This window comes from Ciconia boyciana, chromosome 21 (genome assembly GCF_034638445.1).
Source record: "Ciconia boyciana chromosome 21, ASM3463844v1, whole genome shotgun sequence".
Taxonomy (NCBI): domain Eukaryota; kingdom Metazoa; phylum Chordata; class Aves; order Ciconiiformes; family Ciconiidae; genus Ciconia; species Ciconia boyciana.
Genome location: NC_132954.1, coordinates 3,479,525 through 3,595,114, shown reverse-complemented (window position 1 = coordinate 3,595,114; position 115,590 = coordinate 3,479,525). Strand labels below are relative to the sequence as shown.

The following is a 115,590-nucleotide window of genomic DNA, read 5'->3' as shown; positions in this document are numbered from 1 at the left end:
CCAGTGGCCCCATAAAACCCCTCGCCCCGTGATTTAGGGCAATCGCCCACCGGGAAAGGGAAGGGGCAGTGGGGTTCGATGCCTCGTGGATGTACTGGTGGCTCTGCCCCTGCTCCCCGCACCCCGGCCGTGCCCTGCTGCCCGAGAGCCCGTTTGGGGACGAGGATGCGTCACCCTGTTTCCCCAGGACAAGCAAACAAGCGAACGAGCTTGTTCAAGTTGTACAAGCGAACTTGAACAATTAGAGAGTAAAATCTTCGCCCCAGTAATCAGACAGACTCACGTGGAGGTCGGTGACGGTGTAAAGAGCGTCATGTCCCTTTGGAGCCGTGCCATAGCCCCGCCGGGGCTGGGGTGCGGGGAGGGGAGGGGGCTTGCCCCAACGCCCAGCCCAGGTGGGAGATGACTTTTGTAGGGTTTTTTCTCACCCGTCATCCCCGGTTCACCCCACACCTCACTCCCACTCTCCCCACTGCCCCCCAATACCCCACCCCACGGCACTCCATGGACACACCGGCCCCAGCTTCCCCCCGCCCCGAATCCCTCCACGCGATGCCCTAATTGATGCCAAGTCCCCACCCGGCAGCACCCCGTATCCCACCTGGTCCCCAGTCCCCACCCCACAGCACCCTGCTATCCGACTGACCCCAAAACCCCATGTCACCCCAAATCCTTCCATCTGCAGTGCTGCACTAACTGGCCCAAGACCCCCACCTCACAACACCCCAATGCCCCAGCTGACCCCAAATCCCCGCCCACAGCACCCCAGCACCCTCTTGGCCCCCAGATCCCCCAACCCCAACTCCCGCAGCACCTGGTTACCGACCCCTAATCCTCCTAACCCCAAATCCTTCCCGACCCCAAATGCCCCCCCCAGGGCACCCCATCACCCCCTGACTCCAAAGCCTCACCCCATGCTCCCCAGCACCTCATCTCCCCCACCCCAAACCTCCACAGCCCCCTCACCCCCAACCCCAAAGCCTCACCCCACCCCAGCACCCCATCATCCCCCACCCCAAACCCCCACGACCCCCTCATCCCTGGACCCCAAAGCCTCACCCCCAGCACCCCCACCCCAAACCCCCATGACCCCTGTCACCCTGTAACCCCAAAGCCTCCCTCCACCCCCCCCCAGCACCCTAGCACCTCCCACCCCAAATTCCCACGGCTTCCCTCACCCCCACCCCCAGCACCCCAGCACAACCCCCCAAACCCCACGGCCCCCCGACCCCCCTTCGCGTCCCTCCCACTGCCCCGTTCCGCGGCGAGGGGGCGTGTCCTACCGCGGGAGGCGTGGCATGCCGTGAGGGGGCGTGGCCTCCCGGCGAGTGGACTACAACTCCCGGCATGCTCCGCGCGCCCCTTTCCCCCGAGGCTTCCGGCGGGGCCGGCCCGGGAGCGGCGGAGGGAGCCGGCGGCCGCGGGCAGCAGGTGAGGGCGGGCGGCCCGGGGGAGCCCCGCCGGGGGGTGGCCAGGCTCGGCCCGGCCCCTCTCCTCTCCCTTCCCCGGCGGCAGCGCTCCGGGTGGGGGGCGGTGTGTGAGCGAGGGGCTGTGAGGGGTGGCGGGGGGTGAGGGGGGCCTGTGTGGGGGTGCCGGGGGGGCCGGTGTGGGGTGAGCGCTGGGGGGTCCGTGAGGGGAAGCGGAGGGGGGGACGGGGGCCAAGGCTCACTTCGGGCCGGGCTCTGCCCGCCTGGCCCGGCGGGGACCCCCGGAGCTCCCCGGCGGCTGGGGGCTGGGGCTCTGCCCGCTGGGCTGGCTCTGCAGGCGGGCCGGGCCGGGCCTCCCGCGGCCGGGGGCTTCCTCGGCGGGGAAACTCCTCCGGAGCCGGCTCGCAGGTCAAACTCATGCTCGAAACCTGCTTTAAAACAACACAGGCGGCAGCGCACTTGGGTGCACTGCTGTCCTCTGAAGGGCTTGGGCTGTGACTGAAAGTAAAACCTGGTTTTTAATCTCCGTCCCGTTGCTTTCTGTGAGAGCGCTTTCACCTTTCTTTAAGCTCTTTCTGAGGCAGCCCCTTTGGTATTTCTTTGTTTGATCTGTTCTGTCTTAATGTTGGCTGAAATTTGAAACGTCCCTGCTGTGCTTCCTCGTTTAATTGTTCTTTCTTTCTGTTTGCGTGCAGATGAATTATTTACCGCTTTGCCTTGCACTGGGTTGTGTTTGTCCAGGTGAAGGTAGGTGAGGGCTTGGTGCTCCTCTGGGGCTGAGGGTGCTGAAAAAAAAGTGTGTGATGTGAGAAGGTGCTTAATCGAGGCTGAAATGAATTAAAAGGCTCCTCTTCTCAAACGTGAGGATGTTTAAATGTTGCTTCCACAAGCCTAGAAAGAGAAGGGGGAATGCTTGTGATTGCTTCTCTAATGCGTAAAGAAGCCTTGAATTCTACAGGAGTGCGTTTTAAACTTGAAGCTTGCCTTTGAAAAATCCGAACATCAGCAAGTCCTGGGCAGAATCAGGTTTGCTCGCAAAGGAAGGGGAATGTCGAAGTTTTCTGTGGTCCATTCTTGGTGGGTAAAGGATCAGTTCAGCTGCATTACCTTGATGTGCTAGTGTTGTAGAAGTTGCACAGGAGTGTAATTAAATTCCTCTGCCTGCTGTGATGTCAGTATAAATGCCTGTTGCTCTTCAAACGTACTGTTTAAATGAATCCACGTTAGTTTTAAGAGTAGACAAGACTTAAAATTGTAACTTTACATAGTTTAAATTCCTTTTCAAATGAGAGTGCAAAAAAGAGGGAAATAAAGCCAAAATGAGGCTGCTTATGAGGGAACCTGGTTGGCACACTGTTATGCCAATTGAAGTTAATACCTTGGACGGTGATGGTAACAAACCCCTTTTCCCATTCAGAGTAGGTTTAAACTTGTTCTTCCCAACAGTGCTGGAAATGACTGCGCTGGTCTGTCCTAAATTCGTGTGGTTTCAAGTGTGTCAGCTTGTACTTTTCACAGGGCTGGCTTTGTGATCAGATAATACCTCACAGGGTGTTTTTGTAAGGAACGTTTCCTTTCTGGACTACCAAGCAATGGCTGGATGAGCTGTATCTGAGGCACAGAGCATCTTCAAGTCCTGGAAGATGGGGAGGGGGAGTCCCATTGGGAGTACGGGGCACTGCAGAGAGGCTGCCACAAACAAGGGGAATGTGATTGCATCCTTGTTTTCATGCCGCCGGATCAGTAATCTGTGATTATACAGCCTTCTACTTCATTCAATCACTGGTTAATTTGATTTCCAGTTTAATTTGATGACAGTTTTGAGAGCCAAATCACTTGTATTTAAACAAATGGCTTCTATTTTGATCAAATTTCATTGTGTTTGGCATGTGTTGGGGCATTATATGTATTAAAAATCGCTGACACTGCAGTTCCTGCAGGTCTATTAGTTGGTGATGAATATTCAGTTACGAGCTGTACAAAACCTGTGTCTGGCAGGGAGTGGGAGAGGGGGGGCTTAAAGCAAAACCCACGCAATGGTGGAAGTTGCACTGATACTAGCTTTTTGTCACTGGTCTGAGTGATGCCATGCACGAAGCAAGTTGCAGGTATCCTTGGGGTCATCTGGGTCACCTCAAAACATGTTCATTTTTCAGGCAAAACCAGAACTTTGGGCTCCAGGGAGTGCAAGGAAGCTGGTACGGCTGTTGTGGGCAAAGATGTTGTCTTGTTCCTGCTCCCATTAAAGGTGGGAGTGGAGTGTGTGTAGTGAAGAGATGCTCCATCTCATTCAGAATCAATTCCCTAATTTTTAGTTGGTATTTTCTGCATACAAGTGCCGGGTAGGTTTTTTGTGAGTGTGAGAATGCTTTTTTTTTTTTTGCCAGAGGGTTTGGAGCCCATGGAAAACTAATGGATGTACAACTGCGGCAGCGTTAGGCCTCGGCTTTGTGTCAAGGGGAAAAAAAGCCCTTTCAGTGATCTATTTTTATCATTTAATTAGTAGCTCTTGCTGACTTGTCAATGCTGTGGTGATAACTATTTCCAGTTCTTTTCTGCACTGTGGGGTCACGCGTTAGTCAGGCAGTGAAGGCACCAGCCAGCAGTCATACCCTCGGCTGGCTCTGGCTGGGGGTTTTTAACTCCTTCCAGACTGTGCCCCCAAATCCAAGGGCAGATTCCAGGTGAGGAGTCAGTGTATAGAATCATAGAATTTTGTCAGTCTTCAGCTGAGGGTCTCAAAGTGCTTTCCAAATGGTGACTGTCCTTAGTTTTTCTCTGCCCTGGAGGACTTTTTGTATCTCATAAGGAACTGAGGTGTGGAGGTTGGTGTGATTTGCCGATGGCTGGGTGTGATTTGCCGATGGCTGGGTGTGATTTGCCGATGGCTGGGTGTGATTTGCCGATGGCTGGATGACAGGCTTGGGATCATAAGCCAATTCTGCAGATTTCCCGATTCTGGTTCTTATCTGCTGTTTTTGAATGACTCGGGTCAATCTTTCGGGGTTGGAAGGTGACCATGCAAAACCTCTAGCGATGACTAATTCCGCATTGGTATTTATGCTCCTTGCAAATGAGGAATTGCTGTTTTCCTGATTTCTAAATGACGAAGCTGTTAATCTACACATACTCTTGTGTTGCTGGTTCTATTGCTTGTGGTGTCGACTTGTTTTTGATTATCAGCTGTGCTGAGATATGGAGGTGAGAGGCAGCTTTCGACCCCAGCTACAGCCCGGTTGTCACACTGTTTGAATTTCTTTGTTTACTGATGACTGTATGCTCTTTCCACATTGCACTGGGGAAGGGATGGGGGAGGGAGGGCTAATTATCTCGAGAGAGGCTTTTTAATGCTATTAGCCAAAGGAACAGGCTTCATCTCGTAACTGAATGAATTGTGTGAAATAACATGAAGCACCGGTCGCAAAGATATGAAAATTGAGAGCAGTCCAAATGATTTCTCTCTGCTGAATCCTGGAAATAGATTTTTTTTATTTTTTTTTTTCCCCCCAAGCCGTTGGCTAGCAGCAGCAAAGGGAGGAGGGGGGAATGGGTAAACAGTCTGTTAACTTTATTCTTTTGTGTTTGTGCTTTTGGCATGCTGATTACAAAACACGGTTAAGAATTGCTTACCTACCAGCTGCACAGCTAAGTTCAGAAGTCATGATGGGCAATGCATTATCACGAACTAATTAACCATGTCTGCTGAATGTCATGGGGCAAAATAAGGTGCATACTGATGAGGTCGGTTTGCGCAAGTCTGGCACTTCTCTAGCTCCTGCACTAAGGTCCTAGTCTATTCCAGCTGCGTGCCTTTTGAAACAGATTTGGTAAAGATCATTGGACTTTGGTAAAGTCTAACGGCACTTAAACTAGAGGGTTTGAACCTTTTCACTTTGCCAGCTCCGGCTTCCACTCAAAGTATGAACCTCTTTGCAGACAAGCGAGGTACTGGCAGCCAGGTTTTCCTTTAGTTAACCAGTCCACAAACGTGAACCCCTTAATTAGAGCTGTGTTGCCATAGACTTAGTTGTCTGAAATCCATCAAGATTAATCCCCACCATTGACTTTAAACCGGAGGCAGCCCCTTACAGGCTTCCTTCATTGCCTTACACTTGTCTGCGGGAGGGGTGAATCTCTGAACGTGCCTCCTTTTCTCCCCTGAAGACAGTTGGCTTTTAAGGGTGCAAGCAAGAAAAATTTGGCCTGAGTCCTACTGAGAAGCCTTGATTTGTAAACTTGGATCAAAGTCCGAGAGGCATTGTCTTGTTTGGTGTTTGCACAGTGTTTAGCACCGGGGCATGCTCAGGGATCTCAGTGTTACAAACACCACGTTGCAGAGGGTGTCTTAGCAAAAAAAGAGGTTATTGCTAGACGTGGCCTTCACGTAGGGGGTTAGGATCGCAAGCCATGTCTCAATGGGTTTGCGGAGACTGGGCTCATGGAGGTGAAGTTTCCAGAGGTGCTTATGGATGGGGGAAAAGCCAAAGGTCGTCGCCTTTGGAGAATTTGAGCTTTGAACAAAGCATGTAACTGTCTAAGCCAATTTTAAGGGGACTTTGGCATTTGCTGTACTCGCATGCCTTTGTGAAGCTTGTGTTCTCTTGTCTAATTCTTCTCTCCTACTTAAAGTCAAATCAGTAATGTTTGTCACCGACTAAATTCGCTGGTATAGATCTGGGGTAATTGGCTGTTCTAGCAGTGCCTGCTGGAAGTGTGATTTCTATCAATATTATTTCTGCCTTGGCAAGAGCTCCCCTGCAGACGCATAAAAGTGCTGCTGGTGGTATGTTATTGATTACTCTCATCTCCAGAGCTGTCTAAAAAGTTTTTGCAGGTTTGGTGTACTGCCAAGATCCGCAGGAAGCGGGTTTGCAGGTACAGCTATTACCAGGGAGCCTTTGTGTCCTTGTGCAGAAGAGACTTCAGCGGGTTTACGCAGGGATAGAAGCAGGGCTAAGAGGGTTTGGGCTGGTGTTTGCTGGCTGAACAGGCTGCCTCAGGTTCTCTGGGAATGCATTTTTAAAGCTGCTCTGCTGCAATATTGATAGTGGAAATCTGGATGGACCACAGAATTTCAGTTACTGATTTGTGCTCCTGTAGGGAGTGACCTTGTGCTGCCTAGGTTATCTTTATCAGCTAGGACCTAGAAGGAGGAGGATAATAATTACTGAAATAAGTGATAGGCTGATTTGTGCTAGCAAGGTTGGTCTTTTATTGTTGGGGATGTTAAGTCTAGCCTGTCTCTTGCAAACCAGGTGTAATTTACTGCTAGGTGGGAAACGGCAGAAGTGGGAAAAGGGCTGTGAAGTCCATTCGGGTTTGTTCCTCTGTAAAGGTTGTTCGCGTGATGCCAAAAAGAGAGAACAAATAATTAGAAGCAAAGTCTTTTTCATTTACTTAAATTTTTTGATTAGTAGCTGGTGAGAAGTGGCACATTCCCTGTAGGGCCACTGAAACTGCATCTACCTTGTGCTGGGAGTTAAATTAGATGAAGTTAGGAGCAGGATATAAGCACTGTATCCTGCTCTTCCTGGCTGTGGATCAGGGCCAGAGGTGAGCAAGGTCATAGAATTTTTCATCTTGTACTTCCAAATCAATTTTTAACATACAGTCCCACAATTATTGACAGAAAAAACTGAGATTGCAGGCATGTTTAAACACGATTTCTCTTGGCTCCGCTGCACCTTTTTAGAGTCGTATCAACCTTTGGGTGGAATTGTCAAATGAGTGCTGTCAGGCTCTCTTGGCTTGTGCTCTTTTACAGCAGTTTTGAAATTAGCTATGGCTTTAGGCCATCTGGCTTTTCTGTTACCTGTTCTGAACAACGTGAAGACAGTTCATAGAGGGCCAGCACTGGCAGAGCGGGGAAACTTGAGGAAAATTCATATCTGCTAACTCAATCTGACACCTAACATTACAAGAAGTGTGTTTTGCTGTTGTTATTGTTCTGTTTCACTTGTCTAATAACTACTGGATTTTTTTTTCCCCCCTGAATATGAAGATAAATAGGGTTTGCAGGGAGGGAAGTTCCTGGGCTGGAAAACTTTGCTCACGCATGGGCTGCTCAGTTGCTGTTGCTGACATCTCGCTTCAGGCTGGCTCCTTCCGTACCTCCCCCAGTGAGGCTGTTATTTGGGAGCATTAAGAAAGTATCCAGCTTCTCTGGGGGGTCTTGGTGGGCTTGCACAGAATGCATCTGGTAGAAAGAAATCAGGGAATTTTCAAGATTAATGGAGGTGTCTTGAACACGTTGCAGTGCGTGCAGTCCGGTCACTAGCATTAGGCATGCAGAAACGTGTGTGAACACATCAGGCTTGGAAAGTAGAACGAGGGAGTGCTGTGAGACTGCTGGATATCCAAAATCAATTTGACGCTAGTGATTACATTAATCAGTACTATTTCTCATCTGCTTTTAGCTTCAAAACGAAGCCTTCAATCTGTATTCTAATGACTGGGTTCTGTCTAGCTATCAACTAGACTGAGTACAGAGAAAATAAGGAGGCTGGGGTGGACAGGAGGCCTAATTTAGCTCCCAGCTAAAATTTCCTGCTGTTTGATGTCAGGCAAGTCACTTGTTCCTGGACCTGTTTCATCCTCCTGTCTCTCCTCTCTAAGATTACATGTGCTTAGTGAGGGCGTAATCATACTCGTGTTCATAGCTAGAGGGACGTATTAATGCATATCAACCTTAAGGGCTATAATTAGCAGCCAGGTTATGCTGGTCTGGGTCCCATCATGCTACGTGTCGTACTGTGTGTAGATGGGGCCTTTAGTAAACAGAATATGAATAACAGGAGGAAGCATTTGTCTGAGTAGCAGGTATGTGTTGGGTAAGTCCGGCAATGCAGATGGGTATTGCTGCTGTGCCCTGCTTGAATCAGTAGTGTTCAAGTAGTTGTTTCTTAATTTGCACCATATCCTATATTTTGTGAACATGTAATTTGAAGTTTTAGTTCTGCGGTTTTTTTATTTGAATGTTTTTCCAGGTTTCACACTGGACTTTTCCGTCTGTGGATCTTGTTTTCTGTGTTAAGTTCCTTTGCAGGGGAGGATTTTTCAGAGCTTTCCTAGTGTAATAGGGACAAGTTTGCCTTGATTCTTCAGTAAATTACTGCTGCTCTTGGGAAGTGGTATTTATAAAGCTGCTGTGCTACATTTCAGCGTGGAAAGGGAGGTGGGGGGAGAAATGAGCAGAAATCTGTTTCTCCTTTGATATAAAATTGTATAGGTGATGCTCTTGCATGGAGAGAGCAGCAGTCCTTGCATAAACACTGGGTATATTAACATTTCTAACTAGTAAATTTATGGATAATCTCTTCTTTTGGAGGATTTATTCTGATTTGAGAGCATTAGTCTCTGGGAAAATTAAACCTCTTTTAAATCCAGTTTGTTCAGACTCTAGACAGGGGAACTGCTTGTAAGCCCTGCCATCTTCCTCCAGCTTTTCTGTGGGCTTGATTGGAAGTGCTGTGGCGAGACACAGCTGGTCCAGAGGCATCTGGGGGTTGGTTTTAGGTGCTTTATCCAGTTGTGTCAAAGTGGATTTGGAAACTGTTCGTTCTGTTCCTGTAATGAGCACGTGAAGCTTTGAGCACTGCCAAAAAAAAAAAAAATCCCTCTAAACCAAACAACCCAAAAGGTAGGAAAGATTAAATGTTCATGGGAACTGTGAAGTGTCTTAAAGCTGCTCGTCTGCACGATGCTGCAGTTTTGGGATGCTGGGGGGGGCTGTCGTTGAGCAAAGTGTCAGTCTGCCTGCTAGTGCTGGGCACTTCCACGATTGCCGAGGCATACCTTCATTTCAGGTAGCTGATTCATGGCCCTGTATATTTAATCATAGTTTCTATAGCAGTTAAATCTTTAACAAGAGGGTGGAGTTCACTTTCAGTTCATTGCGGATTTTTCGTGAATATTATGGCCGATTCATTAACGTGTTCTACTGATCAGAGTCATTTTTATAGGTGACTAATGTTGAAGGATATTCGGCATTTGTGGCGCGTGTAATGAATATTGGAACAACTCTAGCTCTTTTAATAATTGGCATGAGCATTTCTTTAGGTTTGTTTGTACTGTGCTGTGTGGCTGCATTGCTAAGTAAATGCAAAGAGTAGGATTCTTTATGTTGGTGCGAGATGTTTAGCTTACTGCCTTTTGATTATCAGTTAAGATAGTAGAACTACCTGATCATATACAGGTGGATGACAGTGCTCTCCACAAATCGTTCCCTCGGGGTTTGACAGTATCTGTTGGCTCATAAGTTATTGGGACAGTCTTTACAGCTGCAGTTTAGTCCTGTCTTACTGAAAGCTCAAATTCTTAGGTATTTCCAAGGTGACTTTGCTGCAGGAAGCTATTCGAGCCTTCATTCTTAATGCCAGTAGCAAGGGTTTTGATTTGCATAATCAAGATAATGCAGTGGATAGTGTTTCTTTGTGTATTTAAAGCCACATGTAGTCTTGCTCTCGTGTCCTATAAAAATCTGGCGCATTCTTGAACTTGGAGCACAACATTGATCCTGGAGAAGTGCATTAACTGAATAGGTCCTCAGTGGGCAGCGCTTCTGGGATGGCTGACTATGCTGCTAATGAGTTGGGCTTCAACAAAGCCTCCTCTGAAGTTGGTGTTAGTGGTTGCTCTCGGAAAAGCGTGATGGCTTGTGCTGTTGTTGGCCTGCATGGATCGTCCACTCTGTTCATCCTTGCACCCCTTTTGAGCATGAACGCTTTAAAAGCAAGTAAAGCTTTCTCGTCCAAAATTGTGGTTCTCATATGGCATGTGATTTACCACTGACAACGAGGGCAGTTGAAATAGGAGTCTGCTGGGAATGGATTTGTATCAGCATTAAACAGAAGGAGAACGTGTCCGTTGCCAACAGTATGTCAGGGAGATGCTGGTTAAAAATCATTGCGCTTAACTTACTGTGTGCTGCGTTCACCAGCAGCAGACTGACTTTTGCCCCTGTCCCCAAGACGAATCATGTTTGGGGTTAAACTGCCGTTCAAAAATGACCAGTAAAGCAGTTGGGAATGTGGAGCATGAGGAGCTGGGGTGGTGCATGCCAGCATCAGCGGTGTTAGTGTCTCACCCTCCGTGGTGATTAGCTCCTGTATTATTGTAGGTGTCCTTTCCACGCCTGTCCCTTGCAGTCGGAGATCAGAGAAGCTTTTCCTGTTCCGCAGAGACTTTGCAGGTGAAGTGGAGGTCCTGGATTATTTACCTTTTCTGTTACAGCGCTGAAGGCAGAAACAGTTTGGTCCTTGCTTGCTGACTGTAGTAGTGGGGATGTGAGATCTTCTAAACCTGCATTTGTGGAGCTTTCTCACAGTTGCAGGCTTGAGTCTTAAATTCAGTGTCTCCACAGGCTCTGTCTTCTAAAAGAATTACTTGCTAGAAAGCTGTTTTTCTGATGGCTGATACTAACCGAGCTGAGCTGCCTTGCAAGTGCTGTTTGACTGTGTTTGAAGTAGCCATTGTGGGGTGAAATGTTTGCTGTCTTTTAGCAGAGTGCTTGTCAAATAGTTTCATTCAGTGCACTCAGCTTTTTAACAGATGGGATAGATTTTTGTGAGCCCAGGCAACCACAGCAATTGTTTTGCAAGGTGAGACATTTCTGTTTTGACGGGCAGGAGAAATAACGTTGTGTGATTCATAAGAGCAATGAGTCTTTGGTTTTGGGTCGGTGAACCTTTTTTTTTTTAAAGGATATTAGCATTTTTCTTCAAAGAATTCCGAGTTGAAAGCCAAAAGTTAACAGAAACAGTTCCTGAGCGGTGCTGATAGGATGCGTCTTGTGGATAGAGCTCTCTGTACGCTTGAGGGGACTGGAATAATTGGTGCTTAGGCAACGTGAGCCACACAGCACCGCGCTCACAAATTCTTCCCCTTGTTTTTGGGGTGTGGAGAGGGAGGCTGGCACCGAGGGCAGTGCTGCGTGGGTGAATGAGGGCTCTGCCTGGGTGCGGGTTGCTGCTGTGCTGGCCGCAGCTTCCCGAGGGGCCTGGGAGCTATGGCGTAGTGGGTCTGCTGGGGAAATGATTAACCACGCCGGGAATCTGGTCCTGTCAATAGCCACTGTTTCAAATGGAGGTGTACTGCAGATGGCCAGACTTGCTGAACAGCACATGGGGACCACAAGTAGGGGAGAAGGGAAGGAGATTCGGTCTCTGGTGCCTGCTGTACTTGGTGTGCATCGCAAAGTGCTACGGGAACGGCCTCTCGCACTGATTTTCTGTCTTGGCAAAGGCAGCAGCAAGTATCTGTTTGAGTAATTGGCAGTCACTGGTGGCCAGGTGCTTCGTCTGCATAGTGCAGCCCTGTTCCTGCTGAGAATCCAGGTCTAGCCTAAATACCTGCAGACTTGAGGGATCATGATGTTGGGGGCAGATCCTGCAGGAGTGAGCAAGGCAGGAGATCGGCTCCCATTTCAGCACTTTATTGCCTGCTCTCAGGGCTATCGCTTCCTTTGCAAAGGGGTTATTTCCTTCCTGTAACATGGTATTGAAAGGGAGGAGGGTGTGCAAGAAAGTGAAAATCTGTAGTTGTCTGTGGTGATGACTGAGCCATTGCCTTTTAAATTTAGTCACATTTATTGTTGCTATCTGGGGACATTGGGAGCAGGTAATATGTCATCAAGATTGCGGGACCTGATCTGCCATTTGAGAGAGACAGTCCCCAGAAGTCAGAGAGAGTGCATGTGTGTTTTAGCAGATTGCAAGTTTAATTGGCCTACATGTGAGTTTGAGCTGTTTTTGTGGCTGGAGGATTGCTGATTTATGTTGTGATCCCTTAACAAAACAGTTCTTGTGGAGGCAGACTCTGCCATTAGGCTTTGTGTCTCGGGCGGCTGCAGTACAAAGGCTTTGCTGGAAGTGGAGTGGGCTTTCTGTGCCGTGCCGTGCCTCCTGTGTCCATCTGTCTGTGCTGGCTGAGGGAGAGCTGGAATTTGGAGATGCTTTTAATTGTGCGGGGGAGCAGGTGGCTTTGGTTTACAATGAATTGTTTATTCCGGTGTAGATTGGGGTAGGGTTTTGTTGCTGTCTGTTGTTCCAAGAAAATGGGAGAAATGAGGGGCAGAAAGGGTGGAACTGGTTGAACTGGAATTCCTGGGTCACACCTGGCCTTGGGTTATGAACAGCAAGGTCCTGCTCATGTCAAAACCTGGGGCTGGCAAATCCTGGTGCATTGGGATCTGTTGGCGTTTCAGGTTTTTGCTCCTAAGTGTGTCAGAAGAGTTTAGTAACAGGTTTGTAGCAGTAATAGATTGGTATCTCAATCTTATAAATATGAGAAAACAAGTCCCATTTTGTCACAATGTTAGATACTCTGAGAGTATCTAGCATAGATACTCATGGCTTGGTGATCTGACTCAAACAGCATGGAAAAAGATAAGGATGGCACCTTTCCTTTGGTGTTTCATGTGGAAAAAGGAATAGAGGAGTGGGCAGGATCTGATGATTCATGTCAGATCTTTCAAGCCTGTTTGTGGTGCTGGGAAGCCTGACTTGATGCCTTCCTAACCCAGTCTTACCCCTTCCCTGTGACAGCAGACTGTGCTCTCCGGTGTGAGACCCCTGCTTTGGGTTGCAGCTGTGTAAACATCTAAAACTGCTATAGCTGCTGCAGAAGAGGTCCTGTGCGTGCACTCCCTGCCCTTATACTCAAACAACTGTTTGTGGGCCACATGACAAACAAATTGAGGAACTGAATTGGATTAAAACCGGCTGTTTCTGCACCAGGCTGGTTTTGTCTGGGGTCAGCTGCTCAGCGAGATTCCTGATGCCAGCAGAGAGGAGGGCAGGCAGAGCTGCTCCGTGCCCTGCCAAACGCCTGCAAAACTACGGCTTTCCTTGCCTTCTTCGTGGAGCTATTTTGGGGTTCAAGTGCAATTGCTCTGGTCTGTGTGTGGTGGTTGTGCCTGCGTGCCCTCACCTGGTGCTTGCCACTGAATTGCTCCCTCAAGGAAGCTTTCAGGTTTAGTTGTTTCTTCAGTTTCGTTTTCAGTTCAAACTAACCCGAAAAGCTGTGACGCTGCAGGCATGGAAGAGCTATGCTGAACTCTGCAGGGCTAGGATGATTTGTTCCTGGGGGGCTTTTCCTCAGGCCTGTTAATTTTTGTGGGAAGCCTGTTCTTTCCTTTGGCTCACACAGATGAATGCTTTCTCCTGACAAAAAGCTTATTTTATCCCAAATGCACTACTATGTTATATTTTTGCAAGACATCAGGGAAATCGGGGTGCTTTGGTTCTTTTTGTGGTGCGCTCTCTCTGCTGCAAATACAGGTATGTGACATAAAGACCTCATTAGTTTGTGCAATGGTAAAAGCTACTCAAAGCTTGACTCTGCAGCAAGATAGTTAATACCCAGACCTAATCCAAGACTGAAAGGAAGTCTTAGTGATGGGGAGGGCAGTTGAAGAAAGCAGTCACTACGTTCTCTTTGGCTGCTGAAACCGGGATGGAGCTAGGAAAGTGTTAAGGTTGAGTGGTCTGAGCTAGTCCCTGCTGCAGAGCGGTTAGAGCTCGGTTCATGGGCTGCCTTTCCCTGGAGCTCCCTGACCCATCTGCAGGGACAGCAGAGCCTGCAGAGAGGTGCAGTTACAGCTTCCAGCAAATAAATTTACGGTGAAGCAAATGACTGATAGTTGGCAGAGCTACCTGCAGCTTTCTGCATGCTCATTCCTCGCTGTTGGGATGTGAGAGTGCAAACCTGTTAGCTTAAGTCCCAGTGAAAGCTGATGTAGGTTTGTGTTCGATTGGGTGTGGGCGTTTTACAGTTCACTGTATTCTGGGGTAGCTGTTTATTGCTGTTATGCAGCTGTTGTGTATCTAAACACTTGTTTTTTGGGGACACCTCTTTGTGAATTGAAGTGTTCCTCAGATGAAGTCATTTAGGAAATCTCCATTTATAGGCAAACCCCAAAGCTGGCTGACAAATACCCTCTGTGGCCTTCAAATTACTTATGTCATCTGTCCAACTTTGACTTATGTCAGAGGGGAAAGGATACCTATCAATTCTGAAGATTGCTGTAAGCGTCAGTAATTTACAGAGTGAAGCTGGGTCAGATTGAATCAAGCTTCAGTTCCTTTTTACATCAAAATAGCTATTCCTCAATACCCTTTTTATTGCAGAACAGAGTTTCCCTTTAATGAACCTGTCACTGTAGGTCAGTGTAATCTGCACAAACGCTTCCTTTGGCCATCTTACTACGAGGTGTCCTTTTAGAACAGCTTGGCTTGACATTTGGAAGTAAGAAGTGACGGTGTGCTGGGCGTTTACATGCAGCGATGCAATCCCTACGTGCAGGGACCGAGCTCCTTATCTCGTGTGGCAGAGGTATGCAGCAAGTCTGTGGAATGCGTACCCTTGCATGTGTGCTGAGTCGCAGCGTACGTGCTGGAGATGACTGTCAGCAGTGGCAAAGTGGTGGGTTTTGTTCCTTAGAAGGGCATGTTGTGCTGGGGTAGGGATGGAGAGGGCGTTCGGCTGTGTGGCTTCCTGTGGACGCATCTACCAGGGTTAAGCGTTGAATGTGAGTGGGTATGCGTTGGGCAGTCTCTCTGTGGCTAATGACATTTTCTTGGAAGCATGGGCCATGCTGAAAAATCTTTCTTCTCCTTAAAATGGAATATTTCACCACCTGCTACCTTCTATAAGAACTGAACCGAGGTGTGTTTCACATGACTGATGTCAGCTTTCATTTAAAATGAGTAAGTTTTCCAGCTGTAGGTAAGGATACGATCCTAACATGATTTCAGCATATTTTTACATTTCCAGAAATGCTGTCAGCTTGTACTCGTGGCTGCCTGATATACATAGAGGTTTCTAACTCCTGGGGCTTACTCAGAGCTACCTTTGAAGTCTTAAAAGCATAGCAAAGCACTTTTTGTTTATTTCTAGTCTATATGGCTCAGTATGGATTTAGGTCCTGCTGGTGTTAACATTTTTTCTTAATGTGCCTTTTCCATATTACATTTTTTAAGTGATCACGTTCTCCTTCAGTTTCACTCCTTTTCATCTGTTTTCTTGCTCTGATATAGTTAAGTCCATTCCCAGAAACCTTCTTGTTTAAAATTTGCTGGGAGTGCTAGTGTAGGTGGAGGGAATGGGGGGTACTTTTGTAACCATTCATCATGCTGGCACCTATCAAAAGGTCTTGTTTGCTGAGCAAACCAGCAGTTTCTGGCTTGTTGATAGCTGTACTTGGGAGTGTGGGGGGGTCACGGAGTGTATTAACGGACCTGCTCTGATGTCCAAGGACACAGCAGCTGAGCAGAACAGAAAGGCTGAATCTGGCGTACAAGAGAGGTCACCAGAAAGTCATAGCTTACAGTTCAAGCTGCTCATTTTTTAAGGATTTTTTCCTTATTGGATTTTAATTCTCTTCTAAAGCTCCTAATAGGCTCTTTCTCATATTGGACTTCTATTATATCACTTTGCGAGGTGTATATAATTCTCGCTTAGCTCTTAGATGGGTTTATTCAAGGTGATCCAGAGTCAAGTGATCTGACAAACCACCCAGGTGTGCTGGTTCCCGAGGCAGGGCTGTGAGCTGCTGGACGTACCCCGAGCACTTCTGTCCAAGGCACGTCTCGTGTGTGTGGGACCCTCCGCTTGTGAACGGGGAGCTCACCGTGCCAGGTATGCAGGCCCCAGAGACCGCTCCAGTGAGCTTGCAGTTATACACCCCATCTGAAGGCATTTCCTCAGCTAGCAGCTTCTGTGCCTTGGAAACGTGTTTGAGACACTTGATGCTTTCTCTTTCCGCATCCTATCTGTTCGCTGATCTGCTCGTTGCTGTTGAAATTGATTCCTCTTGTTTCATTTGCACAGTTGATAGAAGAGCAGTTTTCGCTGGGTTGACTTTCTTGGACCAGATCAGCTTGCCTGCCTGCAGGGCATGATGTGAGATTTGCTTGTTCAGTTGCGTGTTTTTTCTAGCCATTGTTATGGTGGAAGGTCCTTTCGTGACTGAAAAGAAGCAGTGATAGTTTGTTGAGCTCTTAATGCAGCTGAATATGTTGGCTGGAAATCATCATCTCTAAATTGAGAGTTAGTAGAGTGGCAATGAGAGAATGAGAGCAGGCTGAAAGAAACACTCCTGTTCATGGTGGGTTTCAGGAGATCACCACTGCCTTTTTTAAGATTATCCTCCCTGAGGTTTGGGGGAGTGTATCAGCCCAAAACCTCCAACAGGTTTGAAAGATGAATGACCATCTGTGAATTAGCAGTGGTGTGGATGCCTATCCGGAAGCATTTGGAAGAGCATTAGGAAAGGCACAACTTTCCCCTGAGATTAGAATCGACTTGGGGCATGTTAGGTCAGGTTGCTTTAGTAAGCACAATCCTCGTGCAAACAGTGTTGCTGCTTCATAAACTTTGTGCACAGCAATGAGAACTACAAATGATTATTTTTTTTTAAAGGAAGTGTTCTTGTTCAGAAACTTTATGAGCTTATTTTCACGGTGGGATGCCTCACTGCCTGTATTTATGTTATAAAGAGTTTGCCAGATCAGTAGTGGGAATTAATTTCTCTGTTTTCCTAGTTATGGCTAGGGCACCTTTTTATTAAAGCTGGAGCTGTGGAACACAAGAAGAATAAATTGCGTGGGGAGGGTTTCTTTAAGGAAATTCGATATCTTAATCAGAAGTAATTAGAAATTACAGTAGTGAGACTGTGAAGGAAAAAATAAGGCTACAACGGAATTACAAACTCTACCTGAACTGCTTACTGTTTGGCAAAATCTGAGTCAAAAGGTGACATTTGGGGCTCCTGTAGATGCAGTGACGTGATTCCAGAGCGTCCATTCAGAAAGAGATTTAACTTTAAATAGCTGAGCTGTGTCCATTTAACAAGTGTTGACTCTAGTCTATACTTTAAGTTGATAACGACACCTACACAGCACAGGTTTCCTGTATCTCACATTTTTTCAAGTGGGAACACTGCATTGCCTTTCAGTATGGAATTTGATTAGAGGTGCCTGTTTTATGTACTTGAATGTGCACCGGTGAAAGCATGGGGTTTAATCAGATTGCGCGTACCCTGTGGTCTGTTTATCCCAGGAAGCAGTCGGGCATGCGGCAGGGAACGAACATGCGAGGTGCCTTGGGAAAGACCCATATGGCAGGACTGCAAATTCAGCTACTGCCTCAACTGCTGCTGGCTTTTTCAGAGTTCAGGTGAGCTTTCTAACAAATTTGTTTTAGTGCTTTGATAATGGCTAAACTCATTCCTGTTGCTTCTTAAAAAGAGGCAAAAAGAAACACGTCATAAACTGGCTTTGCGGTGGCTGAGACGAAGAGTGGCCTCATTTCGGTGAGGAAATGGTGGTTGCAGATGAAATCGTCTATCGAGTCATAATTACGGGGACATTACCACAGCATTGCAATGCGTACTTGGCTACTTTGTTTTCACTGAAAGTCTGACGAAAATGGAAACCACAAAACTAAGGCAAAGGTGGCTTGTATTTTACCCCAGAAGCCAGTGGTAAATAAGTAACCCTATTATTACATGTATTATTATATAAACCATAAGTAACCCTTTTGGGTGCGTGTTATAGTGCAATGCAGAGGCAGATTATATATAGCCCAGATGATATGTGCAACCCACAGTCCTCAACTGCATGCCTCAGTGGTAGGTCGAGGATGGAGGTTTTCTGTTGCTGATACATCCAAACAAGCTCACTCTTACGCTTCATGGCAGACAACTATAAGCAGAAGACTGAGTTCGTGTTTTCAGTAGCATTTGTCAGGTTAAAATGGATTTTGTTCATTAGATGCATTTTTTCTTGGGAGGTCCTGTTGGATTGTAAAAGCAGCTTTTGCTACTTCAAAAGCTGTAGGCTTGCTCGGAAACAGTAAAGCCTTTTTGCTGAATCAGTGCTGAGGCCTAATGAATGTGATGATTACCTCTGATCATTCTTTTGTGGCAGAGGTATGAAATTCTTCGTTGGTCTTTGCACAGATTCAGAAAGGCTGGAAAATAATTCTTAAAACTGGGGAGGAAATGTAAGTTCATATGTACAGTCGAGTGCAAGTTGGCAGGTACATTTATTTCTATCATGAAGTTGCTATCATGAGTCTGCTTGCTTTGCTTCGCAGTATTGGATCATAGCTTCAGACAAGCTGTCCCATGCTTTCGGGCTGCTGCAGTTTCTTCACCCTGGAGTCAGTAATCCTCTAATTTCTAATTGCGTCCATGATTCTGTACGGATAGAGCTGGTTAGAGGTTTTTCGAGTAAATTGAAATTCCCTGCGAGGTGTGGTACAAGAACAAACTGTTGTATGAGCAGGTATGTACTGATCACAAAGGAATTTTAATTTCTGACGAGCCCTATTGTGCTGAAAGCGCTTGTGCAGAAAGACACGATGGAAACATGCCAGTTCCAGAGATGAAACAAGTGTGGTGCTGCTGGGGTTGGGATTTCACAGGAGCTGCAAGCTGACCTTTAGTTGCTTTTGGAAGGGAGACCTTCTGCAGCCCTGTGTCTACCATGTTTTCTCCCTTAAAAAAAAAAAGCTGGGGTTAGTGGTTTTGTGGCAATGTAACAAGCTGGAAAAGATCTGGGTGAAAATGAATCCTTTTATTGGTGGCCTGCATTTAGGATGGTTTAAGGCAGTCAGGCTGACTTTTGGGTTTGAATCTTAGATGCTCAGTGTTTATTGTTGTGTGTTGTTTCATAGCCTTTAGGAAAAAAAGGCATCTCAAGACTTTCTGTTCTTAATATTCACAGGTCTGAGGAATAGGGACCACACTCCTGAATGCTTTCCCTTTACGTATAACCCTCTCTGAAAGGTGAATTGGACTTTAGGTATTTCCTGATCTCCTGTGTGCTTCCTATTACTGCACTAATTAATTTATACAGACCTTGCTCTGGTGCAGAGACTGGGCTGTGGTCTAGGTTTGCAGAGGCTCAGCTGGTATTTTTGTAGCTAGCTAGGGATGCTCTGGTGCTATGGTGGCTCGAGCAGCAATAACGTTATTCCTAATGTGGGGCTTACGTAGTCAAGAATTCAGTTTGTCATCTCATGCTTTTTGGAAAGAGGGAGAAATAGAAAGTACAGCTTAGATTTTGGGCAAATGAGCTCTGCACTTCAAATATTCATTGTATTTTGCTTGCAGTATGCTGAAGCAGGTGCTGGTGGAGCTGGCTCATTTTCTTAAGTCCCACTGTGCAAAAATGAGTTGGGTACTCGGATAACCGGGATCCTCTGTGGAAACTACTCTACAAATACATCGGTTCTTTTCCTTCTCTCCTTTTGGTGTGCCCAGACTTCTCTGGGTATTAGCAAAATGTGTGAATTGCATTCTTCAGTATAAGAATTTATTAACACTCACATTTTGAGGGTTCGTATGTGTTGATAGATTAAGTAGTGTGTGTTGGTCTTGTGGATGTCTAGACCATCTTTAATATCCTGATTTTAATTATATCAAGCTTAGTCTTCTGGCTTTTTAAAAATTTCAGCCCTGGGTTGCTTTTAGTTATCATCTCTGATCTCTGCAAACGGGCTATTTTGTTCATTCTGTGTTATGATTAAATGTACATTTTCCTCTGTTGAAAAGATTTCTGCAGTAGAACTGTTTTGCAGCTTCAGAGTTTTGAGTGGTGTGGTTCAAGTGTTAGGTGTTGAGCCTTCTTGCTGAACCAAGCTAAAATCTTGTCTTTTATGAAACTTTTCCAAGCTGAAACCTGCATTGCTAAATGTTGGGCAGACAGCTGATGAAATGGAGCTTTGAGAGGATGGGGCACTAAATACCAGCTGCATGCAGACGTGTGGTAACCTGCAGGTGATGAGTATGTCTGTCAAGCCTTCTAGGGAAAACTTCCATGTCTACTCAACAGTAGAGGTAAATCTAAAGTTTTACAGTCTAGCTGTCAGTCAGGAATCCAGAGTGTAAATAGCCTCTTGTTCTTGGTGACTTAAGGCTTCCATCTTTTGGGAGGTGGATCAAGGAATAGCCATGCCTTGCCACCTCCCTTTGGATGCTCTTACTCCTGTGTCAGCTTCCATGATAATAAGAACAAGAGCGTCTGTCCTCTGCACGAATCAGCCAATCTGCTTTAATTTTATCCTCTGCTTTTACCAGGAAGATAATTTTGGTAGAGGCAAGCCCTTCAGCTGCTTCAAGGACAGTAAGTAGGGAAGCTGGTTTGCTATATTCATACTGCAGGTTTCTTCCCCTGCGTGCATCCACACCTCCAGAGTGGTTGATCTGCTGCCAAAAGGTCTGGAGGTGAATTATAAATGTTTACCGTACTGATAGCTAAATAGAAATAGCATTTGTCACTGGGAGCTGGCTTAGAAGTCATGCTGTGTTTGTCTCCGTGCCATGCTTTCCTATAGGCTGCTGGCTTTTTGTTTAAGGTTTGGTAAATATGGCTCATTCAGTGAACTAAAACACCTGGGAGAGGCTATCGGTGGCTTTTTGAGACTTTGTATTGTCTGTTTGAAGTAGAACTATGGAAAAAATTTGCTGCATTTGGCTTGTTAGCCGAGTAAGGTGTCCAGGTGCTACTGTGGGAGTCCTATATAAGGTAGCAGTTTCTAGGAACTGGAGTATTGCAAGTTTTCATTTGGGTTTGAATTGCTTTACAAAAGAAGTTAATCCCCTCTTGAAGAGGGGGAAACTGAGGCACAGATAGACCAAGGGCCTTGTCCAGGGTTGAATATGCTGGTCAGTAGCAGAGCTGTGAGTGAAGGTGGGCCTGGAGTCCCGCTTTGATGTTCTGCACAGCATGTCAATGAGTATTTTTAAGGTTTACTTTACACAAGTGATGAAAAAACCCACTTGCCTGCCACACCTCGCAGCCACGGAGGATGCAGCTCTCTTCCTTTCCAGTTCCTCTCTGGTAATGTTATATTACTGTGCCACCCACAGGCAGCTACCACGCTGCTGAAAAACCTTTGCCGTTTGCATGGGAAGCCAGTTATCAACTGTTAAATCTGTGACGAAAAGCCGCTGGTTTAGTTTGCTGTAATATCTACTGTATTTAGATTTCTCAAACCTAGTTATTCTAGTATTCTGTTTAAACTGCATTTATAGCTGTTATACTATTTTCTGATTTTTCCCACTGTTTCCATGGGATGTTTGTCACTTCTTCCACAAAACCCTTGCTTTGTGCTAAACAGCTGCTGTGCTCCTGCTCAACAGCAATTGCTTTCCAACAACTGAAGAAATGCAAGCCATGTTCCAGTCTAAAGCATTGGGATCCTTGTGAAGAGAGAGAAACTGCAGGGCTGTTAATGAATGGGGTGCACCAATAATTGACGTGTTGCCAGATTAGGCTGTGAGAACAACTTGGTTTCATCTGTGTCGTTTTATTGAGGGGGAAATATTCTGATTTACCTCCGGGATGCACGTGAGTTGACCTCTCTGTTGCTCTGTGCGTGATTAGCGCAAAACAAACTGGGTTAGCAGAAGCTGCTTGGAGGATTTTGAAACCAGCATACCCATTTGTAGCAAATGATGTTCAAAGCACGATAACTGAAGGACATGAGTGAACCAAGATTTTTAGGTGGAGTTGATTTGTTATTAGATGAAGTCAGAAAAAGACAAGCTTTTTGGCTTCTGCTGACCTGAAGAAGGGCTTGTGCATCTCTCTTCCCCTCTGTACTGCTCGGTCCAACAAGAGGTTAACTTTACCTTCACACCTTGTCTTGTAATTTATAGTAGTGCATTTGGCACGGTTGATCTGTTCAGGTTTTTTAAGAATTTCCCTTGTGATATTTAAGCTCTCGCCTGTGCACCCGTGCTATAAGCTGCCCCTTGGGAGAACTGTTCTGTGCTGTTGAGTTATTCTGCTTTGTGGAACAGAATTTTAATACTGTTTACTGTGCTCTTAATCTTATGGCTGGCAGATAAATTGAGTTACTTTAGCCTTTCCCCTGGGGACTTCAGGGGGCTTCATGGACAGCATACCCATAGCATTAGGTGGAGTTATCTCAGCTTTGCAAAAATCCGCTCATCTGTCTTCATGGAATGAGTAATTGATTGGTGAGAGAATAAAGTGTTGATTTTTTTTTTTTAATTGCATTTATAAAAAGGGATGGACAACCAGATCTGGTGGGGCAGTTGGGAAGTTTTTGCTGTGAGTCCAGGCTTTCAGAAACATCTGCAGCTGGGTTAGATGCACTGAGAAGAGTCCTTCTGATGGCTTGGTTCAACCATTCGAGTAAAATTTGGCAAGCCAGGGATGAAAACTCAGAACCTCCCCGATAACCTCTGTCATGAAGAGTAGGCTGCTAGTGCCTGGCCTCAGTCTCCCAGGTAGCCTTATTCTTGTTGTCCACTTTTTCTTGTTCTAATTGTGAGCTCTTGCAGGCAGCAGCAGTCCCTCACTAGGCTCATCCGTCACCTGGCCCAGCGGGGACTGGCTCTGGATTTGGGCTTCTGGGTGCTGCTGTAGCAATATCATTTTTAAAATGGTGTAAAGCAAAGGACTGAACTAGCACAATGAATTGTAATATTATATTTGTTTATTGTATATTTGTTTAGCACCATATTAGGTCGAAATAAAGTATATTCTAGGAGGTTGTCAAGTGAGTTTGGTTTCATTTCACGGATTTGTCACTTGAGCGCTAGGTAATGGTCTGTATTAATGCAGGACCTTGTTCCTCAGGCTGTTGGGTGTTCGTTAACACTTCCCTACCCCTCTCCCTCCAACAGATGGGTATAGTTCAAGACTGTGCTAAGAACATCCTTTCTCTCCCCCACATGCTTTTTTCCCAAGACAGCCTCCGGTTTTGTGTCTCATTACAGTAAGAGCCCTGTAGTAGCTGCCCAGCTGCTGTCGCGTCCCTCTCTGGAATGGTGATTTAGAGCTGAGCCAGCGTGGAAACTGGCTTTCCACGCCTAAGGCAAGCCTGTTAGCAGACGCTGCGGAGAAGTAACGTGCCACTTTTGTTTGGAAGAGTTGTCAGTTTTTCTAGTTTAGTTGGGAAAAACAACCAACATTGGCTTGGTTTTTAGCTGGACTTTTGGAACTGTCCCTTAGTCTTTTGAAGGAAGCTGCTGAGTGTTACCGGAGGAGATGAGCAGTCCTAGATCAGAAGTGCCTGTGAGGACAGAGTGGTGCAGCTAATGAGCTTCACTGTGGAGGAAGCTGAAAGCATAATGTCCTGGTCTGGGTAAGGGTTGCTGAAAATGAGACCATGAGAAAGTGGGTAAGCTGGTAATCGGTAAAGCTTGTAGCTGAACTGTGTAGATTGCCTGAGGCTGGAAAAAACAGTGGCTCCTTAGTGTGCAGCTTCTTGGTGACTTCGTGTTTGGAGCTGGGGCTGTAAGGTCCTGTCCTTCCCAGCCCACCGTGTGCTCCTCTGACAGTGCTTAGTTTGCATCTGGGTCAGCTTCGGCTGCTCCCAGGGTGGCTGGATCAGCGCTGGCGCAAGGAAGGGGTGGGAAGGCATGGGAGGAGGTCCAGAGCCTGGACTTTGGTTGGTGTACGTTGCTGCTGGACCACACCCTCGGGAGGATGCCTGTTGAGCAGACGGGCAGAGCTGGGACAGCTGAAATTCCCTGCTTCAGCAGAGAGCATGTGAAGACTGAAGAACCAGGGTAGAAAACGGCGTAGAAAATACTACAGCATGGCTGCGGAGCAGTCATTTTCTATTGTGTGTGGATTAGCTGCCTAGCTGGAAAAAAGCCATCACCTTGCTGCTGAGAGTTCAGAGACGGGTCAATGGAACAAGAATATATTCTTAGATTGGTATGAAGAGCTGGGGGGGAAAAAAAAAAGGCGAAGCGTTTGAACTAACAAGCCAGACAAAGGCTGTGCTTCTGCTTGCTGCGATGCTGAGCAGCAGCAAGGGCGGGCAGCAGGGCTGCAAAGCAGCGTGTCCCAGAGCGGTGAAAGGAGTTGTGCAGTGCCGGTAACAGGCGGCTCTGTGGTGGCAGAGGAATTTCACACAGCTGTCAGGCCCAGGGAATGTCTGAGCACTTTGGGGACATGAATATTCAGAGGAGCTGTAGCATGTGTCATACTAAAGGAAATGCAAAATCCAAGTTTTCTCAGGCTTACATACCGGGGAAATGGCTGACAGTAGAGGATAAAAGTAATTTTCTGTTCTGCGGGGCAGGTTATCTCAAACTGTCCGTTGCAGAATACAGCTTCCCAATTAGCCAGTCCTAGTTAATGCTGGCAGCAGGATCTGCACTACTTAATCCATTGCTTCGGTGAGAAAGTGCCTGTTTCTTAGCACAGGCGGAGACGTGCACTCCTGCTTTGGCAGCCTCGTGGAAATGCTGGGAGTCCTGATTTTCCTCCCCCTTGCACTAACCTGGCATCACATTTTTTTTCTCTGATGTGCCTTTTATGCTTGTTCTATTAATAATCAGATGATAGTGGATTTAGTGTTTTGCTCAGAAGGATCCCTTCCCATGCAGGCTGAGGTGCTTCCAGCTGCGCTGTCAGGCGATGACAGATGTCCTTGGTGCGTACAACGAGTGTCCAGCAGCGGTGGGCTGCCAGGATTAGTATTCCAGGCACAAATATGCCCCTTGTAATATGCAAAGCTCAGCACAGCCTGTGCAGGAATGCCCTTGAAAGGCAAATTAAACTGAACTCCCTGGTGGCTCTGGGGGAGTGGGAGGATTGCTGTCATCTATGCTGAGGTTCAAGTAGGTTTTGAGGTGTCTGTTTTTGTTACTCTTCTGCTTTCCCTTCCCAGAAGGGCTCACTGAAAGGGCAGGCAGGGAGACCTTACCTGCAAACGCCCTGTACAGTAGAGTTGCTACTAACTGGGGGTTTGGGTTTCTGTGAAGATGCTGACTTGATAATGACATTTGTAAAAATCATTATGGCTCTTCTGCCTTCAGTGGAGAGCATTTGTTCTAGTTTTTGCAAATGGTGTCCTTGATGCAGCCTTTGGAATAGATGTATCAAGTGGATGTACCAAATTGTGCATCTAAAATGCACATGAAATTTAGCTGTAGTTTAAGTGTGAATGGATTAAGCTGGAGGGATTCTGAGGGTGTTTCCCAAGTAACCTCGTGGTAATCTGCCTCTGAAATGAACGTGTGATGTTCTTGGGCAACTGACTTGCTGCCCAGAAGTCTGCACAGATAGCGCTTCTCTTTGCTAAGCTGTTTAAATGCTGTGATTGCCAACGATGTTTTGAGAGTTTAATGGCTTTGTCGAGGTGTTCTCCCCATCTAAGAATATTGCTGCAATGGTATTCTAGCTGCAACAGAGAGACCTAGCCTGGAGCATGGTTGTCTGATCAAAAGAAGCATTTCACCCACACAGTTCAGCAAAGCAAAGCTTAAAAGCCCTGCTGGCAATAGCTTGTTCAGGCACACTTCCAGTGATGGTGTGGTAGGGTTATCTCCTCTGACGCTGCAGCCCTGTGGTGCTCCGATGCTGTCGTGCAAGCTGAGCACGTGCTGTAAAGTCAGCAAATTATCAGATGGAGATGATCTGTCTGATCCGATGGTGCATTACAGGCAACAAACTAGACTTTGCTGCTGGGAATTAAGGTGATGAGCGGTCCTAGACTTAGTGGTGAAGGGTTAAGCTGAAATGGGCTACACATAAAAGCTAGCTTTGACTTCTCAGCACTGGAAACAAGCTTATTTTGTATCTCTTTCCCAATCACCCCATGCTGTGCCTGTTGACATTTCCTATTGTGGTTGTCTTAGTTTGAACTGCAAGCGCTTTAGGACAGAAGCTCTCTCTCCTAAAATGCTGAGCATGTTTTTACCGTGCTACGTAATATATCGAAATGAAGATGTCTCTTGATTTCTCCGAACTTAGTTCCTCTTGCACCTCATTTCAGCACTTTCTCCAGAGAAAAGCTGGGTTTGCTACTAAAATTCTACTTCCTCCTTTTTGTCTTTTTTTCCCCAGTACATTCAGAACTGTCTTGATGTTGTGTGACATCTAAAATGCTTCCTGTGCACGTGCTATTCTGCCTTTGCTAGATAAGCATTAGCTGTTCCCTTTTACAGCAGACATGCCTCCTTGAAGAGGCAGATGTGGGATGTTTTCCCTGGGAACGAACATTTGATGCTTTGTAATTATTGCACTTTAATTTTGTTTCCCTTTTCTTTCCAACACAGCATGTGTGTGACTGGAGGCTAGCAATATCTTCAAAGAGGGGTGAAGATGCCACACACTCCCATTCCTAGTTTGCTGGGACAGGATTTCTGCTCTAGGTTCCCTCCATGCTGGTTATGTGTAGACTGAGCAGAGCTGATAGAGAAGTGAAATTAAACCTGTGTTTTAGTCACACTTGGAATTCTAATTTGTGTGTCAATTTTGTTTCCTGTTTTTGTAGGAATTTCTCAGAAAGCTAGTGTGCAAGAGGAATGGAAGAGAACACCGGTGAGTATACTCTTAGATATCTTACCATGGGTTGTGGACCTGTTCTTTCCTCCTTGGTTAAGCATCACAAAGAACTTTATTACTTTAAACTTTGTGTCTTCAATTCAAAGGTAGAAGGTGATTAGAAAATAAGCTAGTTTGGCAGATGCATCAGTTGCAACTGGATGGTGTGGACCAGATCTGATTAAAGCTGTGTTGTACGTCTGGAAGATCTTTTTTGAAATCTCCCATCTGTGAAACCTGGAATACAAGTCTTTTGGATATCCCAAGCTCTTGAAAACAAGTAACATCTCCTTTCTTAATAGGTAGGAGGCTAGAAGCGTTGAGCTGGTATGTGATTTGAACAAGGCACATGGCAAGCCATAAAGAAGGATCAGCTCATGGTAGCTCCTGACTTCTCTTTCTCTGTTATTTCTCTAGGCTGCTCTATCTTGCAGAAGATGTAGAAGATGTAGGATTTTTTTATTAAACAAAATTTGGCTTTAAAGCTCTTGCTTTAGGCACTCTGTACTGCTTGCCCTGAGGCACGCAAACTCATTGCTGTTGGGTTTGACTGATGCAAGGATATGATTGCAACTAAAACTGGTAGATTTTTGACTTCGAGATTGCCTTGAATGTTTTTTCCATCTGTTTGCCTAAAATGGCTATGGAAGACACTAGCTAAATGGTCATTTTTTCCCTCCCATTGAAATGAGATTTGCATGAAAGCTCTTGCCTGCACTGTGGGAAGCCAGTCTCCATGAAGCATATTGACCTCGCATCTTGTGGACCATGACGTTGCAGTTGGTGACTTCTAACTCGTAGTGAAGTGCAACTCTGTGACCATAAATATTATTTCTAGATTACTCCTATGCAGCTAGGTGATGCCATCCTATAAACTCGAGAATGATGTACTTGTCAGCAGTGTGGTGTGCTTGGCATGGCAGATGTACCGGGCCTGTCTGCTGAAGGCCAGTTTTTGACTTCATGCAAAGCTGGTCTGTTGGAACCCAATGGCCCAGTTGGAACAGCTACGAGCCAAGTGTACATGCATAAAAACATGTCATGCTTATAATCCTGGTGGCAAGAATTGCTGCTGTGCCTTCTAATTGTTAGCCTGTAAGGTGCACATTTAATTTGTGGTGATTGCTTTCCCTTATGATTTGTTTGTGGCAAACTACTCCCAAATGATGACTTTCGAAGGGGGAGGATGGGTAGAGTGAGTGTGGCACTGGCAGCTGATGGTGAAGATGTGGAGATGACAGCTCCCTGCTCAGCCCCAGGACAAAGCACAGCCAGCAGCAGGGCGAGTTTTTCCATCTCTCCAGCCTGCATTAATGGGATGGCTTTGAGCAACACTGTGAGCTCTGCTTATTCACCAGGACTCGGCCTCTGCTGGGACTGCCAGCAGCCAGCTGTGTTCATATCGCAAAGCTTTTCGTCCCTTTTTACGTGCAGTTGAACTCCATTTTTGGGGTAGGTCAGTGAGCCATGGAGTTGGAGTCTGTTGAGCTTACTGAGAACTTTGACTCCCGATTTGAGTAGTGCTGGTGGCCTGGGATGTGAAATGTTCTGTTTGCATTTTGCCAGCTTAAGTAAAATTACCTCCCCTTTCCCTCTGAACAAATTCAGCTGTGCAAGTTTAGGATGGAGTATCTGTACCTGGTCTTTGCATGCACAGACACCCCACACAGCTGGGTGTGAAGCTTTATGTGTTGCCACCTTAGTGCTGGAAGCTAAGAGCCCCGTATTAAAGGCAGAATAAGCAGATGGGTCTTCTATTATTATTTCCTTAAAATTACTTTGCTTTTAAGGACACTCATTCTCCAAGTGCTGCTAAGCTCAGGACTCCTGGGTTGCTCCCGGCACTGAGACTGGAGATGAGGTAAGGCGGAGCTGCGTGCAGGAGCTGAGCTGAAGTCGATGCTATTTGTTCCCTCAAAGCCTGGTGCTTTTTGATGTATTGCTGTCCTTAACTGGTTGTATATTAACTGCATTCACAATGCTGCATGGCTGGCTTTTGTTTTAACTGCATTGGCGCGTGTTCAGAGTTGGTGTGCTTCGAATGGCCACTGGGACTGCACAGTGAAGCATAAATCCCTTTTAGCTGTCAGGCTTCACTAGCCATGGGTGGGTGGGGGAGCCCTCCTTGGCTGGCTGCCCTGGCTAATTAAAAACAAAATTTGCTGTTGTCTTCAGATTTTAATTCATGCTCATCCCTGAAGACTAGTGGAAGCATGGTCTCCAGGCAGCTGCAGTGAAGTTTCAAAGCTTGTCTATACACAGTTTATTTTAGAACAGGTATGCAACTTAAAATTTGCTCTCAACCCTACCCTCGGTTGTTTTTCAAGTATAGAGAAGAATATACAGAAACTTCTTGCAAGCCATGGAATGTGGCCCTGAGCAAGTGCCTATAGTTTAAGTAACCCCATGTCGGTTATTTGCAGTCATTTGGATGTGCATGTGTTGTAGGTAGGGCAGCATCAGATGGATTAGTTTTTCACTCTAATGCTGGACTTAAGCAAAACCGAATTATTTTGCTATAGGCTGTGCCTGTGTGACTGGCATTGGCTTAAGGAATGCATAAACTGCTCAAGTCGCAGCAGCTTGTGTAGCTTGTCAGCCTGAGCCCTCAGCTGCCGACTGATGCTGTGAAACCTACTGGAGACAGAAGAAATTTTGAAGTGGTGAGAACCTGCAAGGTCCTGTGTAGGAGCTGAGAGGTGGCAGTGATGGATTGTGCCTTGGTGCGAGGCCAGGGTACAGCCCTGCGCAGTCTGTGCTGGAGGGAGAGCGCTGCCCCTGCGTCGTTGGCAGAGCTGTGATGCAGGTGGGAAGATGGAGGTTAGCAAGAGGAATAAATGAAATCTAAATATACACACGTTGCCAGGCCGAGTTTCCGTGCTTTCCAAGGTCCCACCTACACAAGTGATCTGTTGAAGGGAAATGTCACTGGGATAGCTTTCCCCTCTGCAGATCCTTCCTGTGGTGCGGGTGAAGGATCACACTCTATTTTTGGAGCCTATTTCCACTGTTCCATCTACTGCCCACGCTGTCGCTGCCCAGACCCCCTCCCAAAGACCACTCATTTACCTTAGCATGATATGAGCTAGGTTTGGACCTTTTTCTTAGTCAAGGGATTGTCTTCAGATCTAGCATTTCATCTGCCTGTAAGTCTGTGAGATCTTAAAAAGCAAAATATTGAAGAAGTGGGAGCTTTGGGCTTGGCAGGGCAAGTCTCACCTTGTGCCTGTGGTTCCTTGAAAGCTCTGCTGTGGTGTTGGATTGACCTGACGTGGAAGCAGGCCTGCAGTTCACTTGCCCAGTAACGTTTGAGCTAATCATTCATGAATAGCTGTGGAGGGAGCATGGCAATGCCTTTCTTCATGGGAAGTGTTTGCTCTTGGGTCCTTTGACCTCCTGTACTTCGGTGCTCTGTTTACAGTTCTGCTTGTGGCTACATGCTTCCTCAGCAGGTATTGGAATATGAAACTTTTAGTAGCTTCCCTAAAAGGTCTAAATCTCTGTGGGACAACTGTGAAGCATTTTGGGAAATTAGTGAAGTAGCCTTTGCACATGCAGGCTCTTACCCAAAGCTGCTTTTTTAGAATAGCACTTGAAATACTAAGTTTATGGATGCTTTAAGAATCTTCTGCAGTTATTTCTTTATTCAAGGCTGACTTTCATCCCCTTTGACTTTCATACCCATTATCTCCTGCTGTGCTACTTTTTTCCAATTCTTTTCCTACTAAAAATAAGAAATACTCTTTGAGTCCTTAACCTTTGTGCAAACAAAGAAGTAATTTGTTCTAGCATCTATGCTGACTTCTGGGCTACATGCCTCATAAGGAAACCAGTGTGATAGGAATCTGCTGCTTTTGGAGACTTAGACTCCAAATATAGTCTGAGTAGAGGAAACGGCTAGAAATGTGAGTACTTGCTTCTTATGCCACCAGCTCTGCTACTTGTTCCTGGCGGGATGTATGGCTGGCTACCCAATTCCCATTTTTTTATCCCTAAAAATGAGAGCAATACCTTCCGATACTCAGAGGTTCAAAACCATTATGGAAATGAGTGCATGGTCATCGCACATGCATAGGTAACAGGATTTTTAGATCACTTCTGCTTCAAAGCATGTCTGTAGGAGCAATACCTTTCAGTATACATCCATTGCTGCCAACTTTCTAGCAGCCCTGCTGTCTGAAAGGAAGTTTGAGGTTAAAAAGACAGATCAAGCTATTCCAGGGCTAGATTGTCCGAGCAGGTTCTGGCATTGCTGCCTTTTAAAAGACTAATGCTCAGAAGGGAGCAATGGTAGAGGTGCAGTGACCATGACCTGTCCCAAAGACACTTTAATCACTGGTTTCCATCAGCCTGCTGCCTTGGGATCTGAAAGTAACACTTTGCTTTTATATGGCTGCTGGCTGGTGAGTGGAACATGTGTGGGATCCCTCTTGTGCTCTGCCAGGACCCCTCGCTGCTGTTCTTTACCAAGACCCACCAAGCTCGGCATCTCCTCTGGGTAGGCACCATGTGCAAGTAGAAGAGAGCAGAAGACTACAGATGTGCAAAGTCTGTTATGAGAAAACAAAACTTGCTCAGGAGAACCAGTTTTCTGCTTCAAAGGTGCCTGCCAAGTGATGTTCTTCTTGCTATTCCTTTGTTTATGAAGCCTTTTGTGTTTAGCAGCAGTGAAAGCTGAGGGAGTGGCTGCTAGGATGTAAAATGTTTTGCTTGTAGGTTGTTAGTTGAAACCTAAGGAGAGCGATCGTGAGTATGAGTTCCCGTCTTGTGTCTCTGGAGCGGATCGGAGGCTGGTGGCAGAGACAAAGACTTTACAAGGACCTCAGCTGCAGATGGAGCTGCCTGTGTGGGAAGAAGGTCTCCACCTGCACCTCCCTCTGATCTGATGGTGACTGCCACAGGGTGTCAGGGTTGAGGAGGAAATACTGGTTGCTGTCAATGGCTTCAGTTCCTCAGAAACCTAACAAGGCTTTAGAACTCTAGGACAGTCATTCTGGTACTTTCCGTAACACAGTTCAAAAAGGGAAGGGTCCAAGTAGGGGCAGGAAGGGAGAGGGTGAAGTGGAAGACACTTTGTTTTGTTCTTTGTATTTGCTGAAGAACTTGGATGAAAGGCCGGCCTCCGATTCAGGGGTTCTTCAACTTGCTGCTGGTGCTCAGGACTGGCTGGGTGGGAATTCCCTTTTGATGACTTAAGTTTTAACTGGAAATCAGCTGCTTTGAGGCTGCTGCCAGGACAGGCATTTAACTAACCACTCAGCAGCATTTAGGGAAAACTTGTCAAATGTGCACTTTTATGTTGAACTAAAGTGTTTTGATGATGTGGTTCTTAGGTTCAACTAGGCTGCTGGAGATGGCATTCGTTGTTTTCTGGTTTTGATCTGCAGAGGCAAACACAGAGCATTGCAGTGTTGAGAGTGCTTCGCTGTCACACAGCTCGGAAGTCTGCCAGAGAAGAACAGTTAATGCTAACTAGCCAGTGAAAATCTCTTTATAATCTCTGTTCCAGAATAAAATAACAGGTTTTTCTTCCAGGAAGACACAGAAGCTGCGATTGTCTTATGAGATCCTGTGTATTATGTATACAGCAATATAACTGCTTTGTGCAATACAATAGAAGAGAGCCGAAGTGGTCAAAGTGCCTGAGATTAAACGTTTAATTACAGTTGATGTATGCGGATTTGCAAGCACGCAGAAAGGCAAAATCCTACTGTTCCTTGGTCAGGTTTACCAGAGGGTTGAACTGATCTCAGTGGAGACCATTTGACTTTTAAACAAGGTGCAGGACACTTGCTTACCTACGTGAAAGCATTACTGTAAATAAGTCGAGTGCACTTGACAGAGTTAGCAAAATACTTTGGGACATTATCCTGACAGCCTTTTGTTCTTAAATTTGCGATGGATGTTCTAGTTGTTAGTGTAATTAACGTGCTGAGTGCTGTCAGGGTGCTTGGGGCAGTTAATGGGATGCTGGTGCTGTTCTTCTGCCTGCTGTATTTGCAAGTGATTCAGATCAGCTATCCATCTACTAGTTGGTGTGGCATTTAAGAAAATAAATACCCGATAATTCCCCTGCGAACCAAGCCCCTTATGATTTGAGTAGGTGTCTGAACTCTTGCTGCCTTTCCCTCCTGATCTACAAGCCAAGTGTTTTACAGAGATTATTTGCTGACCTGCCAGAGACCTTGTAATTCTGTGGCACCCCATTTCAAGTGACTTTTAAAGCTGTCGCAGTAAATGGCCATGCAGTTTCTACAGATAGCTCTGCCTGGAGGAAAGCGGAGGTTAATTTTGCTGGTTTTGTGGTTTAGTGGCTAAGCTGTGGATGTGCTGGGAATGAGATGCTTTGGCCTCCAGGCTGGCTGGAGCAAGATAGTAGCAAAGGCTGATGTTGAGTGAGAAATGTTGTATCCGCTGGAGTGCTTGGTGATTGAATTGAACGATCTTATTCCTTGTATTAAGGGATAAGACCTTGTAGGACATGTAATCAATCCTCTAGATAATTCAGGCCGACTCACTGTAAAATAACAAGCGTGGAGTTACTGTGGTTCGGTAAGTAGGGCATGGAGCAGAAGAGTCAGATTTTGAGAGTTTCTAGTTTTCATTTTCAACTTGTTGGACCTTAAATTCACCTTGCTCTCTGGAACATTGCTGCCTGTAAATTCTGTCAAATGATTTTAGTAGCTGATTTTATTGGGGTTGAGGGTAGAAGAGGAGCCTGCCTGAGGTAAGTGAAGGAGAGGTAAGCGGGTTTAGAGTAAATGAAGTGATTTTTGTTATTACTGTTTTTCTTAGTTCACACAGCAGCAGTGTGTCCAGGCTGAATGGCAAACCTGGCTTTTTAAAAACAAAATACTGAATGTTCTCATTAATGCTTCTGCCCCTGTGAGTTGTAAATAGTGTTAGCTGAGCCGTTGGCTGACCAGAGCTGCCTCTCGGCCCCGCTGGGCTGCAGGGCTGGTGCTGATCTGCAGTCCGGTTGCTAACAGTTGCATGTTGTCACTGCTGACGTCACCGCTTTATCTGTTTCTTTCTCATTTGTCTTGAAAAGGAGCTTGTCTCTGATTTCTGAAGGTGTCTTTTGTCTCCTAAAACACTCGAGTGCAAGAAGAAACCAGAGATCTGGTGTGGCTTTTTTACAGGTTGCACCAATCCAGCTGTGATGGGACGAGTGATAACCATGACTTGGTTAGGAAGAATATTGCTCTTCAACCCAGCCTGGTGTTGTCTTGCTTTGTGAAGCATAAATTTTAAGATTTCTAAAGGACTTACCAACTGGGTCATGATAAATTTGTATTCCCATGTATGTTAAAAATATTATTTACAGGGGTTACTAAATTCCACTTATAGATCTGTTTAGCCTGTTGGTACTCAGGCTGTTCTGTTTCTGAGCCGAGCTTTGCAGAATCAGGATCTGCAATGGATCCCGGTGCCTATTAGAGCTTGTCTTAGGGCTGTGTAAGATAAAGCTTTGTACATTGGTGTAACTCTGTACAATTTCAGTGCAGCGTTTCAGTCCTTTTGTCAGTATCTTCCATTTCAGCCTGGAAACCTGCTTTCATCTCGGGTGCGTGGGGCCTCACTGCTGCTAACCTGGGAGGTCGCCGAGCGGTCGCTGGAGAAATCTAGAGATGGAAATAGAAGCAAATTGTGCTAAAGTCATGTAAAGAGGCTAGAATCGGTGCAGAGATCTGTGTCTGAGCACCTCACCTGTGAGACTTCTCTCGTGGGATAGACGCGGGTGCTTGCTGCAAGGTTGTGGCAGATTCCTCTCCCTGCCTTGTGTGGCGACAGGTGGGACTGAGCTTCACCCCTCACGAGGGACCGACGGACCCCTGCACCTCTCCACCCAGCGCTGCAATATGCCCCCAGCGCTTTCCTCCCGTGCTGGCCTGGCGCTGGGGCGGGACGCGGTTTTATCCCGGACTGTGTATCCCCCACACCAGCCCTGAGCTCCCCAAGCCCCCCGCCGGGGAGTGGAGGGGAGCGAGGGCTCAGTGGGGACCCGTTGCCCGCACCGGAGTGCTGCTGCCTGCCGTGGCTTCACCCCCGAGAAGCGGGGAATTGCATGCCTGCAACCCCTGCCATGGCGCTTTCCTGTAAAAGCTGCCTTTCTGTAGGGCAGCCCCCTGCAAGAGCAGGGCCTGGGGTTCCCCCTCTTTTTTTTTTTTTTGGAGGGGGGGGAGCAAAAAGAAACAAACCACGAAGGTGCAGCCATGCAGAGGCTGTGGATAGCGACTTTCACAGGCGGTGAGCCAACAGGACGCCGTGAAGCAGGGGGTGACTCGGCAGCGGGCTGCAGTTGCACCAGGTTAGGGGCAAAATAATAAGGGTGGCCTAATTGGTGTAGCGTGGCCGAACAAAAGCCTCCCCCTGTGCTTGAAAAGGTGGAATTTAATAACTTTCTGTGCTGCATATAAGAATCCCGTAGAAAAACACGGCCCGGTTCTTGTGGTTCTCCCCAGCTCTCTCCCGCGGGCTAGGAAACGGCTCTGTGTACTGTTTGCTTTGTATGTTTTCCCTTTACTTCCCCAGCATGCCTGCAGTAAGGGACTCATTTCCAAGGCTAGGCGAACAGTGAGTCATTGCTTGGCAAGGAAAATAAGTCCCGAAGACTCGGTGGTGATCCTTGCTGGACGGATCTGCTGGTAGCTTTGCTCTCGAAGGATAGATCAACACCTTCTCCCCAGCTCAGGAAGGTAGAGTGAGGCAGATATCTGAGGCTGACCCTCGATCATTGAGAGGACTATAACCAGCCTCTGCGATGATTTTCATTGAAATTCAACCGAAATGTTGAAAAAGCTGGTCCCCACCCCCCTCCCAAGCCCTTTGATCTTAACATTAAATCTTGGAGGCATTAGTGATGAATAGGAAAGTAAACATCGTCCCTTCCCGGAGGGAAGGCAGAAGTTTGTTCTGCTCAAGCATTGTGTGTTGCAGGGGTTAAGTTACATTTTGCTTTGGGGAGAAAAGGAAAAATATCTCAAAGTAATTAACTTAAGATGCTGATGCTAATGAATGGGCGTTCAAAGCTGGGGCTGGTGGGGGGGCTTGATGGGAATCCCCTGTTGAATCAATGACATTAGGGCCTTAGGAGTGATTCTGCAATTATTAGGCTGAAATGATGTTGAACATGAAGTTAATCCTGTTATCTCGCAAATATTGAGCAAACTGCTTGCTCTGGCTAACTCTATAATGGGATTATACTAGTCGGTCTGGCACCCTTGACACTCCCTATCTCAGGGCTTTTTCTTATTTTCTTGTTCAGGATAAAGTATTGATCAGTCTTCCTAGAGTTGATTTTGGGAGGTGGTGTCTGGGGCACTGTTTTCCAGTGGTGCTGGATTTTTTTGAAAAATAAGTTTGATAGCGAGCACCCTCGTGCCTTATGAAGCCATTCACTCCTCCACAGCAAAGATCCCTTGAGCCCATCCCTAAATAAATGTTTAGGAAAAGAATTGAAGAACAAGGACAAGTATAAAAGGAGACTTCCCTTCGTCATGTCTTCCTGGCATCAAGAATCTGCAGTTGCGTGAGTTCCTGTGCCGGAGACTGTTCCCGGGCCATCATATTTGCAGAGTATAATCAGTTCTGGTTTGAAAGTGTAATTTTGCATCCGTGATAGCCTGTAGCAATTGTTCTAAACAAAAGTAACTGGTGGGGTTTTTATAAAAGGTTTGTCTTGAGTTTATTTTTAAGCAGTCTGATAAATTGCAAGGTAACCAATGTCAGGAAAATAGAAGAACCAAAATGATCATGTAGGGAGGAGAGAGAAAAGCCCTAATGCATATTCAGTCACTTGCTGATGTTCATTATAGACATGATTGCTTTCCCGTTGGGCCCGCAGACCTCCAAGTTTTAGTGGCCTGACTTTTGTGCAGGGTTTTTCATGAGCTGAAACTACAGCGTTGTCGCTGCCAGGTCAAGTTATGACCTTGGTTGCAGCAGGGCAAACCGTAGTGACTTACGGTTCTGCAGTTATGGACAGAAATCAGACTACCATGTATCGCATGAGAGGTAAGACCTACACCCTGGTGAGAATTAGAGTTTGAGTTTCAAAATCAGGGAAAACATTTTTTTCTCTACTCTGTAGCCAGAGGTTCAATTAACAATGAAACAGGCCTCTTTCTTTCAGCATCGCTAGAGTAAAGAAGTGATTTCTACAACACCCACTAAATGAGCAGACGTTTTTGTGCCAAACCAGAAATTTCCATAAATATGGGAAAGTTCCATTAAAGGGTCAGTCAGCTTTTAGTTTCCAAGCTTCAATTTTTTTTAAAGGCTGATCTGAATCTTGGTAAAAACTGCAGATTTTTTTGTGAAGTTTTATTCTTTTCTCCTGCCTTGACTGAAGATGAGAATTGCTTTGGAAGCTCCAAGGAGCTCCCTTACAGCAGAAATGGGCTTCAGCGTTGCTAATGGCTTGTGTCTGGGCTGCCTCAAAGAAGGCAGGGAAAGCACATGGGCTGGTGTAGCCAAGGGGCCACCCAGGATTTTGGGCCAGCTGGGGTTTCAGTTTAAGTGCCCAGGGGCCAGCTAGCCCTGCTGTTGATAAGCTCACGGATTTAGATGGCAGTGGCGTAGCCTGTAATTTCAGGGACCCTGGGGAGAGCCCTGGGATGGCATTCTTACAGCAAGGGAGCTAGCGCCTTCTGCAAGCTTGTTTAGATGGGAATCCAGCACAAGAACAAACTCCCTATTTCAAACCTAAAGTGCCTGGGGAAATGGTTTAATGTTGGTTTACACACCCTAAATTTTGTGCACCAATTCAAATGCTTGCTCTACTGTATCCTTGCTATAACTACTGCTTGAAGAATATGCTTACTGGAGCCATGGTTTTCAACTTTTCATTTGTGTCCCTTTGAACAGTGTCTGATAGGAGGCACAGACCCCTGTGAAGTTAATCCAAATGTGCCTGCTTTTCCTGGTGGCTTCTCTTTGGACCCCTTAAAGGTAGTTCTTCCTCATTCTTCCTACAAGCTGAAAACCCCTGAACTTGAGTTTAGGTGCTGCTCAGTCTTGTGTGCTGTGGATCTTGAGGCGGGAACTCTTTGATGGATGCATGGTGGGGAGTTTGTACTGATACTTGCCTGTAAGATCTTCCTCCCTAATCAGCAGCGTTGACCTCTCTGAGCGTTGGGAAGTGCGTTGTAACCTCACGGAGCCATGGGATGTACCATGAAGCTCCGTGGCCACCTAATCTGCCATGTGATCCTTTGATCCGAGCCCCTATCTCAAGGTGTTTAACGTAAGTGTGAGGCTTACAAAGGCTGCCGTGGGCAGGAGCAAGGTGAATCACGCCGCTCTGTCTAGCCCACTGACTTGGGGGTTATCTGCATTGCAAGCGGAGGTAGGACTACAGCTCACATAAGCCTTCCTGGGTTGGCTGTGAGCTTACATACTTGAAATAGTAGTGTGCTATAACTCTTGTGCTGCAAAATTTGTCTGAGAAGGTAAGTAAATATTTGAGTAGCTCACCCTTGCAGGACTCATGGCTGTTACAAGCAGGTGGCTGTTGGCATTTCAGCTGGCTGCTTCAAAGCCAGTCCTGATGGACTGCAGTGGCCGCACTGGGCTACAGTCAAAGCTCTTACTGGCAGAAACGGTCCTCTTTCAGTTTAACCATATCTCCTCTCAGCAGCGGTGCCTGCAGCAATGCTCAGAGGCTGTCTGCAGCCCCATGCTCAACTGTGCCAAGTGTGAGTAGACAGCAGCGTTATTTGATGGTCTCGGAAAGGGTTTTTGGCCACTGTTTCGGTATAGAATAGAATTCTATCTAGTATGATGCTACTTGCTCCTAAACAAGGTCACTGCTGGTGCTCTACAAATGCGGGAGCAAGAGAATTAGGTGAAATTATGTGAAATGAAGATTCTGGGAATGTGTGAAGGGTTGCATCTACAAGAGGGGGAACAACTGAGGGAGAAAAAGCTTCGTACAAGGTTACAATTAGCTGTACCTCCTGAACTGTTGGTGTTATCTCATCTCTTGACATTTCCTTTAATTATATGAAATGGCCTTGACGCTGTAAACAATTGGCATGGCATTGTCCCTGCAGCTTGTGTGAGTCAGTGCGATGCATAAACAGCGCTTGGTTTGGGGGACCTGATCTGTATATGTCTTGGGATGTAAGCTACCTCTTTGCAATTGTCACATCTGCTTTTTGTGCCATATTCTGGGATGGCGCTTAGCGCTGGCGTCTGTCACCGTCTTCTTTTCACAAGAGCTCTTGGTGCTGGCAGAAAACACAGGAGCATCAGGGCAGGGACTGAGATTTCAAGAGGAGCCTCAGGGGGGTTAGATAGGGAGCTCACGTTTTGCTTTCAGCTCCTTTGGGCCTCCATAATTCTCTCCCCAGCGAGCCAGTTCAAAAGGGGTAAGGAAGGGGATGATTCACAACACAAAACCAAGCATTGCTTTAATTACGCTAGCAGCGATCTTTTACTTAGCATGCTTCAATCTTAAGCCTCGCTGCTGCTTGGAGACACCTTGGTGGTTGAGCAATAGTAAATATTTGGAGAGTTGAGGTTGAGGTTCACTCGCTGTCTTGCTGATGGTTCTTGCCTGGGTGTGACCCGTGGTCTGGATGTGCCACTGTTTAGGGTGGTCCACGGTAGATCTATGAAACATATTTGGCTGGATGAACTTCCTAAGCATTATCTTGTTCCTTAAATAGAGAATAAAGCTTGTATCAACATGAATCACAAAGTTGATAAACTGGAATGGTTCCTCTTGGAGCTGTCTTCTCATATTGGGCAAATATTTATCCACATTGTTTCAAAAGGCATATTTGTGCAAGAGATGGAGGTCAAACCTGTAATTACCTGTTAGATTCTCTCTGGTAGAAATGGCTTGTAAAAACACAGTGCGCTTGAAAGGAAGCTTTTAAACCTGATGTTTGTGTGTGAATCTAAAGTCGTGGTTAAAAAATTCAAATTTTATGAGTTTTCAGTTGCATGGGTGCGAAAAGTATTTTTCTTGCCAAATTTAAGTGCCTTAAGCCAAATCTATCTGCTGTTCCTTTTAATTTCTAAACTGTGGCAGGGAATTTGTGTTTCTCTTCCAAACGTATCTGCTTGAGATGATCAGAAGCTGAGATTGTGTGCCAAACTTGCCTTGCATTTTAATAAGGCGTTTCTAGCCTAGTCAATAATTAAAGCAGAGCAGGTGCGGTGGGGAAGTTGGGTGTTCCCCAAAAGCTAAACCAAGGCGCTTTTGTAAGTGAAGGATGGTAGGATGCCCTGGCAGTGGCTGGCTTTGTGCAGTAATTTGGAAAAAATGTAACTTCAGACTGAAGAGCTCTAGGTGTTGAAGGATAATGTGGCTTATTGGTGTGGCGTGCCTGCAATGAGCCCTTTGGGGTGGCAGAGGAAATACTAAAATGTTTTGCTGCAGTTTCATCTTCGGATATGAAGAGCGAGTGCACTTGCTGAGATTTTTTGTGAAATGTTAAAAAGAGGAAGCGATACTTTTACAGAGAAATCTTGCTGCGTTTTTTTTCAGCTAGCATGTGGGCAGAGAGGCTTTCAGCTCAAGGCATAGTTTGTCATCTTGAAGGACTAGATGTAGGAAGAGAAATTTGGGATCATGAGCCTTTTAATGAATCAGAGCAGGGATACTAGCCTGTGGACCTTGACCTATACATTGCAGACTAGCTTCTAGAGTTAAATATAGTGCTACCTCTGAGGGTTAATTTCAATTTAATCTTATTTTAGAGCTTTAATATTTACTGCTATTTTTGCTGTTAATTTGCAGTCTCCAGTGTAGTGCTTAACAGAGCTTGTCCCATCAGTTTTATAGGTGGCATAGATGGACTTCCCTCTTTGCCAAAGGACTCGGTTATTTTGAATCTGTATAAAGCTGTAAAATCTTAGGTTTGTCCACTAAGGTAGTTAACCCAGAGGATGTGACTGTCTACCATGTCTGTACTGCAGCCGCTCGCTTAGGAAGAGCACTGTATGCTTGTGCTGTGCCAGTCCTAAGAGCACGTGCTGGGTAGTGATTTGAAAGGAGAGGGATATCTTTTTGATTTGTGCTGAAGCTCTGCTAGTTTTGTCATTCTTTATCTCCGGTGTTTTGCAACGGGAAGCTTTAGGTGATGTTAGTTTATAGGTTCTTCTCTGAGTGTCTTAGTTTTTGCTGAGAGAGAGTTAAGCTAAATGCCCTGCCTGTTTCTTCCCTAAACAATGGAATAATTAATGTAATTTTCTTCTCCATATTTTTGCTTAATGTGTTCTTAATAATATAGCTGGAAGTGGCAGATGGGTATCCTGCCTCCGAGTGCTTCACTGTTGGGAATATGCTGATGCTTTGCTGATGCCTGATGCTTTGCTGGAATGTGTCCTATATCTGTGCTTCCTTTGGCTTCTGACCAGTGTTTCTTTTAACGCTGCTTCAAGGTGCTCCAAAAAGTAGTTTGTCAGCTTTGGAGGTTCCCTTGCCTCAAGATGGCATAGCCATGAATCACCGCGGTGATCAAGTTAGCCAAGATGTGACTGAATCTTTAATTTTGTCGGGATTACATTCCTTAGCGTTCCCTCACTAATAAACAAGAAAATATTTAGCATATGTTGTAATTATCTTCAATGTCTCCTCACCATTCACTATGATACGTTTTCAGTACTGGCTAAAATGTGCTCTCATTGAAAGTTGCACTTCCTCTGCTGGAAAACAAGGCTGGGGGATATTTTAACCTTAAGCTCCTCTTGGCCCCAAGACCTCCTATGCAATTTTCTTTAACCCAGTCCTTGTGACAATTAAGCGATTCCTTGTGTTCCAGCCACCCGCTGCGATCACGAGGCTTTCCAGGAGCATGTCCTCAGCTTTATTTTCCCTTCCTAAACGTGAGGCTGAATGTGCTGTCAGTCAGCTCGTTGGCAGAGGCTGCTGCTGAACCCAGAGCAGTGTTCTTCCTCCAGCTGTGCTCCATCCCGATCAACATCTGGGCTGCTGTAGGACATGGGTTGCTCACCTTCCCCATCACCAGCACGTACATGGTGGCACCAAGACAGTCCCTGGTGTGCTAGATCCGCTGCCCTTTGCTTTCTGAGATCGAGCAGCCGGTATCGCCATGCTGACTATTTGGTGGGGACAAGGGGACTGGAATGCTCTGGGAAATAGGAGTTTCCCTCTTGGAAATGTCACAGGAAGCATGGAGGAAATCATGTGGTTTAGGAGCGGTTACCTCACTTTTCTGTCTCACCCGAACCAGCGCCCTTTCATCAAAGTGTACAGAACCTAAACAATGTGATGCCAGCTGGCTTATAAATAAACCATTTTCCATTTCCACACTGGGTATCGGGCTGACTTTTAATACCATGTGAGGAGAAAGGAAGAACGTCATGTTGTGTTGGCTCGTGACCTTTCAGATTGACTACCCAGCTTCCTACCCACTTGCTTCCCCTTGGTCTGCTGTTGTAGTTAATAACTCTTCCACATGCTCTGTTTCGGAGCACAGCCCAGAAATGGTCATCTTTGTAGGTAGCCAGAGCTGTTATGTATATATAATTTTTTTTTTTTCATATTCTCCTTGTTCTGCCAAAGCTGCTGAGAATTGCTAGCAAACAGATTGTGGTGAAAAGCATCCAGAGTTGTGGTGCTGCCACTCTTACTTCTCCCTGCCAATCCTCCCGGTAAAATGGTACCGTGGGCCTGTGTTAGTATTTCAGATGGGTGCATCTCCAGCAAGGAAAGAGCCTTAAACATCCTGTTGCTGCTGTTGACTCTTTTGCTGATGGGCAAAGGAAAACGCCCAGTATCACTGGTTTTAAATAGACAGCTCCGTCTACATGGATGGGATCATGCGAGAGTCCTTTTTAATGCTCCTGTGGCTGAATCATGGAACGTAAATGTCTGAGTCACTGCAGATGAATGCGGTGTTTCACGTTGGTGTGAACTGAAATGTGAACAACAGTGGCTTTATTAGAGGACCTAATATTTGTGCTCATTATGGGTTTCATTAGATTTTAAAGTGAAACAATATAGAAGAGTTCCTTTTACAATGTATATAAACAGACTATTAACATTTGAATGCCGGGTTTTTAATGGAATGCTGGTCTGGATGGAGAGGAAATGAAACTTCAGAGGAAAGCCATGTACCCCACTTCTTGGGCATTTGCTGCCCGTAACCGGTTGTCTTGCCATTTTGTTTTAGCCATCTGACTCTCCTGAAATCCTGAATAATTTTCATGTAACTGGGATTTCTTGGTTACTCCATTTTTAGAAGAAAATACTGAAGGGACTATCAACCATATCCCTTTCTGCTTTCCTGTAGAAAGCTCTGTGCTATTCCGAGCTCTTCCTTCTCATAAAGGTCACCTGTCCCTGAGGAGTAAAGGCTTCACTCTGGTTTCTTCTGGTTGCTGCTATGTCAGATGGCCCTTCTGCATTATTGTGGGAATTTTGTACATTTGTTACTTGTCCTTGCTTGAAATGTGGATTTTCCTTTTATCTGGATGCGCAGTTGGATGCGGGCTGAGGTTTTGTCTCCTTACTGCTGTTGGTAGAGCTGAAGCAACCTTACTAGACGGGGTGCTGAACCCCAAGCGTCGGTGCTCTGTGCTCTTCACGTGCTGCTGGCAGGCAACTCGGGCAGGTTGCTTTGTCCCATATTTTTCTGCAGCTGTGAACCAAAGCACTGTGGATGCAAAGGATTACTTAAGAGCACAGGAAGTATGGCTGCTCTTATGCTCTGTCCTTGGGCTAGAGTTGAGACAGGAACCTTTCTTTGCGTTGTGTCTGCTGGTGCAGAATTTTTACCTTTCCTTCCAGAGCTGGAAGTGAAGGATGGACTGGCAGATTTTTCTGGCCAGGAGTCCACCTTGAAAATGATGTCGTCGGTGTTACTTTTGGTTTGGATTTCTGCTGTTCTCTGCCCTTTGTCATCCCTTTTCTGGTGGGGTTTTTGTTCTTTCTGCCCCAAAGAGGAGAGGGTTGCGGCTGATGCTCCTAAAGGATGTTTGAAGTCCAAACCCAGTTGCAATTTGAAATGCAGATTTGTGTCTCTTTGTTCCTTGAGCACCACAGCTCTGAATTTTGGAAGCAAATATTAATGCTGCTGGTACAAACTTTATTACAAGTGCTTTTGCCAAATAGTCTTGTTACTCTCTTTGTGATGGTTTGTAAGGGCTGATCAACGGTACAGAAATGTGAAAGGGCTTTATTGCATGATTGTCTTTTCACAGCCTAGTGAGTTACTGTGTGGCACCAGAGCCTGAGTAACTGTCGTGCATGCTCTTGGACTGCATCTGCTGTGAATTTAAATGTATTAGTTTAAATCTCTTTCATTGAAATTTAAGCTAATGTTTCATGTTTTACTAATGTAGAAATAATGGGTCAGGCATATGATTGTGCTGCTGTGCTTTAACAACCTACCATGTGTCATCTGTTCTGCAGCAGAGCTCTGTGTGCACTCTTAACTCACAGCAAATGCAATATAAAATGCAATGGCTTTTATCTCCTTGGAAGTCAGGCAAGTCTAGATGCAGTGTTTAGCGTTCTGTAGCGTTCCCAGATGCAGGGAGATTTTTTCCAGACCTCCTTCCAAGCTGGACAGCTGATTTACAGACTTGGAGAAGTCTTCCAGCCTCTATCTCTGAACTTTGTGGGTCCCTGCCAGATGGCAGCGTATTTAAATGGCTTTAAAATGCCTTTTTCTTTGTTTCAAAGCAAAGAGTCTTAAATGAGGTGGAGCATGCCTGTGAATCAGTATGTTAATTGCCCGCAATGAAAATCAAAAGTACTTGGAAGACTGACTGCTGTGGCTGACCAGACAGAAACACAGGCTGCTCTTCCGAGCAGAGATGTCTGGTGGTGGGAGGCTGAGAAGAGCAGCGCTCTCAGGAACGTCCATATGTTCTGCGCGAGGGAGGACAGTGCTATTTGCTCCTCCGCCTCCACGTGTCTGCTGATCCCTTGCTCCTCCACCTGCTCCTGCCGCCGTGCTCTTGCTGTCCATGGGGATGGTGGTCATCTGCTCAGCAGGCAGCGGTTAAGGGCAAGCGGGGTGCTGGGGCAGGTGGAGAAGGTGCAGAGGTGTCCTGCTTCCTCCCGTGTTTTTACAGCTGTGCTTCGGGAGAGAGGAATGGATTTGCAGAGTTGTCCGATGGCATGTCTAGTATGTTAGTGGAGGAGCCAAGAGCATCAACGTCTTCCAGGTGTGTTTGTGGCTTAGGTGGAGTTTTATTAGATTTCAGAACTACCCCCTTCCCTTTTCTGGGGTGTTGGCTGCAAAACTGCCTCCCACCGCAACATGCGGTTGTGAACGGTGATCTCTGCCGCTGTGAAGCGGGCATTCGCTTTGGGTGTCTGTTCTGACTAATGTGCAGCATTGATTGTTCCCAGCTGCACCAGCCCAAATTGACAATCTTGGATTTTGTTGTTTCTCAGAATAGAAGATTTTTACTATTGGGTAAATTACTGCAGTAGGGAGCTTGTCCTGAACTCTTCCTGGCTGCCTGAGTAATACTCAGCGATACTGAAGTACTGCGGCTGCTGGCCTGACGCGGACAGGGACCTTGAGGGCTGTAGCAAATCTTGGTGTGTTTGAAACGGCTTTTTCCTACAGCCCTTCCTACAGTGGAGAGAACAAACCTGGATGTGTCAGATGGATTCAAGTTCCTGATTAGTCACTGGTGTGATGCTGCAGCAAATTCCTGTATGTTTTTGAAAATTGTTTTTCCTTTTCCCTTGAGTTCAGATTAAGGTTCTGGATGTTTAAAGGTTTTCCCACTCCTCTGTGGTGTGGTGCACAGGGGTTGGAAATGATCTGTAGGCTCACTGAAGTCCTAACACAAATGTTGATGAAAAATTAAAGAATCCAAGTGGACATATTTAAACTCTGGAGATCTTTCTTATTGTGATGCAAATGTTGAAGAGGATATTTGTTACCTTAACCATCAAGATGTGATACATGAAATAAAAAATAAACTCTAACTTTCCTTGGTAAATTTAAATTTTCCATTGTTAAATTCTAATTAAACGAGAAGACACGCTGCCTGTTCCTACCTTCTTCCTGGTAACTTTAGTGGAGAGGGGAATTGCTATGAAATTGTATTTTTATTATATGTCTGGCTAGATGCATATCAGCTCAGGCACTCTTTTTGAAATTCCCTTTACTCTCGGAATAGTGCAGCTCCTACAGCAGTTAGAGTACCACGCTTTCTCATTCTTCACCGCCTTGGTTTGTATTTTGCAGGCTCAGGTACCTCTTTGATCCCGTTTGGGAGGTGAAACCCCTCTGTGCATTGGCGTGCGTGGTTTCTCCAAGCCCTTCCTTGAGCAAAGCACCCCGGTTTCCCTCTCTCCTCGCTCCCAGCTTTTCTCTCTTCTTGCTAAACTTGATGCGAGGAAGGAGCGAGGGGTGTTGATGATTTGGATTATGCAGCTAAGTGGCTGGAGCGTGGCTGGCTGTCTCCTCCCCTTCCTGAGCTTCGGCCCTAGCCAGCTCGGCTCTGGAATGACAGGCATTCCTGCGTGAAGGGAGCTGGCACGGACACCTATTTATGAGAATCAAGTGTCCTGCCATGGGGTACCGGGAGAACAGGACCTGCGCTGGACCGTGGGACGGCCGTGCCGTTGACTAAGAGTTGGCAGCTGCCTCGCTTGCCAGGCTCTTTCCCAGTCCGAAGTGTGGATTTATCATTTTAAAGGAGTAAAGTGTTCTCTCAGGGTAGACTTTTTTTCTCTCTCCCCCTCCCGCCTCCTCCCGGAGAGCTGCTTGGAAAAGAATCTAATGGGGCAGCCGCACTTCTCGAGACCGGTAAATCCAGCTGCTTTTGGTGAGTAATGGAGGGCAAGGGAGACGGAGGAAACTTTGGGGCTGCGGCAGGGCAGGATTGCAGGTGAAACGGGGGAGTTGGGAGGAGTGGAATGCGGGGCTTGTGTAACCTGTGCCCGGCTTGGGAGCTGGGAAAAGAAACCAGAGAAATAACTCCATTTCCTTCCTTTCTCTTACTCATGTCACATGCAATCGCTGTGCAACACGTTCTGCGGATCTTCGGACAGGCTCCGAGCTGTAGTTTTTAGGGATAGCCTCTGTCTTGCATGGCCAGGTTCAGGGACACTAGCTTTGCAAAGCACTTGGACAGCAGTAAAATTCACCTGAGTCAGGTAGGAGCCAGCCTCGATAGTCTGCCTGGATCAAAGCTGCCCAGAATTGCCTCCTTGTGTGTGATGACACCCAGCTTTTTGGGGCAGCTGTAGTAGTTTTGGGGGGAGAAGGGGCTCAGCAGTCATCTTCCTGCTTGTTTTCTCTCTCTCTACTCTGCGAGGTGTCTGAGTAACTGGCAGGCTGTAGGAAACACAACCTTGCTTTAAGTCCTGGAAGTAGCACTGCTTCCAGAACACTGTGTGTAGGTCAGTGTTATTTCCAGGTCTCTGTCTTAGGTGCTGTTCCCAGCGCTGGGACTGCAATGCACTGACTATAAGAGGAGACTTTACACATCGTGCTGTTTCCTTTTATCTCACACTGACTCGCTGTCAGCTGTCTGGGCTGAGTTGCTTACTCTCATCTGTAAAGTGGCATGATCTGATTTTTAGAGAAACACTTGACATTTGCACATGGAGAGCTCCCTGAGATACAGATTATTTCTTTCATTCTTTTTCACTTCTACAACTTTGAACCTACCAAGTATTTTTAGGGCTCAGATTAAACCACTGATTCTCTCTTCCCCGCCCCCAGTTCAATCCAGCTAGTCTTCAAGAGCTGCTAAAAATAAGTGGTATTGAGAGAGTGGAAGGGAGAAGTAAAACTTCAGTCTTCTTTGTATTGTCGATGGAGATTAACAGCATCTTCTCCTTGGATTTAGGCACTGTTAGAAGCCGACCTGTTCAGTCTTGGGCTCTTTCTCTCATCAAGCACCAGAGACGGTGGTAATTTTCAGGGGAGTGGGCTCACTTGGTGTAATGACATTGTCCTTTGGCGGAGACTGGAGGCCAGCAGACCTGATGTTTCCACAAATGGTCATTTGTTATCTGAAGTCTTTTTTTCATGGCACAGCTTGCATAGTTCCTACTGAATAAACTGTGAACTTGAAGAGATGGTTCTTGCATTAACTTTGGCAGGATGCTGTTGAAAAGAAAAGTCTTGTGAAGATTATGGTGATTAGAAACGTACAAAAGACAGGGAAGCCGAGGGCTGGGACTATTTGAGGCTGTTTGTGACCACAGTTTTTTATGCTTTAAGGTCAGGATTCATGTCTTCCCTGGACCATTCAGGAAATGCACATGAAGTTTTTAAAGCTGTTCTAGGAAGCTAGAAACATTTACCTGAAGTGCTTTTTTGATACTTTAACCTTAACGGCATTTCCCTCAGAAGAGTCTTTGTTTGCTTTTTGAGTTGTAGCTGTTTGCTTGAAAGCTTTTTGGATTCTTAACTGCTCCGTCCGGCACAACAAAGCTGAAGACAAGAGAGCTGAATTATTCTCCAGCCTGTGCATCAACACTGTTTTGGCAACGGGAGGGTTTGTTGCAGTCCCACAGTGTGAGCCAGCGAGGATCCTGCCCAGGCTCAGCGTTGCGAGGCAGTTGGTCCCACTGTCGCCTTAGGTCCAGGCTGTACTGCAGAACATGCTGCTGAGGGTGCGGTGACGTTAGGTGTGCCACGAGCAGCCGCATTCTCGGCAAAAGTTCCTGATGCACCTTTTGGGCTTGTGATAGCAGAATTTCAGGTGCATGTGTAACTTAGGAAAACGGAGGTGATTAAGCAAAAGTATTCGGAGTTGCTGTGGCATTGAAGTGCCTAATTTGTCTGAGTGCTTTTTAGCTCTCAGCTAAGGGTTTACACTGTCTTTTGCTGTAGCGTAGTCTCACTGCTGCAGGTCTGTCTGTTTGTGAGCCTTGAGGCTATGACTGTGAGACAGAAGTGCCTGGTGAGCTCCTTGTGAACAGAAACTCCTGGGATTTGTGGAAATCCTGTAGTAACTACTACGATAAGAGACGGATCAGGTTCTGGGTGAACCGTGGTTTGCAGATGGAAAGAATCTGGCTCAAGCTCATGATTTACACACTATGCAAGTCTTGTTACAAAGGAAAACACTGATGTTTTCTTGCTTCCTTTGCAAGGATGTCTCTTAATGAATATAGAATTTAACAGGTCTTAACATCTCTGAAAAGGACTAGGATAAATATCCTGTTGTAGTGTAGGCAGTGGCAAGATGCATCTTCTTTTGGAGCTAAAGTCTGTTCCACCAACTCTTGGATGTCTGCAGAGATATTTCAGGGAGAAAAGCAGCATGTTCTCAGTCTTTTCCTAACAGCTTCAGTCTGCAGTCCTGGCCTGGGGCTCACTGACCCTTCATCCTTAAAGCATTGTGCCATTTTCTTCATGAACACTGGAAATCGGTAGTTACCCTCCCAGGCATATAGCAATATAATATGAATTGTCAGCATCTGGGATGCAATTCTTTGATTTCTTCAAAGAATTGCTTGCTTTGTTAGGGTCTGTAACTTGGATCTTGAAGTGATTTTTAGCTTATGTAATGGTGTGCCAGTTAAAAACAAAATAAATTTCTCCATAGCCATGCTGGCTTTTGATGGTGTGTGGCCTGAGTTAAAATGGTTTAACAATTCACCAGGACTAATTCTGCAATGACCTACACTAGATGCAGCTTGGGTTTAATTTTTTTTTTTTCAATAACATGTATCAGAGGTGCCGCTATCTCATGTACCGTTGCAGGTATCTTCCCTGTGAGAGATGGTCCTTAATGAAGGAAAGGCTTTTTGTTTGTTCATGTTGGTAGCTGAGGTCTCTGCTGTGCCTTTTGCTAGGCTGGTAGTGCATTGCTGTATGAATGGGTATTCTGGGGCTTGGTCTCGGAAGATGGGAGTTAACTGTATTTGCTCACGTAATGGCTTTTCCTCCCTTAGACCACAGTGTGACCATTAAACTATTACATTTATATGTTGGTATTTCCTAAAGGTCAGCTAGATAGCTGCTTGCTCTTGTGAGTGTCCTGTGTGCATGGCAATGGTGTGAACACATGTGGTGTTTTCAACTGACCCCACGGATCCTGGCTCTGCTGGTTTGACCCAGTGAGAGTAGTGGTAGCAGTGAAAGCTTTACCATCTTTAATAGGAATGGCTGCCCCAAGCCTGGCAAAAGCTTTAGGACCAGATGACACATGCAGCACCACAGGCACTTGCTGACTGCGTGATGAGCTTGGAGACCAACTGCAAGTCTCCAGCTTCTTCCACTGAAATGGTTTCTCTTCTCTGGAGAAAAAAAAACATTCCGGCCATAGCTCACCACCACCCATGTTCTTGCACAACAGTTTGCACCTAACACAAGGTGCAGTGGGAGAAGAGCTTTTTTTCTGCCTGTGTTTTAAGGGCAAGACTTGAGTGTAAATGTGTGTAGCAGGCTGCAGGGGGAGGGTTTGAAAGACCAGCTGGCCAGGCGTACTGATGGAGAATTGCATCCCTGGCTGCTTGGCACTGCTGGAGCTTTCTGCCTTCTTGTGTCTCCAGGCTGTGCCAACTTTGTGACGTTTCCCTAGACTATTTCAGTCTAAACATTTTGGGTTAACAGAAATCTGCTGTTTAAACAGCTCAAATTCACCTGCTTGTTTTGATGGAACGGGATCAGAGCATGTTAAGTGTTTCAGAGAGAAGATCTGAAATGGCAGGAGGCTCTGGTGGGGAAGCTGGGAGATAGCAGCCAGGGCACAACTCCCTCCCCAGACCAGCTGGGGTCTGTCCGAGGCATGGTGCCTCAGCTGAGTGCTCCAGGACATCTCCTCGAGGAGAAGCACCCACGCTTGCCTGGGGCAATGTGCAGAAGTTGCAGCAGATGTTTTATTCTGGAGTTTTTCTCGGATGGGGCTGTGTTGCGGGGCAGTGCGTTTAGGCACGGTGTGCTGGTGTCAGGTTAGGCTCTGTGGGGCTCTCCCTTCTTCAGGGTGGGTTTTCTCAAGTGAGTACTTCATGTAGGTCTTGCAGAAAGGTTAGACAAGGTCGTGCTTTGGCATGGGGGCTCACTAGGGACCTGCTTATTGGAAAGCTCTTGACCTTCTAATGAGGACTCCCCTGTGTTCACCTGCATGACCTCATTTAACCTTTTTCATAAATTTTAAATGGATTTTCCAGCCTGGGACTGCAGTGAAGAAGGTGAAGCTGGTCTCTTGGACACAGACTTGCCATGCAGGTAGACAGCCGTGGTGCTGAGCAAGGGCTGGGTCGAGTGAGAGCATCAGCTTCCTGACACTTCTCACCCTTCACTTAGTCTTGTTCGTCTTTTTTTGCCCCGTTTCTTTCCCTGAGCACTGCGCTGTGGTTCCTTAGGCGTTTCCCAGTGCACGATTCATATAACAAGGGGTTTCTGCCTTGCATTGCAAAGCAGCTTAGGGACCCTCCTGTACCTTGGAGAGCAGGAGGAGGTGCAGAGAATCCACCTTGCCGAGGCTCCCTTCACAGCGAAGGCAGCTTGGGCAAGAAATGTCCTCTCTGCACCATTTCATGGACATTTGAGCTGGAGATGGGCTGTGAATGGAAGGGAAGGTCCTCTTCTGAGGGAGTATGAGCACTATCTAATGTTGAACAATCATTGAACAATGAGATTATTTAAAATACAGATCAGTAAAGCACACCTACAGCTGCTGATCCACCCGCTAATTAGCAGTAAATGTAATTCATAATTGCATCACAACAGACTTTTAAATGTCTATGTCCGTGTGGTAATTAGGGATGGTAAAAGGAAGAGTGCTGTGGAAGGGCATTACAAGCTCTCCTGTGAGCAGCCTGTGCTGCAGAACTGGACAGAATGAATCCCACTTTGTACTGGGGAGGGAAACGGCTTTCGTGGCATCAGTACTACCTGGTGGGCTGCAGCGGGCTCGGGATGTTCACACTGTTTAGTAATGTGTATCAAGTTTTATTGTACACAGAGCAAAAGGGATGGTGAAAATTATTTGGACTGTGGTTTTATGCTGTGAAGGGGTACATGGTATGCCTGTCTCCCCCTCTTGTGTCGCTGTTTTTAGACATGGAAGTGATTATAAAGCAGCAAAACTGAGTGTTTTCATGTTGGACAAGACCTGATGCACGGCACAAGCCTACAAGCAGTTGATAGCATGGCTGATGGAGTAGCATGGCAGAGAAGCAAGAACTGAGTTATTCAATATCCATGCTGAATGTCATTGTGAAACCTAGCTTTTGTATTAACCTGCACGATTGCAATTAATGGCAGTCAGGCATCTGGTGTGAAACTCCACCCTGAGATGGTATTTGATTTGACAGCCAGACCCTGGACTGCAGAAGCTGCTGAAAGAGGTTCTTCCGCCTGGAGTAAAACTCGCATGTGGGCTCTCCCCCACCCTCCCTGCTTTTAGCTGCTCCTGCTTGGGAGATATCATGTGTCTCCTGCAGTTTCGGCTCATCCTTTCATGTCCACTGTTCCTCCCTAGCTGCTCGGAGGTGACTGTGGTGGAGGGAATGCTTGTCGTTCTCCCTCTAATTGGAAATGGAGACATCACAGCTTGCTGAGGTCTCCGTTCATTAATCCGTGGACCTGATGGTTGAGTTTTCTTTTAATAACTTATTTTGCTTAGTGCAGCACTCTGACACCTTGGGTGGCAGACAGCACATAAGTCACATTCCTAAGAGCAGTTCAGGGAAGGGATATATATGAAGTGAGCTTGGTACAACTGCCTTCAGCGCTGTTACTGCTCCTTGGAAAGGTGAGGGAAATGCCTTTGCATTGGCATTTGGGATCCAAATTCAGTCCACAGCTTGTGCCTGGCAAGTGGTCTTGCCTGCCTGGTAAACTTTGGGAACGCTCTATTGAACAAAGTGAATACTGCTTTTTAAAATTACATGTACAACTCCAGGGCTAATGTTCTAGTCTCTGAAGAAAGTGCCTCTAAACATCCAGACAATTCCTCTTGGGTTTCTGGGAGCTTGAAATGCCATTTTTTGTCCCCACTTCCACCCTCCCTCCCGGCAGAAAATCACAGAATAGAGCCACAGAAAATCACAGATCGGTGCTGACATCTTGTATGTTACTTTCCACCCAATTTCTCTCCTGTTATGAAGCCAGATTTTTTTTTTAAGAAGTGGCTCATGCTGAATTGATCTTGCTTTTTCAGATAAACGTTGGCTGGCATCGGCTTTTCACTGGTTCTGAGTGAGCTTTCTGTTAGGGGGCCTGATTTAAAAAAAAAAAAAAAACAAAAAACCAACATACAAACAACAACCAAACAGAAAAACCCCATCAACCACCACTGCGTGAAATCTGGAGTCCCGCAAGTGAGAGGAGAGAAACCTGTACAGAGCTGGAAGGGTCATGCATTTTAGGTGAAGTCTGAAATGGCCACAATGAGCTTGGAAAACCCTTTTTTTCCTACTGGTTAGCACAGTGGCACTTTCTTGCAACTCCAGCCTCTCGGTAAACTGGAGTCCTGGGCAGGTTTTCCTCTTCCTCCATCATTTGGTTAAAGACCGCACTCCTTGCATGTGATCTAGATCCTCCTACTGAAATACTCTCTGGTTTCCCTTGTGCTGCTTGCATGGTCTCTGTTGCTCTTCTCTTCCCAATTACTCAGTGATCTTCCATTTCATTTGTGCTCAGACTGAAAAGTTGGGGTGGGTCTGTCCTGCAGTGTTGCACGGTGACAGCCTGTCCCCAGCCCGGCCGGCCCGTGGCTGGGGCTTCCTGTGCTTGATGCTTCCTGGGGTCTGAAATCTCATGCTAGGAAGCACTACAGGGTTTGCAGGTAGAGCTCCATCAAACAACTCATTTTTAACTCTTTGTTTTTGTTTGTGGTTTTTTTTCCCTGTCCTGAATGTGCTCTTCCCCATGTTGACAGGAATCTGCTTTTTCACATCTGGGTCTGTATCCTTGGTGGATATTTGCAGGATATAGCAGATACATTATTAGCTCTTTGTCCTATGTGCAAAATAGCTTTCCCCTAAAATTCCTTTCCCAATCTGTTAGCCTCAGGAGATGGGATTCTTGGCTGAACTTTCTGTGTGGCCTATGGGGTATTGTCTTTTCTGCAGGCACGTCATACAGGCTTGTCTGAAGTTGACTAAAAGGTCTTTTGTGATCCCAGAAGGCTTGCAAACTCCAGAACATTTGACTTAGAGGCTCAAAAATAAGACGCGCAAGTGCAATTTGTAACGCGGCACCTCAGCCTGCGGTATGCGGTGTTTGGCAGGACTGCATCATAGGACTGTAGGAAGTCTCGAGGCTCCGTTCTCGATATTGCATGTTTTCATGGAGTTGTGCGACGCAGCTCCTGTCTTTTGCAGTGCTGAAGCCAAGGGATTCTCGGTCTGTAAGTTAAGACCATGAAGCAGGCCACCAGCTGGCTTCACTTAGGTTGTGTGCACTCTGATTTTTATTTTTTTGCAGGCACTGCTAGATTCTGCTGATTGTAAGTGTTCCCTTATGTTTCATCAAATACCCAGAAAACAGCAACGCTAGGCAAGCCAGAATTGACAGTCACCGCTTTGCGTTTTGTGCTCTGCTGCTGCTTTGCAAGTTGTTTCTTTATGAGCTTTTTTGTTGCAGCAAGTCGGGGTTTTTTGCGTGTCCTTTCCCACCTCCGTGTCCTTCTTGTGTTGTTCTCCAGAGACTTCGAGTACAGTAGGTGGAGCGCAGGCCTGTATTGTGTTGCTTTCCTGTGTAGTTGTTGCTCTTGGCCAGCATTGCTGGCCTTATTTATAGAGGGAAAAATCAGAGAGGCTAAGTTCTAGCACATACAGCTGTTGTAATGGGTCTGGTAATTTCAGTGTGTGTAGACAGTCATGATAGTCGGCTTTGCAGTCTGGAAGATATTTGTGTTCATGTAATTACTTGTGTCTAGCACCAGTTGCTTCCAACTGAAGATGAGAAACTGCAGCAAAGTGATTTGTGTTCCTTGGGCGAAGCTGTGACACTGCAAATTTAAACTAATCCTTGTTTCATTAGAAAGCCTCTTATCGGTTACCCTTTGCACTGTTAACATTGGAAACCCCACTCTTGTCTCCCCAAGCTAATGTGAAATGCTGACGGGTTACGTGAAGGCATGGAGTCTCGCTACCTCCTTTGCATGAATGTGTGCCACCGTTTCCCAGTGTGCAAGGGGCAGGCTGGTGGGAGAAGGCAGCTGTTACCTGCAACACAAAGGTAACTTCTTTATTCTTTCCTGTGCAGCCGAAGAGGTGGATCACCTCCCAACTGATGCCGGCATGGGGGTAGACGTTTTGGAATCGGGTGACACCACACCTCCTACAAAGAGGAAAAGCAAGTTTTCAAGCTTTGGCAAGATCTTCAAACCCTGGAAGTGGAGGAAAAAGAAAAGCAGTGACAAATTTAAGGAGACTTCAGAAGGTAGAGTAATCAGGGCTGGGTGGGATTCCCTTCCTTCGCTCAGGAGACCTGCCATTAGCCATCTGGCTAGTGAGAAGGGCTTGCTGTCACAAGCCTGAGAGCTGACACTCGTAAGAACCAAAATGTGACTTTGGTGATGGGCTGGCACCTGCAATCTGTCCAGAAACACCTTGCCATGGAGCAGTAGTTTCAGACAAACAAATTCCTTTCTTGCAAAGAACCTCCCCAAGCAGCTGTGGGGAGGGAGGGTTTGCTCCACGATCACCAATCTAGTGCGAAGTGCAGGCCTGAACGTGCAGTCCCTCCTCCCTCCTTAGAATCCATGCAAAACCAGTGAAATTTGAAGCCCTATTATTTCCTCTGGAGGATCCATTTTAAAAAGTATCTTCTTGAACTTCTAGCTTGCCCTGTTTTCTGAGTGCTTTTTTTCAATTTAATATCAGTTTTAGAACGAAAGATTTCTATGCGAAAGCCAAGAGAGGAGCTGGTAAAAAGAGGGGTTCTGTTGGAAGACCCTGAGCAGGGTGAGTCTGCAAATGAACTTGTCCTCCTGTCTGTGTTCTGTATAGCTGATCTTCCTCTGGCAAAACCTCATCCTTGCAGCCGTTCTTTTTTGGGAGACGAATTTAAGGGCTCTTTGCTAACGTGATTCCTGTCTGTCTTGCCCTTTTCAATATGTTCTCTCGTCTGACTTTTGCACCTGGCAAGGAAGGCAGACAGATCAGTTAGGAAGATGTTGCTAAGAAAGTGCAATGCCTGTCTTGGACATCTTCCTGTCTGCTGCCAGCGGGGAGGGAAGGGGTGTTCTGTGTGTCACTTCCTATCCTGTCCCTCTTGTACGTGTCCCGCTCCAGCTGCCTTGTCTTGTCTTGTCCTGCTAAGCTTCTCCATCACACTTGTGCTCACCATCTCCGGCTTGTTCTGATCACGCTCCAGACTGCACTCTAACCACAGCGGGAGAGCGGCTGACCTCGGAGCTCAGGTTCGAAGGCCCTAGGCTTGGAAAAAGAAACCAACTGATGACTTTTGAGCTGCCTGGTAGGGGCATTTCCTCAAAGTGTAATAGACGAGATGCTTCATGGTATGGTGTCGTAGTTAGTCATGGCTAAGCTTATCGAAGCTTGCTCTGCTGTCAAAGAAGTCTTATCCCCTTTTCTGTCATCCCTGATGTCTCTGAGTTGGGGCCATCCTGCTAAAATAACTTTTCAGGCAGATCAGTTCACCATCTAGTCACCTGGCTGCATGTTGGGTGACGTGGGTACCAGGGAGGGGGCAGGAACATGAGGTGGGAGAGCAGCACCCTGTCTGGGTGGCAGGGTGGTCTTTGGCTCAGAACAATGTATAATTGTACCTCAAAAGTCGTACTGCAGAGGCAGCCTTAACCTAATGCAAATTTCAGGGTTCTTCTAAGAAAGATGCAAAGTGGAGAAGTGGAGGTGAAAAAGTGGTTTTCAGACCAAACCACTGAAAGCAAAACTGAGAGGAAAAGTCTTAACGTGGTTGTTTGCAGCTACACTGTAATGAAAGCCATCTACAAATACCCGAGGGTGTAAATGCTGGGCTGGAGGAAGAGTTCACTGGGGTACAAAAGTGTACGAGGTCACAGGATGAAACTGTGGAAGAGAGGTCAAAGGCTTGGGTAACAAACTTCCAACTAGAGATGACAGAGGAGAGATCTTCCAAACTGTAAGGGTGTAACAGAAGCGTGGCAGAGTTGGAATTATTTTCTGCTTTGAGTCATCTGATCTGGCTTAAGAAACAGAAGATGGCTATGATCTGGACAAAGTGCAAACCCAAGGTATGAGGGAGCAGTCAGTATTGTCAGGAGGGTTAGATTAGAAAGCACATTATCTTAATCCCTTCTGTGAGTTTAAGACACTTAGGCAGTCATAAGACGGCGGAGGTAGGTTATTGTATTTGCTTGCAATTTTAACACCCGCTCTTACAAGGTTAGTTAATTTTCTTAGGCAAGTTCTTAGGGGGGGAAAAATGCTGGAAACCCTTTGAGATGAGTGAGCGAGGAGGTAGGGAAGAGGTATAGTGGAGGCTTTTGGAGCTGTTGCAGCTGGGAGAGGAGGCCCTGCTGCTCTCTGGGCTGGTGGTCAGCAGGTTGTGCTGGGCTCACAGTAAGGAAAGAAGATAGCGTTGGACTGTCTTGACCTTGAAGGAGGTCACTGGAACTGAAGTTGAGAGTAAGGCAGTGTGAGAAGGCCTTCAGGAGCGTTCTGCACGTGCTGCAGCTCCCCGCCAGAGAAGGGCATGTAAGGTTTGAATGGTAAGGAAAGCTAGATCGTACCGTTCCTGTCTCCCTTGCTGGAAACTTCAGCTAGCCAGAGGCAGTTGCTGCTATAAAAAGCTCCAGCTCATCTCTTGAGTTTCAGCCCTGGCTGGGAAGGAAAATCCCTCTTGTTGCTGTCTGTACTTCCTGCATTTTGGGGAAGGGCAGCTAAGCAAGTGAGGCAGAGCCATCTTCCATCTCCTTTCAGGAGGACTATTTTTTAATAGCCTCAAGGCTATTTTTTGCAGAAAAGGGAGCCTGGGGAGCTTTTGGCTTCTTGGCATCTTTGCTTTCAGCTTCTGAATAACACTAGGGTTAGGGAAGGGGAGGGTAATACCTTGGGGGGGAGAGAGGAGAGGTGAAGAGGGCAGTGGAATACATAATCAAAAATCAGAGCAACAGAGCATGCTGGGGTCTGACACCTGGGGGGGCCATGATGCCATACACTGCAGTTGCTTGAGAGATGGTAGCCTGAAAATGCCAAGGATTTTTAATCAAATTGGTGATGTGTCTATTCAAGTTTTCTTGAGTTGGAAAGCAGTCAAAATGGGCCGTGCCCCATTAGAGTGGATGCTAAGTCTGATTTTGGGAATAATATTATGAAGAGTTTGTCCTGTCGGGGCAATTAGAGAGGCAGAGAATGGTTGAGTATTTCCCCATTGTGACTAGGGCTTTAAGTGCTCTCAGAAGCATGGGCTGAAGAGAGGATGGGGTTTTTCTCCAAAAGAGGTCTTGCTTCTAACATGTGGGGAAACTCCATCTGTAAAAGCAGAAATAGTCAAGATGAACTACATCAGATTCTGGGGGGGTATCATTACATCTGATTAAAGCAAAGGTAAAAAAGTGAGGAAATAGCCCTTGCTGTGAGATGTTTTGAGTAGAGCTGTGATTTCTGTGCCAAATTCAGGGTAGAAGCAGAAGGAAAAGAGAGGTGCTTCAACTAATTTTAAGACTTTATCAAAATCTATTATTGCATGTCCAGTAGATTACTTGGCTAGTGTTGGATTTTGTATTGCAGCATAGAACTTGTGAATGCTCTGTAATGGTGGGTAGATACAGAAGCTGCTGGAGGTTTTTAACTGCGATTGCAACTTCCTTGGGCTGTGGCACAGCATTGGGCATGCTGGTCTTAAATGCAGTAGCATTCTTTCTAAACAAGGTGGTAGATTAAGAGGCTGCTGAAGAAGAAAAGCACTTGATGGCATACAGTGTTGTACTGTTTTGCTTGTTGATAATGAAATCAAGAGCTCTCAGCTTCAGCTAGTTGGTGTTGCTGTGCTCTCCTCTGCAGAAGGTAGACTGAAGACCAGCTGTTTCAGAGAGAAGTTGGTACAGATCGATGGCAGTTCAGTCAGCTCAGCCATGTCTCCTCCGTCTTGTGCTTTCTGAGTGTTTTCTGTTTGCTTCTCTCCCCTCCCGTCCCCTTACAGATGGTGAAGAACTAGAGAAGCTGAACCCACCTGCACTGAAGAATGGCCACACAGTCCCAATCGGTGGTCCTGGGGTTTGTAACCTGGCCAGCCAGGAGGAAGAGGCCACAAAACCATCCAGCCTTAGGAAGCCTGTTCCAGCTGAGGAACCAAAGAAAAGGCAGGGTAAGAAAGCAGATGTGTACAAAATCGGTTGCTTCAGATTCTCCCAGGACCAGTTTTGAATTCTCATCTGATTCTTCCCACCCTGCTCTGGGCCCGCCCTCCAGTCTCTTAAACCAAGCTGTCTCACTTTGCAGGCTCATCCAGCAGCCACTCTGGGCCCGAACTGGAACCGCCTCAGGAGCTGTATGTTGCCAGACAGCCTCTGCTTCCTCCAAAAAGACCTCCCTCCACTTCCCAGGAGGCAAATGAAGGGCAGGCGAAGGATCCAACACCTGCCAGCAGCACTGCAAAAACTGCACCCTCCACCACAGCCCCTGTTGTGGCAAAGACAGTCAATTCCACAGCTGCCCCTTCCCCAGCCCCCAGGACTCTGCCCCCTGCCAGTGCCAACACTACTGCTCCCACAAGTACAACCAGCACAGCTCCTGCCAAACAGCCTCCCGTCCCTCCTCCCAAACCTGTCAACAGAAATAGCAACTCAGTAATAGGTAAGTGACTCCGTAAGCTGATTTTTGTACCCTGGGATGTTCTGGAGTCCTTGCTCTGACAGTCTCTTCCCTTTGTAAGGGAAAATTTTTAGTATGACGTAGCAAATGTTGTATCGTGAATGTCTGACCATCTTTCCTGAATACGGCCCGGTTGGGACTCAGAAGATCTGCCAGTGTTTAGCCGGGGCACGCGTATGCTGAGAACAATGTAATTGCTGCAGTCTTCTGCCATGAGCCATCCGGTCCGTCAGACATGCGTGTTTCCAACAGCTACCTGCAGGAGGGAATCCCTGCCTGCTTTTGGCAGGAATGGGGGTGGTGCAAGGAGAGGGGAGGGCATTTCTCTGTCAACTGTAAGACAGTGTCTTTGGATGTTGATGCTTCACTGAGGGCTGGGATTCAGCTGTGGACAGCCGGGATTGGTGGATGGTGTATGAGATTTTTGTGTTGTGAGACTGTGGTCAGTGAGGATTGATGCTTTCAGCTGGTCTTTGCAAAAACAAACAAACAAAAACCACCACCAAAAAATCCACATCACACCCAACAGTATCTGTTGGCTGTCATTGCTGGGCCATTTGGTTTCCACTTAGTGCAGAGAGGCCAGGAGCTGGCAGGGATAATTCAGACTTCCTTGGTTATACCCAGGCACCTTCTCTAAGGTCTGCGGGTAGGGTATTGCCATGTTAGTCTTGTCCTTAAGCTTTGTCCCATGGATAAATCAGCTCAACTGTAATTTGAGCTGAATCTTCCCACTTAAATAATTAAATGTCTTTATCTTTGTAACTTTTCTAAGCAGAAGATCTGGGGAGAGTTTCTTAAAGCTGAATGAGTCCCTGCTCTCTTTAGGAATTTATAGAGGTCTTAAAGATGCAACATTGCTGGAATAAATGAGACAACTTCCATCCCATCGATGGCCTGTTCATATTTCACAGACCACCTGCTAATCTTTGGATTGGATTAGCAGAGGCTAGTACCCATCAGGAGGGAGGTTCCTGGGAAGATCAATCAGACAGGTCTGCACTGTTATCACAGAAACTGGAGGCATTACCCAGGTGTGGTTTGGGAGGTGGTGGCAGAAGTTTAGGTCATGTGCAAGTTACCATCTGAAGGAGCCTGGGCCACTGCTTTCAGTACAAACTGCATCTCTGTTCTGCTTGGGGCTTCTCCTTGCTCTAGCAGGTTTTGCAAGTGACCTTGATATGGTATTAAACACTCCTGTATGCCAGACCAGCTTGATTAGTCTGACCATGCCTGAGCACTCGATGAAATACTTTCTTGTTTTCTTTAAGCTGCTTGCACACATCACAGATGGTATTCGAAATGCCCCAGCGCTAATTGCAGGAGGTACTTGTGGAACAAAAAAATGTGGCTGGAGACAGCAGCAGTCTATCAAACATCTGTTCAGACCCAGCCTGCCTCTCTCCCCAACAATACAGGGCTGGGCTCCGTGCACCTGCGGCTGCAGGGGTGTGGAGGAGAGGAGAGCAGCTGGCCCCTCTTTTGTCTCCTGGATGAGAATGTGGATGCAGAGAGAGGGGCTTTGCAGCTCTCTGCAGGGCCATGCATCCAGCACGATGGAGCTGTAACTGCGGCATGCCTGCGGTCATTGCTGTGCGAGCCTTCTTTTGCTGCTGTGGATAAACAGCAGCAGTGGAATTGGCTTCATGAGCTCTCCACAGGTCTTTGATGCATGCTCTGACTCGGGCATGTGCGTGCTTTTGTGCTGCTATTATAACCTAAGGCAGGGGAGGACTGTTAATGTGCAGATTGGCCCTTTGTTCCCTCATGAAGATGTTCCCTTATGTTCATTCTATGAGCAGTTCTGGTGTGTCTGCAGTAGCTGAAAATAAGGCTCAGGAAACACTTGCTTTTAGGGAGTGGGGATTTAATCAGCATCAGCTTGAAAAAGCAAGCAGGGCAAACAGTGCTGTCCTGCTGGCCGGGAGCTTGGTGGCAGCCCTGGTGCTTGGTGCCACTGACAGTTTTCAGGAGCCACAGTTACCGTAGCCTATGCTAGAGCACCAGATCTGGCTGCAGTGGCACGTCACAAGAGGTGGTGCCGGTCGTTGCGCTGGGTTTATCACGCTGAAGGCAGACGGGCTGGCTAGGGAGGATGCTTGAGTAGCGTCCAGCCCTCTTCTGTCTCCTCTCCCTTCTGCCAGCTACTTGGTCCCTTCCAAAATCTGTCTAGGATTGCCCAAAGGTGACTCGAGCCTGGTCCTGCCAGTCTTCGAGCACTGCTGAGGAGATACTGAAATCCCTCTGGGCTGAAGTTGATGGGAGCTGAGGGCACTCGGTGTTTTGCACAATCCGGCCCTTAATCTACAAGGGGAAAGTCTGAAAATGCTAAACATCCCAAAAATGTGCCCACCTCTCTCCAGTTATGCAGCCTTATCTCGGTGAAACACTCCCCGCTTGCAGCACCCTCTCGTGGTGTCTGGTACTGCGGATTCCTCCCAGCTCGGTGCTGGGGACAAGGCTGTGTGACCATCCTCTGCTCCAGGTGAAATGTCCAGTAAATCTGATCCTCTTCAAGCAGGTGGGCAAAACCTTTCCAAGCCCAAGGAGCTATTGATACATGAATGTTAAAGGCTACAAACTCCTAAAGCAAGAGCAGTCTTCGCTGGTGCAACTTCTTCCCTAGGAGCCAAGGGGTGTTTGAGGAACCTGAGACTGCCTGCTGCAGGCATTTTCCGTGATACGACACGGTCTCCATTTCTCCCTCTCTCCTCTGTCACACAGCAGATAAAGTCCATGTAGAATCAAGGCTCTTAAGTATTTTTGGAAGTTTTGCTAGTTATTTTGTAGTTGCAGAGAAGTTTATATGGGGCTTAAGGAACAGAGTGCAGAGGGGAGTAGAGCAGAACCTCATCCTCAAACAGGCAGGAGCTGCTGGCAGCAAGGTTTTCTTGGGCTGGGTCTGGCAGATGAAGGGAAATGGGGAGAGTATATTGCTGCTTGCAGTTCTGACTTTTGCCTTTGAGTGAGACTTCCCAAAAAGTTTTTTAATGTTCAAGGGAGCCATTAACACAACTGGAGTCTGGGGTGTCCTGGACGTCTCAGATTCCTTTGCAAACTGATGCTGTAAATATAGCCGTAAAGTGCCCTACATACCTGCATTCCTTGGCTGAGGCAGTGTGCTGATCTGGGTGAGCTCCATCTGCTGTCACTTGAGGGCTGGTGCTGTTTCTCTCCAAAGCAGCAGGATGCACAGACCTTTCCCAGCCTGCTTGTTTCTGGCTGCTCTCCCAAGTCTTACCTTTGCTGCAGGAAGGACAAACTAGAGGCTTGCAACCTGGTTATTTCTGGCGCCATGTTCTAGCAGAAAAGCAGCAGAGATTGCTTGGTCCGAGGCTCTGAGTGCTTTGCCATGCTTATCCCACGCTGGTGAAGGATATCTGGAAAATGCATTGTTAAATATAGTGGCTTTTGTGGTTTTCATTTTCAGCTGAACTTTCTCAAGCAATGAATAGTGGTACAGGCTTGTCCAAGCCTTCCCCTCCTCTCCCACCGAAGAGAGGCCTCCTGCCTAACAACACATCAGAGGCAGCTATCGCTTCCAAGCCCCCAAACGACAGGACAGTGACAGCTAACCGCCCTGCACTGATGTCGATGCACATGACCTCTGCTTACCCGCCACCCTCGCCTTCGCCGCCGCTGCCCACGCACATACCCCCTGAACCTCCACGCATGCCCTTGCCTGCCTCCACCCCTGCCTTGGACCCTCCGCACTCCCTGGACCTTCCCAAAGAGACTCCGGCTCCTCCTGAAGACTTCAGGTCCTTGGAAGTGTCGAAGAGGACGGCAGAGCAAGGGTTTGGTGAACCTCACGTGCTGCCTCGCCTGCCCCAAATCCCATTGCACATCCGTATCCAGCAGGCTCTGGCCAGTCCTCTGCCTGTCACCCCGCCTGCCGAGGGGTCACACAGGGCTCACTCGCTGCTCTTTGAGAACGATGGCTTTGGAGAAGACAACGGCACCCTGGGCAGGACGAGGTCCCTGCCTGTCACCATTGAGATGCTGAAAGTGTGAGTACCTCCTGTACACGTGTGCAGTAAACACCTAGCAGTGGTGTGGGTCACACCGGGCTCTGATGTGTTGGTGTCATACTCCCTGCTGCTGCAAGGCTGTGACGGTGAGGAGGGCTGTGGGCAGGGCTGGTTTCTTTGCTGTTTTTTTGCAACAGCCTAAAAACCATTTTGCCTGTTGGCTGAATCTGTGCTTCAGCCTCTTAGGGGGCCAGTGCATCTTTCCTGTGAAATTAACCCTGGTTCTGGGATTTTATTGCTTACAAAGGGAAATGGGTTCCAGACTGCAAACACAGGCTGATGCCAGGAATCGAGGCCTGGCCTGTCTTTAATTGCACCAAGACAAAACAACATCCTGGATTTCATCCATTTGTGGCCTTCCTTAGCATTTCATTTTGCAAAACAGAAGTGGGAAAAGGACTGTCTTGTATTATGAGTTGAAACCTGCAAGTCCCAAAGTAGGGGGGTGAGAGGGCTGTTTGGTTCTGCAAAGAACCTGCCTCTGGCATTTCCTCTGCCAGAGCTCCATGTGCTTTGGAGAGAGGGAACGGTGCAGGATCGTGGGGCAGCTCTTGCGTCTCTGGTTCCTGGGCTACCCACAGACCTGCCGTCTGCGGGCTGAGGAGAGCTAACAAGGTGTTGATCTCAGGGGTATTCTCCAGCCCCTGTGGCATGTGTTAAGAGATGTAATAGTGTGCTTCTCGTTAGTCCAGATGATGAGGAAGAGGAAGACGACGACCAGGAAGAGGAGCAGAATTCGGGCTCTCGTGTGTATATTGGAGATGTGCCATCTGTCACAGTCATCCCAAAACTGGTACCTCAGGTCCTGCCAGAGGAGCAGGAAGGAGATGAAGGGATGAGCGACTCTGACTCGGAAGGGCCCATCCTGTACAAAGATGACGAGGATGAGGAAGAAGATGAAAGCCATAACAGTAAGGCTTTGACATTGCAGCTCGCTTTTTTTCTCTGCTGAACTCCTGCCTGGCTGTATTGAGGTCTGGATCAAAGAGCTAGTTCGCACAGTGCTTCAAAGCAGCTGGTTCTTGGTTTCATGATGTACCACATGTCCTCTTCCTCACTTTTTCAAAGGCTCTACAGCCAAACCTGTATGCTCATCTGCTGAGATGCACCCCCTCTAGTTGCAGATGGCTCCGGCAACAGCTTGTGCTGTCCCACCCCTTCAGGTGGGATAGCATTAGGTGAGCATGTGGGCATCACGCAGAAATGCTGGCTGTTGCTGTAGTGGCTAGCTCTGGAGTTGTAGTGCAGAGCTTGGAAAGCAAGCTCCAGGGGAGAGCACAACTGCCAGGGGCACGTGGCTCGTATCGCTGTGCTCAGGCACTGCAGTCTTCAGTCGCATCCCGTTGCTCTTCCTCCCCACAGGCACGCTGGCTAACAAAGTGAAGAGGAAAGACACGCTAGCTATAAAGCTGGGGAACACAACCACGCCGCAGGAGGAGAAGATTGTCTTCCCTCGGAAGAGCAAGGAGGAGTGGAACGAAATTCGGCACCAGATTGGGACGACGCTGATCAGGTACGAAGAATAGAGGAGGGTGTTACGTTTGAGCCGTTGGCACAGCGTGTGAGGGGTGGGATTGGACAAAGCTGTTGCCTTGTTTAAGCAGCCTGCGCTGGAATATGATGGGTGGTTGGGCACTGCTGCTGGATCAGGGCTGGGAAGCTGTGTTTTTCCCCCTCGGTTATAAAAGTTGGAAGTTCCTCCTGGAGTTGAGCGATATCCCCTGACAGGCCCCTGTTCCTAGGTGTTAATTGGACTGGGAGGGGAAAATCTCAAGGACTACAGAAACGTTACTGCTGTAAAATATGGATGGTGTATAAAGACGTGGACAGACACAGGCTGAGTGCTGATGCATTAGGTGGTGGATTAAGCTGGGGCTGTTGATAGTCCAGGCTCTGTGCCATCTCCTTGAGTTCCCTGAAAGTTGCCTCTGAGCTTTTGAGAGGCTGTAGCGCTTTCCAAACCTGTGCCTGTGGGTGAACAAGTTTGGATGGAGGAGAGTGCAAAACAGGGCAGCAGTGATCTCCACTGGTGAACGAGGGGTGTGGAGGAGGCTTTCCAGTGCGCTGAAACCAAGCAGTTGTATTCTTCATCCCCTACTGATGAACAACCAGGTAACACATTATGCACTTGTCACCCTTTTCTTTAGGCGACTGAGTCAGAGACCGACAGCGGAAGAACTGGAGCAGAGGAACATACTTCAACGTGAGTAATGCTTCTCTAGTGGTCCTAAGTAATAAAATAAGTTTGCCTTTAACATCTTAGTCCAGGTGTACCTGGAATCTGCTTGAAATGTGGTGATGGAGGACTGTGCGTTGGTGTTATCGCTGTAGTAAAGCTGTTACACTAATTTTTCCCAGTACTTCATTACCGTTAGAGACTGGCGCTGGATAAAATCAGACCTTAGCAGTGGTATCAAGCAATACAGTTCAAAGCATTGTATTATAGAGAGGCTACCTGGCCCCTGCCTGACGCCTCAGGGAAAAGTATGTGAACTGGTTAAGACTGGTGTTACACAGCAAGAACTGTTAAAGGTGTTTTTGTTTGGGCTGGACTTTTATTTGTGGTCCAGACATTACAGCATTGTATTGCATGATCCAAAAAGCAGCAGTTCCTTGCTCAGTCAGTGGTGTTTCTCTTGGCCATGCCTTGCTCTGCAAAAGTTTTAAATAAACATCTTGAGGAAAGGGAAATGTCAGTTCAGGAAGTTTCCATTTAAAATATTTATCTGTGCTGTTATTCTCTTTAAACTATTAGTATAATAGCTTTGGGGAGGAGGAATCTGCAAAGTTACTTGGATGCATTTTGACAATATGGCCATTAATCTTTAACATACACAGGGCTGGAGAGAATGACTCATTCGTGCTGTGTAAAGGCCCGTATTGCCAGTGTCAGTCAGGGGGGTGCTTGGTGAGTAGGGTACGGAGTTGGACTGCGCTCTCCGCCTGTAGTAAGTGCAGACACGCCACAATGAGCTTTCAGAGATGTAGATAATCTGATCTAGCTCGATACTCTCCTTTGTGCAAGTCCAGAAAGCACTTTTCAAAGCCTGTGATGCTTACAGGAAAAATTTATTTTTTCCCTTGGCAGCGAAAAATGAAGCTGACCGTCAAGCTGAGAAGCGAGAGATCAAACGCAGGCTCACCAGAAAGGTACTGCTGGCCTCCGTGCTGTGATCGCCATCTGGCAGAGCTGTCGGGGATGGTGGTGGCTATGAGCATATCATAGGTACCTTGCTGTGGGTGAAGTCACGGGGCTATTGTGTAAGTGTCCCCAGTGCCCTCTGACTGCAGTGACTTTGGAACATGGACTGTCACCAACGGTGAGCCGTTGGCATTGCAGCCATGTTTGTCAGTGATAGATCTGAGCTGGCATCAAGTGTAACAAGCTAGATGAGAACTAAATTTGGCACCTGGCACTTGAAAGGTTTGCTGGTGCTGGCCTGGCTGTTTAACACAGTACGTCAGCAGCCACAATTTTCACCCCAGGCTCCCCAAAATCCATTTATAAAGTAACAGCAGCATGGGATAAGCTGAGCAGAGCAACAGCTGCTTTTAGCTGTTATGTCCGAGTTACTTGTGGTTGTTACTTGTGGCTGGGAGAAACTTCCTCGAGAAGTTTATTTGGGTTCCTTGGGAAGTTCCTTTGGGCCTGTGGGCATGAAGTGTGAGTGTTGCCAATGCTGAAGCGGGGAACGGGCTTGCTTGGCTTAGGGGTGTCACGCAGGGCTCACCCTTGTAATGGCTGTTCCCAAACCTCTCAGTGTCTTCTTTCTCCTTGGCAATATGGCCTTGGTTCTGCCCTAGCCTGGCCTCGTGATCCAGATGAGATTACACTGTCTGTAAGAGGGTTTGCCTGTTCCCTTGCAGGCTGCGAGCAGGACCTAGTGGTATCTGTGGTTCAGGCCCAATGAGGGAACTGGTTTTAGTTTTGCTCGGGATGCTGCTTAGTCCTGAACTGCTTTTGTGGACAAGGCACAAACTAACTAACTTTGTTGTTGCTGGTGTGCAGCTTAGCCAAAGGCCTACAGTGGCAGAGCTGCAGGCCAGGAAGATCCTGAGGTTTAACGAATATGTGGAAGTAACAGATGCTCAAGACTACGACCGGCGAGCGGATAAGCCGTGGACAAAGCTAACACCAGCTGACAAGGTAGCGGGGAGTGCCGTGGCCCCAGGTGTGGGGAGGAGAGCTAGATCCGGGTGTCCCATGCAAAAGGGCATGAGCGAAAGAGATTTGCTCTGTTCCTTTTGCTTCACCTCTGCATCTTTCCCTCTGCCACCCCACCAAGCACCACCAGTGTCCCTTCACCCACGTGTGCTGTACCCAGCCCTGCTTGCTGTCCCCTCTGCGGTGACGTGGAGCCCAAGTGGGCAGGGTCTGCACACCAGTGTGGCCTCTGCCTCAGCTTCTGAGTGATACAAGAGGATGCAAGGTGCAGGGCGTTGGTCAGAGTGCTGTTCCTTGCAGGCTGAGGCAGGCCTGGGCAAGAAGCTGACAGGGAAGCAATCTGTTCTTGTCTTCCCTGGCCACTTGTGGGGACTGCCCAGCCCTCAGTGTTGGAGGAGGTGGGGCAGATTAAACCCAGCCTAGTGTGAATGGGCTGCGAAAGCTGGGGTGGCTGCTGCAGTCTGAGCTCCTTCCTTTACCAAAGGAGCTGTGGGACTCAGCCCTGCGTATCAAAACTGCTCTTAACTCTTCACCACTGAAAGGTGAGCAGGGGTGTTGGAGGTACAGCACCTTCTTGTCACGTCTGAGCTCACTTGAGATAGGAGAGAGGGTAATATATGTATGCCTTAGCAGGAGATAAAAAAGGTCTCTCCCTCTTTGTTTAGGCTGCCATCCGGAAGGAGCTGAATGAGTTTAAGAGCTGTGAAATGGAAGTCCATGAGGACAGCAAGCAGTTCACGAGGTGAGTGAGAACATGTTACTCGCTCAGAGTTTCAGTCTTGTTGGGAGACCTGTGCTGCAGGAGTAGTGCTGAGAGGCAAAAACATTAAAACCTTAGAAAAATGACCTGTACAGCAGTTGGAGATTTAATGTCCCTTTCTGCTTTGGTGGTGTTGGGTGACTGGAGGAGTAGCAGACATGAAGTGGGTTGTTCTACCTTAAACCGGGGCTTTGGTCCTGGAAACTCAGAGTGACCAGTGGCTGGTTTGAGGTGTATCTGAAACCAGTGTGACCTTGCAGCTGGAGTGTGCTTTTCTGGGGCTAGAGACATGTGCAGCAGAAGCCACAGCCACAAAACACCTTGGTAGTTAGCTCAGATGCTATCTATGAAGTAACCTGTGGATCATGGCCCAAGTGATTCTTTACCCCCGCCAACAGTTGCTCTGTGTGGCTGAGGAGTGTCTGCAGAGCACAAGAGCTTTCTAAGGCAGAAGTGAAACCGTTTGATGCTAACCGCTTCACTGAGGGCTGCGAGTTCAGAGATAATTCAGTTTACTCTTTTTGGCCATCTGTAGTGACTCGGTAACCTTTTAACCTGAGTTCCAAGGATGACAGATTTTTGACTTGGCATTTAGGTACCATCGACCATAATTCCAAGAAGGGAGCAAGAGACCCGAGAGGACTGGAAGTCTCTCTCCTAGGCAATACAGCGAGGGTGGAACCTCGTCTCTTCCAAGATTTGCCTTCAAAACATATCCAGAAAAGGGCTTTCGGCCAGGGAAGGGGAATCCTGTCTGAATGTAGCATTTCACTGGAACAAACACGTCTCGAGTGCCATCAGGCTGGAACTGAACACTATACCTCGCGTGGCTCAGCAATACGCCTCTGCTCCGGCGCCAGCATCCCTGCCAGGAGACCATGCACATGTGAATGAACAGTTCGTTCCCCGGCTCCCTTTCTCAGCCCGGACAGGCCCAGTTCTCAGCTGTACGTACTCCTTTTGGGGGTGCAACTCCTTCGTTTCCTCCTCCTTACCGAAAGGATGGGGGGGGGGGGGGGGGGGGAAGAAAAGGCAGCTCTAGTGTTGGAAAGCTGAGGAATGGAGAGTGGATGTGCTAGGAAGCACGTGTGTATTTTAGCTGTGTACAGATGCAGATGCTGTAGCAGATGCTGACCTGGCAGACAACTGACATGTGACTCCTAATTTTTTGGTTTTGCTTGCGTCTCTGTCATGTCCTTAATGTCCTGAATCACTACTGACCAACGGTTTGTCGTCCTGGAAGGGAATTGTATAGATATTAACATATGCTGCATCTTTTTGTAAAAAAAAAAAAAAAAAAAAGGAAAAAAACAAAACCCACAAATGTATAAAACATTCCCTCCCCACTCTCTCACACTTGCTGTGATGTTAACAGATCTTGTCTTGAGATACCTAGGCTTGTTTAACAAATTACAGAACCAGGAAATGACTGTTGCCTTTTAAAAACTTTTTAATTTGGGGAAGCTGTGAGAGTAGTCAATTCTTTTTATTGAGGCTTCCTCTCAGATGTTTTTTACTTTCCCAAACTTGCCTTTTTCTCATTTTTACAGCTAAACCTACTGGAAACTTGATAATTTCACTGTGTGGGTGGAAGGGAGGGAAAGAAGAGGTTTAAAAAGTGACCTTAAAGATATTCTTTCTCTTCTGAGAACGATCTCATATTGGTTTTTCCTAAATGGGGGGGGGCGGTTTAAAAAAAAAATCTGGTATTGGCCACTGCTGTATCATGCACAAAACCTAACCCATGTGTGAGATGCCACTTAACGTGAAGGGGAGTATCGCAGGACGAGGCGGGTGTGGGAATGGAGAGAAGGACTTGCCTTGTTCACAGCCCTGTCTCCTGTGTTGCTCGGGGTGGGCCTGGCTGTGCTGCCTGTGCCTCCGCGCTGTGCCAACACCCGGGCCGGGGCACCCCGGGCTGCCTTCACCCCACGGCCATGGCCTGCCCTGGCCCTGCCTCTGGGAGATGGCGGTGGGGTGTCTTCCCTCACAGCTTCCCCCCTGTACAGTATGCCTGTAGACTAAATCATTGCATTGTATATCAGTCTTCTCATCAACAGATTTTAATTATTGAATAAAAGTATTTTAGGATTTTTTTTAAACTGCTTTTGTGGTCGTGTTTTAAATACCTCGGTCAGAGGAAGAAGGGGTCAGGCTCTGCCCCTCCCCAGCAGAGAGTGGCGGTGCGTGGCTCCAGCTGTGGTTCAGCACCTCACGGGAGGCAGGGCAGGGCCAGGAGCGGGTGGGGGGCCAGTAGCTCGGCGGCTGCGGGCGACCCCGCCATGGCCGCGCCTCAGCGAGGGCGGCCGCCTTTCCCGCCTTCCCACCGCGCATGCGCCAACCACCGCCTCCTCGCCACCGCGCATGGGCCACTTCCCCCACCCGGGCCCTCCCGCTGCGCACGCGCCGTTTGTCCCCGCCCTCTTGCGCGGAGCCCGTGCGCATGCGCCTCCTAGCCCCGCCCCCGCTCGCTCTATAAATACCGCCACGCGGCAGCCCTCGGTCCTTTCCTTCGCGGCGAGCGGCGGCGGCAGCAGGTGGGTGCGACCCGGGCGGCGGGGCCGCGGCCTTTCCCTTCTCCCCTTCCCTCTTCCCTGCGCCGTGCGTGGCGTCCCTACGGCCACGAAGGGCCACGCTGCCTGCGGCCAGCTGTAGGGGCACTGCGTGCCTTTTCCCGTGCTGAAAAGAGGCCGTGAGCGGCCTTCGCTGCGTGCATGGCGCCGCTGAGGGGACACACCCTGGGGCCGCGCTCTCCTCAGCCGCTCCTCATCGTTTCCTCCTTCTCTTCCCTAAGGCTGTGCTGGCGCCCGGCCCGGCCTCGTCCAGCTCGCTCCCGACGTGAGTATCGATCGCGGGGTCACGCCTGTGAGCAACGTGGGGAGCAGGGGAGAGCGGGGACGCGTGTGGGTTTGGGGTGAAGGCGGCTACAACCCAACGTGGATATCCGGAGAAGTCGCTCTCTCTCGGCTCTGTCCGTGTGGCGCAGGGGAGCGTAGGCCTTCGGGCCCGTGACGTACAGTCCCTTTCCACGACGTTGGAGAACAAGCCGGGCCTCGAGTCTGCAGCCTGCATATTCCTACTGCTTCTCCGAGCCCTCGGGCGGTGACGGAGGAGATAAACCATGCAGGAAACAGCTCAAAACGGCTTCGGGGGGGGGGGCATGGGGAGACACGTGCACGGGGGAGGGGGGGGGAAGGAAAAGGAGAAACCCTGGAGCAATTACTCACAGTGCCTTTTCTTTATACTATTTCCAGTTCTAAACTTGAAAAGTTGGAAGTCAGTGGAGCACTGATTTGGAAGGTGAGTAATATTGCACTGCTAATGTACTGTTGTTGGCTGTGCCTAGTTACGCGGTTCTTTTAATAGGTTATACTTGAAATAAGCTTGAGGTATTTCTAAGTGGCTTATGAAACTGAATTGGATCAGCTTAAAGTAATTGAATGCCAATGCAGGCTTTGTAGGGGTTGTTTAACAGCAAAAGCTTAGCTTTGGCGTTCCCCAGCTTCTAAGATGTTGTTGGACTTTGGATGGATGGGGGAAAGAGGCTGATTCCTGAATGTTCTTAAAGAGGGGGGAAGAATCCTTGGTGAAGTAGAGGTGAATGATATTTGATTAGCTTGAGGCCTTAATTGTGCGATATGGGAATTGGGGAAAGAACAGAAAGAAACATGATGGAAAGTCACGAAGGCCCTGGCTTAGACCCCTGTCATCATCCATTCTTTCATGTTAGTCCCAGCAGACTTTTTACCCCCTGTGAAGAAGAACATATCATTAGCGTGGGTGGTGGAGCACCGGGATTGTACCGGGGCAAGGCACGTGGTAGGCACTTGTCACTCTGTTAGGACTGGGGACATGTGGCTGGACCTCACCTGATCATCACATATCTAATGGGTTATTTACTTCTTCCCAAGTAGTAAGCTTTCTTTATTTTTTTTTCTAAATTTTTGCAGACACAGGTGACTGATTGTGATGAGATGCTAACAATGGAAAAGAATCCCTGTGTCTAGTGGGAGAGGGTGAGTATATTGAGAGTACCAGGCCAAATAGTTATGGAGGTGATAGCTAAGGTTCAGTTCATGCAGTATGTGTAATCAAAACGTAGCCACAGAGATGGGAACGGGCTGGAAGCAGGAGAAAATGCCCACATTTGGTGGCCTTCCGATAGCACGTGCTTCACGCTGGGGACTGCCCATTAAATGGCCTGTATCAGAAAAAAAGGCATGAGTGTACCTGGTACCTATGTGACCATGGTGGGTTACGTAGCTGCTGAACTTCGTGGTGCAATGAGGCAGGGCCTGGGGCTGAGGCTGTGTGGGTGAGCTACACGCAAGGACAGCAGACAGAGCCATGGGGCTATGGTGAATTTGGCGTGTACGCGCCTATAAGGTGCCGCAAAGTCAAGGGCAGGGCTCTGGGTGGCCTGGCCCACCAGGAAGGAGCTACCTTTGGGGTGCTCTCAAAGGGTGGGAGCCCGGGGTGTAAGAAAGGAAGAACAAAAAGAAGCAGCATGCTCTCTGTGTGGACTCGGACTTGCCGTCAGCTGGCCTGCAGACCAGCAACCCCGCTCGTCAGCGGGGCCACCCTTGCTGCCAGCTGCCAGGGAAGATGTGGTTCAACCTGATGTGTGGCGAGGACATTCTGGGGGAAGCCAATACTGGAGGGGTGGCTCACAGGATGTGGGTGAGAGTGGTAATTTGTGCATCTATGTTACCTGAAATAAGGCCTTAAAGTATTGATTGATTGTAAATGTACCTAGCTGCAGTAAAGAACTAAATAAACTTTACTTTTTTTTGCTTGGTGTGCATTTCTTTGTGAGTGAGTGCTTGGTTAGTCCCGGAATATGCAAGAAATCGTGGACACTCCTGTTGGTGCCTCTCACGCGGAGTCAGAGGTGGGATTCCCGTGTGGTGTTGATGTTCCTCTCTGGAGTGTGATGGTGAAAGGTGCCGAAAACCCACTTCAAACCCACGTTATTGTCTGTTTGGGCTGGATTAGGAGCAGGCAATATCTTCAGTGTAGTTTCGGATCATCTCATGGCAGATTTACCTTTATATCAGCCACTAAGGGCTAAACCCAGAGTCGTTTAATGTAGTCTGTACCCTGGGTCTGCTGCTGTGGGGGGAATGACAAGTCCACTCTTTGCATTCCTCTGCAGAAGGGGAACAACGCTGACCGGTGGCTTTTGTGGAGGTAATGCTTAAAGGGTTAAAATGCAAACAGATTGAATTCCTGCCACCCCCCAGCAGCTGGCTGGATGTCCCGCAGGGAGAGGGTCAGGTAGATGTGTGTTGGCGATTCAGTGCCTGCCTGGAAGAAGGGATAGATGTGCCAGGGTTGTGTCCCCCCTGGAAGGGTTTTCTGATCCCCAGGGCCTCTGGCTACACCAGGAATGGGCTTGTTTATAAACGAGGTAGTAGCAAGGCTGGCCTGTTGGCTGAGGTGATGCCAAGTATGTAACTGGGAACTGATTCTGTAAAAAAAGGGGCAATAAAATGCCAAGTAGGTTATGTAGGCCTTTGGTGTAGAACATCCGACAGGTGGATTTAGATACTAACTGGAGTAGAGCTAATCAGTGGAACAGAAGAGATTCGTCCTGTTGGATAAGAGACAGGACTTGCTACTATTGCAGGCGTAGACCACTGGTTTGCCATCTTGCCATTGCCGCAAGAAACTCAGTCTGGTTCCTGCTTCAAGAATAAAAGTGGGCTTTCCACTTAAAGCAGTGGGATGATGGAAGGGTGGGGTGGTCTATAAGGACAAATAAAGATGAGGATGGAGGACCACAATGGGGATGAACCCTGTGGTCAGCGGGTACGTGCCGTAAACCATCAGCAAACCCCTGCGGGAAGCCAAATAGATAATTCTAATAATTCTGAGGGCTGGAAGGTTCCAAAACTCCAATAACCAGAGTCTAAGGAGTCCTTAAACTCCTTACAAGTCCAGTTGTAAGGATGAATGATGACAAATGACACCGTTTTCACAGAAGCAGAATCCTGGAACCTCACTTGGTTTGGCACAAGCTGCCAAAAATGCTATAAATCGATGGGTGCCAATTCTACACAGGACAAGTGACAAAGTAATGGCTGCGTACTGACCGCGGCTGGGAAACCGGCCCTCCAAAGGACATTTGTCCCTTTCCAACAGCCCGATTGGGTCAAACCTGCTTAATAAAACTGGGTTGCTCTTCAAAACCCAGCAGTGGTGGCCCACGGTTCCAACGCCTGGCTCTCATCTGTAAGAGTCTTCCACCCCTGTGGGCAGGAACCTCTGCTAAAGCCCTTTTACGTTGTAAATGAGATGCTTTTAATCCCCTGGTAGAAAGGTCAGCGACTTTTCATCAACTCAGGCAATCATTATTTCCACAATTAGGCGTTCCTGAGCTGGAGAAGGCCGTCGCGAACATCTCTGCTGCGCTTGACGTCGTTCAAAACGCTACTGGAGATGCTTTGAAAAATTAAGTCTGAAATCAAGTCGCTCTCTCAATTAACTACCCGGAATCATGCTCCTAGCATGGCAGGGGCCCTGGGTGTTAATGAACTTGTTGCTTTGATACAAAGCAATCCAAACAGATCAAACAGGGCATAAATCAATTAAATAAGTTTGTGTTTTCCATCAAATAGCTCAAGAACAACTTCTCTTAGATGGCATCTTGGCTATGGCCCTGGCTACCAGACCTGGCAGCGTGGACCTGCCGGAGTTTGTTAATACTCTTTGGCTTCCTTTGTGATCATCATCCAAGTAGTCTCTGTGTTAAATATCTTAATTTTTTGCTGCGGATCTGTCCCCTTACCGCTGAACCCCTAGCTATGCAGGCTGCAGGAATCGCTGCTTTTTTAGAGGTAGGACGCCAGGACGAGGTATTTACACGGGAGCCGAGGCGCTTGTTGACCGGCAGTCCCCACGGAAACCTGCGCAGGGCCGCAGCGGCTCCCCAGGGGCGGGCAGGGCGGCAGCTGCCCGCCCTGCCTGCGCTGCCCGCGCTGCCCGCGCTGCCCGCCCTGCCTGCGCTGGGCTCCGCCGCCCGGTCCGGTCGCGGGGCCGCCGGCCGGCAGAGGGCGCTGTGCCGCGCCGAGCGGCCGGCGCTGCCCCCGCGCATGCGCGGTGAGGGAGCGCGGCAGCGGGCCGGCCGGCGGCGGAGCGGAGGTGGGAGCGCGGCGCGGCCCCGGGGGCGGCGGGCGGGCGGGAGGGGGCGGGGGACACGGCGGGGAGGGGCTGTGGGGGGCCCTGCCGAGCCCCGGCCTGCCCCCGCTGCGTCCGGCCGCCACGGCGAGCGGGAGGCGGCGGGAGGAAAGGCCGGGCCGGGCCGCGGGCCTGCGCGGCCCCACGTGGGGCGGGGGCGGCGCGGGGAATTCAAACGGCGGGAAGGGGCGGGGGCGAGCGGCGGGGAGGAGGGGGGGCGGGGGGGCGGTGAGCCCGGCCCACGAGCGGCGTGGGGCCGGGACACGCCGCGTGGCGGCACGGCTCGGTCCGGGGCGGGGGGGGGAGGGAGGGAGGGAGCTGGCAGGGTGCTCCTTCCTCCGGCTCCCCCCGCGGGGCCGTGTTCCTGCGTGGGGTGAGGCACGGGTGGGCCTCACGTTGGGGGAGGCAGGGAGGGCAGGCAGGGGGCTGGAGCCCTCCCCTCCCCTCCCTTGCCTGGCGTCTTTCCCCGGGCTGCCTTGACCCGCAGGGTGGAGGGGGGCTCACGTCTGCGTGAGAGTGGGTAAAACCGGCAAGAAAACCCCTACATTTTTCCAAAGTGGGAGTGGAGATCGGTGCTCAAATCCTAATTCAGTCACCGCTCTCTCAGGAGATCCATGGTGGCTTTAAAGCGGGGCGGGGGGAGAGAAAAAGACCCCGAACAACTGATAGCCATGCTGTGACTCCCCACAGAGGCCCTGGGTGACCCCTAACAGGGTGTCTTTGGTGTTCAGATCCGAAGCACTATGCCGGGGAAACGCACTGCGAAGAAGAGCCCGGTGCCGGAAGAAGAGTCTCCTGGAGGGAAGAAGGTTAAAGGTAAGAAAACTCCCTGGGAGTTTTCCCTCCTTGTTCCTAGGGACCAGCTTTAACGGAAGGGTTGTTCCCCCCGTATGTTATATATGTTATTTATCTCCCTTCTGCCCCACAGTCTGCCACCCGTCCCACCGGACGAAGCCCGGCCTGGTGCTGACGCTGGGGCAGGGGGATGTCGGCCAGCTGGGCCTGGGGGAGGACGTGATGGAGCGGAAGAAGCCGGCCCTGGTGCCACTGCCGGAGATGATGGTGCAGGTGGAAGCTGGAGGGATGCACACGGTGTGCCTCAGCCAGACGGGAAAAGTGAGTGCAGCGTGGAGGGGGCAGCACCCGGGGGGTGTGCGGAGGCTGAGCTGCGCTTCCCCGCAAGCTCTGGGACGTGTCCTGGAGCAGGGGGTCTGAATCGGACCCTGCTCTGCCCAGACGTGTAGCTCACTCCAGCTCCGGGGATGAGCGTAGTCTCCATGCCGTGGACCACAAAATTTTAGGGGATAATTCAACCTGGTGGGTCTCTGTCCGCTGGCTTCACACTCAACCTGTTGCCCCTCCGGGTCCCATCCTGACCAGCTCGCGCTCTCTCTCTGCAGATCTACACCTTTGGCTGCAACGATGAAGGCGCCCTTGGGCGTGACACCTCGGCAGAAGGGTCGGAGACCACGCCGGGGCTGGTGGAGCTGCAGGAAAAGGTGGTGCAGGTCTCTGCGGGGGACAGTCACACAGCCGCGCTGACGGAGGACGGCAGGGTTTTTGTCTGGGGCTCTTTCCGGGTATGTTGATTTCTCGGACACTGGAAGCTCTGCTGATGGTTGCTGCTTCTGTGACTCATGTCCCCACGTCTGTGTCTCCACCCAGGATAACAACGGGGTGATCGGCTTGCTGGAGCCCATGAAGACGAGCTCCGTTCCTGTGCTGCTCCAGCTCAGTGCACCCATCGTTAAAATTGTCTCAGGTGAGCAAGGTCCTGGGGTGCGTGCGGGTCAGGCTGGTGCACGAGGCTGTTGCAACCCTCAGGAGGAGGTGAAGGTCCAGAAGGTCCGTGTCCTTTTCTCTTGGCTGCTCCGAGCCAGGTACAAGGGTATACTTGCTCTCCTCTGGCCCTTGAGAGAACAGACCTTGTGTCTTTTCTGGCCCCAACAATATTGTTAATATTTGACCCAATCTGATGTAAAATGCCTTACAAGAGTGCCCTAACCGTCACCCCGTGGGGTCAAAGCGGTTGCCCTCTTCTAGACTTGGGGAAGCTGAGCAGAGCAGCTGGGGAACTTGTCCAGGGCTCAGGTGAGACTGGGGGGGGCACTTGTTCCCCTAAACCTTCCCAGAGAAACTTCTTTGGAGTTTCAGATGGGCAACTGGGATTAGGAAGAGGAAGATCCTGGTGTTTTAAGTTGTGCCAGAAGGTATCCCCACTGAATTCTAGAAAGCTGGGACAGCTGGGGTTTACATGTGGGATCTCAGCCCCTGGGTCTTGCTGGGTTCCTGGAGCATGACTCCTGCTTCTCTCATCTCCTCCCAGGGAATGACCACTTAGTGATGCTGACAGTGGACGGTGACCTCTTCACGTGCGGCTGTGGCGAGCAGGGCCAGCTGGGGAGAGTGCCGGCGCTCTTTGCCAACCGAGGAGGAAGGAAAGGGCTGCGTGAGTTGCTTTGGTGCTCGGAGGCGCATGGTGCTGCGTCCTTCGGCCCCAGCTCTGAGCTTTGCAGAGGAGCAAAGAGACCCAGTCTCTTCCCCTGCTGCTTAAGGGCTTGTGTGTAAATCGGTTGCTTGGATTCCGTGAGCTGGATCTAAGGGGGGATGAAGAGGGTGTAAATCACTAGACCTCATATGACGCCTTGTCTCCTGCCCCCAGAGCGCCTGCTGGTCCCCCAGTGTGTCCCTGTCAGAGGCAAAGGCAACAGAGGCAAAATGCGCTTCCAGGACGCCTTTTGCGGGGCTTACTTCACCTTTGCTGTCACGCAGGAGGGACACATCTATGGATTCGGCCTCTCCAACTACCACCAGCTGGGTGAGCTTCACTTACATCCCTCCAGATCTCCTGCCTGCTGTGGTCTGGCTGTGGACTTTCCAGTCCCGTGCTGCCCTAGCCTGGTGGGGGGACGCTGCTGGGCGCCCCGGATCCTGAACACCAAGCACCCGCCGGACACACCAGAGCTGGAAACTGGGGTGGAGTGTCACTCCGCATAGCTCTGGGTTTAGGTCCCAGCCCCTGCAGCCAGTGGGTTTGAGCAGAAATTTGATTTTGGGGCTCGGGGGGCTGTGTTAGTCTCTGGTGGGGTGAGCCCCAGGGTGGATGGCTCAGTGCCGGTGCCTGGCCTGGGCTGTCCGTGCCCGTGGACCTGATCTGCCTGGGTTTGTGCATCCCACCCTGCAGGGACCCAGGGCACGGAGCCCTGCTTCTCCCCGCAGAACCTGACGTGCTTCAAGAACTCCACCAAGTCCTGGGTCGGGTTCTCCGGCGGGCAGCACCACACGGTGTGCGTCGACTCGGAGGGTGAGCGCTGGCGTGACGGGCGGGCTGGGAGTCGCGCAAAGCGGGGTGAGGGGGGACTCCCACGGCCCTTGCCCTGGCAGAGGAGGTGTTGCGGTGAGGGTGACACGCTGGAGCCCTCCAGGTCCTCGGTGTTCAAGGCAACGAGGGTGGTGTGAATTTGCAGCAAAGGGCAGGGAGGATGACAGGAACCCGGAGTCACTTGTGAACTTTGCTCTCGCAGGTTCAACAGTCCATCCAGGCACCCACCCACCCTATTGATTTTGGGGAGCTCAAGGGTCTCTATCCCACCCTACACCTCCTGGTTGGGATCTAGGGTGTGGTAGGGAGGAGCGATGCTCCTCCAGGAGTCAGACTTGGGGGAGAGGGTCTGGCTATGGCCTGCTGTGGGCTTCTGCCCCCCTCGAGTCACCTCTCCGGTGTGTCTGTCATGCCCCAGGTAAAGCCTACAGCCTGGGCAGGGCAGAGTACGGCCGGCTGGGCCTCGGGGCAGGGGCGGAGGAGAAGAGCACGCCCACGGTCATCCCAGAGCTCCCCAGCATCTCTTCTGTCGCATGCGGCGCATCGGTCGGCTACGCCGTCAGCAGCGACGGTGAGTGCCGGGGGGGGCCTCTGTGGGCTTGCGAACGCCGCCCTGTGTACCCTCCCCACCCCTCATCCGTCCATCCCGGTGCTCTGCCCAGCCTGGCCCCCCTGGATCCGGCCAGCCCCGCACAGCTTCATCGCACGCTGCTGGCTGGGTCGGGACCGGAGCCAGGTCCTGGCGCTGATGAGCACCCAGCGCGGGGGCAGCTGGGCAGCAGCTGCTCAAATATTTTTGTGGGCCCTTGTCAGCAAAGTTCGTAACAGGGTGTTGACCAGGAGGGGGTCGTTGGCCTGCCGGTCCCTTCTCTGCACCCTGAACTCTGCTGCCTCTGCGAGACCTCCGTGCTCTGGTGCTGTGCGTGCTTGTGCGCGGCATCTGCGGCCCACGGCTGTGGGAAGGAGGTTTGTAGCGGGCTGATGGGTTTGCTTTGCTCCCCGGGGGCAAAACACTGCCTTGGCTGTGTGATGGAACACCTCTTTGAGTTGCCGAGCACTGCTTCTCTTCCCCCTGCCTGCGTCTCTGGCACCCACCGCTCATCCCCCTGCCTGGGTGTGAATTCCCCTTGGGTTTGGCTGCTGGGTCCCCTTGTCACCCCATCGTGCGGCCACTTTGAAGTCAAAACTTGCGTCACCTCTGTTGCAGGACGAGCGTTTGCCTGGGGTATGGGCACCAACTACCAACTGGGCACAGGGGAGGAGGACGACGTCTGGAGCCCCGTGGAGATGACGGGCAAGCAGCTGGAAAACCGCACGGTCCTGGCTGTGTCCAGCGGCGGCCAACACACTGTGCTGCTGGTCAAGGACAAGGAGCAGAGTTGATGAAGCGATGCCGCGCAGCCGAGCCCAGCGGGATCGTGGGACCCACACACCCTCCCCACACCTTCTGCCTGAGTCGGGCGACCAGGTTCCAGCTCTGGTCTCCCGCTGACGGCGGTGGGGAGGGCAGGGGGCTCCTGGAGCCAGGCCCCGGCAGCGTCTGCGTGGCTGGAGCAGGGCTCTTCAGGGATGCTCGTGTTTTCTCCCTGCAAGCGTGTGTCTGTCTTCCCATGGTGCCTGGTGCTCTGTCAGCTCCCCTGGGTTGGCTTGGTCCTAAACTGATCTCAGTACCGTGGCTGGATGGGTTTTCCACTTCTCGTCTGTTTTTTTAAAAATATTTCCTGGCCCGGCAAAGCTGAGGTCCTTTTTCTTCACTACACAAAAGGGTTTGGGCATCAGGCTTTCTGAGGTCCCCATGTACCCCATCTCTGGGTGCTCCTCCATCCCCTTAACCTAAATATCTTTTACCTCTCCGACTTGGATTTGTCTGCTGCCACCCACCGAACCCCTCTGGGCTCGTTCCAGGTGAGATCTCAGTCCAGCAGAAACGCTCCCGGGGAGCTCTCTCCTCTGGCACCCAGCGCTTGTGGCTGCGGCGGGGAGCTGCTGCTGGGCGGCTGGGAGCCTGCGAGGGGGAACGCCACCGGACGGTGCCCGTCCTGTGCTACGTACAGAGCTGTGGCTGCTGGAAAAGGGGAGCTTCTCCCTCCCACCGTCACCACTTAGAGGTCTGAGCCAAAATTCCCCCAGGCAGCGAGGCCGGGAGCAGGTTCCCCCGCTCCCTCCTGCCTGGAGCAGCCACATCCTGCTTTTTGCGATCCCAGCCACTCTTGCTCTTTCCCATTGCCTTCGGAAACCCAACAAAAATCCATCTCACAGTGGGGACTTTGTTATTTTAATATTCTCTCTTCCCTTTGCTGAGGAAGGAGCTTCATTTGCCCTTAGGGCCTCGCTGAGAAGACAGAACCAAAACCCAGCTATGCATCGAATCGCTCAAAACAACGCGACTCCCTCCTCCCCATCGCCTCCGGTCTCGGTCCCACTGGTCTCGCTCCCTGCGCCCGGCCTGCCCCATCTTCTCTTTTCCGTGCTGCCTTCCAGGTACCTGGACTGAGAAAGGGGTCTGCGAAGATTAAATTTTATATGTTAAGTTATAGCAATAGGGGGAAATGGGGGTGTGTGCAGGGTGGGGGGCTGGGACTTGTACAATGGCTCAGAATAGGTTGAATTTTTTTAAAAGAAAATGTAAAGTATTTTGGTTGATTAATTGAGGAAGAGAGGAAAAAAAACTGTAATCTTTTAACATTTGGAATAAACTGCGTTTTTATAAACCTTGGGTTTTCCTGTGGTCTGGAGGGGTGGGCAGCCCTGCCGTGGTCACGGGCCCGCTCTGGGCTGATGTCTGAGGATGGTAGGGCCAGGAAGGGCCGCTCGCGTCCCCCCCTGCCACCTCTCTCCGTAACCCTGCCGCGTCCCTGTCCCTGAGCTGCCACCGGAGCCGTGGTGCCAGCTGAGCTTCGGCACCTGCGCTGAGGTGGCCCCGGGGAGGGGAGCCCAGGGCTGAGCAGAGGCTCAGCACCCTTTGGCCGGTGCTCAGCGGGGAGATGGGGACGGACTGGGGGACGCCTTGGCCCCCTGCCACCCCTGGCCAAGGGGCCGCCGTGGCCACCGCAGCGTGGGGCCGGTCCTCTGTGGCCGCTCCTCTGTGGCCATGGCGCTTGGGGACAGGTCGAGATGGGTGCCTGCTTTGTGTAGGGGTGCGGGGCCACCCTTGGGTGCTGCCGTGGTCCCAGCCTTGGCCACAGCCTTGGCCGGTGCCGTACGTGGGTGCAGTTGTGGGACACGGCCGCGGGATGGCAGCAGGAGAAGGCGCTGGGGCCTGCTGGCCCGCTGGCCTGGGGCAAGTGGGGCAGGGGAAAGGGATGGTCCCCAGGGGACTCTCCTTGTCCCCATGGGACTCTCCTTGTCCCCATGGGACCCTCCCTGTCCCCAAGGGACCCCTATTCCTGGCATATTTGGCCCTCCAGTGACACAGCGGAGCCCCCCGGCATGGCTGGAAGGTCTCTTGGCACATCCCTGCTGCAGGCTGGGAGCTCACGGCGGCTGTCGGAGCCGGACACGAGTGTGCGTGTGCTCTGGCGCAGAGACTGGACTGGCACCGACGGAGCAAATTCCCACATCCTGGTGTGGCCGGAGCCCCCGGTGTCTGTTCACTCTTAATTAGTTTGGGAGGGAGCAGGTTCCTTAATGAGCCTCCGGCTGGGGACGGGCTCTGGGCGGGGGGTTGGTGGGTACCCGGAGCAGCTCGGGCTGCCGCTGGCTCTCGGCTCCGCTGCTCCCGCATCTTTTGGGCTGGGGAAGGACGAGCTTTGACTTTGCATTTAGGGACAGCCTCAGCGTAGAGCGGGCAGGGGTCCAGCATGAGGCTGGGTGCTGCGGGCACCCGCCTCTCGCACCGCTGAAGAGTGGATTTGTGTCTGGTGATTGCGGTGCCGGGCTTGCAAAGGGCTCGGGTTTTTTTCTGTGTAAGCATGAAGCTGGGATGTGGGCCCAAGGGGAGTGTTTTATTGCCAAGGATGGAGCCCGTAATTCGCCGTCAGTGCGGGTGGAGCCGTGGGCCAGTGCTTGCTAACACCATGGCTAATGCTGCTCGCTGGGGACCGTCGCCCTCCATTTGAAGCTCCTCCATCAAACGTGATGGATACCTGATGGGGAAATTGCTCGTCATCTCGGGCCTGATTCCCAGCGATAAGCTCAATGTTAATGTCTTGTTTCCAAAAACAGCAGTGGTATTTTTACATCCCTTCCAAGAAAAAAAAACCACCCCTCCCTGAGTTGCTTTGCCACCCTTTTTCCGAGCCCATCAATGCCGCCGTGACGCAGACAGCCGTGCCGGGCTCTGCAAAGTCCCGCTTCGGCGACTGCTTTTCATGCGTCTTCACGTGCTTTGCTTCGAACCTCGCTGGCCTATTTATAGCTAAGAAACGCAGAGAGACTTAATAAAGGGAGACGTGGGACTCCTCCGGCGTCGGGGTGACGCTGACAAGCCACGGTGGCTGCTCGGGTTGTAAGAGCGGCTTCTCACTCCGCAGGGCCCACAGTGCCTGGGTGGAAGGAGGCAGCTCCGGCCCCGGCTGGGTTGGGGTTGGATGCAGATGGATTAAATTGCCAGTTAAACCAGGCTTGGGGTCCGGGGAGTTTGAGGTGTGGGTTTCGGTGCAATTCCTGGAGGGTGTGCGTGTTTCCCAAAGAGGGTAAGGACTCTGAAGAGGTGACGTCCTGTTCAAAACCCTGTGCAAAATGATTTTAGGAAGGACGGAACTCGCCCTGGTAAGGGCTGGAGCCCCCTGAGTCATTGCTGGCAGCGTGGAGGGGAAGGGCAGGCACAGAGCAGCCGGGGACAGACCCGAGGGACCCGACCAGCCTGGCCAAGGCACCACGTCCTGGTGGCTGCTCCATCGGCAGCAAAGTGTTTTCCTTTGCAACCTCCCCGGCGCAAACCTGGGGCTGCCTGGCTTTGGCTCTCCCCTCCTCATCACCCCTTTGGCTGCCAGACCCTGGGGCTGGTGTCCCCGGTGGGTCCGGCTCCACTCCCAGCTTCTCTCCCACCATCAGCTCGGGGCAGCACCGTTCCCCATCCCTCCTTCTCAGCCCCACCGTTGGACAGGGAAGAGTTTCATGACGCAAAACTGAAGCAAGAAAAGCCGGTGCAAAGGGCCAAGCTGGTACCTGGGGGGGCTTTTCCCCAGGGAGCCTGGCTCGGTTGCTCTGGTTGCACCAAGAAGCTGTGGTCCGTCTGAACCGGGCTGTCTCCATCGGGGTGCAGCACCTTTGGGCACATGGCAAAAGGCCGAGTGGATGGAGAGGATTCCTCCTCCCTTCTGCCGAGTGGGTTTTTCCTTGTTTCCTTGGCTGCCGGTGCTGCCGAAAGCCTTCTGCTCGGTCATCCCGTATCACCTCAGCTGCCGGCGAGCTGGGAGCCTCTCATGGTGGCTGGGCTCTGCTTCCCGAGCATGGTCGATAACCTCTGAGAGCAAACGCCTGCCCGGCGTCTCGGCAAAGGGCTGGTTTGTCCCTTTTGGGTAACACCGACCCCGGGGCAGGGACGCCCTTACAGAGGGATCGGCTTGTGCTGGTTCTGCCCTGAGCCAGGACCCCCCATCCCAGTGCTCCCAGTTGCTCCCTGTTGCTCCCCATCCCCTTAGCACGGGCAGGTTTTTGCATCCATCCCCCAGGTTTGGGCAATTTCTTGCAGCACAAACATGACCGGGCTGGTGGTGCCGTCCTGCGTGGTCCCCCCCGGGGCCAGATCCTGCCAGGAGCCAATGCAATTCCTTCCTCCATCTCCTGCAGCTGGGGACAAAACCCCGATCATTCCCAAATGGGATGGGATCATTCCCATCCACCCGTCCTTGAGGGGCTGGTCCTGCTTCCAGGAGGGGGAAAACATCCCCTTGCAAGCAGGGAGCCCGTTGGTATTTTCAAGAAAGAGGGGAAAACAGGGCTGGGGAGAACAATAGAGTTTAAAATATTCGGAGCTGATGAATCAGCCGGCGTTGTCTTGGGAGCCAGAGTGACACTTCAGTGGGAAGTTGCTGGAAATTGGGGGAAGGATGAGCCCCCGTGCAGGGGGGAAGAGGGTGGGCGAAGGAAAACAGCTTAATTGAGGAAAAGGAAACGTCTTATTAACGACGTTTTGCGCTGGTGGAGCGAGGCGGTGGCGTTTTGGGAATGAGGAGGAGGAATTGGGGTCCTGTGGTGGGGTTTGGGGGGGACCCCTGGCTGTGCCAGGATCTGGCCTCGGTGCATGGTGGAGGTTTTCCACCGCCGGCACAGCCAGACCCTTTCTCATTGTTGGGGGGTCCCCGGTCGGTGGCTCAGATCCCGTGCTCCCGGTCCCCATCTGTTGCTATTTGAAGTGCGTAAAAGGCTTTTAATTTACAGACAAAAGATGGGAACGTGGGATTTGGGGCTTTTAGCATCCGCGGAGGATGAGCTCTGGTGTTGTGAGGCTCCTTTGTCTCCAGAATAAAAGCACTTTGTGTGTTGTTTGAGCCATGGGTGGGGTGGTTTTTTTCTTGTTTTTTAACATGTTGCTTTTTTGGGATGCAAAAAAACCTACCTGTGCAATGCTCCTGCAGGATCTGCTGGGAGGGAATTGCGTCTTCAAGAGGGTTTGGGGGATACTGAGTGGATTTCTTGTCCTCCTTTTCCTGCCTCAAAGAGGAAACGAGCTTTAATTATTGCCAAGTTGCGTGCTGGCAGGGCTGCGTGCTTTTCCCTGGGCTTTGGGAGCCAGGTAATTAATCAGCCTGCTGCAGGGCGTTGGGTCGCGCGGGTCTTTAATGACGGGTCTGCAAGCGAAGGAGAGTTTGGTCATTGCACCGGGTGGTCTCGCCTCCCCGAGTCTTATCATTAAGGCCGGGAACCTGGCCAGTATATCCCAGTATAACTGGGGTGCGCAGTGGTCTGATGTGGCCGCTGGTACAGGGGCGCGTTGGGTCTCTTGGGGATGGGAATTGGGTTGAAATAGCGACGCGTGGATCTCTCTGCCCCCTCCCAAAACTGCTGAAGTCCTGGTTCATCTCCTTTAAGAACAGATCAAAAATAGAGAAAACTTCTCACCCGGCTCAGGCCATCCCTCCAGAGCTGGGGAGCGGGAGCTCGGCTCCTTCCCGGCGCGGAGGAGCCCCGGTGCTCCCACGGGACACCAACCACCCCCGCCGCTCCCTGGGCTCTGCGTGTTCCTCCCAGCCCTGCTTGCGCAGGCGATAAAACAGCACAAGTTGAGCAGAATTTGTAACTATGAAAGGAGATGGGGGGGGGAAAGCCCTGGTAATTATTCATAGTATTGTTTTTTTTTCTTTTTAAATGATGAATTGCAAGTCAAGAAGTGTCTCTTCAGGGCTGAGAGCCTGAATCCACCCCAGGCTGCTCCGGAACAAGGGTGGTGGGAGATATCGCCTGCGTCCTCGCCAGGAAAGCCAGATTTACTCATTTCCATATGCATAATAATGCAATTACAAAGTCAGCCTAAACCTGCGGTGCAGACAAAGAAACAGGCGGCTTCGTAATTAATCACACGTGTAAGAATAAAGCCTGTTACATTAGGGTTCATTATTTGGTGGATTAATTAAAAAAAAAAAAAAAAAAGAACGTTTTCTGCAGTAGCAAATGTATTATTAGACTGCAAAGACGGTCCCTGGAAAGAGCTTGTAGGTGCGTGGCAGCTCCTGTGTGCTGGCACACGTTGCTGCATTATTCAGCTGGGCCGGCTGCTGGTTTAACTGGGCTGTGAAATCGCTGGAGTCGGCGCCTGGATTCGTTTTCCGAGGGTGCTGGGTGATGGAGAGGGGTCTTGGAGCGGTGCTGGAGCAGCGATGCCCCTGCTAGAAATCACCTCCAGGCTGGAAACCTGGTTTTCACATCCACCCCGTGCTCTTCACGGTTTTCCCGTTCTTTGGGAACTCACAAAACACTTCACAAATTGACACGGCAGAAGTGATAAATACTTTAAAATCCAAAGTCTCATTAAGCAGGAGTGGAGTTACAGGCTCCAACACCCCTTTCGTTGTATTTTCACTAAATCCTCATTTGCATTTAAATTACAAATGTAATTTGGGCTGGAGTTTGAGCTGCTGAGCTATTCAAATAAAACTATAACTTGATGACCGGCAGCAGAGGGATGCCTCGAATGCCGCCGGTGCGGTGCAAAGGCTTTTGGTTCCCGGGGCTTGCAAAATAACCTCAGCTAAAGGGGCTCGGGGTTTTATGAAAGTGGGTTTTTCCCAGTACAGGAGAGTTTTCAAAACTTGGATTTGAGGTGGTTCCTCACCCACCACTCCCCAAAATGCTGCACTGAGCGGGACCTTGCTCATTTTCAGTGCCTGAGAGACAAAGGAGAGCTGGAAACTGCTTGCTATCTCTTATTTTATTTTATTATTTTTTTTAGAAAGCACGGTTCCTATACAGAAATGCTATTGAAAGCCCAAAATCACGAGATCTGGAGCTGGAACTATGGGCTGAAGCACTTTGCGAGGTCCTGGTCGATGCTGTGGACCCGGCAGATTCGGGCAGGATCCCGAGCTCCATCACACACAGAGTAGCGGGGGCTGCTATAGCGGGGGGTGGGATGGGGTGACCTGGGGTCACTTTAATTTCATACAGCTATAGACAGAGAGAGATATACATATATATATATATATAAGCATACAGGCTGCCCTCCGAGCATCCCAGTTGCGGCACGGCTCTGCATGGGCAGACGTAAGCTCCCAGTGATGTTTCCCTGGGTCAGGATTTGACCCCAGTTGCCCAGCCCAAAGGAGGGGCTGGTGGAGCTGGTTTTTGGGTGGGTGCTGTTGCAGGGAGAAGCTGGATCAGCCCTCGGGCGCTGCTGTAGGCGAGTGATGCTCTAGGTCTGCGTCATCGCAAGGGCTCTGGGGCGGCGTTTGCCATCAGTGTCCCCTTTTCCCCAGGAATGTTGTTTTTTTTTAATTCAGCAAAACCTAAACTACGAGGAGCCACGATCCTCGCCGCGTCCTGGGCTCCCAGCTCTGCCTGAGCGTGGCTGCGTTTAAAAAATCATGACTTAAAGCCTTTTAACCTGCTTTAAGACCATTGCAGGCACATCTCCCAGCAGGCTGGGAATTTGGCAGGGCTCCCCCAGATGGAAAGATCCCGTGGGGATGGGAAATGGGGTGGTTGAGCTTTGGGGGGGTGCCTGAGCTGCCCACAGAGTCCTGAGCCAACCCGCAGCCCCTGGCACTCCTGGCTCGGTCCCCCCAACACGATGGCGTGTCCTCGAAGGGGCTGCGCTGGGGCAGAGATGTCCCAGCTACGGGTGACGGGGTTCACCTCCCCTGTGTCCCCCAGTTTCTTCGCTGTGCTCGCAGCAGCCACCGCTGCTGCGGTTGGAAACGCTGCTCTCCTCATGCCTTTACCAGCCTCGAGCACGGGGTCGGTATTGTCGGTCTTTCTAGGGGACACTGAGGCACCGGCTAAGGCGGATTAAAGAAACTAATGATTTTGGGTCATCACATTTTTGGGGTTACCCCCCCAAATTGAGATATCAAGCTGGAATTCAGCTTCATGCGGAAATCTGGAGTGAAACCCAAGATGTCCTGGTCCACAGCATGGGACATGCCACCCCTGCAAGGACATCCAGCCCTGCTGGGACATCCCACCGTTGCCAGGACCTCACCATGAACCAGCTCCAAACCAAGAGCCTTTCCCACCACACGGCACTGAGGGGTTTGCCCGCGGGTTGGGTGGAGGTGGAGAGCTGAAGGGAGGTCTCCAACACCTTCTGGACACCTTAGCCTCTCTTCTCATGGAGCTGAAGCTCAGCCTCGTGGGACCCTGGGGATTTTCCCCTGATTCCTGCCCCAGAGCCGATCCCGCTCGCCCTCCCGCACCCAATGCTCCATGAACAGCCGGGCTTGCTGCGGCAGAGGATGAGCAGACCAAGCGTGGCTCTGCCGGTGGTCCAGGACTCCATCCGTGCCTGCAAAGGGATCCCGAAGAGCCCTGGGCGGGAGCTGGAGATGTCCGGGCTGATGCAACGCTGAGCGAGAGGCTCATGGCAAGGGGACATGGTGCGGGCAGACAAGGAATCCAGACAAGGAATCACTTGTGTGCTTCGGCAGGGATCGATTTGAGATCCAAATGGGCAATTTCACCCTGTTTGGTTCCTTTGAAAGAGAAATTGGGTTTGGCTGCCTCGTTGGCTCTGCCTTCCTAACGGGGAGGCTGCAATTTCCACAGGCTCCGGAGAAAGGTAGGGCTGGTAAGAAGGGGTAATGACCTTTATTTGGCTAAATTGATGCAACTGGAAAAAAACAGAGACGCAACCCAGGCTCTCCATCCAGCCCACGAGCCCCAGGTGCACCCAGGCGCTCGCCTGCTTCCTCCAGCTGCATCAATTTGTCCACTAAATGCTATTACCGCTCCCTGCGAGCCTCCTCCTCCTCGGCCCCTTTGACCTCCCAGCCGTAGCCACGGTGGTGGGAAGGTGAGAGGAAGGAAAAAGCACGGCTCCCAGATGCTGCTCGCAGCCGGCGCGGGGCTGGCAGGGGTGATTCAGGGAGCAGAAGGCCAGGAGGACCATCGGTCATCGTTTAGCGGCAGATAATGCGGTCCAGAGGTCCCTGGCTGGTGGCTCCTGCAGACTGCGCTGCCTCGGAGCTCAGCCGCTTCTTCGGAGGGATGGCTGCTCCACGCACGAGTGCTGAGCACGAAATCCCAAAATCTCTGCCTCCTGCGGGCTGTGGGTCCTTTCTCAGCACAGAGAGCGCTTGCACTTCCCCTGCTTGGGGAATTACGAAATGATGGTGATATTTTTCCCATCTTCTACTGAAAAAAAAAAATCCTATCCTTTTTGGCTTTGCTAAAGGAAATCTGGGCAGTGTTGTTGCTCATCCTTCACCCAACAGGCAGAGGAGGGAGAGCCCTCGCAGCAGCGCCTGTTAGTCCATCCTAATTGCTTTAGCACTGCGAGAAACTCCTCAAGTCCCCACAAATTGCTCACTTAATGAGATCTTTCTCGGGCTTAATGTCTTGGGAGGCAGATGGTGAGGAGCGGTTCCCCGTCACCCTGATGGATGCTGGGGGAATTTGGCATCGGCACGTGGACACGGGGTGAACTTGGGACGTGCCCTGCTCCGTCCCCCCACCCGTCCCCTGGCCGTATCCGTATTGCCAGCATCGCATCCGTGTAGACACGGGCTGCCCTGGCTGCAGTCAGAGGTCTCTAAATAATACAGTAATGACATTAACAGGAGGAAGTTGTCCTCTGGGGCCAGTCCTGGTTTGAAGGACTCCAATAAAATTTTTACTAGGGATCTGGAGCTCTTTGATAACACTGTCTCTGAAGCAGCATCGTTTTCTCTTCCCATCTCTGTCCGTTTTTTGGACACAGCTCAGAGGGGGATGGAGTGAGGCCCCTCGGCGTGGCACCACCTCCCGGCACAGTCACCTTCTGCCACGGGAGCGTTTCCCCTCTTGCCTCGGACTGCGATGCCGTCTTGGCCCCTGCAGGAGGAGAAGCACGTGGTTGTTTAAATCATGGTGTCCCAGGATGCCTGGGCTTTGCCGACGGCCGCGTGTTGGAGAGTGACGGCCCTTGTTGGGTGTACAGGGCTGCCGGCTCTCCCCCGCCGCGGTGGGAGCAGCAGTAGAGCAGCTCTGCCCAGGTTGCCTCTTGTTTTGGTCCTCTCCCTACGTTGCTTGGTGAGTCCCGATTCCCCCATCCTGGGTTCTCCAGGATGAAAAAAGTTTTTGCAGTCACTTGCTGTCAGTCTGAACAAAACCCAGTGGCGTTATCGAGCAGCACCCAGGCCACCACTCTGCTAAAGCTCCGTGGTGGTGACCTGGGTCACTTCTGAGCGCAGGTCGTCCCCTCCGTGGCCCCGGCAGCCCCGCTGGAGGCTGCCCACGTCTAGTCATGCCGGCTTGTTGCGGGCTTCGGAAGGGGTGCAGGTGGAGACGTGCTCCCGCGTGGTGTTTCTGGCGCGGGAGAAGCTGTTTTGGTCCACGCGGGCTCGGAAAGGCAGGCAAAACTCCCGGAAACACCTCTTGAAGTTTTCATCCAGGAAAGCGTAAAGGACGGGGTTGAGGCTGCTGTTGGTATAACCCAGGGCGATGCAGAAATGCAGGCTGGCCACCACGTAGGGGTTCTTCTTATCTATGTCCACCAGCGTCCAGACGATGACGAAGATGTGGATGGGCGTCCAGCAGATGATGAAGGCTGCCACCACCACCAGCACCATGCGCGTGATGCGCCGCAGGTTGCGGTCTTTCTCCTTGGAGCCCGAGAGGAGGCGGACGCTCTTCAGGCGAAGGATCATCAGCCCGTAGCAGATGGTGATGACCAAGATGGGGACCATGAAGGCGAAGATGAAGACGCAGATCTTGGTCACGGTGTCCCAGTAGATGGGAGGATCGGGAAACTGGAGCGTGCAGAGCACCATCCCGTCTGCGGGAGAGAGGACGATCAAAGATGGAGCCAGTGGAGTGTGCTATGTGTACTGTCTGCTTCCTGCTCGGCCATGGCTGGGCATGTCTCTGCTTGTTAAAAACGCAAGGAGATGCATGCCCACCTGCCAGCTCTTTGCAGAGATTCCCCAGGAGCTTTGTGCCACCAGCCTCCTGCCCACAGGGTGCTGACGGGATGTAGGGGATGCAGTGACCCAGGGACTTGTTCCCTGCAGAGCCCCCTGGGCCATCCCCACGCTGTCTCCTCCCAACCCCCGTGATGGACACAACCCTGTGTCACCTTCCACTGAAACCTGTCCATTTCCTCAAGATGCCCAGAGCTTCCCTAGCAGGGCTGGCGTCCTCCCACAGGAGCTGCGGATCCTAGTGTGGGCCAGCTGGGGACTTTGCAGTACCACTGGGAGTGTTTTTAGGCACCTGATTTGCACCCCAGGAGCTGGGGAGAGGCACAGGTTGGACTGGAGATAGGGAAGGGGGAGGACAATTTCTGGGACAGTTTCCAACCTCTGCAGCCAAGATGGAAAAAACCACCGTGATGATTTTTCCATGGCAGGACATTGCTTATGGTCCCATGGAGGGGTTCCCATCATTGAGCTCAAACCTGCTACAGGACCAGGTGGCTTGGGTTTGCCAGGTCACCCCCAGGATGGACAGACGGGACAGGAGGGGACCTTTCCCCAGGAGCCACTTGCCTTTTGACTTGGTGACCGCCATGGCCATGATGGGCACCCCAATGAGGGAGGAGAGCACCCAGATGCAGACATTGATGAACTTGGCCTTGGCCGGAGTGCGGAAGTCCAGGGCCTTAACCGGGTGGCACACGGCGACGTAGCGGTCCACGCTCATCATGGTGAGGGTGAAGATACTGGTGAACATGTTGTAGTAGTCAATGGAGAGCACGACTTTGCAGAGCAGCTCCCCGAAGGGCCAGGTCTCCATCAGGTACTTGGCACTCTGGAAGGGCAGCGTGCTGGTGGCCAGCGCGTCTGCCAGGGCCAGGTTGAAGATGTAGATGTTGGTGGCTGTCTTCATCTTGGTGTACCTGGGGGTGGCAGAGAAGGGAGCTGTTACCGGTGGTCAGGGCTGGCTTACCGTGCCCAAGTGTGTGTGTGCACGCTCAACGTCATGAGGAGGGGGCACAGCCCGGCTTTCCCGGGCTGCTCACAAGGTGCCGTCACCCTTGGTGGGCAAAGGTACGTGCTTGTGACGTGCCCTCCTGCCGCGCCGATGTGCTAGCACCTTTCCAGATGGACCATGGAGCATGTTGAGAAAGCACTTGTGTTTGTGCATGGTTTTAGCGTGTGTTGAAGTCCCGGTGCCTGAGCGTGGGGTTGCACTGAGACGTGGGACCTTATCCAGCACCTGCAGAACATGGCTTAGACCCTGCCAAAGCGGTTACTCCTTACCTGACCAGGGAGGTGACACTCATTCACATGGCTGCCTTTCTTCAAAGGAAATCTGAAGAAATTTTCAGAGAAGTGACTTCTCCAATTAAATCGATTTACTCCATTTCCCTGAATCAGTTGCACAATGTCCTTTACCTCTTGAAACCTCCTTTATCTGATTTTCCACCCAGTAAATCGTGATTATCTAGCTTGCTTCCCTGTCGAGTTTACTTGCAGAAATTGGATCGATTACCCCCGGAAACAGGCCATCTGGAAGCAGCCCAATTAGCCAGGCTGGAGCTTCAGAGCCTTTGGGGAAGCTTGGCTGCCTTGGCCACGGCACATGGCTCGGGGGCACGGTGCCGCTTTCCCCGGGGCATTCAGCAAGGGCTGCAGCTGCCCGTGGCTGGCACGCCAGCTCTGGTCCTTGTCACGTCACGGTAAGAGAAACACCCGGTCCTGAGTGCCAAAACCCTTCCTGAAGGGATGAGGCATCGTTTTGGTGGGTGCCAGGGCCGGTAAGCGCCGTGGCTGGTGGGGATGGGTGCGTGTCCTCGGAGCATCCAGCCCTGCAGGTGTTGCTCAAGGTGATGCTTCGAATGGCGCAGTTGGTTTGAAATGGATGCTCATCCCTGCTGTCGGGGGGTCCCCAAAGGGCAACACGTTGGGGTTGGGTCGGGGTGGGGGCTCTGCAGCCGCCCCCGGGTTGTTTGCTAGGCCGAGGTCAGGGCTATGCCGGCGGCTCAAAGCCTCCCCATGCGCTGCCTTCCAGCAAGTCCCCATTGCTCAGAGCATCCTCCGCAGCCTCGAGCTCATTTAGATGCGCCCTAATTAATTATCAAAAGTGTCAGTTTGAACACAAGCATCTCTGTGCATTCCTAAACCTGCCTGTAGCATCCCAGGGGTGGGGTTCGGTCCTAGACAGAGGGGGGCTGAATTCGGCCCCGGTGCATGGGGGGAGACAACCCCTTGGTTGCCAGATGAAAAGACATCGGCACGGCTCATAGAATAACCCCATCGTGTGATGGGGTACATGGAATAAATTGGGGTGAGGGGATGAGTAGCTCCCATCTCAGATCGTTGTTGCTTTGCCACCCCGGCTGAAGACCAGGAGAGCGGGCTGGTGTAGGAAAGAGGTTCCTGGGCTCAACGGTAAAATCAATTCCCTTCACTTTATCCTTTTCTCCATCTCAGCAGGGTCAGGGGAGCATGCCGGCAGGGGCAGGGACCCACCGGCTTACGCTGCCGGTAGAGCCAGGAGATGAAGGCTGCAAAAACCATTTCTCTCTGGGAGAAAATAGCAGCTCAGACCGGCTCCTGGCCCCAGCAGCGTTCCCTTCTCATTCGCCTTGGCTGCAAATGGCAGCCCCTTGCCCAAGGGTGGAAATATCTGAGTTGAACTTTTTTTTTTATTTTAAATACAGCATAAAAAATGTCTTTTCCTTGAAAAGCCCTTTTCAGTTCTCTTTAGTGTTATTTTCCAAGGTATTTTGCGAATGCATCTCTTAGAAAAGCTTCATTCCAGGTTAAACAAAAACCTGAGAATTGGTGTTATTGTCAGGTTTTGGCTCACCTAGATTAAAAAATAGTCATTTTAGGTAGATTCACACTTCTTTGATCTCTGCTTTTCGAGTAAAGTGAAAAAAAATCAGTTATTCACGCCGTGCTCTGCCAGGCACCCTCGCCCGTGCTGGGTAAGCACTTCCCCAAGCCCCTGCCAGATGTGCCGGGGTGGTGGGGCTGGGGGAGCCGGGGCTGTAGCCCCCTCCCCGGGCAGGATGGGGCTGTGCTGGTGAAGGCAAAGCAGCGATGGGGACGACTGGGATGATGGGGACGACTGGGATGATGGGGACGACTGGGATGATAGGGATGACAATTTATCCCCCGGAGCTAGGGGTTTGGGACAGGATTCAGCCCCCTCTGGGATCAGGCTGAGGGTCAACCCCACCGCACAGGGTGGGGGGTCCGTCACGGTGACCCCCCCAGAGCTGCAAACGAAGCCGCTGCTCCAGGAAAGAGGTTTATCCCCTGCAGCAGAGCAAACCAGCTGCTTCTGCTGATGGAGCTCCCCGGGCTGCCAAACCCATCGCAATTAAGCGAGTGCCTTGATTGGGAAGTTACGCACTTGAACGAAACAATCTGGAAGGTGTTGACGGAGAGATGAGGCTGGAGGGGATGGAGCGAGCACCGGGCAGCTCTGCATTCCAGCAGCAATGCCAGCGTCTGGAGAGCTCCCTTAGCTCTCCAAACCTCTTGGAAAATAAATAAGTGAAAGAAACCACTTGCAAAACTCCCAGAGCGGCTAAAAAGCCACCGCCTTAAAGAGCCTGGCTTAGCAAATCCTGCACCCAGCAAAGGGATGCCCTCGCAGCCTGTGCGGGAGCTGGCGGGGGGTTGATGGGCTCTGCGGGGACGTGGGCACTCGCAAGCCTGAGCTCGCAGCTGCAAATTGCTTCCAGGGGTATTTTTAAAAGCGCCTGACAATGCAGCAGTAATTGCAGTGCCGGTCGCCGTCAAGGCTGTCGGCCGCACTGCTGTCGGAGGGTGCTGGGGAGGCTGAGCTCCCTCGGGGTTTTGGCTGCTCTGGACAAGGAGTGCTTGGGGTTTCAGCTGTGCTCGGCTCTCTGGGGTGCCGGGTGCCCGTTCGGGGAGCTCAGCTGGGGCCGTGGAGCAGGGTTCTGCATGTACCTGCTCCCTGGCGTGCACGGGCTCTGCGGCATCCTCAGCGCTGCGTCCCCAGGGACCCTGAGGTCCCCGAGCCCTGCAGGATGCGCTCCAGCCATGCTTGCAGGCTGCCCGGGCACTCTGTGCGGGCCCAAGGGCAGCGGGAGGTGGCACAGGGAGATGTCCCCAGGGCCACAAAGCAAATGCCCAGCATCTCCCCGTCAGCGAGGTCTGAACCCAAGCTGATCCCATTTCACAGCCCTATCCTGCATGGACACAGGTTTCCCCCGGTGGAGCCTAACTAGTCCCAGCCTAAACCCTGCCGACGTGGAGCAACTCTGCCAATGAACCCCTGTGAAACTCCAGGCGAGCTCGGCCACGTAAGGGGCGAAGGCACGTGCTGGGCTCTGTGCGTGTCCACAGCCCCTCCTGGCCCAGGGGCTGGGAGGACGGCGATTATTCATTCCTTGGGAGATGCGTTTAATTCCAGCATCAGCTGGTAGGTCAGAAAATGGGGGCTAGAAACCACGGTGATGGGATCTGTGGACGGTGTAGAGTCAGGCTTTCTAAAGCATGGGTAACATTGGGTTACTTAGCAAGTTAAATAGAGAGGATATTGTTTGCGCATTAAAGCCTTCTCTTTAAAATGCCTTCCCTCTTCTCTAAGAGCAGAACCAGCTGGAGGGGGTCTAATAACACTCATCCTTCACCGAGACACCGTACGTGGCGTATGTCTCTGCAACAATTACCTTAATTTGCTTTTTCAGTCTAGGGCTGATTTCTTAAAGCTGCCTCGAGTCAATGAAAAATCCCATCCGGTGTTGGGTAGGGTCAGCGAGTGACACCCCTGTCCCGCTACCCATCCACCCACCCTCTCAGGTGATTAAAAATACACAGCAGAGCTACCCAAAGATTGGGGAGCCAGGCGCAAGGGTGATGGGCAGTCCGGCGCGGCTCATGGGCATGTTTCAGGCTGGTTTCCTTCCCCCCAGTGAGTCACCGCATTTATTTTGTACGCAGGCAGTGCCGGGCTGTGCTGACCTCCTGTAATGACCGCTATGGACTGAAAGTGCTGGGAAAAGGTTAAAAATGGGGATTCTTGGGGTTTGCCTAAATCAAGCTACAAGGTCTGGTTTGGCCCCAGGGTTTTGGTCCCGGCTGGGGTTAGAGCAAGCCCTGGGGTGATGGGAGTTGGGATTAACCCCACAAATCCTGAGCCCCTCAGGACAAGCACGCTCCGGCGTGGGAGTGGGTGCTGTGAAGCCCCGGCACCCAGCGAGACCTCTGCTCCCTCCCGCCAGGCTGGAGGTGGTCAAGTCTCCGTGCCGTCGCCAGCAGCGGTGCAACGGTGAGCACAGCTCCTGCCTCTGCTGCCGTCCAGCCCCGTCCTCCGCTGCCAGTGGGGTCTGGGGCCATGGAGGGCTCCGCCAGCCCCTGCTGCCAGTGGTGGTCCTGTGGTCTGCAAGACTTGGCTTTATCGTCCCATGTTAACAGCAGCCTTGGCCACGTTAATGCGTCTTACCCAGAGAGAATCAACCAGCGTCTCAGACAAAGAGGCGGTTTGTACAGGCAGGGAATTTTGCACCCGGGCAGAAGTGCTGGGCTGGGTACAGCAGCGTCTCACTGTGCCCCGTCTGCCAAAAGGGGGGCATTGGGGTCCTGTTGCTTGTCCTGGGGTGCAGAGACCCAACAGACCCCCTCCCTGCCCAGGGAAAGCCTCGGCAGAGGTGCCTCTGCCAGCCGAGGACCTGCCCCGGTGCCTGCTTTCCCGCTGCAATGCTGGACGGGGCCAAAGCGGGGTTCAGGGTCCCCCGGGACACGAGTGGGTCTCTCCGCTGCTGGAGCTGGTACTCGTGCTGGGTGGGGCCGGGGACAGCTCGGCCGTGGTGCGAGCTGGGGCTGGGCGATGCGAGCTCCTGCTCTTTGTTAGAGAAAAGCAGGAGTCAGCCGGCTGCGGGAGGTGCCGACGGCACGAACACGAGCTCGCGGGGGAACCGGGAACGGGCTGGGGTGGGTAATTCGCGCTCTGAGCATCTCGGGTCCCGGTGATGGAGTGGGGTAGGTACCAGTGGGAGCCCACCAGCCCCTCTCCCCCGGCTGTGGGGTGGGTGCTCAGGGGAGCCGGGAGCCTCCCTGCGAACAGGGCAGCTCTTAGCGGTGGCATTTGCGTGTTGGAAATAAATACCCCGCCAGCCTCTCGCCTCTCACAAACCGCAGCGTGACCAACCCTGCAGCTCCTCTTCCCCCAGCTCCCCATGCAGGGGCGAGGAACACACGGCTGCTGGAGTCGAGGTGTCTCCCCCAGTTTCCCCCCCAAAGGCCGGCTCCCGTGCACCCCCCGTGCTGCTCCGTGCACACGCAGGCTTTGCTTTTTCCTCTCGCACCAGCATCTGGACATCCTCCACGCACGTTTGTGCTCACACGCTCACTGTTCACACGCACGTCACACCCACCGGCTACACCCAGCTCGGTGCTACCTGTGCTAACCCCTGCTCACAAGCGCCCGGTGCACACCCACGCTCGCTCCTGCTGCTGTCTCACACCCGGTGCACGCTCACACCTCGTGCACACTTACTTCTGCTGCTGTCTCACGCACGGTACGCACTCGGTCCCGGTGCACACTCGCTCCTGCCACTGTCTCACACGTGGTGCACACCCAGTCCTGGGGCACACTCGCTTCTGCTGCCGTCTCACATCTTGCACATGGTGCACACTCATCCACGGTGCACACTGGCTCTGGCTGCCATCTCGTACGTGATGCACGCTCGCCCCAGTGCACGCTCACCCCAGCGCACGCTCACCCCCAGACACACCCTCGCTCCCCCTTCTCACGCCCTCCCCGGCCCCGAGGCTGGCGTGGGGTGCCGCCGGGGCCCCCCGCTCTCACCTGACGATGCCATACATGACCAGGACGTTGCCCAGCAGCCCCACCACGCACACCACGGAGTAGAGCGCGGTGATGACGATGGCGATGAGGATGGAGGTGGCGTTCTTGGCCCGCTGCAGCCCCGTGTCATTGGCCCCGTGGCCGGGCAGGGGGGCCCAGGCGGTGCCGTTGCCCCAGACGGTGCCGGCAGCCGTGGGCAGCCCCGTGGGCAGCCCCGTGGGCAGCTCCATGGCCCGCGGACGGCGCTGGCCCCGCCGCGGCCGCCGCGCGCATCCGAGCGCCGCGGGTTCGAGTCCCGCTCCCGGCCAGCGCCGCCGCCGCCGCCTCCCGCACCCGCCCGGCGGCCGGGGACGCCTTATAAACCCGGCGTGTCCCCCGAGCCACGTGGGGTGGGGGCGGCCCTGCCGCCCGCTGCCCCCACCCCTGCCTGCCTCCCACCCCCGCCAGCCGCTCCCTGCCTTCCCCTCCCAGCTCCCTGCCTGCAGCCCCCGGCCCTGCCTGCTCCCCCCGCTCCCTGCCTGCTATCGCCCCCCCCCCGCTCCCTATCTATCCCCCCCGGCCCTGCCTGCCTTCCTCCCCTCGGTCGGTGCCTGCCTGTCTCACCCCCGACAGCTCCCTGTCTCCCTCCCCGGTCTCTGCTCCCCCCATCCCCGCCTGCCTCCCCCATCCCTCCGTTCCTGCCTGCCTTTCTCCCCCAGGTCCCTACCTGCGTCCCCCCGCCTCTCTCTCCCCTCCCCTCCCTGCCTGACACCCCCTCAAACCCTGGCTCCCTTCCCACCCCCCAGGTCCCTACCTGCATCCCTCTCCCCCACCCCTGCCTCTCCCCCATCCCTGCCTCTCCCCATCCCTGCCTCTCCCCATCCCTGCCTGCCTTCCCCGCCCCAGTCCCTGGCTGCCCCCTCCCAATGGTCCCTGCCTGCCCCCCATCCCTGCCTGCCTCCCGCCCCCGCACCCGGCGAGGGCTGCGGGGGCGGCCCCGAGCATCCCGGGGGGCCCCGGGCTTGGGGGGGGGTGCGATGTATCTCGGCGCTATGGCTGTTTCGGGTTTTCTTTGTCTGGAAGAAGCGGGGGGACAAACAGCCCCTTGTCCCCAAAGCGAAGCTGGGGTCTCTCCCATCCCCCCCGCCCTGTGCCTTTTCTCCCCTCCTTCTCTCTCCCTATATGCTGGGGGTTGGGGGTGCTGGATTGGGGGACGCTGAGGAGGTTTGGGGCGATGTTGCAGGGGGATTCGGGAGGGCTGCTGTGGGGTGGGGGCTTGGGGGAGGGACTGGGAGGGATGCTGTGGGTGGGGGACTTTGGAGGGATGCTGGGGAGGAGATTTGGGGGCGATCTGGGGAGTTACTGTGGGCTGCGGGGTTTGGGGGGGATGCTGAAGAGGGACTTGGGCAGCAATGCTGGGAGGGTTAGGAGGGGTGCTGGGGGGGTTAGGAGGGGTGCTGCTGCAGGGTGGGGGATTTAGGGGGATGCTGCAGGGTGGGGGTGCCGGCACGGACCCCTCAGCACCGGCTGCTCAGCAGAGCTGGGCTTGTGGGATGCTGAGGGCCACCCTCGCCCTCCTCGGGGCAGGATCCCCCCCAGCAGGTCTCCCCTTTTCAGGGTCTGCAAAGCAGAGAGGCAGGAGCCTTATTTTTCCTGGAGACCCAGCAGATGCGGGGGCTGTGCGGACCCGTTTTTGGGTTGCCTTTTCGCTTTGCGGATGGATTCAGTCATTGCCCTGTGCCCTGGAACAGAGCTGGCTTGGCTGGGGAGGATGGGTTGCTGCAACTTTGGGTGCCTTTGGCTCAGGAGGGACAGGGCAGGGGACACAGGACAGGGAGGAAAGGCCAGCAGCTGGTTCAACCCTGGAGAATGGGGTTTTCAGTCTGCGTAGCGCTCTGCCAGCATAAAACTCCTGCAGTGTCGAAGCATCCAGATATTTCATCAAGAGCCTCATAAAAACGCCTAGGAGGGAATTAATAGCTTTCCATTCATCCATTGGTTCAGATGGTAAACAGCTCCTGGGCCGCTGACCGAGGAGGCAGCAATGCCGTGCGGTGGCTTTCTGCCGTCACGGAGCGAGGTTTTCGGTGGCAGCGGTCCCGGCTTCATCCCAAAGGGCTGGTGGGATGGACACGGGCCGGAATTGGGAGCACAGGGACGGCTTTAATGTGTTACCTGCCTTGGGTCCTGCACTTTGCATCTTCACGCAATGCATCAGCCTCCCTGCTTGGAGGGTGTTTCCATCCCTGTGATGGTTTTGCAAGGAGGCACCGAAAGCCCAGGTGGGGCAGAGGGCTACGTCCCACACGTGCGTGTCCGCTGGGACACGGGGTTTAAACTCCTTCCCGGGGTGAAAACAGCCTCCCAGGCCCAGAGCAAGGTGATGAGTCTCTGCTGTGCACGGCTCTGACGCAGTCCGGCTGCTGATCTGTCCCAGTGGGAGGGAAACGCCGGGTCGGGGAGTGTGAAATAACTTTTAGCGTGGCTGAGGAGCAATTTGGAAGAGGGCTCATCCCTTCGCTTGGCTCCCAGCATGGCCGGAGACCCCACACCGACCCTTTTCCAAGGGGTTATCTGCAAGGAGCTCATCGTCCTGGCAGGTCCCAGCAAACACGTCCTCTCAGCTCAGCCCCGGCATTTATTTATTTTTTTCAGCTGGAACGTTAAAAATAAACCCAGCGGATACATAAAACAAATGGAAAATCTTTAAAGGGATTTGCTGTTCAGCTGCTTGTGTTTAGTTATTGCTGCTCCACCTGCTAGGCTGGGCTACTGCCACGGCTGTAGTTTCCAAAATTGGGTAAACTGAGGCAGGGAGGTCACGTCAGAGGGGAGAGCATCACCCCATTGCGGTGCACGGAGCCCGAGGACCGTGCACGCAGCGGGCAGAGGGAGCGATGGCTCCTGCAAGTCCTGAATCCCATCGCTGGTGCTGGTCAATCCCCAGGCAGGAGCGAGGGTGCCTGGGCAGCCGGGACTTCTCTCTGCACCCTGAGTTTCATCGGTGACACGTTCTCTCGGCTTGAGCCCTGCTCTCCTATGGGGATTGCTCCTCTTAGGAAGTTCTCCATGGCATTGCCTTAGCTTGTATTTTCTCCGCCACACCCTGGATAATGGGGGGACGCTGCCTCTCCCACCCGCTCCAAACAGCCCCTGCGCAGAAGAGGAGTTAAATCAAATCGAGGTAGCGAGAGTGATGCTGAGGCTGTCGAGGAGGAAAATTTATGTTGCTCATCTGCCCGATGAGCTGGGGTCCATCCGGGGGGATTTACAGCCGTGGCTGCTAAAGGCAATGTTTTGATTTACTCAGAGGCTGACAAAGTTGACAAAGCGTATTTCACCATGGGAAGACCCTCTTCCCCTCCAGAATTTATTGGTTTTAATTAAAATGGCTGTAAAAATAACACGCAGGAGCCGTGAATCTGCTCTGGCAGGACTCCAGTCAAAATCCATGGGAATCTCTGGAGGTTAATGGAGGAGGAAATGGGGGGAGATGATTTCTCCCCAAAGATTTTCGGGAACTCAGGAGGACACGGAGCCTCTGTATGTGCCGCTCACCTTGTCTGGCCGTGGTCCTGTTGGAAAGAGCCTTGCACCAGGGCTCCGGCAATGCCGAGATGGCTGTGTCTTGTGCCGATGGCTGCGGGGCCGAGGTGTGAGCTGGGCTGAGGTGTGAGCAGGGCAGCTCTGCCAGGTATATAATATATAAATACATAATATATAAATATAAACATATAAAAATATATAAATATAATTTCCGGTTTGGCAGCCAGCTTGAGTCCTGGCTGTGACAATTCAGGGCTGTGATGCATAGAGGGGAAGCTACGATTTTTATTCCCCCTCCCTGCTGCTTGACTTCCCTTTTTACTGGATTTTTGCCCAAAATATGAAGAAGCGGCACTGAGGCAGCTGGGTGCAATGGTTTTTAGTTGGGCTGAGGATTGCTTTTGGCAAGACGAGCAGCCCCAAGTGTTGGACGCACGGCCTTTCCCTGGCTTGCATTGCAGTTCGTGTGCCACTTTCTTGCCTCCTGACGCTACACAAGCAGGTTTTTTTATTTGTGCAGGGTTTTGCTTTTAAAGCAAATACCACTCACACCTGGAGCCTGGCATCCGCGATCGATCCTGCGAGGATGGGGACCGACTGAAATGCCACCGTGGGTGCTGCATCCTGGTCCCATCGTTGTCCGTGACCTTCCTAACACCCTGGCATGAACTGGTGCCGGATGGTACCCACAGGCACCCACACCACGTGTGTAGGTACCTTTTTTCTCCATCTCCTTGCCTCCTTTTCCACTTGCCCTCGACAAAAGCATTTTGTGGGGCTCTTTGTCGAGAGAGCACCACATCCCCAGGTGCTCAAGAGGAGCCAAAATAACCCCGTTGTGGCAGCAAATGAATAAACCCCTCAACAAATCCACAGCACCAGAAGTCAAAATGAGATGCTGCTTGGAAAGTTTCCTGAATGTTTCATCTACACCCTGCCAAGAGAGGGACTTTATTTGCGTGGCTTTGCTCTTGGTAGCAAATGCAACCCCTCCTGTGGGGAAGGAAGGAGTGTGGTACGGAGAGGCAATGGCTCCTGTCAAGCCCACCAGCTCCTTTCCCTTCTGCTCGGTGAAGCCGCCTGTCCTCGGGGCTGCGAACCCGTCGCGGGGTCTGCAGGCGAAGCCTAAAAATAGCAGGATGCGTAAGAGGAGCTGGAAGGGGGATCATCGTGCGAGGAGGCAGCTGGGCTAAGCGAGGCAGACAGCAACCTGGGCAGAGCAGAGCCAGCTAAAATAGCTCCTTCTGCTGCAGGAGGAGCCTCGCCAGGATGGCTCGAGGCTGAGCCGCTGGGCTTTTCCAGGTCAAAGATGGGACGTGGGAGATGGGATCTAGGCTCCCACAAGGCTGGAAATCCAGGAGGGTGGGTGCTGCAGCACCCAGAAAAGCATGTGCAAAAGGTTTTCTCCTGCGGGAGGGCTGACAAGGTGCCCTGTCCTGAAACCTGCTCGGGGACGGACCCTGGCCCATCGCCTCCCCCAGCCAGAGAGCAACCGGGCTGTAACCAGCCTGCGGCCTCCCGCAAGGCACAAGAAGCAGTGGGAAAGTGCCCAAATGAATCCTCCATGATTAACGAAGCTGGCAGGTCGGGGCTGAGTGCGATCGTGCCTCTGCCATGTGGCCGGAGCCGCACGGTCCCCGCCGACCCCGGTTCCCCTTCAAGCATCCTGGGGAGGGAATGGGTGCTGGGTGCTGAGACCAGCATCAGCCTCAGTGAGAGGCAGGGACCGCGTTACGTGGCGGTGAGAGCAGTCTCCATATGCGTGGCCCAAACAGGAGTCTGTCCGTCCATCCATCCATCCATCCATCCATCCCCGTACATAACTGATCTACCAGATGGGATTTACCAACCCCGCCTGCTCCCCCCGAGCTGCCGTTACACTTCTACAGGACCTGATTCACCCCATCCGCATTCGGCCCCTTCAGCAGTTGGATGGATGTGCTCAGAGGATTTCTGTCTTGCATCTATGAGAAGCCCAAGCGGTCAGTGGGGTGGAGGCACCTGGATGGAGCCCAGCCTGTGGCGAACTGCTTTTGGTGGGGGCTCCGTTTGCACCCAGCTCCTCTTGTTTAGAAGGGTGACCTGGGGCATGTGCAGAATCACACCTTGGGGAATCGCAGCAGAAAATGCCGCCCTGTTTTCTGTAGGTCTGACGTGTTTTGGGGCTTTCAAGAAAGGGAGTGAAGGGACCAGATGCTCCACGAGCATCAGCCCAACCACACCGGTACCCACCAAGCTGCGAGTCCAGGCTGCTCCCCCCGGGCTCCACGGGGCTCATCGCTTCCCCTCCCTCCGCTGACAGCTCCAGGTAAATTGGCCTTGAAGAGGAAAATGGGCTGATTTGTGTGTTTTGTTTTCCCAGGTCAACAGATCTGAGTGTTTTCATACCTTGCGGGGCAGCTGCTGGGAAAGAACAAAGCCCATCCGTCAGGGGAGTTAAAATTAGATGAGATTCTCCTCTGCCTCGCCATTATGCGTGGCTGAATGGCGAGAGGGAGGGTTTTTTTGCAGCGTTATTTCCTCGGCATTGTGTGCGGGGAGGCTGTCTCCGAGGGCAGGGTATTTGCATAGGGGTGGACGAGCTGTGAGATGGCCAGGGTTGGAGCTGGGTCAGGAGGTTGGATGGGAAATCTCTGCTCAGCACTTTGCAGGCAACTATCCCTCTCCCGGAGGTTGGCGGTGTCCCCGAGATGCTCTCGGTGTTCCCGGGACACGAGGAAGACTGTCCCCTCGCTGGGCTCGAGCTGGTGACGGTGCCAGCCTGCCCTGAGCCCCCCGCTCCCATCCAGGGCTGGGTGCACCGAGGGTCCTTACAAATACAGGGTGGGTGCATCAGCTGGTTCATAATTTCCTTGAAAAATGCCTCCAAACTGATTATTTTATTTGAGGGGTTACTGAACACTTTTCCTTCACCCCAGCTCGTGCCTGGCCCCATAGCGGGGATGGGGACAGGGCCAGCGTATGGCTCACGGGCACCGCCAGCCTCCCCGAGCCGTGCTGGCAGCGAAGGACCATACCCCATCCCCGGGGGACTTAATCCCCATGGGAGATTTATTTTTTTTCCTGATTGTTGCTTATTTAGGTATTTTCACCCGCCCCTCGGTGCCGCCTTCGGCTGACAATGGAGCATTGATTGAGAACTGGCAGCGTCTCCCCGGACTTTGGGGAGCTGTGAGCCCGGGCTGTCCGCCCCCCCGGCTGGCTCTCGGAGGTGGCATCACTGCTTTCCATGCGATGCGCCTCGGGAGCGTTAACAACCTGTGAGTCATCTCGTAAATGAACTGTCTTGGGGAGGGGGGATGCAGGGCGGGATGCTGCTCCAAGCCGGAGCTGTGATGGAAAAATAAAGCTTTGAGCTGCTGGTGGAGGGAATTGGTGTGAACGTGAGCGCTGGGCTCCCCGAAGGGGCTGGGGCTGGGTTTTCCTGGGCAGGGAGCAGGTCCCTTGAGGCTGAGACATGGGGACTGTGCGTCCTGGTGCCTGTGGCTGGTCGTGACATGGGGACCGTGTGTCCTGGTGCCTATGGCCAGTCGTGACGTGCTGGAGGGACAAGGGCCCCGTGTGCACGTGCATGTGTGCAGACAGAGGTGTTGCACTACCGAGGGACAGGGAGGAGTTTTACGGCTGGGTTTCCTAAGGGAAAAGGTCCGTTTGTCCGTCTCCCCCGGGTCTGACGGGGGATTTGCCAGTGCCTGCTGCTGTACCAGCAGGACAGGGGTTCGACCCAGGCCAGACCTGGCTTAGACTGCCTGGTCCACCTTTGACCACCCTGGTCACGGAGGAGGCAGTTTTCCTTCTCAGCATATAAAGTATTGACTTTTTCTGTAGCTTTTTAGCTTCCTGCCACAACACCCAGGGCAGGGGGGATGCTCCTGCCATGACCCAGGGTCCCCACAGCAGAGCCATCGCCGGCACATCCACCGAGGAGCCGGTGCTGGGATGGGACGGGTGCGTGGGTGTTCAGCCCATTGATTCACCTCCTCCGCGGGCTCCGGAGCTGCCAGGGAGGAAGCTGGTGTCGTCTTTGATGTTGTGAATCCAGGTCAGCGCTAACCCAGCTGCAATCCTGCTGCTCTCTAACTGTGCCAAATCACAGACTCCTCTCCCCCGGCGCCGCTTTGGAGCCTCTTGCTCTGGGCGCAGAGCTCGGTTCTCCCCTCTCCTTGTTCATGCTCCTCCAAATGTCCGTGGGATGAGTTGGTTTGGGGTTGGGAGGGGAGGTGAAACCTCCTCTCGGTGGAAACCCGGTGGAAAAGCACAGGAGGGTTTGGCTAAGGTTTGTGTTTGGGCTGAAGGATGGAGATTTGGGTGGCTCGGACGCGGAGGCAGCAGCATCGGGAGCTGCAGAAAGAGCATCCGGCTCCAACCTGCACTTTGCTTTCGTGCCAGTCAGTCCCTGCAGGGCACCGAGATGTGAAGGTCAGGGAAGCGATGGCATATTATTGAGCACTGGTGGTTTACAGGGTATTTTATACGTGTGATTAAGGCTCTTCTCCCGGCTAGCTGGGAGCCTGCTCGCCGTACCCAGCAAGTGCCTGGCCCGGGCAGGGTGGCTGCTCGGCCACGGGGCAGCGTGGGGACCAGCATGTCCCCTCTGCAGTGTGGGCTCGCAGGCAGCAGGTCCTGGAGTGATGCTTGGGTTTGTGGCAGGATCCTGGGAGATTTTGAAAGGTGCTCAGCGGGTCCTGAAGGCAGGGCTTGCTGCAGGGAATCAGGCTGCAGCATCCCTCACCTGCCTGGCTTCGGTCCTGGACATCAGGGGTGGTGATGGCCGGTTCATTGCCAGGGCAGGGCTCTCTCCAAAAAGCTCAGCAAAGCTCAGGATTTTTCCTTGACACTTTGATCAAACTCTGAAGGGCTCAAGAGTTAGGATTAGCCAGAGCCAGGCTGGATGCAGGCTTGGCCAGAGCCCAAGCAAAGCCCTTTTGTCACCAGCCAGCAGCTCGGTTTCCATCCAGCTCATCCCTGGCTTGTCCAAACCGGCTCTTCAGCCGAAGAGCCAACAACATCACTTGTTTGTTGGGTGTTTTCTTTTGAAACATCCCCCCTACATCAGGAGGCGTTTCAGCCCCTGGGTGCCTCGAGCACCACAGGCGCAGGGACCGCTGTGTACCCACGCACGTCTCCCTGATGGCTGCTGAGGGCTGAAAGCATCTGGCTGTAGGTGCCAGCCCTACCTGTGTCTTCAAATAAATTGCTGCAGGCTGGGGCTCTGGAGGTGTCCAGCCTCTTCCTTGGGAGCTGCAGCTACCGGTGGAGCTCATGGAAAGCTCCGTGTCTACGGTGCTGGTCCCTCCAGCCCCACTGGGTGTCGGACACAGCAGTAAGGTGAGAGCTTGCCCTGTTTTTCATGGTTGCACTTGTGCATCCTCCTTTTCCGGGTGCTATGAATGTGTGCAAGTGCCTGGCGAGGAGCAGGAGGCAAGAACCTGCCCTCAAAGCTTCAAATAAGGTGATGAACCTTCCCAGCCTCACCGGAGAGCTGCAGAAGATGCAAGTCGGTGTTCACGGCGATACCACCCCTGCCACGGCTGCCTCGGTGGGTTCCTCCTCCAGCCCTTTGCCAGCGCTAGGGATTTTGCTTCGCTTCAGTTCCCAGCCTGATAAAATCAGATGCCTGCTGCCATCTGTCCTGGCTTGTCCTGGTGGCCTCGGGAGAGCATGTGGGGAGGGCAGCACCTCCTCCATCCAAAGGGACACAGATGGTGGCTGCCCAATGCCATATTTTTCCAAGACGGCCACCTGCTTCCCTTGCCGCTGCCGGGAGCGATGCCGAGCCGTGGGGCAGAGCCGCTGCCAGCGTTCCTGGTCCATCGGTCAGCACCGGGAGCCTCCGGAGACTGGGGGGACGGCACGGCTTTTCTGTGGTCATGGCTCCGATGCTGCTGGTGTCCAGCCGGGGGTCAAGCACTTGAACGGGTGGCCTTGGTTGTGATGATTAAGTGACAAGGGTTGGGAGGGAATAAATCACGGCATTTAGTAAATGGCTGCTCCAAGCGAAGCGAGTGGGTGTTATCCAGGGAAAAGGGGTGGGAATGCCAGCGAGGGCTGGGCTGAGGGGGTCCTCAGAGGGTGCTGGCACCCCTGTTTGGGTCTTTACTAGCAGAGAGGAGATACCCAGACATGTCCGAGCTGAGGTGGCTTAAATTAGAAGTTGAAACCCACCAGTGATGGCTCTTGGAGGAAATCCCTGGTGCTGTGAGAGCCCGGCATGGGAGCACGACCGAGGCCCTGCGGGATGCTGGACACCCCTGACCGGGTGTTTTGGCCATCCCGAGGGTGGGCAGCCAGCACCGTGGTGCTGGTCCGGGGCTGGGCAGGGGCAGGGAGCAGGCAGGGGCCGGAGGAAGAGGAGCAGCGCCAGTGAAGGCTGCTGCACTCAGCCGTCGCCTGTTCGTGCTTCTCCCAGCTTCAAAGGCAGCTCCCCCTCCTCCAGCCTCTCCAGTCTGCAAAACCTGCGACAGCTGATCACAGAAAGTGATTTCTCTCCCCCCCCCTTTTCTTTCTTCTCCTGAAAGGCACAAAAATCCCCCCCTCACCCCCTCCCGCATCTTGGAGATGTGCAGGATCTTCCTCCCTCCCGCTCCCACTCTTCCTTCCCAAAGCCATCATAGCCCGGCACGAAGCCGGGCACAGACTCGGCTCCGGGCCACCCGCCTCGGCCCCGGCCCCGGCCCCTTCCCACATGCTGCAGCCTTGGGAAGACATTTGAAGGGAAGATTTCTTGTCTGATTATTGGGTTGGGGCTGGTTTTTTACTGGAGAACCCTTTTAGGGCTGCAAACTTGCAGGTCTCAGCTGGCCTGTCTCCGGGGAGCGGTTGGCCAGCCCAGCCTGTGGTTAAAGAATAGTAATAAGGAAAAATTGAAAGTGGTGGTTTAATGATTGGAACAGCTCTTCTTCCATATCTATCTGTCTGCCTCTCTAAATATAGACATATATTTTCTAAACACAAAATGCCAGCATCCCTGCTCAGAGCCAGGTGAAGCGGCTGAAAGCCAAACACAAGTATTTAAAAGCAATATTAAATGGCTGATGCCTAACGAAACCCTTGGGCTGAAGGAAGCGCTCTGCCGATAGATGTTTATTTATGGGAGAGAGGAAAACAGGCTGGAAACAGAAATATTTTTTCCCCCTCTCAAGGTTCTGGCTGCAGCAGTTTGGGGGAGAGGATGTGTTTGATGTGTAAATCCCTTCTCGCTCCCCGGCTCGGCAGAGGCAGAACCATGTCGGGAAGCAGCCTTGGTGCATGGAGGTGTTGGCTTAGCTAAAATGCTGTTGATTTAAGGGATTTTTTTTTTTATTGTTTGGGGTTTTAACTTGCCCTTCCCGTGCAAAGGTGGCTGTGCATCTCCCATGGCACGGCAGGGAGCAAAGCCAGGGGTGGCCATGGTCCCCGGGAGCTGGGGACCCTCCTGTCCCCATCTACGCACATGAGCTGGCACGGGGCGGCCGAGCGACCAGGAGTGCAGGAGCAGCGATGCCGCTGCGGGTGGAGGGAGACAGCGTCTGCCCATCACCACCTCCAAGGTGTTGCTCCAGCCTGGCTCCCAACCCCAGGATGGATTTTTCCCACCAGCCTGATGGAGAGACCCATCCTCCTCCCGCCCGCAAAGAGATACCGGCTACTGCGGGCGGGAGAAAACCACTAATAATTGTGCTCCGTTAATGACTTGAAATGTTCCCATTTCTCTGCTAAATGAGCCTCGCTCTTTGTCCACCCAACAGCAAACACTAAACCCCCTCCTCCCCATGGCCTTGGGACTGGAGCTGTGGGTGGATGGCAAGGGGACATTTTTTTTCTTTGCTGTAGCCAAGATATCTTATGAGCGAAGCAATTTTTCCTCTCGCCTTGTGCTTCTACCTTCCTCGGTATCCAAGCGCAGCCGGGATCCTCGGAGGGCCTGGATGACTCACCACGGCAGCAATGTAAGGGCATTAGCACATGATTCCTCCCGGGGCTCTGCATCTCCCATCACCAGGAGTTTTTATATTCAGAGCAGCTCTCCTGCCCCAAGGAAATATCACGTTTACCTGCAAAATGGCTGGGCAGAGGGAGCACATCCCCTTGACGGAGGGGACAGCTCGTGATGGAGACGGGTGCCGGACCAGGGTGGGCGATGCGGGGACCGAAGGGCTGCACCTACACACGCAGAGTGCCACGGCCTCGCCGATGCCCACGTTTGCAGCGCGAGACACACATCCCCGACACAAAGTGATTGCCCTCACCCTGAGTTATCGCTGCAGCGATGAAGTGGCTCCCTCCCCGGTGCAGCCGACGGCAGCTCGGTCACCCCTTTAGCCACAATCCCAGCGCAGCGGCGGTTGCAGTTAACTCACTAATTGCACGCCATGCTCGGCCAGGCTGCTTTGCAGAGTGCAATTAATTAGCATTTGCTTCCCAGACGGTTGCTGACCCTGCCAGACTCGGGAGTAAATTGGCTGCTGTGGGTAATGGGTTTGCTAAGAGCGGCTGGCGGTGGTGGTGGTGGCACAGCTCCTGGGTAATCACTTCGTTACAGGACAAGCTATTTATATTTTCACTTTGGAAAGACAAGGCAGCTCGTTGGAAGAATGTGGCCTTCGGTGCCAGCGGCTCTCGGCTTTCGGGGACTTTGGAGAAAGAAGGCACAGACGTGGCCGGAGTGAACCAGAGCTTGGGCACAACCCCAACCTGCCATCCTGGGGCACTTTTTGGTCAAGGAAATCATCGGCCAAGGGCTGCGTGCGGCTGGGACACGCTGGGATAGTGCAAAGCGGGCAGAAAGATACTTTGGGGACGTTGCAGACAAGCAAATCAGGGTTAGAAAAATGTGCCAAGGTCATTTCTCTTCTGCAGCACAAACCCTGCCTGGTGCATGCGGTGGGATGCAGAGCACAGGGAACGGGGATGAGCCTTGAACATCCAGCTGAGCTCCCCAGCCCCCTCCTCTTTCCCACCACCCTCCCACCCTGGGTGCTCTGCCCATACCCAAACATGGCCTAAACCGTGCTAATTCAGAGATTAAACCACCCCTGCTCACCAGCCCTTTCCTCAAGCCGCGTGGCACTTCATTATATCACTCAAGATTAATCTGCAGCTCCTAATTGCCAAGTGCCTGAGAGCTCCTGGCAGAGAGAAAAATAAGTGTCAGGCGAAAAAGCCAATGTGGTATTTTTTTTTCCCCGTAATATTTAGGTCGACTTACTGATGTGGGAGGCGTAGGGATGGGAATTCATGTGGACTGGAGGAGCAGGGGGTGCTTTTATAGCATTTCTTGAGGTGTTTTCCCTGGCATCTCCTCCATCCTGGTCCTGAGAGGGAAGAGCAAGCGTGGCCCCAGCTGAATGTTGAGAAAGGCTGATTTTTGTGCGTTTTCTTTTTTTTTTTTTTTCTTTTAATGGGGGATCTTTGCTCAGTTCTTCCTCCTCTGCCTGTTCAGCTAAGGCAGGGAAAAAAAGTCTCTGCCAAGTGCTGTGATTATAGGAAGGCTGAGATCAAAGTGCTCTGTGGACTCAGCAAACCTCTTTGGCCAGGAAACAGAAGGGCACGGGTTTTTTCTTTGGGAAAAGTATATTCTGTAATCTTCCGTGCAACATGTTTCATTTTAGAAGCAAAGGTTTGGGTCCAGTTTGGGCTCATTTGATGCATTTAATCATCAAAAATCCTGGGGGGAGGTTGGGGGATGATTTAGGACACTGCAGAATTGCACCCCTACAACTCAATGAACCATTTCTCTCAGATGGATTGCAAACATTGCAGGTGACAAACTGATTTTTTTCCCCTTGTTTTGCCGGGAAAAAAAACCCCAAATATCCAGTTGGGCCAAACCCATGGCTTTCCTCTGAGTATTTTGGCTTGGCCAGGGAAGGGTAACTCGGGCGGCGGGGCTGGCTTGAGCAATCACCGTGTTGTTCTCGGAGCTGCTCCGAAGCAGCTGATTCACTCGCAGCAACACAGAACAATGAAGGAGAAAGGCAATTCCGCAGTTTGCATCCCAGCCCGGAGCTGGAGCCAGCACTAGGAGGCTCAGCAATTTTTTTTTCCCCCTATTTTAGCGATGTTTGTGTGTTTTTCAGTGCCTGGGGTGTCCTGCTGTGATTGCCCCCATATACCCCTGCCCAGTTCCTCCGGGTATTTAGGGACCCACCACACCTCCGCGTCCTTTGACAGCCGGTACCCATGGGATCCAGCCCCAAATCCCTGCACACCCGATCCTCCCATGCCCCTTTGTGCTCAGGAAAACCAGAGCTTTGGGGTTTAATTAAAACAAAAAGCCCAAAAAAAGCGCCCATCAGCAGAGCAGCTGAGTGCTTGAAAGGCTCCGACTGAGCCACGGCTCGAAGGACATGCAGCAGATGTGGTCCCCCTAAAAAATTTAGGGTGTCTGTAGCTCTTGCTTTCACCTAGCATCAAGTCCCAGGCTGGAGCCGGGTCTGCTCGGCTTTGGGGGTATTGAGCAGCCCCTTTGGGATTTGGGGAATAGCTGGGGGTGTCCCTGAGCTCAGCAATGCTCTGATGCATCCCTGTATTGGGGGCACGGCGGGTGCCTTTCCCGGCTCACCAGGGCACAGGGAGTTTTCTGGGCTCCCCCCACCCTGCTCAGCACCCTCAGCATCCTTCCTGCCCTCCCCAGACAACCCCAGCGCTGCGTTTTCCTGCCTTTTAAAGCAAATCAACTCAATTCCTGAGCAGGGCCGGCCCCTTCCCCTGTTCCCCCACACCGGGCATGGACCCCGCCACACCGAGCATCACCTCGGGGACATCACCCGTCCCAGCAGCCCACGTGTGAAGGTGGCAGTGATGCGGCTCTGCGCCAGCGGAGCCGCGGCGGTTTTCCCAGGAGAGCCGAATCCCGTCTACTGACAACGGCAAAGCGGGTCACGCCGAAAGACCGCGCCTGTCGGGCAGATAAATATTGCATGTGGTTTTTGAGGTCTGGGGAGGCAGCGAGCGCCTGTGCCTGGTGGATAATTACCTATTGATTGCTCAGCTTGCAAATTAAGCATCTCCGCACAGGGACGGGCACGGCGGAATCTGCCCAGCCCTGCCAAAGAGCTGGGACGTTAGCACCAAGCGAGGAGCTGGAGGGGTGGAAATAGCACCTATGAGTCTCCAGGAGGGGAGATATTCCCTTGGGAGGGGAAGGGCTGTCCCTGCAAATGGGGGCTCTGGCGGCTGGGATGGGGGGTTTGGGGTCTGTTCTTCACCTCGTGCATCCCTCGGCTTTTGTCGCAGGGGCTGCTGATGCTGTCTCAGGTTTTCCCTCTGCCCTTGTAGCGTGCTTTGGCACATTGCTCTGGTTTTTGAAGGCAAACCCTTCCTTTGGACACCTCTTCAGCTCATCTATCTGAGCTTGGAGCAAGTGGAGGGTCAGTTTAATCTATTTAATGCACATTTTCTTCCCCCACCGCAAATTCAAGCAGCCCTGAAGTGAAGGAGGATGAAGCAGGACTATACCGCAGGGCTAAAAGCTGGGTGCAACGATAGCTTGCATGACGCTGGGTAAGAGGTAAGGATGTCACGGACAAGCTGCTGTGCCCCGGTGCTGGGGAGCAGAGAGGCAATCCCCATGGCTCTGCAGTGGGAACATCAGGCAGAGCCTCCTGACCTTTAAGGAGAGGCAAAACAAAACAGCTGATGAAGCTACGGATAAATATCACTTGGGTTTCCAGCTGCTGCAAGGCCCGCGAGCCAGCGAGGTGGCTCGGGGAACATCAGGACCTGACTGCTAATTGTGGGGCAGCCCTAACGAGGGTGAGACTCCCGTCAAACCCAGCCCTTTGGGTGCATCCTTGAGTCAAGGGCTCTGCCATGTCCCGGGTCCAGGGCTCGTCTGCCAGCCCTGCTGGTGCAGGGTGAGCCCAGCGCCCCATGCTCGGCACCGCACCAGATGCCCCAGCCCAGGGCTTAGCAAGACATCAGTGTGAGCCCCGTTGTCCCCCATTTCCCCCCCAATTCCTCACCCCGGACTGAAACCCTGGCAGTGCCGGCCATCCTGACGTGTGCTAGATTGAGACGCCGCAGCCCAGGGCATGCACAGGATTGGGCTTAATTGGCAGATGCATCAGCTAGATTCAGCCTGGGAGATGCTCCCATGGGCAAGTAGCCGCCCCCAAAACAATGCCAGCCTCCTCGTACAGCCACGGTGTTACCGCCGAGAGGGTCCAGAGGGGCCCAACCCCTCCTCAGTGCTGAGGGGGGTCCCACTGCCCAGGGCTGGGGGACAGGACAGGACCCAGGGGGAGCACAGGGACCCACATGGAGAGGTAAAGACCAGCTCCAGAGCGGCATTAATTCAGTTTGGTTCAGACACGATTCACCGCCGGCCGCTCCATCCCCTTTCCAAGAAGCCCAGGCGCTCGGCGAGCCCTGGCCGAGGGTCCCCCCAGGACCAGACCTCCCGGGGCGGGTCAGGACCCACCACCTCCCGCTCCATCCCATGCTTTGGGGGCCAGCAACCAGGGCCAGGGGGGTTAGCGAGGCATCGAGGGAGAGGATGGGGAAATGGGGTTGCCAAGGAAACCGCTGAACAGCAAAGCACTGATATTTTTTTTTGTCAAGGCTGGAAAAAATGCGGGGGAGAAGGGCAGCGGCGAAGCCCCGCAACGTGGGCGAGCCGGGGAGCTGGGGTGCAGGGGGTTTGAACCCTGGGCAAGCCGGGATTGCAAAGCAAACCGTGGCTGCTCAGGTATCCGCGTGCTGGATTCCGCACCTATGGGACGGACGCGTCGCCTGGGGCTGGCTCAGGACAGGCCACGGGGATGGGACGGGGTCTGGTGGCACGGATGGGGGCTGTCCCGGTCACCGCAGTGGCATGGGGGACCTGGCTGGGGAGGGGCACACCGTGGGGTTGTTTAAAGCGTTGCAGGTTGTAGGTTGAAAATAACACCTCCATCACCTGGAGGATTTAGCGTCTCATGCAGGGCAAGGCAGGGCCAGGCAGGAAGAGGCACCAGCCTCTGCTGAAGCTTGGGAGCATCCGCAAGCTGGAGCCCCAAGGGGGGCAAAGCAAGCCCTAGCAGGGACGGTACGGGCTCCTCCATCATTGCAAGCTCACGAACAGCCCCAGGTGGAGCCTGGCCGCCTGCTCCTGAGAGCTCGGCTCAGCCCGGGGCCGAGACAGAGCTCCGGAGCTCCCGAGGGCTCTCGTCTGAGCCTCCCTGCCTGCAGAGGCTGTGCAGGCAGAAGAGCAGGAGAGGGAATCAGCATTAGCAGTTGAAGCCATGGCTACACCTCTCGAGCACTGATGAAAAATCAGAACTGAAGTGCCCACTTCCCCTAAAGTTCAAGAGCGAGCTCCTGAGCTGAGTGCTGGCAAGACAGGCAGCTGCCAGGTTTCTTGCCTGCACTTATTCCTCGCCAGGCTGGGGGATGCGGAGGGGAGGAGGGGACCGTCACCTGCGGAGGAGAGAGGGGAAAGCCCAGGGGACACGGCACCTATGGGGCTGACGGCTGGGGGAGGGGACGGTGGGATCTCCCGGGGGGCTCAGCCACACCCCAAATGCCATCAGCCATCGCAGTTTGGGGACTGAAAATCTGGGAACTGGGTTTTTGTAACACACACACACATTCGTGCCCTGCCTGTGGAGCGGGTCAGAGGCTGAGCCCTGGGAACTGTCCCCAAGAGCCACCCAGAGCCCGTTTCAACCCCTGGAAACAGCTGGAGGCCAGAGAGCCCCTCGCTGTCCCCTGCCCCAGTGACACCAGCCCACCGTGCCACAGGGGGCCGGATCCTGCACCCCCACCCAGAGACCAGAGCATCCTTCAGGGCCAGGAGCTCCCCTGGGTGGGGGACCCTTGCATGGATGGCAGAGGAGCCTCCGGCAGCACCCAGCTCTCCCGTTTGCGTTCCCTGCTCCCTTTCCTCCGCTGGGATTTCTCAG

At 51.3% G+C, this 115,590-nt stretch overlaps 3 protein-coding genes and 1 non-coding gene across 19 annotated transcripts; 3 read left to right on the top strand and 1 right to left on the bottom strand.

The window, feature by feature from the left end:
* The first annotated feature begins 1,359 nt into the window (after positions 1 to 1,359).
* PHACTR4 (phosphatase and actin regulator 4) lies at positions 1,360 to 69,402 on the top strand. 9 transcript variants are annotated; one of them, XM_072884922.1, is made up of 16 exons: positions 1,415 to 1,431; positions 2,123 to 2,174; positions 26,700 to 26,746; positions 28,540 to 28,610; positions 54,880 to 55,056; positions 55,500 to 55,580; positions 58,765 to 58,929; positions 59,064 to 59,417; positions 62,866 to 63,445; positions 64,154 to 64,377; positions 64,829 to 64,979; positions 65,614 to 65,669; positions 66,555 to 66,616; positions 67,476 to 67,613; positions 68,297 to 68,373; positions 68,987 to 69,402. In XM_072884922.1, the coding sequence occupies exons 5-16, from the start codon at positions 54,915 to 54,917 to the stop codon at positions 69,000 to 69,002; spliced, it is 2,046 nt and encodes a 681-aa protein (XP_072741023.1). In that variant the 5' UTR covers positions 1,415 to 1,431; positions 2,123 to 2,174; positions 26,700 to 26,746; positions 28,540 to 28,610; positions 54,880 to 54,914; the 3' UTR covers positions 69,003 to 69,402. The 9 variants fall into 9 exon arrangements, with proteins under 9 accessions (XP_072741022.1, XP_072741020.1, XP_072741023.1 ...); XM_072884923.1 differs by lacking the exon at positions 1,415 to 1,431 and adding an exon at positions 26,857 to 27,051 and having other exon boundaries at positions 2,146 to 2,174; XM_072884924.1 differs by lacking the exons at positions 1,415 to 1,431; positions 2,123 to 2,174 and adding exons at positions 23,966 to 24,130; positions 26,857 to 27,051.
* A 1,498-nt stretch (positions 69,403 to 70,900) lies between these two features.
* Positions 70,901 to 81,597, top strand: RCC1 (regulator of chromosome condensation 1). 5 transcript variants are annotated; one of them, XM_072885104.1, is made up of 13 exons: positions 70,901 to 70,928; positions 71,186 to 71,229; positions 71,646 to 71,691; positions 72,342 to 72,407; positions 76,302 to 76,386; positions 76,499 to 76,686; positions 76,971 to 77,150; positions 77,236 to 77,332; positions 77,897 to 78,019; positions 78,233 to 78,388; positions 78,755 to 78,874; positions 79,311 to 79,463; positions 80,100 to 81,597. In XM_072885104.1, the coding sequence occupies exons 5-13, from the start codon at positions 76,314 to 76,316 to the stop codon at positions 80,273 to 80,275; spliced, it is 1,266 nt and encodes a 421-aa protein (XP_072741205.1). In that variant the 5' UTR covers positions 70,901 to 70,928; positions 71,186 to 71,229; positions 71,646 to 71,691; positions 72,342 to 72,407; positions 76,302 to 76,313; the 3' UTR covers positions 80,276 to 81,597. The 5 variants fall into 5 exon arrangements, with proteins under 5 accessions (XP_072741205.1, XP_072741204.1, XP_072741207.1 ...); XM_072885103.1 differs by lacking the exons at positions 70,901 to 70,928; positions 71,186 to 71,229; positions 71,646 to 71,691; positions 72,342 to 72,407 and adding an exon at positions 75,206 to 75,230; XM_072885106.1 differs by lacking the exons at positions 70,901 to 70,928; positions 71,186 to 71,229; positions 71,646 to 71,691; positions 72,342 to 72,407 and adding an exon at positions 75,448 to 75,534 and having other exon boundaries at positions 76,261 to 76,386.
* LOC140662263 (small nucleolar RNA SNORA73 family) lies at positions 71,323 to 71,527 on the top strand. The gene has a single exon (XR_012046032.1). It is a non-coding gene; the product is annotated as a small nucleolar RNA SNORA73 family (small nucleolar RNA).
* A 9,114-nt stretch (positions 81,598 to 90,711) lies between the features above and the next one.
* On the bottom strand, positions 90,712 to 98,430 carry OPRD1 (opioid receptor delta 1). Of its 4 annotated transcripts, none has more exons than XM_072885052.1 (3): positions 98,201 to 98,430; positions 91,957 to 92,306; positions 90,712 to 91,244 (listed from the first exon to the last, which is right to left on the bottom strand). In XM_072885052.1, the coding sequence occupies exons 1-3, from the start codon at positions 98,428 to 98,430 to the stop codon at positions 90,712 to 90,714; spliced, it is 1,113 nt and encodes a 370-aa protein (XP_072741153.1). The 4 variants fall into 4 exon arrangements, with proteins under 4 accessions (XP_072741153.1, XP_072741152.1, XP_072741154.1 ...); XM_072885051.1 differs by having other exon boundaries at positions 90,712 to 91,248; positions 91,958 to 92,306; XM_072885053.1 differs by having other exon boundaries at positions 91,936 to 92,306; positions 98,201 to 98,298.
* Positions 98,431 to 115,590: the final 17,160 nt, after the last annotated feature.

Excerpts from the sequence above, each read along its gene's own strand:
- OPRD1 (XM_072885051.1), bottom strand. The coding sequence starts at position 98,430 with ATGGAGCTGCCCACGGGGCTGCCCACGGGGCTGCCCACGGCTGCCGGC. Across the intron at positions 92,307-98,200 it reads GTCATGTATGGCATCGTCAG|GTACACCAAGATGAAGACAG; the intron begins GTGAGAGCGGGG and ends TGCCACCCCCAG. Across the intron at positions 91,249-91,957 it reads TGGCGGTCACCAAGTCAAAA|GCAGACGGGATGGTGCTCTG; the intron begins GGCAAGTGGCTC and ends GTCCTCTCTCCC.
- RCC1 (XM_072885104.1), top strand. The coding sequence starts at position 76,314 with ATGCCGGGGAAACGCACTGCGAAGAAGAGCCCGGTGCCGGAAGAAGAG. Across the intron at positions 78,020-78,232 it reads AGGAGGAAGGAAAGGGCTGC|AGCGCCTGCTGGTCCCCCAG; the intron begins GTGAGTTGCTTT and ends TCCTGCCCCCAG. Across the intron at positions 79,464-80,099 it reads CTACGCCGTCAGCAGCGACG|GACGAGCGTTTGCCTGGGGT; the intron begins GTGAGTGCCGGG and ends CCTCTGTTGCAG.
- PHACTR4 (XM_072884918.1), top strand. The coding sequence starts at position 46,480 with ATGGGGCAGCCGCACTTCTCGAGACCGGTAAATCCAGCTGCTTTTG. Across the intron at positions 63,446-64,153 it reads ACCATTGAGATGCTGAAAGT|TCCAGATGATGAGGAAGAGG; the intron begins GTGAGTACCTCC and ends GCTTCTCGTTAG. Across the intron at positions 64,980-65,613 it reads ATTGGGACGACGCTGATCAG|GCGACTGAGTCAGAGACCGA; the intron begins GTACGAAGAATA and ends CCTTTTCTTTAG.